This window comes from Heloderma suspectum, chromosome 4 (assembly GCF_057233095.1).
Source record: "Heloderma suspectum isolate Gila_16-S chromosome 4, 16-S_ref, whole genome shotgun sequence".
NCBI classification, from domain to species: Eukaryota; Metazoa; Chordata; class Lepidosauria; order Squamata; family Helodermatidae; genus Heloderma; species Heloderma suspectum.
The window spans coordinates 198,723,703-198,867,881 of record NC_139461.1 but is presented as its reverse complement, the minus strand read 5'-3'; the positions used below and the strand labels follow the sequence as shown (position 1 = coordinate 198,867,881).

General features: G+C 44.1%; 1 protein-coding gene across 1 annotated transcript; it reads left to right on the top strand.

Annotated features, from left to right (window-relative positions):
• Positions 1 to 27,784: 27,784 nt before the first annotated feature.
• Positions 27,785 to 142,146, top strand: PLPPR5 (phospholipid phosphatase related 5). Its single transcript, XM_084848214.1, has 6 exons — positions 27,785 to 28,973; positions 80,439 to 80,571; positions 83,836 to 84,086; positions 124,365 to 124,541; positions 125,715 to 125,834; positions 141,435 to 142,146. Exons 1-6 carry the CDS (start codon positions 28,770 to 28,772, stop codon positions 141,465 to 141,467), a joined length of 918 nt encoding a protein of 305 aa, XP_084704340.1. The 5' UTR covers positions 27,785 to 28,769; the 3' UTR covers positions 141,468 to 142,146.
• Positions 142,147 to 144,179: the final 2,033 nt, after the last annotated feature.

Below are 144,179 nucleotides of genomic sequence, written 5' to 3'. Positions count from 1 at the left end.
GGGCCAAGAACAGATGTAATTCTTAATCTTACCAATTTGGACATTTTCCAACCAATTGTCGAAAACACAGCTAAATTCTAGGTATGCCTATTCAGGAGGAAGCCCCAGTGCAACAACTGTCATGCCCGCAAACTCAATTCTATGCAGGGTAAGTTTAATTGACTTTAAAGTCTTCACTTATCTCTGATACTTGATTGGTGGCAATAATAGAAGTTGGTCGGCTGGATGGGGAATGTCCGGAGGGGCCACGTGTTGCCCATGGGCTGGAGTTTCTCCATCCCTCTTCTACAACCATCTTTTTTTCTGTTTGGCTTCTTGCTTCCTCCACATTGTGGGTATATTGGTCCTCCACTTCCATTTTAAAAGTTCTGGATTTGAGTGAGGACCATTGGAGTGTATAAACTCTTGTGAGGCCTTCTGTTTACTCTCTGGAGGATCCTGACCTGCCCAATTTTTGTTTCCAGCCTTTATGACTTGGGAAACAATTTGCTTGTAATTCAAACATATAAACGAGTACAACAGGCAATTAAGCTATTTTTCTCTTTGCTGGTAATGTGGGCTTGAAAGCCAACTTATTCACTACTAGACTTCCATAAGTGTCACTTCAGATCTCAGTGAACGGATGACCAGCTTCAAACAACCCAAAGAACTGCCACTTCTTGTCTCACTTCGAAAACTACACAAATGGCATTGCAGAAGCAGCACAACATGCCTGCCAGCTAAATGCCATCAACAAGGGAAATAAATAAGGCCACATCCTTGATTTTAGATGATGGGTAGCCCTGCAACTGAAAATAGAGCTTTCTTTTTAATTTGATCTTGTGAGTATTAAAAGGCCTTGAATTTGTAGTTCCTTGAAAGAATGTATGCACAGTATAAGAATAATACACATATTAAGCCGTACTGTTACATAGAACCATATTTAATCAGATTCATAATTCCAGAGCTATTTATTTATTTATTACATTTCTATACCACCCCATAGCCAAAGCTCTCTGGGCAGTTTAAAAAAGTTAAAACATTCAAGTACAATATACAAAGTTTAAAAGTCATTTACATAAAAGCACACCGATAAAATACACAGACAACATATAACTAAAAACAACTTTGAGCTCAAAACAGTTTAACAAAAAATCCAACAATAAAAACAACACAGCTTAAAAACAGTATACAAGAGTCAGCACAAGGAATGAGAGCTCTAGAAAGGGAAGGCCTGCCGGAATAACAGAGCCTTTAATTTCTGCTTAAAGACATTCAGAGAGGTCAGCAGGCGCACTTCAACTGGCAGGTCATTCCACAACCAAGGGGCAGCAAAGGAAAAGGTCCTCTGGCGTGTGGCTGCTAAGCTCACATCAGGCAGCTGCAGCAGAGAGCCCTCAGAAGATCTTAGGTGGCGGACTGGGACGTAGGGGAGAAGGCGCTCCCTAAGGTACTTTGGACCTAGACCGTGTAAGGCTTTAAAGGTAAGAACCAGCATTTTCTATTTTGGTCGGAAACACATTGGCAGCCAGTGTAAAGATTTTAAAACTGGTGTAATATGATCTCCATGGGATATTGTACCAGAATTTATGCATACAAATACAATACTAGCTTTGGGGGCCCCTTTTACCAAGAATTTTGTTACTGATGTCTTCATCCTTAACTTGAAGTTAGGTAAGGTAGTAATTAAATAATACAAATGCATGTGAATCTCATAGATTGTGCAACAGATGCATGCTAAATCAGGGATATGGAACTTAAGTCCTGTGGACCTAATTTGGGCTATGGAGGTTCCACATCCAGCCTATGGAACCTCCTTGGGTTCTTCCAGAGGTGGGGCTTGGCCTCTGTCAGGAGCACCCCAGCTGCCTCTTAAGGACCCCACCCATAGCCAAAACAAGCCTCAGACAAAAGGGATTATTTCCAAGGCTTTATTCCTTTACACCTTAATGACTCTTTCAGATGCTAATTGCTAGCAACTAAGCAAGAAACTGCAGTGGGTATCTTAGCAGAGTAACCTAAGCTCCATGTACGCAGTTGGTCCCTGTTTGGAGAAGAAAGGCGGAAAAGCTCTGGAACTTATGGGCTGGGGGGGAGACTCCCCCCCTTACCCGTGGGGTATGGGGATGCAGCTGTTGCTGTAGCGCCAAGTGGGTGGAGCACCTCCTTTCTGCGCCCTCCACGTCGCACCTCTCTCTGCGCCGGCACCTTGAGTCTAGCAACAACCAATCTCCTGCTCTTTCACTGCCAGGGTCACTATTTCTGTCAGGAATGCAAGCAGGGGGGGCCTCTCCCTGCAGCTGTGCCTCTGAGAGACGAGCGGACTCCTCTCCCACAGGTTGTAGCTCTTCCTCAGAATCAGAGCTGCTTTGGGGCTCTATGGGCTCAGCTCCAACCCTGACATCATCCCTGCTCCCATGAGGCCCCCCCTCATGCTCCCCTCCTGGAGCCCAGGGTTTGTGGGGGTATAGCTGGTAGGGATGTCAGAGAATTTCACCACGAATCTCGGGGAGGCCAAATGCCAGCGCATTCGGCCCCCCCAAATTGGTGGCGAAATGGTCTGCCACCCCCCCCCCCGGGATGGGACTTACCTTGTGCGAATGTCCCTGGCGGCAGCAGCTGTGGTGGCCGGTCTTCCGACCGGCCACCGCCGCCGCCATTTCCAAGTAAAAAAACACACAAAACGTGATAGGCTACGTAAACATTTACGTAGCCTATCACGGCTAGATTTTAAAAAAATACTGTGATAGGCTACGTAAATGTTTACGTAGCCTATCACGGCTGAGTTAAAAACAACAACAACTGCACGTATGCAAATGGCGGCGCCCATGGGCGCCGCCATTTGTGTTCCTTATTTTGGCACGTGTAGTCTACGTAAACATTTACGTAGACTACGGCGAAATTAAGGGGAATGCAAATAGCGTAGCGTCTACAGTATTTGCGTTCCCCTTATTTTCGCCGTAGTCTATGTAAATGTTTACGTAGACTACATGTGCCAAAATAAGGAACGCAAATGGCGGCGCCCATGGGCGCCGCCATTTGCATATGTGCGGTTGTTGTTGTTGTTTTTAACTCAGCCGTGATAGGCTACGTAAACATTTGCGTAGCCTATCACGGCTGACTGCAGGGACGCAAACGGCGGCGGCTACATCCACCGCCATTTGCAGTCCGGGCAGGACAAGATTCGCTGCGGGAGGGACGGGGCGCCTTCCCCCCTGGCCAGAATTTTGGGGGGAGGGATGGAGCGCCTCCCCCCCACCGCGAATCAACTTTTGTAAAAGGTAAGGGACTTTCGTACATCCCTAACATTGGTGGAAGTGCCTCATTAGCAAAGGGGCATGCACACGTTCAGCAGGTTCCCAGGAGTGCTCATCTGGCTCATACCCCTTCCGGTCCACCAGATATTGCAGGCACCCATGGGAAAGGCGTGAGTCCAGGATCTCTGTGACTTCAAACTCCTCCCCCCCCAGCATTGGAGGCGGGGGGGGGAGTAGAGTGAGCGGTGAGGGTCGCCAGAAACTAGGGAGGAAAGCAAGGACCGATGAAAAACAGGATGGATCTTCATGGAGGGGGGGATTGCCAGGCGAAAAGCGACAGGGTTAATTTGGGCTGTAATCTGGAAAAGGCCCATGCAACGGGCCGTGAGCTTCTTCGTGGGAGAGTGAGAGGGGAGGTATTGGGTGGACAACCAAACCCAGACTCCCAGTTGCAGAGACAGACCGGGCTGGCGTTGCCGGTCTGCAGCTGCCTTGTAGGCTGTTTTTGCTCGCTCGAGGGAATCCCGTAAAAGGTGGTACACTGAGCGCAGCTCCTCTAAAAACTCATGGGCCGCAGGCACCACAGAGGGACCTAGGGTGGATGGGAAACCCTGGGGTGGTACCCAAAATTGGCAAAAAAAGGAGTCTGGCGGGTTGACGCATGGCAGGCATTGTTATAAGCAAATTCTGTTAGAGGCAGCAGGGAAAACCAATCATCTTGTTGGTAGTTAACATAGCAGTGCAAGTATTGGTCCAGAGTCACATTGGTGTGTTCGATCTGACCATCCGTCTGGGGGTGGTGGGCGGAGGAATGACAGAGAGTTACATTGAGTAGCCCAAGTAGCTCCGTCCAGAAATGGGCAGTGAATTGAGCCCCCCTATCCAAAATGAGACCCTCGGGCTATCCATGGAGCCAGAAAACATGTGCCAAAAAGAGCTCTGCCGTTTCCCTGGCTGTGGGCAACCCAGAGCAGGGGATGAAGTGGGCCATCTTAGAAAACAAATCCAGTACTACCAGAATGGTAGTCTTACCATGTGAGCAAGGCGAGTCAGTGATGAAGTCAAGGGAGAGCAGTTTTCAAGGGCCTGAGGGGGTAGGCAGAGGGTGAAGTAAGCCTGTGGGTTTGCCTGAGGGGGCTTTCACCTGCTGACAGGTCATGCAGGAGGCAACATAGATCTTGACGTCCCGACACACACGAGGCCACCAAAATTCTCACGTAACTCCGTGCAGGGTCTTGGCAAAGCCAAAATGCCCAGCAGTGGGGGAATCGTGGCACTGATGGAGGACTTTCTCGTGGAGGGGTCTGGAAGGCACATAGACTCAGCCTGAATGGTAAAGCAACCCACCTCGCAGAGAGAAGGGGGTAGACGGGGTGGGCAGAGGCAAGCCCCAATTCCTCCACCTTCTTGTGGACAAAAGAATCCTGAGCTTGTTCAGTGCGAAGGAGCTCCTCCCAAGAGCGAAGCACCACTGCCGCCACCAGACCTTTGGGGGGGGGGAATCAAAGCGGGGGAGGGGCTCTCCTCACCCCCTGGCTGGAGGTCTGGCTTACAAGAAAGATCATCTGCTTGTTGGTTGTCAGAGGCTTTCACATGGCAGATCTTAAGGTGGAACTGGGGAAAAAAAAAGCGACCACCTAATTTGTCGCTGGTTTAAGGCACGGGCTGTCTGAAGATGTTCCAGGTTGCAATGGTCAGTTCTGACTTCGACTGGGTGCTGCACCCCCTCCAGAAGATGACGCCAAGTCTCCAAGATGGACTTGATCGCCAAGAGTTCCTTCTCCCAGATGGTATAATCCCGCTCAGACTTCTGCTTAACTTCCTGGATTGGTAGGCGTAGGGTTGCAACCCGCCGTCCGCCTGAACTGGCTGAAAAAGCACAGCTCCCACTGCAAAATCAGAGGCATCTGTTTGCACTACAAAAGGCTTCCTCAGGTCGGGATGTAACAAGATCGGCTCAGAACTAAAAAGCTTATTTATTTATTTATTTCATTTCTATACCGCCCAATAGCCGAAGCTCTCTGGGCGGTTCACAAAAACTAAAACCAAACAACACACAATAAAACAATTTAAAATATATAGAACATTAAAACCACAATATAACAATACAACCACAATAAAACCTAGCAGCAGTACAGGAGTTTAAAAAATACAGATTTAAAACAGCAAAGATAAAAATTGAGAAAGCTAAAATGCCTGGGAAAATAAAAAGGTCTTCACCTGGCGCCGAAAGGAGTACAATGTAGGCGCCAGGCGAACCTCACTAGGGAGCTCATTCCAGAGCCAGGGTGCCACAACAGAAAAAGCCCTCCTCCTAGTAGCCACCCGCCTCACTTCCTTTGGCAGGGGCTCACGGAGAAGGGCCGCTGATGATGATCTTAAGGTCCGGGCAGGCACATATGGGAGGAGGCGATCCTTCAGGTAACCTGGCCCCAAGCCGTTAAGGGCTTTGAATGTTAACACCAGCACTTTGAATCGGGCCCGGAAATGGACTGGCAGCCAGTGCAGCTGGAAAAGTCCTGGCGTAATATGAGCTCGCAGGCCAGTCCCTGTTAACAATCTTGCTGCCCTATTTTGGACCAGCTGAAGTTTCCGGACCGTTTTCAAAGGCAGCCCCATGTATAACGCACTGCAGTAATCCAGACGAGAAGTTAGCAGAGCATGGATAACTGTAGCTAGGCTATCTCTGTCCAGATAAGGGCGTAGTTGGTATACCAGCCTAAGCTGATAAAAAGTGCTCCGTGCCACTTAAGTTCCTCAAAAGACTGTTGAGCAGATGCTGTCCAATGAAAAGGTGATTTCCTGCCCTTAAGGAGGTCCGTGAGAGGAGATGTCAGCCGAGCATAGCTGGGCAGGAACTTTCTGTAGAAATTAGCAAAGCTCAGAAAACATTGTAAGTCCTTCTTTGTGGATGGAGCCTGCCAGGGGACGGCCCGGACTTTTGCAGGGTCCATCCTGATGCTGTGAGCTGAGATAATGTAGCTGAGATAGTCCAAGGATGTCAGGTCAAAAGCACATTTCTCCAGCTTGGCAAAGAGACGGTGTTCACGGAAGCGCTGGAGGACGGCCGTGACATGATGCTGATGGTCATGGGGCTTTGAGGAGAATATAAGTAAATCATTGAGATAAACAATGAGAAAAGTGTCCAAATAGTCCCAGAAGATGGCATTCATGAAGCGCAAAAATGGGGGGGGGGGCGTGCAGGCGAGCCCAAATGGCATCACTAAGTATTTATACGCTCTGTACCAGGTTCCGAAACAGGTCTTCCACTCATCCCCCTCCTGGATGTGAATCAAATTGTAGGCGACATGCAGATCCAATTTGGTGAAAATCTTGGCTCACCCAAGGCACTCCACCATCTCAGGGATGAGGGGGAGGGGGTACTTGTCAGGGATAGAGACTGAATTGAGGGCTCAGTAGTCATGCACCGGCCAGAGGTCCCTCATCTTTTTGCGAACAAACATGGTGGGGGCGAAGGTGGGGGATGTGGAGGGGCGAATAAAGCCACGGCTGAAGTTTGTGTCCAAACACTCCCGCAGCACTTGAAGTTCTGGCTCTGACATCGAATACAGCCGTCCTGCTGGGATGGTGGCCCTGGGAATCAGGTTAATGGCACAGTCAAAGGGGCAGTGTGTGGGGGCTGGTTGACCTCCTTCTTGTCAAAAACATTGCGGAAAACTGCATACTTTTCTGGGAGGATCACGGGAGCAGAAGAACTGCTGGTTGCAGATGAGGAGGGGGGAGAAAGGGTTAAAGCCTGGGCTGGGACTGGCACCTTGGTTGGGAAGCAGTGCTGCCGGCAGTAGGGAGACGAGAACTCCACTTGATGAAGCCCCCAAGAAATCTGAGGATTGTGCTTAGAGAGCCAGGAAACGCCCAGCACGATTGGGTATTGGGAAACCTTGGCCAGATGAAACTGAATCTGCTCAATGTGGCTCTGGGTGCGCAGAGTGAGTGGAGCAGTAATACAAGTAACCGCTCCCGAAGGAAGAGGACGGCCGTTGATGGTCTCCACTGCCAAGGGAGCAGGAAGATGCAGAGTAGGAATACTGTGGAGGTGAGCGAACGCTTCATCCATGAAACTGGTAGTCGCCCCAGAGTCCACCACAGCCAGGGCCTCTGCCACACCCCACTGGGAGGAGTGGAGGTGAACCGGCAATAGCAGATGGGAGGGTGGGGGGACCCGAGGAAGTGTGGAGCTGACCCCTGCACTGGAGACCCCCAACAGGCACTCCCTGGGTGTGGAGCCGACCCCTGCACTGGAGACCCCCAACAGGCTTGGGGGGTGGCCTAGTCAAGCCTGGGGGCAAGGAGGAGGAGGATGAAGAGGAGGAGGGGGCAGTGGGGCTGCCAGTCTGGCACAGTAGGTTTTGGCAAAATGACTCTGCTTCCCGCACTGAAAGCACCGGCGCTCTGTGCGCCGCCGTTCAAGCTCCTCCTGCGGCAGCGGAGCTCGGGTAGCTCCCAGTTGCATAGGGGTCTCCTCCGCCCCCGCTGCAGGGGCAGGGGGTGGAGGAGGGAGCAGTAACAGTGGGGGAATGGGAGGAGGGAAATCCCAGTCACCAGCGCTCTGCCTGGCTGACTATTGATCTGTAGGGAGGTCTGGATGAGGTCCTCCAAAGTAGGTGTGCGGGGCGTGCGCACCAACTCATCCAAGATATCAACGTTCAAACCGTCCAAAAATTGGGCCACTAGAGCGGCATCATTCCACTGTAAATCCTGCATCAGCAAGCGAAACGTGGTTGTGTAGCTGGAAACTGAGTCCCTGCCCTGCCTGAGGCGGCGAATCTCCTGAGTAGCCGTCTCCGCACGCAGGGGGTCTTCTTCGACTTTCTGTCAAGCTGCGTTTTTCTATCTTTCTCTTATCTTCCTTGCCTCTTTTTCCTTCTTTATCTTTTTCTTCTTTATTTAAATGTGAGCAAGAGAGACACAGAGAGAGAGAGAAAAAAGGAGAGCGTTGGAGAGTGTCCATCGCCTCAGCGGCGACGTGTTTTTTCTCCTCCGCCTTATGGCCCAAAAGCCTCTGTTCAGAAAGTACATGGCATGTGGCAGTAAGGTGCCTTCTTCAGATGGTCACTCCTTATGCCTACTGTGCTTGGGGGAATCCCATGAAGTTGAATCTTGCCACCACTGCCAATTGCTGCTGATGCAGGCTCGCAAGAATAGAGTGGATCAGCTAAAGGCAATCCTTTGGCAACGGGCCCTTCAAGCGGTTGATATGCCTAAGGCTCAAACTCCTTGAGAGCAGCCCACGGTTGCTGCTTCCACAAGTACAACGGTAGCAGCTCCTGTGGCTCAATCTTCCCCTCTGTTAACCGCAGAGCCGGTTTGAGTGGATCCACCTACTCCGGAAAGAAACCTGACTAACTCGGCAGCTAAAAAACTTTCAAAAAGGGCAAAACGCCCTAAACCAGCAGCGGATGCGCCAGAGAAAAAGAGGAGAAAGAAAACCTCTAATCAGCAGGAGAAGGAGTGGGATGCCCCTCCTCCCTTCCTCTACTTGATTCTCCCATCCATGTTGTGGTTCCTCCAACACAGGTGGTGGCTTTGGATCCAACCTCCATAATCTCGGAGGATTTGTTGAGGGACACCCCAACTCCATCACCCCGTCCAGCTCGGACAGCTCCAGAACGGAGATCCAGTCCTCCTACACCATGCTGTTACGATATTCAATCATCGGTATCGACTGACTCCCTCTCCTCAGCAGCCTCCTCGATATCGATTTCCAGATCGATACTGAACGGATCATTGACAGGGACAATACAACTGCGATCGCTCCCACTCTCCATCCTGTGATTGGGGTCGTTTTTTGCTTTCGTCGTCTCCTCCCCATGGACAGCTTGATAATAGTAAAGTCTGCTCAAGGCCGCTCTCAAAAAACGCATGCCTCACCTGTGGGTAAAGAGGGCTGTAAACTCGATCTCGTTGGACGCCGCCTCTATTCTTCAGTGGCACTGGGCCTTAAGATTTCAAATTACCAGGCAATGATGGCCAGGTACCAATTGTTCCTTTGGGAAAAAAATAGATTTTCTCATCGTGTACCTTCCTGAGGATCAACACGACTTGGCCAGAATGTTCCATGCGGAGGCGTCCAAACTTTCCCATCACCAGATCAATGCCGCCCATCATCAGATGGACTGCAATGCCAAGGGGATGATGGGCTCTGTTGCCCTAAGGTGACATGCCTGGGTCCGCTCTGCGGGCCTAACTCCAGAAATTCACTCTAGGATAGAGGATCTACCCTTCGCTGATGAGGGTTTATTCAATGCAAAAACAGACGAGAAAATGGACTCTGTATAGAAAGCCAGAACTACTGCTTGTAAGATGGGCATCAGCCAAGTCCAGCACCAGCAACACCATCTCCCTTATTGTCAACGTCGCTGGTACTGACAACACCAGACCTACCCCGCCCCCGGCAACCTGGGGATTGGGCACCCAGATACCCACAGCGACAACAACAGCAACAAAGGAAGTTATTCCTTTCCCAAGTTCCAGCAAAAGACAAAGGGCAAGCATCGTCTTTGACTCCAGCTCCCTCCCCTCCATACCACCTTTTACAAACCACCCTTTTGAGACCTCCTGAGCAAATTCCCCTAGACCTGGATGAAAGTGACATCAGACAACTGGGTTCTATTGTTCGTCGAGGATACAAAATAGAATTCAACATACCCCCACCACTGGGTTCAGTCCAGGTCACCCCACCCTCGGAGGCCCTTCAGGAAGAAACACAATCTCTCCTGAGGAAGGGTGCCATCCGGCACGTTCATCCAAACCTCGGTACAGAGGGTTTTTTCCTCCAGGTACTTCGCTGTACCAAAACGGAATGGAGACCTCCGACCCATTCTAGACCTTTGGGACGTAAACAAATTTGTCACCCCCAAGAGGTTCAGAATGACAGCCCTAGCCACGATTCTCCCACTCCTCTGAAAGGATTCATGGTTTGCCACAGTCAATCTCGAGGATGCGTATTTCCACATAGCGATAGAACACTCACACAGAAAATTTCTCCGCTTTGCGATTGGAGCAGAACTCTTTGAGTTCAACGTTCTCCCGTTCGGTCTTTTAACAGCCCCACGTCTTTTTACCAAGTGTATGGCTGTGGTTTGTGCTTACCTCCCCCTCAAGGGAGTAGAGATCTACCTGTGTCTGGACGATTGGCTGCTAGTGGACTCCTCTTGGGAAGCCCTATCGCACGCTATTATAATTGTTCTGAACCTCCTTCGGGCACTGGGACTAAGGACTAAGGAGAAATCCCATCTGACCCCCCACACAAACAGTTCCATCCATAGGGGCCATCCTCGACTCCAAAACTGGCTGGGTGTACCTCCCTACAAATTGCGTCAAAAACCTCATCACACATGCCACTTCAATATTCCTCGCTTGCCATGCCAAGGACATGACATTCAATGCCTAATCTGTCATATGGCAGTGACAGTATCGGTTGTGGAATGGGCCCAGCTGTGGATGAGACCCCTGCAAACCTGGTTCATCTGAACCTTCGACTTGATTGGCAACCCCCTCCTCATCACACTTGCGGTACGGGAGGAGGTTGCTCTCAGCCTGAACTGGTGGATGAACCCCAAACATTTGACCCAAGGGATGCCATTTCTCCCCGCTCCTCCATCCGGGATCCTGACCGCAGATGCTTCCCTACTATGTTGGGGAGCACACTGCGGACCTCTACGAGCACAGGGTCTTTGGTCATCCACAGAAACACTCTACCACATAAATTTCCTGGAGTTGATGGCAGTTTGGAAAGCCCTCCATGCCTTCGAACCATACTTCCAACATCGACACATTCAGATCCTCACAGACAATGCCACAGTTCTCTGCTACCTAAACAAGCAAGAGGGAACGCACTCCCACTGCCTCCTTTCTCTCACTCTGGATATCTACTGATGGATAGTTACAAGGGGCATTCGTCTGACCGCTCTCCATATTGCGGGAAAAGACAATCTCCTGGCAGACTCTCTCAGTCGCCTGCTCCAGTGCTCTCACAAATGGCAGCTGCCAAGACAACTCTACGGCTGATTTTCAGGCAATGGGGTTGACCTGACATTGATCTCTTAGTGACTCCAGCGAACACGGCCTGCAGACAATTTTGCTCCAGGGCTGGAATTGGTCTAGGATCGCTAGGCAATGCTGTTTTCCTGGAATGGAAGGATCGCATATTCTACCTCTTTCCTCCTTTCCCACTCCTCACGAGGGTGATCTCGAAAATCAGTCAGGAAGCCATGAACTGCATTCTAATTGCCCCTTGGTGGCCCAGGCAACCTTGGTTCAAAACGCTGAGACACCTGTCGCAGGGACATTGCCTACCGCTCCTGTGAATAGACAATTTGATCCCTCGGGACTGAGGTCGAATTCTCCATCCTGATCTCCACACCCTGAACCTCACAGTGTGGAGGATCCAGCCTCCAGACATCGCTCCCCACTGATCCCAGCGACAGTACAGGCCATATTCGATGCAGTGAAAAAACCATCCACGTACCCAACTAAATGGGCTTCATTGTGAAGTTTGCGACCAACAGCGATTGTAACCCTAATGACTGTCCTCTTCCGGATATTTTATGCTTTCTCCAACACTTACACAGTAAAGGACTGAAATATTCCTCCATCAGAGTATATGGCTCGGCGATTTCGAAGATGAGGGGTAGCATAGATGGGTGCTCCATCTTCAGCCACCCCTTATGCAAACAATTTTTGCGAGGACTTAGGAATTTGGCTCCCCCCATGAGAGACCTAATCCCTCAATGGGACTTATCACTAGTGCTCAACAGCCTGACACCTCTGCCATTTGAACCTCTTGCTACAGTGGATTTGAAGCTGCTTTCTTGGAAGGTCACCTTCTTGGTAGTGATCATGACCTTGAGGAGAGCAAGTGAGCTCTCCGCTTTACAAATAGACTTGCCTTACACCATCTTTCACAAGGAAAAGGTGGTACTCAGGCCGGACCTAGCTTTCCTCCCTAAAGTGGTTACAGACTTCCATGTGAATCAGCCGGTTGTCCTCCCTGCTTTCTTTCCATCTCCAACTTCTGATTTGAAGAAGAGACTGCACACTTTAGATGTCCGGAGAGGCCTGACTTTCTATAAATCCTGGACCAAATCTTTCTGTAAGTCGCAATGATTGTTTCTGTGCTACAGAGGACATAATAAAGGCTCTCCAGTCTCCTCTCAGAGACTAGCCTCCTGGATAGTATAGGCTATTCACTTGGCATACCACCTCTTGGGGAAAGACTTACTGCCTCGAATCCGAGCACAATCAACAAGGGGAGTGTCGACTTCCACAGCTTTTACAAGAGGTGTATCTAGGGATGGGGGAGAATTTCTCCCCGAAACTTCGGGGGGCCGAGTGCCAACGCATTCGGTCCTCCGAAGGTTGTTTGGGGAGAAATTCTCCGCCCCCGCCCCCCCGGGATGGGACTTACCTTTCACGAATGTCCCTCCCGGCGGCGGTTCGGCAGGTCTTCGTCAGGGGCGGGGGCGGAAGCCGGTCTTTTGACCGGCTGCCGCCGCCGCCATTACAAGAAAAGTAAAAAAAAAACACAACGCCCCTGCGATAGGCTACGTAACGATTAACGTAGCCTATCATGGCTAGATTTGCAAAGTCAGCCGTGATAGGCTACGTTAATCGTTACGTAGCCTATCACAGGGGCTTTTTTTTTTTTAACTTTTCTTTTGAAGTTCGCGGCCGGGGAGACGGGGCGCTTCTCCCCACACTGAATTTCGGCCGGGTGAGGCGGGAAGCCTCCCCCCCCCGGCCTGAACTTCGGGGGGAGCAGCGAAGCGCCTCCCCCCCACCGCGAAGCAAGCTGCGAGATCAGATAAGTGACTTTCGTACATCCCTAGATGTATCAGATGCCAGAGAGGGATGTCAGAGAATTTCGCCACGAATCTTGGGGAGGCGGAATGCCAGCACATTCGGCCCCCTGAAATTGGTGGCAAAACGGTCTGCCCCCCCTGCCACCCCCGGGATGGGACTTACCTTGGGCGAATCTCCCTGGCAGCGGCGGTTCAGCGGCGGCGGCGGCCAGTCTTCCAACCAGCTGCCTCCGCCGCCATTTCCAAGTTTAAAAAACAAAACAAAAAAAACCCTGATAGGCTACGTAAAGGTTTACGTAGCCTATCATGGCTAGATTTTAAAAAACCGTGATAGGCTACGTAAATGTTTACGTAGCCTATCACGGCTGAGTTAAAACAAAAAACCGCGCGTACGCAAATGGTGGCTATTTGCGTTCCCCTTATTTTTGCCATAGTCTACGTAAATGTTTACGTTTACGTAGACTAGACGTGCCAAAATAAGGAACGCAAATGGTGGCACCCATGGGTGCCGCCATTTGCGTACACGCGTTTTTTTTTCCCGCTCAGCCATGATAGGCTACGTAAACATTTACGTAGCCTATCATGGCTGACTGCAGGGACACAAACGGCGGCGGCTACGGCTGCCGCCATTTGCAGACCCGGCTGGCCAGGATTCATGGCGGGAGGGACAGGGCGCCTCCCCCCCGGCCAGAATTTCAGGGGGAGGGACGGAGCGCCTCCCCCCCACCGCGAATCAAATTTCGTAAAAGGTAAGTGACTTTTGTACATCCCTAGGTGTACCTCTAGTGAACTTGTATAAGGCAGCTGCCTGGTTTAAGCCTTCTACTTTTATAAAGCACTACAGATGTTCGGGTTTGAGCAGACTGTGCCTTTGGCAGGACTGTGCCTTTGGCAGGGCTGTACTTTCTTCGGTAACACAGTGAGACACCGACCCACCTCTGGTAAGTCAGCTTGTTATTCGCCCATATATGTGATGCACAGAGACCACAAAGAAGAAAGTCAGGTTGCTTACCTGTTACTGTAGTTCTTCTAGTGGTCATCTGTGCATTCACACAACCCTCCCGCTGTCCCCACTTTGGTGTCAACATAATTGTTGGTACTGAGGTGTTCCTCCTTGGTCCTGGACTGCTTGCAGTCTCAAGGAACTGAGGAGGAGGTGGGAATCCATTCTATATATACCAGAAATGGTGGGAGAGGGGTTCCCGCCAAAACTTCTCAGCTTGGAAGTTTCCTGAATGAGTCTATGCACAGGTGCAGAGCCCATATGTGTGATGCACAGATGACCACTTCAAGAACTACAGTTACAGGTAAGCAACCTGACTATCCGGTTTCTAGTCCCCACTCAGCCATGGAAGCTCGCTGGGTGACTTTGGGCCAGTCACAGACTCAGCTCCACCTACCTTGCAGGGTTGTCGTTGTGAGGCTAAAATGGAGAGTAGGATTATGGGCTCCTTCATACCAGGCTTTTATCCTGCAATTGAGATTGCTCCTTCACAGAAGTTTGTGGGCTCTTTACGTGATGCAGTGACCCTGCCGTGACCCACCTGCACTAAGTGCCCTTTGTTCCGTTTTTATATAGATTGCAGATAATGAGCTAACAAATTACTCCACTGTGTCCTCCGTGAAAATAGTTAAAGCAGCAAGAAGAGGAGATCAATGAAAGATAATGGAAGACTCAGATACAGGGAGAAGGGGCGGGGGAAGGAAGCGCTTGTAAAGGGAGTTGTTGTGATCTTGCATTTAAAAAGTAAGCAGAAAGCCCTGTTTTAAATGCAGGATTTTAGGCTGCTGTAGAAATGCCCTATGTACGCCGCCTTGGGATCCTTAAAGAGGAAAAATGGTGGGATATAAATGTAATACATAAACAAACAAACAAACTCCCATCTTCCCCAGCCAGCATGGCCAGTGGTCAGGAATTCTAAGAGTTGTAATCCAAAACATCTGGAGGGCACCAGGTTGGAAAAGGCTAAAGGAACTAAAGGGACCTACATTGCTTCTCTCTATGCTATTGTGGGTTATAGTTGGTGCATGTAAGGTATAAGGCAGCATCATTTCAAGGTCAGGAAGTTTGAATCACCTTTTTTTATTGCAGTGTTGTGCGCGTGTGTTAATTTTTAATTAATTTTTAACTGTAAAATTTCAACAAAACAAAACCATAGAAGAAAACAAAATTGTAGCAACGCAGATTTGAATATATCAATGTCAATACATTCATATGAAGTGCGTGTGCACGTGTGTGTGCATGCATGTGCGCGCACACACACATATATACACATACATGAAAATATAGCTTTCTAAGAATTATATATAACCTTCAACAAAGGAAGACCAAATATCCATATATGTATCCAATCACAAGTGGTGTTTGTATACTACCCATTCAAATGTTGAAAGCGTCGTTTGGTCCTCAATCCATTGCATTATAGGAGATGACCATTTATCCTTACAGTTTAGGGATGTCAGAGAATTTCTCCACGAATCTCGGGGAGGTCGCATGCCAGCGCATTCGGCCCCCTGAAATTGGTGGAGAAACGGTCTGCCCCCCCCCCCGGACGGGACTTACCTTGTGCGAATGTCCCTGGCGGTGGTGGCGGCGGCTCCGGCAGCGGTTCGGCGGCGGTGGCTGCGGCGGCCGGTCTTCCAACCGGTTGTCGCCGCCGCCATTTCCAAGTTAAAAAAAAACAAAAACAAAAAAAGTGATAGGCTATGTAAAGATTTACGTAGCCTATCACGGCTAGATTTTTAAAAAACACCGTGATAGGCTATGTAAATGTTTACGTAGCCTATCACGGCTGAGTGGAAAAAAAAACAAAAACCGCGCGTATACAAATGGCGGCGCCCATGGGCGCCGCCATTTGCATTCCTTATTTTGGCACATCTAGTCTACGTAAACATACATTCCCCTTAAGCGTTCCCCTTATTTTTGCCGTAGTCTACGTAAATGTTTACGTAGACTACACGTGCCAAAATAAGGAACGCAAATGGCGGCACCCATGGGCGCCACCATTTGCGTACGCGCGGGTGTTTTTTTTTTCACTCAGCCATGATAGGCTACGTAAACATTTACATAGCCTATCACGGCTGACTGCAGGGATGCAAATGGCGGCGGCTACGGCCGCCGCCATTTGCATCCCGGCAGGACAGGATTCGCGGCCGGAGGGATGGGGCGCCTCCCCCCTGGCCAGAATTTCGGGGGGGAGGGACGGGGTGCCTCCCCCCCCGGCCAGAATTTCGGGGGGGAGGGACGGGGCGCCTCCCCCCCACCGCAAATCAAATTTCGTAAAAGGTAAGTGACTTTCGTACATCCCTAGTTGTAATATCAGTCTTTTAGCTGTCAAAAGGGCAGAGAGAATCCATTTATGCTGACCATGCATTAACTTCCAGGAAGCAGATAGATAATTTAAGAGGAGATACACATCAGTAAATATTAGTGTTCCAATGCAAAATTTATCCATATAATAACCTCCTGCATTGGGCATTGCAAAAACATATGGTGAAACGAATCATTAGCTGTGCTACACCTCCAGCAATTAGCTGACTTAGACAAAGCCTTATTAAAATATTGTAGCGTCCAGTAGACATGGAACAAGAGTTTTTGCTGCCTAAGATGTAAGAACATAAGAGCCATGCTGGATCAGACGAAGAGTCCAGCATTTTGTTCACACAGTGACCAACCAACTGCCGACAAGAAACCCACAAGCAGGACATGAGTGCAAAAGCACTCTCCTGCCCATGTTTCCCAGCAACTGGTGTACATAGGCATACTGCCTCTGATACTGGAGGGAGCATATAGCCATTAGGACTAGTAGCCATTGATAGACATATCCTCAACATAGCGAAAATAAATTTCAAGTGTTGTGTGTGTGTGTGTGTACTAGTCTATGCCATTCTGAGTGTGACTGCAAAGAACGGAATATAAATAATGGATGATGATGGCATTAATGGGACTCATCATCAAAGACCCATCACATATAGGGATGCTCATGCACAAGATGATGATAAGACACGGCAGCCAGGACTGTTCATAGGAGTAAATGAGGAGGAGACCTGATTTTTGCTTTGAGAAACACAATGTGAACTGCAGATTGCCTATTGAGGAAGAGGTTTATTTACTATTGCCTCCGAAAGGAAAGTTAAGATTTCCTCCCTCCACTAACCAGTTCCAGGTGAAAACTTGGCCTAAGTAACAAAGCAAAATAAAACGCTCAAGGTTATACATAATCTTTTGTGTATCCTCGTCTTTGCAGGGATGGTTCAAAGGCTTTTGCTTGCCCACACAGAACATAAGTGCCATGGTGGATCAGATCAAAGGCTTATCTAGTCCAGGATTCTGTTCACAGTGATCAACCAGCTGTCTGTGAGAAACCCACAAATAGGACATGAGCGCAACAGCACCTTCTCTCCTATTCCCCAGCAACTGGTGTATATTGGCATACCACCTCTGATACTGGAGGTAATATACAGTTGATACATAGCCATTGACAGCCTTATCCTCCATGAGTTTGTCTAACGCCTCTTTAAAGTCACCCAAGTTGGTGGCCACCACTACGTATTGTGGTAGTGAATCCCTTAGTTTAACTATGTGCTGTGTGAAGCAATACTTCCTTTTATCTGTCCTGAATCTCCCACCATTACAGATTACACCCAAGAACCTCCTGCAACCTTCCAGAGGATTCTATGGCACACTTTCAGTCTATCCTGTGAGCTGACCATGAGGGAAGCAGCACAGGAACCCAGATTCTCACGTTGCATCTGACAGGGTTGCTTCTGTTTGCTCATAGATAATATGGCTGGGTTGGGGTTTTTTGACTAATAGTGAAATAATATCCCCTAACCTAGGGATGTCAGAGAATTCCGCCACGGATCTCGGTGAGGCCGAATGCCAGTGCATTCAGCCCCCCGAAATCCGTGGTGGAACGAAGCCCCCCCGCCCCCCAAAATGGGCCCGGAACAGAGCACCTACCTGCTGCCATCCACGCTGACTTGCGAATGGCGGCCGCGTCTGTTAGCCTATCATGGCTAACACAGGGACACCATTTGCGTCCCTGCGGAAGCCATGATAGGCTACGTAAGTATTTACGTGGCCTATCACAGCAAAACTAAGGGAACGCAAATTGCGGCAGCTACAGTGAGCGGCCACCATTTGCGTTCCCTTTTTTTTTGCCGTTTTAGCCTATGTAAATATTTACGTAGGCTATTATGGGGGGAAAAAAAAGGAACACAAATGGTGTAGTGGCCACCATTTGCGTTCCTTCCCCCCCCCCCGTAATAGCCTACGTAAATATTTACATAGGCTAAAAGGCATAAAAAAAGGGAACGCAAATGGCGGCTGCCGTAGCCACCGCCGTTTGCGTTCCCTTAGTTTTGCCGTGATAGGCTACGTAAATATTTACGTAGCCTATCATGGCAAAATACAGGGACGCAAATGGTGGCAGCTACGGCAGCCGGCATTTGTGTCCCTGCAGGCTGCCCAGTGGCTGGATGTCTGGCTGCAGGCGGGCCCAGCCAGCGGCTCCACGGAATTTCCGCGGAGTGGAGCCAGCCGGAGAGAATTTTGGGGGGAGGGACGGAGCGCCTCCCCCCCCCCGAATGTCACCCTTTGAAAAGGTGACTTTTGTACATCCCTACAGCCTAACCCCACCCCCAATAATGAGGAGAATCAGATTTTTCCCTACACCCCTCAAGAGTGCAAACCTCCTGTTGTGAAAGAATGACTTTCTCTGTAAGAATATTGAAGTGATCTGAGGACAGGTATGTTTTTTGGAAATGTTTGCCGCACCTGTCTAGTTGCATTTTTTCCCAATAAAAACTTTATCACCTTTTCAGCACTGCCTTACTTAAGCAAAGTGCACAACAGCTGCTTGTCAGCATCTGGTTCCTCTGCATTATAGTTAAATGCAACTGAATGTTCACTTAGGTGATCTGAATATATTTAGGTTTGCCCTTTATATTTCAAATCTGGGGTCGAAGGCTGCAAGGTGGGCTTCACTCAAACTTGGAAGCATGGATTTGTTGCATCATGAAAGCTTTAGATAGCCAAGATTCTGTTACTGTTGCTGCTGCAAATGTTTTACTTCAAAATGCAAGATTAATTCCTCCGATGATGATGAATTCAGCTCATTAGGAAGCAAATTAACTGAGCCTATATATGGTGCAGGACAACATTGCTTATCTGAATGGCTGGGGGGGGGATGTAAGCCCTCCACCTTTAAATAGATAAACAGAAGTGTTTTTTTTTTTTTTTTAAAGCATTGGATAATCTTCAACGGCTAGCGATGAGGACATGCAGAAACATTGTGGATAACTAGGTATTTCAGAAATCGAAGAGGCAGGCAATTTTGAGTTTTTATTGCAATTCTGTAAACAATTTCTGCACTCATATTTTGGATTGGATCTAGTGCAGATCAACTGCACTGATGGATGTGGACTTCCATTCCCCCTCCTTCCTTTGGCAGCCCCTGAAAATGCTGCACAGAAGTCAGGAAACCCTGATGAATGGGGTGAGCTGTGGTGTGTGAAGTGGGAGAGGGATCTCCCAAAATTGGGTTGAGGGGCTGTTTCTGCAAGAGGAGCCCTTTCTTTCGTGGAAGGCCCCTTCCTCTCATGGAAAGTAGATCTTGGATCCAACCCTTTGTCTTTTACTGCCAATTAAGTAATGGTTTAATAAAATATCTATTGATTTTAATAGACAAAATTGGGCTTTTTTGCTTTTGTTTTAATCCACTGAAATTGCTTCTTTTGATAACATTAGATTTGGATAGGGAGAATTTTTCACTTCATTCTTCCACACCAATCCATCAACGAATCTTGGCAGCTGGTTTTTTCTGACTGGATGGTAACAATATAAAGCTGGTAGTTTTCTTATTTAAGGAAGGAACAGAAAAATTAAAAAGAGACAGGTAGTGACATGAACTGGGACATTCCTGGAACAACCCTGACAGGAAGCAACTCTGGATTTAATCCTAGTGCCCAGGGCCTACTGCAAAGTGTGAGGGTTGTTGAACCAATTGAAAAGTGTGACCAGTGTGAGCTATCAAATTTCATTTATATTTAAGTGGAAAATTGCCAAGGAAGTCTAACACGGTCACGTTTGACTCCAGAAGAGGAAACATCTCAAAAATGAAGGGTCTGGTAAAAAGGAAGTTGAAAGAGAAAGTCAAGAGAGTCAAAGCTCTCCAGAATGCTTGAGGGTTATTCAAAAGCACACTAATAGAAGTACACCTAGAACTTCTGCAGGTCTAGAAAAGTATCTGTAAGTCAGGGGTAGGAAACCTTTTTGAGCAAGTTGGGCATATCTGGCAATATGAGAAAATTTCCTGGGCACCACTACAAAATGGGTACACTGCAGATGAAAGCATCAGCCTGCAGCCACCTTCACTGCATAATGTCTCTGAGCTCCACATGTGGTCCAGAGGCATTCATAGGAAAAGAAGATGGGAGCAACTAGAGGCCCTCACTTTGCTTTGAAACAATCCCAGCTGCCATATATAGATAAAATATTACTGGCAGCAGCAGGGATTGTTTCAAAGCTATATTCATTCATATATATATATATATATATATATGAATGGAGACCTCTCAGCGGACACCAAGAAAGGTATCCGAGGGCATGTGGTGCCCACAGGTGCCACATTGCCCACCCCTTCTCTAAGTCCAAGAAGTCACCAGCGTAGTTTATGTCATGGAAGCTCTTAGAGAAAAGAAGGCTTCCTTCAGGAAATGGAAATCGTGCACAAACAAAGAGAATAAGAAGGAACACAAAATATTTCTTCGCACAAAGAACTGCAAGCAGACAATAAGAGATGCAAATTGGATTTGGGGATGCATATCACTAATAAAATTAAGATCAATAATAATAAAAATATCTACCTCAGAAGCAAGAAACCAGCTAGGGAGGCAGTTGGACCACTGGATGACAAGGGTTACAAAGGAGTACTAAAGGAGGCTAGGGGGATTGCAGAGAAGCTGAATGAATTCTTTGCACCTGTCTTTACTGCAGAGGATGTAGGGCAGATACCTATGCCCCAACTTCCTGAAAAGGAAGGGAGTCTGAAGACCTCAGGCAAGTACTGGTGACAAGAGATGTTCTAGACCTTACCTTCAAAGGTCCCACTAATGGTTTAGAAAACAAAGAAATCACTGGGCCCCGATGGTATACATCTGAGACTTCATAAAGATCTCAAATGTTAAATCGCCCCTAAGGCCTCTGTACCAGAAGACTGGAAAGTGGGCTATATAATTCCACTTTTTAAAAAAGAAATCCAGGGAGTATCCAGGAAATTACAGGATGGTTCGCTTAACGTCTGTTCTGGGTAAATTGGTGAAAAGATAAAATAAGCAAGCATGCAGAAGAACAAGTCTTGCTGAAGGAGAATGAACATGGCTTTCCCAATGGTAAGTCCTGGCCCACTAAAAGTCTTGTTCAGAGTTCTTTGAGAATATCAACAAGTATGTGGATAGGGGTGATCCAGTAGATATTGTTTACTTGGACTTTTGAAAGGCTTTTGACAGAGTCCCTCACCAAAGGCTCCTGAGCTAACTTAGCAGTCGTGAAATAAGAGGAGAGGTAGACTTATGGATCAATAACTGGTTAAAGAACAGGAAGCAGAGAGTAGAAATACATGGACAGTTCTTGCAATGGCAGGATGTAAACAGTGGGGTAAACCAAGGATCTGTTTAGGGCTGGTGCTTTTTAGCTTGTTCATAAATGATTTGGAGTTAGGACATCACCAGATGGTCAATATCGAAATCAGATTATGTCCTTCGCAGCCAAAGATGGAGAAGCTCTATACAGTCAATAAAAACAAGACCTGGAGCTGACTGTGGCTCAGATCATGAGCTTCTTGTTGCAAAATTTTGGCTTAAATTGAAGAACATAGGGAAAAACACTAAACCGTTCAGGTATGACCTAAATCATATCCCTTATGAATACACAGTGGAGGTGAGGAATAGATTTCAGGGATTAGACCTGATAGAGTGCCTGAGGAACTATGGACGGAGGTCCGTAACATTGTTCAGGAGGCAGCAACGAAATCCATCCCAAAGAAAAAGAAATGCAAGAAAGCCAAGTGACTGTCTGATGAGGCTTTACAAGTAGCTGAGGAAAGAAGGGAAGCGAAAAGCAAGGGAGAAAGGGGAAGATATATCCAACTGAATGCAGAGTTCCAGAGAATAGCAAGGAGAGACAAGAAGGCCTTCTTAAATGAACAATGCAAAGAAATCGAGGAAAACAACAGAATGGGAAAGACTAGAGATCTCGTCAAGAAAATCGGAGATCTCAAGGGAACGTTTTGTGCAAAGACTGGCATGATAAAGGACAAAGAAGGCAGGGACCTAACAGAAGCAGATGAGATTAAGAAGAGGTGGCAAGAATACACAGAAGAACTATACAAGAAAGATCTGAATGTCCCTGATAGCCATGATAGTGCGGTCACTGAACTTGAGCCGGACATCCTAGAAAGTGAAGTCAAGTGGGCCTTAGGAAGCATTACTAACAACAAAGCTAGCGGAGATGACAGTATTCCAGCTGAGCTATTTAAAATCCTAAAAGATGATGCTGTTAAAGTGCTGCATTCAATATGCCAACAAATTTGGAACACTCAACAATGGCCGCAAGATTGGAAAAGGTCAGTTTACATTCCAATTCCAAAGAAGGGCAACGCCAAAGAGTGTTCAAACTACTGCACAATTGCGCTCATTTCACATGCCAGCAAGGTGATGCTCAAAATCCTACAAGCTAGGCTTCAGCAGTATGTGAACCGAGAACTACCAGAAGTACAAGCTGGGTTTAGAAGAGGCAGAGGAACTAGAGATCAAATCGCCAACATTCGCTGCATCATGGAGAAAGCAAGAGAATTCCAGAAAAACGTCTATTTCTGCTTCATTGACTACACTAAAGCCTTTGATTGTGTGGATCACAACAAACTGTGGCAAATTCTTAAAGTGATGGGAGTACCAGACCACCTTACCTGTCTCCTGAGAAACCTGTACGAGGGTCAAGAAGCAACAGTAAGAACCAGACATGGAACAACCGATTGGTTCAAAATTGGGAAAGGAGTACGACAAGGCTGCATATTGTCACCCTGCTTATTTAACTTATATGCAGAGTACATCATGAGAAATGCCGGGTTGGATGAATCAGGGGTCGGAATTAAGATTGCTGGGAGAATTATCAACAACCTCCGATATGCAGACAATACCACCCTAATGGCAGAAAGCGAATAGGATCTCAAAAGCCTCTTGTTGAGGGTGAAAGAGGAGAGTGCAAAAGCTGGTTTGAAACTCAATATTAAAAAAACTAAGATCATGGCATCTGGCCCCATCACTTCCTGGCATATAGAAGGGGAAGAAATGGAAGCAGTGACAGATTTTACTTTCTTGGGCTCCAAGATCACCGCAGACGGTGACTGTAGCCATGAAATTAAAAGACGCTTGCTCCTTGGGAGGAAAGCTATGGCCAACCTAGACAGCATAGTAAGAAGCAGAGACATCACCTTGCCGACAAAGGTCCGTCTAATCAAAGCTATGGTTTTCCCAGTAGTAATGTATGGCTGTGAGAGCTGGACTATAAGGAAGGCTGAGCGCCGAAGAATTGATGCTTTCGAACTGTGGTGCTGGAGAAGACTCTTACGAGTCCCCTGGACTGCAAGGAGGTCCAATCAGTCCATCCTAAAGGAAATCAACCCTGAGTGCTCATTGGAAGGACAGATACTGAAGCTGAAGCTCCAATATTTTGGCCACCTAATGCGAAGAGAAAACTCTCTGGAAAAGACCCTGATGCTGGGAACGACTGAAGGCAAAAGGAGAAGGGGACGGCAGAGGATGAGATGGCTAGATAGCATCACCGATGCAATGAATATGAACTTGAGCACACTCCGGGAGAGAGCGCAGGACAGGAAGGCCTGGCGTGCTATGGTCCATGGGGTCACGAAGAGTTGGACACGACTGAACGACTGAACAAAGGCAAGTTTGCTGATGAAACCAAATTATTTAGGATGGTTAGAATAAAAAAGACAAGAAAGACTTCCAAACAAATATCTCCACATTTGGGGAATGGGCATTAAAATGGCAGGTGTAAAGTGATGCACATCGTGGCAAAAAATCCTAACTTCACCTATACAATGATGGGGTCTGAGTTGGTGGTGTCTGAACTGGAAAGGGATCTTGGGACTGTGGTGGATAATTAAATGAAAACGTTGACACAGTGTGCAGCTATACACTGAAAGAAGCAAATTCCATGTTGGGGAGCATTAGGAAAGGAACTGAAAATAAAATTGCTAATGTCATAATGCTTTCATACAAATCTATGGTGTGACCATATGTGGAATACTGTATACAGTTGTAGTCACCACACCTCAAAAAAGATACTGTAGAGCTGAAAAAGGATTTTGGAAAGGGCAACCGAAATAAAAAAAAAAGGGCTGGAACAACTCCCATATGAAGAAAGGCCAGAATGCTTGGGCCTTTTTAGCATAGAAAAAAGCTGAGTAAAGGGGGATATGATAGAGATCTATAAAATATGCATGGTATGGAGAAAGTGAATCGTGAGAAAAATATCTCTTTCGTAATACTTGAACCCGGGGTCATTCAATGAATCTGAATGGTGAGAGTTTCAGGACAGGCAAAAGGAAGTACTTCACACAGTGCATAGTTAAAACTATAGGATTTGCTATTTATTAATTTAATTTCTATACCGCCCAATAGCCGAAGCTCTCTGGGCGGTTCACAAAAATTAAAAACCAAAGAGCACACAATAAAACAATATAAAATATATAAAACATTAAAAACACAGTATATCAATACAACCAGAATACAACCAGAATAAAACCTAGCAGCAATGCAGAGATTTAAAATAGCTTTAAAACAGCAAAGCTAAAAGTTTAGAAAGCTAAAATGCCTGGGAAAATAAAAAGGTCTTCACCTGGTGCCGGAAGGAATACAATATAGGTGCCAGGCGAACCTCACTAGGGAGCTCATTCCACAGCCAGGGTGCCACAGCAGAAAAAGCCCTCCTCCTAGTAGCCACCTGCCTCACTTCCTTTGGCAGGGACTCACGGAGGAGGGCCGCTGACGATGATCTTAAGGTCCGGGCAGGCACATATGGGAGGAGGCGATCCTTCAGATAACCTGGCCCCAAGCCATTAAGGGCTTTGAATGTTAATACCAGCACTTTGAATCGGGTCCAGAAATGGACTGGTAGCCAGTGCAGATGGAAAAGTACTGGCATAGTCCCTGTTAACAATCTTGCTGCCCTATTTTGGACCATAAAACATAGTAATGGCAGCAACTTGGATGGCAAGAGGGGATTAGAGAAATTCACGGAGGATAAGGCAATCAATGGCTACTAGTCGTGATGGTTATTATACATGATGGCGAAAGACCCGTGACTCAGAATTAGCCTGCCACTGCTTTCTTATAAAGCTTCTGATACTAAGTGGGCCATGTAAATTGCGGCATGTGGGGTGCCTCCCTTCTCCAGTCTCTGCTTTCTCCCCCTAAAATTGCTTCCTCTCACCTACTCCCCATTCTCTTCTGGGACAAAAATGGCTGGGAAGAAACAGTTTCAAAGGAGAATTATAGTGTTGGAACAGTTTGGCAACCTAGCAAATTTGCACTCTCAAAACACACTTCTTCAGTATTCATACTTCTCAGAATTTTGCTTTGCAGTTCTCAGAACCAAAAACTGTGTACGAACTGCACATATTAGGGAAAAGTCCACACTAGCTGCTTTAAAAATGTGTGTATTAGGCAAAAATCCATACAAAATTTAGCATATTGGGAAAAATGCACACAAAAATGCATACAGTGTTTTTGTGCAGACTTTTAAAAAGTTGCAGACTGATGCAGAAACAGGACAACTTAAAATCGGAAAAATGAGACATTGAGAGAAAGAGAAATTGACAGTTTTGTCCAACCCTGTTTGAGAAGGCTGGTGCTCTCTCTCTCTCTCTCATTCCCACTAAATGTGCTTTAGGTGTGGGTAATAAGAAAGAAGGGCCTCTCCCAAAGATTTTTAAAACCAGGCTTGGTTAAATGGAAGAATACGGTCTGAAATTCAGGTAGCGTGGTCTCAAGTGGTATAGAGCTTTGTAGGTTATAACCAGCACTTTGTTGAATTGTGCTTGGAAATGAACCAGTAGCCAGTGAAACTGTTGTTGACAAGAGAGTGACATGCTTCCTATATAACTGGTCCCGATCAGCAGTCTTTCTGTTGCATTCTCAACAAGCTAAAGTTTCCCAAAACTTTTCAAGGGCAGCCCCACGTAGGGTGTGTTCCTGTAGTCCAAATGAGATGCAACTAAGACATGTGTCACCACGATCAGATCTGACATCTCCAGGAACAGGTGCAATTGGTGTACTAGCCTAAACTGTGGAAAAGTACTAATATTTGGAGTACTTCTGTTTTTTTGAAGACTTAGACCAGGATTCTTATTTTAGACTAGCAGAATTGAGTTTTTTCTTTTTCTTTGAACAGCTGGCTCCCATGCCATTTCAAAACAACTTTTGAAAATCATGTGTTTCAAATATAGCTGGGGGATGACTGCTAAGTCTTAGAAAACTAAGTTTAAAGTTCCTGTAAAACCATTTTTACAGATGAATAGAATTGGGCTTGTGGAACTAGTTTCAGACTTCTTTGGATAATGGCTTCATGTTCCAAATGATGAACTGAGTGTAACTGATCTTTCAGTCAGAAAAGTTTGGTATATAAATTCAGATGACTGCGTATGTGAGGATTAAATAAGAGACACTTGGTCAAAGTGAGGCCTGCAAACTTATTTGTTCCTACAGTTAGCCATGTTAGCAGCAATCCCAAGCTTTGCAAAAGCATAACTGCTCTGGGATAAGACTTGCATTAATGTTCCTTCAGGACTAGACTTTCATGGTAGTCAGTATTCCGGAAACAGGACTATGAAAGTATTTCTTCTGAACCTATTGTTCCATACACTGGGCAAAATTTCCCACATGTCACTTCTGCATAGGAAACTGTGAATTCCATGTGTCCTTTGTTAGGCAATGGATGAACACACATCTATTTCAACGGTGCATTTCTGTGACAAATGACACACTGGATTCATGGCACTGATAACATTTGTTGCGTTTCTGTACCCCTTCCCAGCAACTGGCATCCTTGGGCAGCTGCTGTGACCCCAGCAGGGCCCACAGTTGGTACCTGCCCGGGGCATTATGTCCCTTCAGGATATGCTCTGGTCTGTTTGCTTTTCCTACAGATGAACGGAAAGGAGTGCTCCAGAGCTGGTGGACAGACTGAAGCTGAAGTAGTGGCTTGTCCTTTTGGGAGAGGATAACCCACTTTCTGAGAAAACCACTTCTCCTTTGCGCCAATTTGGGTTAATTAAAAAGCATATCAGCACAGTTCGATTCTGATACGGTTTTCTTATATTTCTCAGGAGCTGGTACTAGTGGTGAGGCTTGGATCCAGCGCTTGCAAGCAGCTAGTTGTTGGAACAGGAGGAGGAGGAAGATATATATATATAGAGAGAGAGAGCAAGCACATGGGAGGCTGATGCTTCCAATGACGAGCACGGGGGAGTTACTGCTTCCGCTGATTATGATTTTTTTAAAGACGGGGAAAAAAATCCTTACTAGGGGGAGAAGAGAGAGGCAAGGGGGAAGAGGAAGACAGCGAGAAAGAAACGGATTTCAAACATCCACCCACCTCTCTCCCCACCTCTGCCAGCTCTCATGCAGCCTTGGAAACGGCATTTGCGCTGCCTCCGCCACTGCGGGACTGATTCCAATCAAGGCGAAGGGATTAAGTGCAACTAGAAGAGCCGAGCCCAGCGGCCAGGGAGCTCTTGCCGGCGCCCAGCACCAAGGCGTTCTCAGTGACAGGGGCCGAATGACCCACTCGAGTAGGAAAGAACTTTGAGCGAGCCGGAGGCGAAGCATCGCTCGGCGCGTCCCGGGCGGGCAGCTGCCGAGCCTGGGTGGGAAGGATTGGCCCGATCGCCTGATTTCTTCCCGCGGTGGGGCTTGACGCGTTGCTTGATCCCAAATCTGCGACGGAAGGAACAACTGGGTTTTTTTTTTTTTAATGTATTGATGTTTCGCCCGAAGGAAATGCGCAACCGGGAGATCTCCCTGAGCCTCCATGGAAAGGCGAAGCCGTTCTGTGCGGGACGCTGACGGGGCGGAATTCGAGGGGCGACTTTTCTCCCTTCTCTGAAGAAAAAGGATCGCGCGGACCTGCTCTTCCCCAGGCCAACGGCTTCGCGCCGTTTCCCAGCGGCGGCGCCCTTGCGCGTCCTGCCGCCTCGATCGGGACGCCTTTCCGCTCCGGAGACCTCGGCTCTAGGGCCAAGCCGACCACGCGGCGCGGGGGGCCTGCCTGCCAGCCGTGGGGCCTGCTAGCGTCCCCTGCGGGGCTGCTGCCGACGGCGGTGGCTCCCTCCGCCTCCTTCCCTCTCCACGTGCACGACCCGGCGCCAGGGACTGAGCAGCCTCCTCCCCTTCCCATGGACTTGGTCGTGCGCCCGGGCGCTCTTCACCTTCCTCCTCCTCCTCCTCCTCCTCGTCTTCCTTCTCTTGCTGCCGCTGCCTGGGACTAGCCGCCGCCTCCTTCCCCGGTGAATGCCGCCGGGGAGCGGGCGGAGCGCGCAGCCGGGGAGGGGGGCTGCCGCCGCCGCCGGAGCACACGCTGGTGCCCTCTCCTCCTCCTCCTCCTCCTCCTCGTCTGCTTCTCACCAGAATGCTTTACTTCCAGATGGTGATCATGGCAGGGACTGTGATGCTGGCGTATTACTTCGAGTACACCGACACCTTCACGGTCAACGTGCAGGGCTTCTTCTGCTACGAGGGCGCCTATCGCAAGCCTTACCCGGGCCCGGAGGAGAGCAGCGCGGTGCCCCCCGTGCTTCTCTACTCGCTGGCGGCGGGGGTGCCCGTTCTGGTGGTAAGCGCGCAGGGTTGCAAGCGGGAGCGGCGGCTGCCTTCCACCTCCCCCTGCCTTCGGGCTGTTCCCCGTTGCACGCCCCCCGGCAGCCTTTGGGCAGGGCGGGCTTTTCGCCTTCAAGGAGTCCCACTTGTTGACAAGGTGTCGGGGGGGCGGGCGCAAGAATACCGAGCGGTGCCTGGCCACGGAGCGATGCAGTGGTTACAGGGGTATGTGGAGGCGGGCAGGGGGAGATGATCCCTGGTGGTCCCGTTTGGGGCAAGAGATGATCCTTACATGCCTTGGTTGCCCCCGCCCCCTTCTTGTTTGGTGGCATATTATTATCCACCATTTGCAGTGACTTCTTCTTTCCTACCTTGAGACCAGATCCGTAGCTCCCGTGCGGCTGGGTTTCAGATTCGTTCCCGGGTCATCCCATCTGTGGGTCACCAGTTGGGCTCTTTAAACTATGTGGTGGGCTAGGGTGGGAGAGAGCCCTTTCCACCCCTGCCTCAAAAGAGCCATTTTCTAAAGATTGCTACTTGAGAAGGTCCTCAGCTTTATTTATTTGTAAAGCTCCATCCCCCAGCTAATCTTTTGTGTGTATGTGTGCGTGTGAAGGAATGGTGACATCTTGTTTTCCTTTCGAAACAACACCCTGACACGAGTGTCTCATTTTATATAAGTATTGGTTCAAAGCATGTGTTAGTCACTGATCAATGGGCAGCATTCTGGAAGAGCCCGATTGCTGATAATAGCCACATGCTATCATGCTAATCTTTCAGCCAGCAAAAATGACAGGCTCAGGCATTTCTGACAGTAGATTGCATTTTAAAATGGAGCAGTCGTCGTTTTCTATTTCTGGTTAGGACATTTAGGGGATGTCATGGCACTTGATGTGGTGTGCAAGTGGAGTCTTATAAACCTGTTACTTTTATGTGGTTTCCTGCATATATATCTAAGAAAGATATACATTTCGGTAGGCTGTGCTGTAGTGCAGTTCAGGGGAAAGAATACCAACAGAAAAGCAATGAAACATCTGCCTTTAAACAGCTCAGTGTACAAGTTGTAATGTCAGCTGACAAAAGCATTAGCATAATTTAATAATCCCTGACCACATTGAACAGATGAACAAAAAGGGGAGTGTGTGTAACCATTAGGGTTGGATTATATATACATACGGACACACATACACAGATACTTACAAATGCAAGACACTGCCTAGAATTTTCCTTGTACTCAGTCTGCTGCTTCCCCCAGGAGTCAGTATTAAGGCAACAAAGATGAAAAATAATATTTCAGAATTTGCAATTATACCAACATATTCTCCTAGGAAATTTTGAATTAAAATAAAATGCAGAAAGAATTTCCTTTCCATCGATAGGGCTCTGCTAGGAATCTCTTTCATTATAAATTGATGACACTTGCAGCCCTGCATCACAGTGATTTAAAAACATGGAACCAACTTCTGCCCTAATCCTAAAATCATTGAAGCTGGGTTGGCACAGTTTTCTCCCAGCTTTGCAAATAATAAAATCTACCATGTCTGATAACATGTTTTGCTTTTTTCAGACTTAAAATAATTTTCCATATAATATATATATACATGCATACATTCACACACCTGGAAAAGGAAACACAGACATACATTCAGTAGGAAAGACCATCTTTCATCTCCCATTGTTTTAAACTATGTAATAGTCTTTTTTATTTAGCACACTACATTTTGCTGACATTATATGATGGCTCAAAGAAGGGAATGTATTTGACAGGAAAAATATTTCCTGCTGACACTTGTTAACTTGAGCGAAAGGTGCTTAAAGCTGCAATCCTATGCACACTTGCTTGGGAATAAGCACCACTAAACTTCAAGGGACTTACCTTTGAGTAAAGATGCTTAGGATCACATTGTAAACCACTTCTCTTAAGTTTTAGATTTACAGGTAAAGAAAAGACAAAGAAAGAATGAGCCACAGAGTGTTTCTGTTTCATAATTTTTTAAATGTAGGTTTTAGACTGCAGCATACTTCATCAGATACAGCCACATAACAGGAGGTGGTGGTGGACACCCGTTTTGACAGTGTCAGCAAAAAACTAGAGACTTTGTGTATTGAAATCATACTTTTTCTGAGATGTATGCATTCTTATTGGAACATGTCAGCAAGTCAAGATATGGAAATGTGCATTGGCATTTTCATAAATATATATTTGAACAGTCAGGGGTCATAATCTCTTCTCTATAGGCATTTCTGTTGAACTCAATGGGATCCATGCAAGTGAAGTACCAATGCTATATAGCATGGACTTATCTCCCTTATATTACTTTGTTAACTTGGCTTAATTTTCTTTGTGAAATAAGAATAAAACCCCCTCTTATTCTTTAAGGCGGGCATGGGAATCTAGGTTTACATGTATGTGTGAAGTCCTGGGAAGAATGAGATCTGAGGCTGGTGGTTCCTTGCTACCTCACTGAATCCAGAGGTCCTTGTAGTAGATTTTCAGTGATCCACATTGGAATTGAGTTGGTGACTACATTATCCCAAATTGTTTTGGAAACTAGGAAGTTCAGAAAGAGCTGTTTATGTTTTGCTTAAGGAGGAGGCCAGAGATACACTGTTCTATTCTTTTTCAATGCCAGCATGGGATTATTACTAGAGATGTGCACTGGATTTGAATCAGGCCCCATTGAACCATTTCTGGTGCTCTCTGAGGCAAAGTGCTCTTCCCTTTGAAGCAACCAGAACCAAAGCTGGATCCTTTCACAAGGCTTTGCTCATGCTTTGGGCTTCAGAAAGGGAGAGAATGTGTTCTTCTTTTGCTTTCCTTTGTTTAAAGCAAGGGTAGGCAACCTTTTTGGGCCATGGGCATATTTGGCAATTTGAGAAACTGTGCTGGGCACCACCACAAAATGGCTGCCATGGGAGGCATGGCAAAGGACAAGAAACCTACACAAAAGATTGTGTGCAAGGCAGAGGTGGGGACAGAGCCCCAACACACAAAACAATTCCATTGAACCCAAAGTTTTCAGCACCTAAAAAAACATATTTTACAGAAATCCCAGCTGTTGGTAAGAAAATGTGTTCACAATGATAAAAAAATGGGAGGGGTAGGGCACCTTGGCGAGTGCCAATAAAAGTGGGCCATGGGCACATTGGTGCCTGTGAGCACCACGTTGCCTATCCCTGCTCTAAATGATGGTGGGGGAAGGCGTGGTAGTTGAGTGACTGACAGGTCCACCTTCTAACAATAGGGGATGTTTTATCAGGGGCTCTTTCCATTCACGGTGTTTTGTGGGAGGACAAGGATGGGACTGTGAGATGGCCATACTTTCAATACCAGCAGGCTTCATTGTGAAAAAAAGCCATAAACTGTTTTTCAGTCATTATAACTCCCTAGCCTCTGCATCTCTCCTTCTCAAACTGTACAGGTTTTGGCCTGGAGACACCTCTGTGATGTGTTCTGTTTTTGTACAAATTGCCCAAAAAAACACAAGTGGAGAGAAAGGGGAGTGAGTGACTCACCCTTTCCAAATTTGAGGATTCCTCTTTCTCATAAATTGCTGCACCTATCTTTTTGAAACTTTTCCATTTTCTTACTTAGGCCCACCTCTGTGCTGCCTGCCATGTTCCAAAGAATAGAACATAGGGGGATAAGCACATCCTTTTTTTGGATACCCCCAAAATGTAAAGGCTACTCTTGCACAAAAATCCTTGCATGTATTCCATCTGCAACATGTCAGGTTCAATCCCCTCAGATAGGGCAACTCTTCCTGCAAATTTAATCTCATACTGCCAAGACGTGAAAAAAAGTTATTGGTAGTTTCCTTCTAAAAAATCAAAATATAAGGGTCAATAGCACAAAGACCACAGTGCCAATTTTTCTGAAATTTGGCAAGTGTAATCCCCTCCTAAGACGCTACTGTGCGAACTGTAAGTTCATCCACTTCTGACAGAAAAAAGTTATAATTTTTATTTGATTTCCCATGATAATTCATAGGAAGCACAAAGTTTCAGATTTCCAAATCCTGACTCGTGTTTTATACCATGTAAAAGCAGACAGCCTCCAAATCTGTCCGAGCAGAATTGGGCCATTGGGGTCCAAGTTGAATGTTGTGGTTGGTGCACACCTCTAATTACCCTAATCCACAGATCTTTACAGGCAGCATCAAGTTCATGTAGTCATGATTAGAGATGTAACATTTCTGGAAATTCTGAGGTCATGAGAAAAACAAACATTTTTCTCCCCATTTTTTTTCTGGAAAAAAAATGGAAATTTGGGGGAAAATTGAAAAATAAGAAATACTTATATTTTTAGCGCTCTTTACAGTTCTAAAGTCCTTTGTTGCTTTAAGATAGCCTTCCCTAACCTGGTGCCCTCCAGATATTTTGGACTTCAGCTCCCATCAGCCTCAGACAGCAGGGCCAATGGTCAGGAATGCTGGACACTGTAGTCTAAAACATCTGGAGGATACCAGGTTGGGGGATGGCTGCTTTAGAAACATAAAGGAGCCTTTCTGTTCCTGAAGTTATTTTATTAATAACCTAGTTTGTTCATAAAATTATCATTATATTTTAAAACGTTTAAAGTAAGTTCCGTTAGTAAATTCGTAATTATTGTCTGAATAGATTAGAACAACATTAAATGAGTGCTACAGCATCAGAAACACAGGACTCTATTGAACAAAACTCAAACTGTCAAGAATGCACATTTACTGTCAAGAGTGTACAACAGTGACTCTACTCACATGTTGGGGAACTGAACATAAAAGTAAAATATACTTTAGATCAATAATTTTAATAAGCAATGAAAGAAATAACTATGCTGGGAATCTTACAGAGAGGATTAAAAACATTTCCCCCCATGGCTGCATTATTTCCAGACATTTTACATCTCTAGTCTTTCTATAAAAGTGTTCTTATTACAGAGTTTTTAGAAATTTTTTTTTGGGGGGGGGAGTAGAGGCTGAGTAACAATATATAAATACTTTGTCTTAAATTCTAACAGAAAATATTTCATAATCTAAAGCTGTTCAAATTTTCCCATTTTTCAGAAAAAAACAAAACGGTCTTTGGAAAAACCCAACCCCCCATTCCCCCCCATTTTTCCTCCCCCCCCCAGGCCTTCACATCTCTAGTTGTGATAGCAATATATTACCCCCAGTATTGGAGGTGGTATGCCAGTTGTTGGAAACACCAGTGGCAGGATGCCATTGCGCTCATGTCCAGCTTATGGGCTTTCTAGGGGCATCTGGTTGGCCACTGTGTGAAGAGAATGCTGGACTAGATTAGCCTTTGGTGATCCAGCATGGCTCTTCTTTTGATATTAATCTGTACCCAGTACCCACATGACTGTGTGCACAGATCCTTGCACATTCCCCTGTGAAACAGGTGATTGCTGCTAGGGAGAGTAGTGCAAGTTTGAAAGCAGATTCTGAGTTCACAGTTGTGAAATACTGCCTTACCTAGAGATGCCTGGGTCCTTTCAACTGCACTCCATATAACTGAACTGTCCAGTTCATTCCATAGTTTATTCCATAGCTGAGTTTGCCCTTTGATGCCTTGTGTACTGATTGTTTTTTTCAGCCATGGTGATGTTTTCCCCAATATTGGTATCTTGTATCCAAAGAGAGTAGGCAGTAGGAAAGAAGGGAGACATATGGGAAAAGACCTACTTCTTAATGAGTCATGTCACATGACTAAATTGTTGCATCTGAAACATGTTGGCTGGCAGGCTATTTCCCAAGATACAAGATATTAATTTTTAAGGCGATTTGTGGTCAAGTTAAGTATTAATAACACACTTCAATTTGGCAATATCGTTTTAAAATTGCCATTAAAATACCTTATCTTATTAATCCTCCTAAATGTCATGTTACAAGTAGGAAGTCACATTCTTTATTCCTAGTGTATATTAAACAGATTTCTGTGTGCAGTGTGCAGGGGATTAGGACTACAATGAGATCACATTGGAAGAACTTCCATCGTTAATATAATCAGCAGCTCAAAGGAGCTTGGGGACATAATCGATTACCTAAATTGGTGTGTGGTCTCTCATTGTATTCCCTTTCAGTGCCAGCTGAGTATTATATATTTACCAGCTAAAGGCTTGTGAAGTTTGATGGGCATAGGGGAAGAGAGGGGAGGGAGAATGTCATTCTTTCCCCCAAACCCAGCCTCGACCACCCCACGTACCCTCTCATCAGCCTCATTCCTATAACGGACAAATTGGGCTAACTCTTCCTCCTGTAACAGCATCCTCAAAGGCTGTTAGAAAATGCTACCCAAATGCCTCTCATTATGAGGGCCAGGGTGTGAGCGTGCACTGAGATTCTATATAGCGCAGCTTCATAGAACATATATTGGAGGCAGGGCTGGTTGACAGGTTTTGCCCCCAAACCACAGTGTTCCCAGATACAGCACTTTTCACCAAAGGAATGAACAACACCCCTTTACTTACACAGGGGAAGTAAAGGAATGCACTAGGGCAGTGTTCTTCACTGCAAGGTTCGAGGGCCGCTGGCAGCTTCCAGTCACCTCAATAGCAACTCTCCACCTATCTCCTTCGTTCTCTCTTTCTCTTCTCTCTCTCTGCAGTAGCGGCTCACTCTCAGCAGGGGCTCTTTAGCTTTGCCTTGTTTGCTTTAGCAATGGGCTGTCTGGGCTATCAGAGGAGGTTTCGGTTCAGGGCTTGTCAACTGTAAGGTGGTGCGGCAGGGGAAAGAGGAGAACATGGGAACACAGGAACATAAGAACAATCAGCCAATTAGCTGTGATGGGGGAGGAGCCTGAGAGGCCAAGAAGAACAGGATTGGCTAGCTGCAGTGATAGAGGGGGAATGGAAGGTGCAGGTGAGAGAGAGGTCCATCAACATGGACTTTTGCTGGACTCGGTGATGAAAACAAAAGATCCTTCCCAATCCAAGGACCAAGTGAGCCTGTCAGAATTTTTCTGCCTGGTGACCGACTGGCTGAGGCCTTGCTTGGATGACTTAGAAGGGGATGGAGAGGAAAGGCCTGAAAAGGCCTCCACCTGAGTCCAGTGATGATATCTCTGAGAGCAAGTGAAGTCAAGTGAAGTCTAATGAGAGAAAAGGCAAGAAATAATTTTTACAAGAAGGGCTGAAAAATAATTGAAAAGGAGATGCGTGGCGATAATTTCTACCAAAACAGCACCGTAGTTTCAGTGTAGCCTGAACATAGAGTGGGGTGGGCATGGTCCAGATGATCATCTAAACTACGGCTTAGATGATTGGGTGTGAGTCGTCCTAAGTCTTTGGCTTGTGTGCTCCCCCGCTCCCCTTTCCTACTCTTACACATTCTAGAGGGAGAGAGTGAAAGCTGCCTCTCAGTTTTACTGAACCACATTTTCCTATTATATATGGACTTGTGGAACGGGGATTTATTCTAACTCAAGTTAGAATAAACCAGAATTCCCTGAGTTCATACCTAATGGGAAACTGTGCCAAAACTGAAAGTGGAGGCTTTCACTTTTCTCCTTTCACATGCAGAGGAGGAAGGGAGCACTGAACCCTGATGCTTGTTGTGGGTCACTCCCAGTAATCTAAGCCACAGGTGAGGAACGAGTCGCCCTCCAGAAGTTGCTGGACTACAACCCCCATCCCCCTGATGTTGGCCATGCTGGCTGGGGCTGATGAGAATTGAAGTCTAACAGCATCTGGAGGACCACATGTTCCCGTCCCTGATCTAAAACATCATTTATTTCGATCATCATCTGAACCTGGTGTGTGTGTGTGTGTGTGTGTGAGAGAGAGAGAGAGAGAGAGAGAGAGAATAAGATGTGGTTTAATGCATATCCTGTCCTGGCCTAAAAACTCAACATGAGCAAGGCCATGTTTGAAAATAAAAACACAAGTAGCTGCTGGGAATCTCTAAGCTTCCTCCTTGCTTGCATTTTTGTACGTGGATAGCATCAAGAGAGCACTCTCAGCCAATTTTAGAGATGGTGCCAGGATATAAGAGAGAAGGCAGTTTCTTAGGCACGTGAGGGTCAAACGTTGCACTGCTTTTTCTGGATGAAAATTTGTACCCTGAATTGTACCCAGAAGATGATCAGAAACCTATTTAGGCAGTGGAGAATAAGTAGCTGAGAATTTTTTTCTTTACTGATTGAGGTACTTAATATCCAGAGGTCATAGCCATGTCAAGGTATTTTTAGTGTCTCTATTATGTCTTGAAATCTATTTAAGAGAGAGAAGAAGTATACTTTTGCTCTATTTTCTTTTCTTTTTTAAATGTGAACAGTAGGACAGAAATGGAGTTTCCTATTCTGTGCTATTCACAACCTTTTCCACTGTGTTGCCCCTTGCCCTATTCCTGGTAAGGCTGGTTGCTTTTTTTATTCCTGCTTTTTTTGACAGCTAGGAAATTCACGTCAGCTTAATCCAGCCTTCCCCAACCTGGTACTCTCCAGATGTGTTGGACTACAACTAGGGATGGGCAAATTTCCCTACCTGCTGGTCCGGGGGTGTACTGAGGCAATGGAATGAAATATCCTGAAATAAAACATGGGTGGAACACTGAACAGGAGCACCTTCCCACTGCAGTATTTTGTAGTTTCAGGTCCCACTTACGTCTTAATTAGTTCTAAATTCTGAAAGGGAGCCATAAGAACTGCTGTATTAGCAGCCGCTGATCTTGAGGAGCAGGGTGAGGAAACCCTATCCTTAGTAGCTAGTTGCAAGGCTGTCATTATTTCCTTATTTACTACATTTGTAATCCACCTTTCTGTAGTGAAGCTCCAGGCCTTCCCATTCAGGCAGTGGAAACAGCCAGACCTTCTGAGTTTATGCAAGGTTGCTTCACCGTGTGCCTTCAGATCATGCACCCTCACACTGTTATGACAAGTTACATTAAGATAGTTTTAAAAATTCTTGTGATTATGTTTTACGTTATTCACATCAAAGTAATCAACAGCTGATTGCAGTCTGCAATAATAAAGCAGTTCTGTTTGCCTTGGCAGATTTCATATGGGCAAAGGTTTCCTGAAGATCAATTGAGGTTCATAATTTACACCTTAGCACAATTCAGTTGTCACTTGTCATGAAAAACAAGTGTGATTGAGCCCACATTATTGTTTTTGTTTAAATGCTGTAAAATCTTTCATTAGTATGAAGCACATTTGCCACAATTCCGCGTGTTCATGTGCACGCATGCAGATCTTTTGCATATGTGGGGTTCCCCATTTATTTCAGTGGAGGAAGGCAATGCTCCCCCCCAAATAGAGGAAGATTTGATCCCTCCCTTAAAAATAATAATAATGGGAAAATAATTTCTTGAGGACAACAGTTTGTTTGAGTGAATAGTTGCAAGTTCGCAACCTACTTAACTGGAAGGCTTTGTGCTTTAGGTGGCATAATATTATGGGTGCAATTCTGTGCATGTTTAGACAGAAAAAAGTCCTACAGCTCCCAGTGTCCCTCTAGCTAGCTAGCTAGTTGGGAATTATAGGACTTTTTTCTATGTAAACATGCATAGGATTGTGCCCTAAGTTCACTTACATAAAGTCAATAATAGGACTGATTTCCATGTAATGTATTCAGGGATGCTAATCTCATTAAATGAAATAAACATCATATGTATGTTGGCATGCATATGACAAATGGCAGTAAGGTTTTCACTACTACTGTAATTTTTTAACAATAAAAATATTTTAGTTACTTTAGACTGGAATATGTAATCTTCATTCAGCTTCATTTAGAATTGCCTGCTTGAGCTTTCTTGGTTGAGTATTTGGAAACAACTCATTTGTTTCCCAGGAATTCTCTTTCAGCTTGTAATGTTGGTGAATGCATGCTGATGTGCTGCATGCGTGTGCGTTATTATATTGGCCCGAGGAAAGTGTAATTTGGCTTTAACGTCGCATGACAGAGAGCTGCTTGGAAACTGAATTGCTCCCCCATCCCCATATAAATATATCCAGGAAAAACTTAAGGTTTGTGTGCGTGCGTGTGTGTGTGTGTGTGTATGTGTGTGGAATGGACAGCACCACATAAAATATGGTATTTATGTTTTAATTTATTTAATATCACCCACCTTTCTGGACCAAATCCACCCATGGCAGCAAACAAGAGACAAGCATAATAATATAATAATATATAATAAAACTTTAAAATTAAAAAATACACCCTTCCAACAGTACTTAATGAACTTGAGCACACTCTGGGAGAGAGCGAAGGACAGGAAGGCCTGTTGTGCTATGGTCCATGGGGTCTTAAAGAGCCGGACACGACTTAATGACTGAACAACAACTGTACTTAACGTTATAATTCATAATACATTGGATGACCCAGGGTCATCCGATGAAGCTGAATGGTGGGAGACTCAGAACAGACAAATAGACTCTCACACACCACATAGCTAAACTATGTAATTTACTGTTACAAGATTTGGTGAAGGCCACACCAACGTAGCTTTAAAAGGGATTAGAAAATTCATGGAGGATAAGGCTATCAATGGCTACTAGTCCTGATGGCTATATATTACCTCCAGTCTCAGAGGTAGCATGCTTCTGAATGCCAGTTGGTGGGGGACATGAGCAGGATGGTGGTATTGTACTCATGTCCTGCTTTTGGGCTTTCTACAGGCATCTGGCTGGAGTGCTGTTGGTACAGAATGCTGGACTAGATAGGACTTTTGTCTGATCCAGCATCTTATGACATCGACCAAATTGTGATTGGAAAAAAGTCAAATTATAGTGGGAAAACTCAGATTGGGTGCTTTGAATCCATTTGGAGCCTCATCTGTTTAGTTAACATCAACAGCATGGCTTCCAAACTATAAAACACCCAACACATAAGGATCATAAGAAGTAGTTGCATTTCTCTGAAAATTAATTGTGTTTTCCTCCATATCCAAATGTGGGGAAGATTCCATACAATTGTTCTGCCCAACAGTATTCATACATCCATATTCATATATTTGGAATTGTTTTAAAGCATAGTTTAGACATGAAGATAAAAATAAACAATTTGTGAAGCGTCATTGTCCCTTAGAAATGTGTTCTTTCCTTAACATGGGGAAGGAAAGAGGATATATTTTCTGTTCTTTAGGTTCACAATTCATGTTAATCCTATGAATTCTTTCTCTTTATTATGCTGATTTTCTGCTCTTGGTCCTGTCAATCATTATTGTTTAAACATATGGAATTTTCAGAAGTGTCAGAGAAGTGTGGATCCCCCCCCCCCTTTGCCTATAATACCCATCAATCTCATATCATTTACCGGAAAGCGTCTTTGTTTGTCGCTCCTCTCTGCAGCTAGATTGCAGTGTTTCAAGAGCCATTTCCAGACGGGTAGCCATGTTCATCTGTTGCAGCCGAACAACAGTGAGTCTTGTGGCGCCTTAAAAACTTCAGGTTGGATCCAGACTTGACATGAGTGGAGTTCTGCTGACGGGATGCTCAGCTGGATTTTCGCCGATTGATTCCTCCTTCCCCTGTAGACCCCTGTGCCCTCTGAAAAACTGCTTTGGAGGGTTGGGGCCTTCTGGAACTTCATGGAAAGTGGCGCTGGGGGCTGCAGGGAGAATGGGCAGTCAGGGATCCTTCGCTGGATCAGAATCCCTTCTGCAAACAGAAGGAGTCCTTCCATTCACAGAGAGACATGTCTGGATCCAGCTCTAATGAATTCATCATGGCCTGAACTTCATGGATTAGTCCCCAGTAGTGCAGGCCATCATAAATGTTTTTGTCTTTTAAGGTGCCTCAACACTCTGTTGTTTCAAGGACAGTAACACAGACCTCAGAACTTGAGAAATCAGTCAGCTTCTCACATCCCAAGATTTTCCTCCCAAGCTAGAGCAGCTGGAAATTAACCCTGCCATCCTTTGTCCTGTCCTTGATGGCACATGATTTACTAGCTATCGCTGTGAACGTTCGAAGGGAAACGTTCCCTTCATCGTTCGAAGGGAAAAAAAGAAAAGGGTGAAACCATCCTCAATGCCAAACAGTGCAAGGTTCTTTAAGGGGTCATAGCATACCCGTAAATGACCACGCTCAACATATTTAGCATGGTGTTGGGTATTTATGGTCTACAATTTGGGGTTAAGGTCAGACTTGCCTTTTGATGCCCTCCCTAAAGTTTATTGAGCTGGTCGTTTTGGTGCTCGATAGCTATACCTATAAATCCTGCTTCCTGTAAACCAGGGGTAGGCAACTGGAGGCCCTCCAGATGTTTGGCCTATGGCTTCCATTACCCTTCACCATTGGCTATGCTGGGTAGGGCTACTGGGAATTGTAGGTCAAAATATCTGGAGGCCACAAGTTGCCCACCCCTGCTATAAACTATAGTTTGCAAATTGCAACCCTATCTCTGGGCTGTGTACTTCTTTCCTCTCACTTTTTCTGGGGTGAATTCTTCCCTGCCTTCCTTTGTCAGTGTTAACCATGGTTTAGAGTTACACAGGCACCGCCATGATAAGTGGTGACTAGATTCCCTTGTAACCACAGGCTGTGAAACCACTTCACACCATATGATGAGGGAACTATAGTTAGCATTAATCATCATTAGTGCTGGTGCACATGCAGCTCTAAACCAAGGGTAGGGAACCTAAGGCACATGGGCTTAAGTTGGCCCACTAGGCCTCCGCACCCAGCCCGCAATGGCTTCTAGTGAGGCTCCTTACCCTCCCTGAAGTCCCCGCCCCTCACAGGGAGCAGGAGAGCAATTTCTGACTGAGCTGCTGGCTTGAGGAGCATTCCCATTCAGGAAAGACAAGGAGCGAATGGTGTGTGTGTGTGCACATGTGTGAATGGGGTGTATGAATGGTGTACAAGTGAATGGGATGTGTCTTTATGTGTGAACGGTGCATATAAATGTGCATGTGTAAATAGTTATGTGTGTGCGTGTATTTGTGTATGGTTGTCTGTAGGTGTGAATGTGTATGAGAATGGGATCTGGAAAAGGATATTGAGAACTACGTGCTGGTAGTCTTGGCTGTGGCTCCTGACAAGGATGCTGGGAGCCAATTTGGCTCTCAGGCCAAAAAAAGGGTTTCCCACCCCTACTCTAAAACATGGTTCACAGCAACAGGGGAAGAGAGAGTGGGAGCTGGGAAGAGCAGGAGGAGACTGCTTTTCCAAGGCTAGCTCTCTTTTTGCAAACTGTGGTTTTCAGGGAATATGTTTTACATGATATTTCTTAATTGCTTTCAACGATAGAATTAGTAACATTGAAAGCTATCATGGGATTCTGATGCTGGCTTCATACTACTTTGCATTGAAAGGATTCAGTGTTTCTTCTATTTTTCTGACAGCTTTCTTTTTTGATCCTGAACAAACTTAATGGAAGGATGCAATCCTAAACACACTTACCTGGGAGGAGGTTCCATTAAACTCAGTGGAGCTTACTGAGTAGACATGTATGTATAGGTTTGCACCGCTAGTCCTGTTGATTTTAATCAGATTTAATTCCATGACTGTTGTTTTTATTTATGTATTTATTACATTTATATCCCACCTTTTTTCCTCTTGCAAGGAACCCAAGGCAGCTTACATGGTCCTCCTCCCCTCCATTTTATCCTCACAACAGCCCTGTGAGATAGGTTAGGCTGAGAGTCAGTGACTGGCCCAATCACCCAGTGAGCTTCATGACAGGGTGGGGACTAGAACCCAGATCTCCTGAGCCTCAGTGCAACACTCTAACCACTACACTGGCTCTCTGTGTTGACGTCCTGTTCCATGTCTTATACAGGAAATGCGCAATGTATGTACCATGATTTCAGTATGGTTGATGATTTGCATGTGTGAAACAGTGATTGCAGAGCAAACACCACAGACAGAGCTTTCCTAGCTCCTCACATCACTTCACACACAATAGTTTTCAATGGAGGTAGTTCATGCCTTCAGCTACAAGTTGATGGATATGTTATTGAGCAATGTACAAGCACCAGCCATTATTTTCCATGCAGTGAAATGTTTTGTTCTCGTGTCATGTCAGGTTTCAGTTGGACTTAATATTTTCACAAATGTGTTTAAGATCAGGATGCCAGTTATTATCTATGCCAAATGGACACCATAGATGATGATGATAGGGAATTAGATTATTTTAACCCATTTCTAAGACCTTTGCTGCTAGCCTGTAAGCTTATGATGCAGATAAGTAACAGTGACATTATACTGGTGTTGTGGGTGCATACGTCACTTCAAATCTTTAGGATGAGGCTATTAGTTTAGGGCTATATAGAAGAACACAGTCAGTGTTTGTGGCATAACCTAAGTGGCCCACACCACATTTTAATGGAATGACACCCAAAATACAGTGTATTTTGTATACTCAATATATACCAATCTAAAGAAAACTGGAACTTTTTCCAGATGCATTCTTGGTCATATTTAGAATTTTTTTTAATTGTGCAGTCCTCAAAATATATAATAGAGAGTAGTCTTCAGCAGGACAGCGTAATTTGTTTCTTTGAGTTTAGCTCCATTTGAAATGAATCACTACAAAAAATGATCCTGATCCACCAGAATGAATGGCCTTGCAATGATTAAGTGTTATCACTGATTTGTTCTATGTTTTATTTCTGTCTTCCTTGTTTCAAACAATCAGATACTTCTATAGCTAGAGTTTGATGACGAGCCTCTGAGGCTGATAACACCCAACTGTTAAGGTGTGAGTTCATCCATGCACTCTGCAAGGGATGATTATTATAGTGCCCCAAAGGGCTCAAGAACCAATCTGAATGTGTTTGTGTGTCCCTGTGTGTGTGAGTGTGTGTGCATGAATGTGTGTGTGCAGGCTCAGGGAAGAGGCTGTTCCTCTAGAATGGCGGCGTTGAACCTCAGGCCTGCAGACTAAATTCGGCCTGGGGTCTGGCTCCGGCCTCAAGCATTTGCCAGATGGCCATGTCCCTTTCCACTAGCCCCATGCGTTTTCCCTGACTGCCGATAGCTTGGTGGTTTCTTGGCTTTTGTGTGCATGCACGTAATGTGGGGGCAGGGAGGCGGTTCTGTTGGAACCAACCTCATAGAGTGGGCTCTGGGGTTGGTTCCCCAAAACCGAATAATCCTATGGCAGTCCAGCCGTTGTTTAGTGGCTATAGGATTACACCCTAAAAGGCTTTTGACTAAAAGTCCCTCACCAAAGTCTCCTGAACAAACTTAGCAGCCATGGGATAAGAGGAGAGGTCCTTATTGCTACAGTTGAACTTCCCCTGCAATGTGTGGCCATAGGAGAATATTAATTGTGGTCAGGGCATTGCCAGTTTGTGCAGAGTGACAGAGGCCCGACTGGCCTGGTGGCCAGCACTCCATTTGAATGGGGTGGATGCTCTTGGATATGTCCCAGAAGCCTCTGGCATGTGCAGGGCCTCTACAGCAGACAAAACAGGAGTTTTCCAGCAGACTTACTGGCATGGAAAGGGTTTTCTCATGGCTGAAAGTTTGAAAATCATTAATGTATGGTTTCCATCGTGATAGTACAGCACAAATGTCTGTTTCACACACTTATTCCTGTGCTGTGCAGATTAAGGTTTGAACAACCAACAAATATGGACAAGAAAAGGGTTGTCCCTTGCAACAGCTGAATGCTACTCTTATCCTTAAAATATTGCATTTCTGGTTAAGAGAGATGGTTAATCCAGCTAAGCCGATGTATAAATTCCCAAATCCCATGATACGTTGTTTTTAATCTGCAGTCAAAAGCAAAAATTATTTATAACACCAAATGTTTTGATTTGCTGTGCGTCATATGTGACTGAGGATTTCTGGACCAGTATTTATATGTAAACAGTTTTCAGCTGAAGTAGGATTGTGCTTTTGCTGTGGAATGTTGAAATTTATAAATGGATCTGAATTATGTGGATGGGGAGCTGATAAAATACTATGCTGTCATTATACACAGTGGTTAAAGAGGAGTTGCACTGGTTCATAGAATCATAGATCATAGAATAGTAGTGATGAAAGGGGCCTATAGGACCATCGAGTCCAACCCCCTGCTGAATGCAGGAATCCAAGTCAAAGCATCCTTGGCAGATGGCTGTCCAGCCTCGTCTTGAATGCCTCCAGTGTGGGAGAGCCCATCACCTCCCTAGGTAATTGGTTCCATTGCTGTATTGCTCTTAACAGCCAGGAATTTTTTTCCAGATGTTCAGCCGGAATCTGGCTTCCTGTCACTTGAGCCTATTATTCCTTGTCCTGCATTCTGGGGTGATGGAGAAGAGATCCTGGCCTTCCTCTCTGTGACAACCTTTCAAGTCCTTGAAGAGCGCTATCCTATCTCCCTTCAGTCCTCTCTTCTCAAGGCTACACATGCCCAGTTCTTTCAGCCTCTCTTCATGGAGCTTTGTTTCCAGTCCCCTGATCATCTTCATTGCCCTCCTCTGAACCCTCTCCAGTTTGTCTGCATCCTTCTTAAAGTGCAGTGCTCAGAACTGGACACCGTACTCAAGATGAGGCTTAACCAGTGCTGAGTAGAGGGGGACTAGTACTTCACATTAAAGTGTTCTAGCACCATGGAGAATCTGAATCATTTCATACCTTCCAAACAAGTTGTGAGATGTGAGGCATGAAGAACATACACTTCTTCTCCCCATAATTCCTGGTGTTGCTCATTGGGGAGATGTGCATGTCTCCATGGGGAGATTTGTCTTCTATTCTCATCTCAGAGCACATTAACTGAAACTGTACAATCATAGACCTGGAAGGGGCCATCTAGGTTGAGTCCAACCCCCTACTCAGTGCAGGAATCCCTGACAGGTGGCTATCCTGCCTCTACTTGAATACCTCCAGCAACAGAGGGCCCATTACCTCCCTAGGCAGTTGGTTCCATTGTCTGACTACTCTGACCATAAGGAAAGTTATTCCCGATGTTCAACTGAAATCTGCCTTCATCGAACTTAAGCCCGTTATTTCATGCCCTATAGCTTTGGATGATAGAGAACAGGTTGTGGCCCTTTTCTGGATGAAAATCCTCTAGGTACTTATCTCCCCTCAGTCTTCTCTTTCCAAGGCTAAACATACCCTGTTCCTTCAATCTTTTGTAGGACTTAGTTTATAGTCCCCCAGATCATCTTTGTTGCCCTTTTTTGTGGGGAGAGGATGCATGACGCGTTAGTGAATTCAATTGTACTTCCTCTTTCACCATGTGTTTATTTGTTTGTTTGTTACATTTCTATAGCGCCATCAGCAAAGCTGTCTGGGTGGTTCACAAGATACAACTTAAAACAATACAATTACATAGTAAAACATACTATAAAAACTTTAAGTTTAAAACAGAATAAAACCAAGTAGGAATCAAGATAAAAGCCAGCAGCAGTGCACAGATCCTAAAATGCACTTACACAGTTTTTAAAATTGAAGGGCTGAAAAGCCTGGGAAAATAAAAAAAGGTCTTCATGTGGTGCTGAAAAAACACAATGTGAGCCTCTCTGGTGAGGTAATTCCACTACCGGGGTGCCACCACTGAAAAGTCCCTCTCCGTAGTAGCCACCCACCTCACCTCATTCAATGGAGGCACCCAGAGAAGGGCCTGTGAGAATGATCTTAGGGTCCAGGCAGGTACATATGGAAGGAGATAATCCTTCTGGTAACCTGGCCCCAAGCCATTTAGGGCTTTGAGGGTTAATACCAACACTTTGAATTTGGCCTACGAATGGAGGCCAAATGCTTTGCAGGTTGGGGGCTGATTAAATAGATTGAATTTGTACTCACAAATATGCCAGTGCAATATCTTTTTGTATTCCCTCATATAAAAGATATTGGTATCCCTTTATGGACGAAAGACTCTTTAATCCAGTGGAGGCTTGTCAGCAGAATGGAGGATTCTGGGCAATTCACCCTCTCCCCTGCACTCCCTAGCACTCCCAATATGTTCCGAAGGGTTGGGCGACCCTTCAGAATGATGGGAAGCGGTGCTAACAGAAGATATGGGTTGAAGGCAAAGTTAATAAGGTAGGAACTAAAGATAATAGAACAACACACCCTCTTTGCTGGAGCATTAAATGTATGAATGCAGATCATAATCAGATGAGGGATAATTTACCTTTTGTAGTGAACTAACCATTCATATCCCTTGTCCAAACAGAAATGCTATCAGCCTTGTTAATGAGTTCCAGTCCCAAAGTCTCTCTTCCAGAATCTACTTGTCATTTAAAATTGTTGGGCACAATTAAGCGCTACATCTCTAAGCTCTGCTGCTTGGTCTTCAATAATGATCATTATCATTATGAAATAAAATAGCCAAAGCATATTGGGGAAATAGCCCAGGACAAAGCTATTCCTTTGTTATTTGTGCTTATGAGAGCCCACTGCTGTCCTAAGACACATATATTTAATACTTACCTAAAAGGGTGGAATGGAGGAAACTGTCTTCTACCGAGTCAGACCATTATTCCATCTAGTTTGGTATTGTCTGCACTGATTTGCAGTAGCTCTCCAGGGTTTCATACAGGGCTTCCCCTGACCCCCTGTCAGCCTTACTGCTGGGGATTGAATCTCAGATCTTCGCCATGCAAAGTTTGTGCTCTACCACTGAGCTACAGCCCTTCCCTCTGCTTTCACGCCAGGTGATGCAACATATTGACACTGTTTGGACATAGCAGCATCATCCAGTGGCAAATTCTGGGTTAATTAACCCACCAGTTGTAGGGATGTACTCTGCGAGCAGTCCGTTCCTGTTTCCATTAACAATCCTCAAATGCGGCATTTGAAGGTTGTTTCCATGACGTCTGAACAGGGGCACTTGGGGTTGCTTGTGGGTTAAAAGAACCCAAGTTAACCCATGAACAAGCCATGGGTTAACTTGGGATTGTTTAACCCATGAACAACCCCAAGCACACCTGTTCAGAGGTCACGGAAAGAACCCTTAAATACAGCATTTGCGGGTTGTTAATGGAAACAGGAAGTGGCTCGGGCACACCATGCATCCCTGCAATTTGTGGGTTAATTAACCCATGATTTGTTGCCGGATGCTGCCTTTATGTCAGAGCCAGTCTCTGTGAAATTTGAGGGTAGTCAAATCAAAGAGAAACCATCAGTCAGTGCGTATTATGTGTCTAAAATTCAGGATTTCTTTCATTATGAAACATTGAATAGTAGAACTTTGTCTGGAGTCCAAAGAAACAACAAAACTATTGGTTTCTGGATGTACAGGCAACCTTGCGATCTTTAAAATTGGACTTCTAAAGGTTCCTTTCGTCTTCTATGTAACACAGCTTTGAAGTTTGTTGGATTCATGCTGGCACAAAATAGGATGTGACTCACATTATTCTATTGTCCCTTGGTAATTCAGAATAAAATTCTGTACATTTCCTTCAGTAAACCAATAGTTCATCTTATCTAAATCAGAAGTTTAATGCAGGAATCTAGAGGTGGCACTCAAATCCTACACAGGCCAGGCTTGTCTTGTGTAATAAAGATTTGTAGCACTTAGCTGTGAAGTGGGCAATTTTCACAGCTTATCAGGGTGGGCAACTTCTAGTTGCTGTGCTTACCCATGTATATAGTTCAATTTGGAAGGGAGATCCATTGACTGAAAAATGGGAAGGGGTGTTGATGTTTTCAGCTCAAAATCCCACGCCAAGCTTATATTCTTCTTGTGGTCTTGAGCAAAGCACTTTTCTTTTTTCCTTTTGTAAAATGGATATTGAAGCAGAAATGAAGAGTCAAAGAAGTGGTTTGTTGTTTGTGACTCAGATTCCACCTCTGACTTGGGTTGCTTGAAATAGGGTTGTTTTTTTGTTTTTTTTAGCTTAGCTCTATGTTCCTTTGCTTGTGTAGGTGTTCTGTACTGCAATGAATGGGGCAGCTCAAACACGTAAGTCAAACATCACAAAAATCCATCACTCCCATCCATATTTAACTTAGGGCACAATCCACACTGAGAGCCAGTGTGGTGTAGTGGCTTGCGTGTTGGACTGGGAGTTGGGAGGTCCGGGTTCTAGTTCCCACTCGGCCATGGAAGCTCACTGGGTGACTTTGGGCCAGTCACAGACTCAGCCCAACCCACCTCACAGGGTTGTTGCTGTGAGGATAAAATGGAAGAGGAGCAGGATTATATATGCTGCCTTGGGTTCCTTAAGGAGGAAAAAAGGCGGGATATAAATGTAATAAATAAATAAATAAATAAATAAATCCATTCGATGGACGGCACCCGTACTACTCAGAGGTCCCTGATCTTGGAGGCTTCTGAGATTCCTGCATCCTGCTGGGTTAAACCCAGGAGGGCAAGGGAAGCGGCAGAGGTGATCTTTATCTCCCCATCCTCCAATCTTTGATTTCTTTCGCTAGATGGGCCTTTTAGCTCATGTAGTGAGGGTGCTTCGGAAGGGGAGGGAAAGATGATCGAGGAGGCTCAGGATAAATCATACATTGGCTTCTCCAGTCTCTTCCCTTTCTCACCCACCAGAACTCCCCCTTTCCCCCTCTCCAAGGTCTCTTTTCTGATCTCAGAGGATAGCTGGCACAGTTCTGTCTGTGCCAGCTGTGGGGGGGGGGGATGTCTGACTCCCCATCCAAGGTTTGAGCGCTGTTTCTGACCTTGGAGGGGAGAATCCGAGCCATCCCATGGTCCCTGGAACACTTGGCCAGGGACCATAGGATTGCGCTCTCCATTTTTTTCTAGTTGTGGTGCCTTAATGTATTCACTAAAGTGCTGTGATTTATTTTAAAATTTAAATATGATTATCTGCAGTGACTAAGTTTCTCTTTTAGAAATTTATACATGTATACTTGAACATCACAATAATTTAGTTATAGCTTAACTTTAAGATGATTTCTAAGGTGTGGAGGGTCCAAAATTATGGGAGTGTTATTTGAAATATTTGTTATGTTCTAAGGATGTCATGTGAACCTCCATAGCTGCAAATATTTATCAAATCACTGAGTGTAGCCAGCTGTTACCAACATTTTATGGAATGCCTGCATATCCAGAACAGCATAACAGATTTTTTTAGTTGCCTACAAAACTAATTTATTGTAGCGTACTTGAAGACATGAAGGAGAAAGCATACAAGCATACAATAATAATTTTTCCCCTCCCTAATTGTATGCTGAACCTATGAATGGGGAGTGGGATTATGCCCACTGGCTCTGCCTCCACAAATGTAAATGAGAAAGGGTATCCGTGTACCTAAATCTGTACTTACATAGCCACCCATTATATGATTGGGATCTCTTATCAGATAGGGCTCCCAATTGCACGGAGGAATGTACACATGTATAGTTGTAATGTGCGTAGAAGTAGGGATGGGGGAGAATTTTGTTTCAGTTCAGCTTTGATCAGAATTTACCAAAATTTGCAAAGTTCTCCATATTTGGTACAAAAAGAAGTTGATATTTTTAAAAATTGAATGTTGGGGAAACTGATAGACTTGTCCATCCAGGCCCAGTGCTTTGAGTGTGTAGCTCTTAAAAGTCTGTGCTTCTATTTCCGTGTATTCAACCATGTTAGTGCTGAAGTATGGTTGCCACGTGTTTTGTCTGACAGACTTCTCATCTTTAACACTTATATGGCAGGAAAGTACAACATGGTCATCTCCATACTGGCAAAAGCTGTACCTATGGAATCTGACTGGTATGAGTGAGATTTTCAGTTCATATTTTATACAAATTATCAACATTCGCAAAATTATTCTTCTTCGGAAGGGAAAAAACTAGAGGTTTAAAAAATTTGAATGAAGGAAAAAGCGAAACTGACAGATATGTCCATACCTACATTTACACTGAATGTGATCCTGCTCCCCCTCTGCAAGTTCAGTATATTTAGGGAGCGGGTGAGCAGAATTCAGTCAAAATAGATGTCCTCATTGGTTAGTCCTAAACTAATTGCTTATTATTAGTTCTAAACTAGTCTGTTGTACTATGTATCATGCAGGTAAAAAAAGTACTTATATGGCCAAACTCAGCACTCTGTTGCAGCTATACCTGTTTGGTCAAACCTGTTTATACATACTGGTTATATATACTGTCAGTGCAGCTATTTCAGTTGTGGGATCAGTTCAAAGAGATGAGTTGTACCATAAACTCCTGTAAATAGGAGCTGTTATACTATTAGGACCAAACTGTAAATGTGTATATTTACACTAAATACTTTTAAAACTACGAATTGCATCAGCTGGGAGGATCACAGCACACATGGTGAGAGAATTCATTCCTTTCCAGCTGCAGTCTTGAGGAAAATCCTTCCTCTAAAGCTAGTAGTTCCATTGTGGGGAAATCTTTCATTGGTGCTGATTATCAGCCCCCCACCCCACCCTGTGTTGCATTTTTTAAAAACAATTGCACGTTAAATTCAAAGGCACATGTAACATCACATCCTGTTTGGTCCATAGTTATAAAGATGGATTTTTCTGCCCATTCAATTCATGCTTATAGCTACAGTTTATTTTATTTTATTTATTTCATTCCTATACTGCCCAATAGTCGAAGCTGTCTGGGCGATTCACAAAAATTAATTGTGGAATTCATATTTATGTTGGTGATTGTGAGTACACCATTAGAGAGGTCAGAAATTCCAGTCACATGAATGCAGAATACAAGGGTGTGATCTTGATTATGAAGCATTGGTGAGAGGAATGGACAAGTTGAGATGATACACTTTTTCTGATGTATGTTGACAATTGGTCCAGTTCCATGTTTACCATCTCCATGAAAAGTAGACACAGTTTAAACTCATGGGGTGGCAGTGGACATGAAAGAGTTAAGGTATGCTATAGTCTATACTGAGTGCTTGAGATAGGTTGAGGGCACAGTCCTATAAACAGCTCAGGAAGGCTCTAGGACTGGTAAAGTTTCATTGAAAGGCCTTTGGCATCAATACATCATTTTCTCCGTTAAATGTAGCAAAAGCCCATGGCACTTCGACCTTAGAGTTGGAACACAGTATTAAAGGTTCACCCAATGCCCAAGGCAGCCAGCTGTGTGACCCATGGCTCTCAGTGGTGTCACATTTGCTTTAAGAATTCTTCACTTTGAAAACCTTCTTGATTTAAGAACATGTTATAAATTGCCTCGACCAAGAAAGAAGCTGAATTCTGTGACATCAGTGCAGCAGAGCCAATGACAACAAAGAGTATGTGTGAGAGTTAATTGCGAGAATAACAAATATTCATTGTGACATCAGACAGCCAGAAATAACCAATCAAGTTTAAGTTAGCTTTATGAACTCACTGGGCAAGAGGTAAGACAACAGTGAAGGTAATGCAGCTCCCTTGGAGGCTGTTTACACCTTAACTAGGGTCCAAACCAGAAATTGCCGCAGAAGTAGTATGGAGAACTACTTTGCAGGAAGGGTTTAAAGAAAGTGAGCAACCACTCGGTAGCAATAGTAATATTATGTCAAAGGTTCCTTTTGCCTCAGTTGTCTGGATTTGAGCAGTTATAAAATCTAGGCTGGCCAGTAGAGTGAGGTTTGGCACTGATGATCTGTCATACTGAAGTTCAAGCCCTCACCATGTTGACAGAATAAATAAATTAAGGGGATTAACTATTTAAGGAGATTAATTTGTTAATTAATAAATTAAGACTAAGGAGTAAAGTCTGGGATCCTAAATCCTATTTATACATGTTTAAGTACCAGAGGTTTTTACTCATAAGTAATATGGATTATTGCCTCTGTAAGCAATATAATGAAACAGTGATTGCATTGTCCTAAAAAGAAAACAGCATCAGCTGCAATAAAATGTAAGGCAAAACCTTTCATTGGAAATCCAGAACTTTTTGGATCCTAGTGTTCTTGCTCTATACGTTGTCTTCATATTAATGTCTAACTCTACTCAGTGGTTGAGTTTTTCCATGGGCCGTTTCATCTACCCAATCAAATATATTTTTATAGGTGAAATATAAAGGGCTGTGTTCCTTGAAAATGGAGTGCCACATGTGTATTATTTTTATGAACTGGAATGATGGGTAAGCAAATGCCAAGGGAAAAGAAAAGTAATGAGCTTCCATCTGTTCTATTTGGCATATTGCTTTGAAGAATTTAATGATAATTTTGCCTGTTTAAGGGGAGCTGATGGATGTTCCAGTCTGTTCACAGTGACACACAGTTTATAGGCATTTTTTTCCTCCTAGGTTTTGCCTGTGCAATGAAAGACTTATTAAAATCTCAGTTTTTTCTACTGTGAGTTTGATTCCACTGACCAATGTCAGTACTACTAATGCTGTATAAGACAGTGATGCAGTTCGCATGCAACAGCAACTGGGGTTTTTAAAAAACCCTGACAAAGTCAGTGTGCTAATTCACGTGGCTTGATTGCTCCCACTTGACTACTTCTGCCAGCAGGAGTGGCTAAACAAGCCAGGATGCTTCATCCTTGGCTTGGTTAGTGTTACATCAGAATCTAGAACTCTGGTTTGTCTCTTCCTTGACAAGTCAGAGTTGGAACCCAGCGTTTGTTGTTGGGTTAAGTGCTTTAGCTGAGTCCTTTATTTCTTTCAGTCTTAAGACAGTAGTGGAGAAAGCTCTTGCAGACTACTTAAAACTGTGCCTTTTTCAAAAGCTTTTGGCTTATGCATGGTCATGCTGGTAACATTTTCTGAGATTGAGCCTGGATATCGGCTTTGGAGTCTCATAAAAGCCCACCTCAAATAAGAGATGAGTTTTACCAGTCCCAGAATTGTTGTCCCAGCTGGAAACAAATTCTCGGTTTACCCCCCCCCCCCAAATCAGATAACCCTCAAGCCCTCTTACCTGTGCCTAGTACTATGGACTAGGCAAAAACCAAGATATGAAGGCAAGGAGAAAACCCAGAAAGATGATGTGTGTGCGTGTGTGCGTGCGCGCGCATGAAATCCTCCTGTTTTTTCCCAATGATTCTCCCTCTCCTGCCATTTTTCAAGTAGAACAAAACTTACATTTAGGGATTTTTTTTAAAGGTGCATTTTTATCAACTATTGTCTCTGTTAGACTGTCAAGTGAAATGCTTTTTAAGGCAGGGTTGGAAATATTTGTAGTAGCTGCACTTTACTCTCTCAAAATCGTTTCTAATAGAATGTAATAATGTATGTAAGTCAATGTAGAGTATTAGATAATTATAATTGCTGTGTGCTGTAGGCAGGTATTTCAAATCCTATTCTGTTAGGCTAGAGACAGAATTCCTTCTTCTTGAGAGAGTTCGAAGCAGTGTGAAACGGATTGGACTGGATTCAGGATTTGCCTTCTGCAGGAGGAAAGGCTCTGCTGCTCGCAGAAGTTCCTTCTGCCCGATTTTTGGGCATCCTGCCTTCCCCCACACACCACAGCTCAGCCCATTCAGCAGGGTCTCCTGACTCTCTATTTAGCATTTTCAGGGGACTGGAGGGGCTGCCTTGGGAAGGAGGAGGTAGGGAAGTCCATTTCCTCCATCGCAATTGATCCAGCGTGAATCTGGATCTAACCCAGTGTGTACAGTCATCCCACTATTTCTTCATGGACTTGCAAGGAGTTTTTTGTATTGTTTCTTGAGATGCTAACTGCAGAGATTATTTCCAAGCCCAAACAATAACAAAAACTCTTCCTTTTGATTACTATAATGCTGATGGTTTGTGCTTTAAACTTTATTCCCCTCCACCCATTTTCTCACCTGGTGAAAACCAATGGATTGGATCCAGATTTAGGCACATGCAGCTGGGCTGACAGAAGTTGACTTCCCCACCCCCCTCCTCATGGCAGCCCCTCCAGCCTGCTGGAAATGCTACGTGGATGGTAAAGGAACCTTTCTGCATGGGGTGAGCTATGGTGTGGGATGAGATGGGGGAATCCTTAAAAACTGGGTAGAGGCAGTTTGTGTGAGCAGACCCCTACTGTTCATGGAAGGTAGATCTTGAATCCAACCTAATGTATTTTGGTACCTGTATAACAGCTTGCTGTCCATCTCTAACACTGGGTATATTTTGTAATTATTGTTTGAACAAGATTAAGGCATTAATATTTTTTAAATTTATTAATATAGCAAATAGTACAGTTTTATGTGCTACATTATATGTAAAGCATTTTATGTTCTTAAAGTAGTAAAGCATGTTTAGAAACTGATAAGAAAATAAATAGTGCATATATTTCAATTTCCCCCGAAATTCCATTTGTTTCCAGGAGAGTAGTTTCCCCATTTCCCCCAGGGTTTCAAAATTTCCAGAACTGTTATATCTCTAAATTTGTGATCAAGTGAAAACTTCATGGGGGATCAGTCTATTTCCAGTCCATGCCATTTCCGCATGTGTTCATTCGTAAGTCCAGTATATTCCACCATGTTTCTGCATTCATCTGTGTGTTTAAAAAAAAATCCATATGAATATTTACATTTAAATACATGTTGTTAAACATGTTTTCATAGAAATACATATTTATGAACACATTTCAAAGTATATCGGAGGGATCCAAGAACCCTATGCCCTGCGGGCGGGGGGAGTGTCAGAGGTGATTTTCTTTACAATGTGCCCTAGATGTGCCCCTGAGCCAGTCTAGTGGTGTCACACTGCCAGGGACAGGGACAGGGACTGGAGGGACATTGGATCCATGCTCCCTTCTCTCCCTGCCTATTGGCATACCCCATCCTCCCCCTTTCTTCCGTGCCCTGAAGTCATGACCTCTGGGAAGGGAGCCATCATGGAGCTTTCCTGGTAGCTGGGAGGGTATTGGGGTGGGGTGGGGAGAAATCCACACTTGGATCTCCTCTTCCTCAGTCAGAGCTCTGTCTCCAGCCATGGAGGGGGGATCTGTGGCATCCTGTGGTCCCCCAGACATCATTTGGCATCCATAGGATTGCTCTTTTAATGTATTTTATCCTGAAATATGCATTGTAAAATGCATTTTCGTAGGTTTTTTGAGCTGAAAACTGTATTGCTACATTTGAAGAAGTGCAAAATCGGAAGGATGATTATGTTCCTATCTGTATTTTAGTCTAGGAGGTATGGATCAGGTCAGTTCACATCAGAATTAATGGAGATCCGATTCTTCAAGCACCTGGCTGGTGTTCTGGAGTCAGTGACAGAACACATGGAAATTTCTCATTTTATCTCATATTTCCTTTAAAATGCAATTTTAAATATAGTTTGACCTTGGATAACTTCTCCTTGACATTTTGAAAACAAGAAGGATTTTTAATGAGAATAATTCATGGAGATACACAAGGGCAAAACCAGTGGCAGATATTTTCAGTATTTGACCATGTCATAATCAGCTTTTTATTAGTGTATTCCCTTAGAATTAATTTTTAATCTTTCCTTGCCCGTTTAATGGACCTTTTCGTATCATCTATAACTATAATGAAATTGAGTATCCCGTCCTTGCATTGAAAATATTTGACACTAATTAAACAGAAACATAACAGAGACCTAGGGTATGAGCGGTTTTAAAATTTTACCATGGTCTTAAAATGCATACAAAGAGAAAGCCATGCCTAGAGACTGTTTATAATTAGAAGGATGTTGGATGTGTGCTCTTGAAGGAAGCAATTACATTGTTCTGATGGTAACAAACAAGTTTTGCAAGGTGCTGACTTAATATAATTAAACCCTTTCCTGACTGAAATAGTAATTTACAAGGGGGAAGAGGAACAAAGAGTCACTGTCCATTTGTACTCTACTGATAAATTTGTCTGGAAGCTTATATGTATGATCAAGTAGCACTAAAGGTCTTTTATCTGTGAAATATATACTACCAGAGAAGTAAATCAAGGAGATTATATTAAGACTATCACAGTTTGTATTACATCCAAGCAATTGTAGAAATAGTTTTTCAGAGGCATCTATATGGTGGGTGCTAATTTGATGTGTGTGCATCATCTATTTTCTTGTTAGCAGTGGTCACAAAAACAATGTGAAGTAGTAGTGATTTCTCCTATCATGACTGATCTTTAAACATTCCCAACAGTTGTTGTTGTTGTTGTTGTTTTAAAAAAGATGTATACAACGGTTGTTTAACTGCTATTGAAAAATTATTGGTAGCATGAGGCCTGGGATGATAATGCAAATGTATTGAATTTTCAAATACAGCTATTTTGTGATCTATAATGTCTGTGCAATTAATTGGATCCCAATCCAGTACTAATTAACTAATACTTGATTAAGACTGCAATCCAGCATACACTTGCCTGGGAGTAAACCCCTTAAACTCAGTGAGACTTACTTCTGAGTAGACATGCATAGAACTGCATTGCATTATGCGATCTGCCTGTAAAATATAGCTGAATTAAGGCAGAGGATATCTTGAAGGAAATGTTGTACAAGACATTTATAGAAAGCAAGAGTTAAGAATCCTTACAGTTCCACCAGCTTCCTTATGATAAGAATAACAGATGATGGCAACTACCAAATGGCATCCCATATACTACTAATGCTGTGGAAGCACAGTGCTTGATTTGTGTGTACGATGACAACTACAGTACTTGTTTAAAATTAACCAGTTTATTATTCATCTTTTAACATTCTCAATAGTGTTCTTGCTTGTCAGTATTTTACTAGGCATCAGTTTCATACATTCTTACATATGTGTTCAGTAGGAACATGCTAAAAATAAGATGATGTTAATAATTTGGAAGAAAACACCTCTTCTTTAAAAAGCATATTTGGAAGGCTGATTGTGGCAAGACAAAATTGAGTTCTTTTGATAAATGTTGAGGCAAAGGCAGCCAGTTTTACAGACAAGTTATGCAAAGCTATGCACAGATATTTGGATATGACTCACCATGAAGGTTAGTTTACAGAGGTGACCATCCAGAGCAGGGGTTCTCAACATGCCATGGCTCCCACGGAAACCTCCAAGGGCATTCCTCACCTCTTTAGCTCACTGTTTCTCCCCCATCTTAGCCTTGCTCTTTCTCTCCCTCTTTGCCTTCCTGTTTCCCCTTCCCTCCCAGCCTCTGGCTTCACTATTTCTCTCCCCACCTCGTTACCTTGCTGTTTCTCCTCCCTCCCAGCTTCTTGCCTTGCACATTCTCTTCCCTCTACCCCTTTCCCTTGATGTTTCCTTCTCCCTCTCAGCCTCTAGCTTTCCTATTTCTCTCCCCACCTCTTCACCTTGCTGTTTCTCTCCCCTCTCAGCCTCTAGCGTTGCTTTTTCTCTTCCCTCTACCCCTTTGCCTTGCTATTTCCTCCTCCTTCCAAGCCTCTGGCCTCACTCTCTCCCCCACCCCTCTTTAGCTCACTTTTCACTAGCCAGGCCCCCACGGCAGCCATTATGTGACTAGCCACATCCTCCATGGGAGCTGTTTTGTGGTGGTTCCCACAGCAGTTTCTTAAATTCCCAAATGTGCCCATGGGCCCAAAAAGGTTTGGGACCCCTGATCTAGAGGTAGAACAGCCTTTCTTAACTTGGTGCCCTCCAGATGATTTGTACTACAATTCCCAGCATTCTTGACCCTTGGCCATGCTGGCTGGCTCTGATGGGAGCTGAATTCCAAACTATCTGGGAGGCACCAGGTTGGGGAAGGCTGAGGTAGAAGAAGATGGAGCAATGTTGACAACTTGATGAAGCAGAAACACTGATGGGATATATGACTGAAGGCATTGGTTAGAAGTGTTAGAAGAGATGTCAGTAAAGTTGGATGTTGTGGGCAGAATCCTATCCTGCCACCGCGCTAGCAGAATGGACTGCTCGTGCAACAGGAACTAGGAGTTCCTGAAAAAAACAGTAATGAGTAGCAACACTAGGTTCTGGGATAGGAAAGGTCAGCTGAGTTCACACAAGGGAGCTCTGCTGACCTGCCCCCTTCCTGAAATGAGCATTTCCATGCTTATTTCAGGAACCACTCGTTCCTGAAATGGTCCATTACACTAATGCTACAGAACTAGCAGAGGTGCAGCAGCAATAGAGGATATTTCCCAATGTTAAACGGCAACAAAATGCTGCAGTATAATTTTCACCTAATAGGTGTACTCCTGTTCAGAGTGCTAGCCAGCCAGCCAGCCAGCCATACTCTCTTCCAGCAGATGGTTCCATCTCCCATCTCCAGCTTTCTGTTTTTCTTTTCCAAGTGACAGTTAACATTCCTTGGCTACTGAGCATGCTCATTCCTCACTTTCTTGAGGCAAAGAAATTAAAAGGGAGAAAGGAGAGAACCAGCCTCATTCATATTCGAAGGTGTTCAGGTAGGGAGAAGTGGAAGGTTACCTCCTCCCATTCTTTCCCTCTCCTGCTATTTGAGCCTTGCTGTCTCCCCCCCTCCCGTGGGTGGTGAACTGAAAGAGGAAGGATGAATTACTTCCAAGTAGGTATGTGTAGTTGTGAAATAGCAGGCTTGAGGCTTGCTCTCCATGGCTCCCCCTCCCCAGTCCCACACTCAGTGATTATTATAACACCAGGCAGAGGAATTCTCCCGACCCCTTTGCTCCTGTACTTGGCAAAGTGTAATTTTGGGTAGACATGACTCTGCTCTCCTGGCACCCCCACCACCACTTTCCCTTCCACCAATCAGCACTGCTCCAGCAGCCCGCAGTGAGGGCAGTTCAGCTCACACTGACCCCGAAAGCACTGTGACAGGATAATTTGTCAGAAAAGGAGTTTCAGAAATGCTGGATTTTAGAACTAGAAACAGCATGCTGTCTATAGAGCATGCATCATCTGACTCTTATCAACTTCGGGCTGCAGTAGGACTGGGGTAAAAGCCCCATGTAGATCTGGCCTGGGTGACATCCAATATTGTCCGAGTGGACTTCCCCTTCCTCCTGCCCTGCAGCTCCATATGCTTCCCCTGAAATCTGCTCTGGAGGGTTCCCCAATCCCTGAGAACAAATTTTGGGGGTAGGGGCAGAGCAAGGGTGAATCTGCCAACAGATGCTATTCTGTTGGTAGATGGACACTACTGAAAAAACACTTTATTTCAGTATTTTATGCAACCCTTCAGAGCAAAAGGCCTCTCAGGGCATCTCACAACCAGTATCATATAAACAATTAAAACATGTAATACAACATGTAATATTTTAAACTAAGCAGTGGAGTAAGCTCACCCTAGCCCAGCCCAGCAATCCTGATAAAAGAGAGAAAACAATTTAACATGATTTAAAACAGAGAAACGGCAACAATTTAAGACCATAACAGAGGCAATGTTTAATTTACATGGGATATCAGTTTGCTGCTATTCAGTTCCAGTTCTTACCCCATTATTTATTCTAATCAGCAACATAGCCATTTGAATCCACACAGAAGGAAATTGTCTTCCCTTTCCCTTAAAATGGCAGGTTATTTTTCCCAATAGGGGGAAAAACTGCTTATGAGGGAATTAAGCAGGGCTTTCTGTGTCTGTTCAAACAAGCAAGGAGCAATGAGAACAAGGAAATTCAACAAAAATGTCCTCAAGGGAAGGCTCAGCATAATGAACTAGAAATTGCTACTGATAGTTATTTTGTTACTGCTCATCCTGTCAGAGCTCTTACCCCACAAGCCAATTTTCGTTTACAGAAAATTGTGGTTCTCATTTACAAAATCACAAAGGGCCATGGTTTATGCGGTTGGGTTTTTCTTTAGATCATTAGTTGTCAGCATGTGAAGTGGATTTTCTTGAGGTGGTGACAGTTGCCAAGGATGTACAGACTTCTTCCCTTGCTCCTTTTGGTCAGCTTGGGATAAAATCTTCAAGATATTCCTACCTACTCTGAATCTATGCAACTCCAAAAGCTTGTGATGACTATCACGTTGTGGTGTTTAATAGGGCTAGCAATCAACAGGCCAACCGTGTGTGGGTGTGTATTTCCCTCAGATTTCTCTTTTGAAGGCCTTAAAACAGGTTCTTTGTACGTAATGCTCTTCTTCCTCCATTTTTTTTGGTCACATTGTTTTTTGAAAGGAGTTTGAAGATTTATTTTTTTTTTTAATAATAAAAGAAACTCCCCATCCCTCCTTCCCAGTTGTACAGTTGATGGTACAAGACAATATGCCTCCATTTCCCATGGATCACCAAGGGCCAAACTAATGTTCTCCCAATTGCACCTAGTGGAGCTAGGTGTGATTATTTTCCATATTCTCCTGCAAGTGCATGTGGTCCCCATTTGGATCGTGACCGTGGTGCTTTGTGAGAGGAAGGTTTAAGCTTTCCCCCCTCACCCATCCTCCCACTGAAATCTCCCCCCCTGCCCTGCATGGGAGGGTTAACTTTTTTTTAGAAAGGCTCCATTGGAATCGGTAGAGGTCTTTTTTTTAACCAGGGGTGGAATTTTGAGATGAAAACTGGTGGTGGAGCTTAAACATGCACCTCCTGGAGTGCCATGGTCCTGATCTGAATTGGGGAAATGTATGCTTACTCTGGAATAAATAAACCAGTTATACATAGTTCAGCAATGCGTGATTACAAGGACGTTTAGTTTGGCTCTGTCATGTGTTAAGCTCTGTGCCTTACTTATTAAACCGCAAGCTCCAAGAGGTCTTTAAAATTTACTTTCTGCCTACCTTCAGCTGAGATTAAAAACTGCCAGATTAGTTTGTTCTTTTGTCACAATAACTCTTTAGGGGTCTTGAATGCTTGTTTTCTGAGGGAAAAAGCTGACAAAAGCTGGGGAGCATCTGGTTTGGCAAGACCCGTCCTTTCAGAATGGTGGGGTAAATGTTTCAGGTCCTCAGAATACAGATTCCGTAGAACCTGATAATGAGGGTAAGAACAAATGATAACTGCTTAAAGAGAGCAAAGATTCACCAGAAAACTGCACAAAAATAAAGGGATTGTTTAAAGGTAAGTTGAAAGGGGAGAGTCAGGAAGGTCTAAAGTCTGCAGGATGCATGGTTATTTAAAGCCATGATAATAGAATCTCAGCTAGAATATATGGTGCAGATTAGAAGGTCAGAAACATCCAAGAGAATGCCAGTGTGGTTAACAAGCAAAGTCAAGGCAGCTATAAAAAGCAGGAAAGCTTCTGTTAAGTAGTGTAAAGACTTAAAAGAGCACAAGTTACTGCAATCATGCAAGAAAAAAGAAAAAGAAAAGAATGTGAGGAGCATATTGCTAAAAACATAAAACCAAACCATAGCAGCTTCTTTAAAGGAAGGAACTGGCCATTAGACAACAGGGGTGTACAAGGATTATTGAAGAACGTCTGCAAAAGGCATTAGAGAGACATACATACTCAAATCATGTTTTTCAGGACAGACATTTCAAGAACTAAGAGTGACAAGAGATGATGTTCTAGGACTAATTGACAAATTAAAAATTAACAAGACACTGCATCTGGATTGCATTTATCTGAGAATTCTTGGAAAGCTCAAGTGTAAAATTGTTGATCTTCTAAGAAAAATATGCAAGTTGTCACTAAAATAGGATCATTTAAAAGGGGGGTGACCAGGAGAAGCTAGGAAATTATGGGTCCATTAGCTTTGGTTCTGATACAGGTAAATTGTTGGAAATCATTAATAAAGCTAGAATTATTCAGCATATAGAACAACAGTGGGAACCACCTGGCCCTCAGGCTGCATGCAAAAATACCCTAGTCTTTTTGAGGTCCCCACTGCTCCCCTGATGTCAAATTTGCTGTGGCAGCAGAAAAAAGAGTAGTGATTTTCCTTTACATGGAAGAATGTTTCACAGATCCAAATGGAGCTTAGCTTCTCTTCTTTTTCCACTGCTTTGACATGTATGGATTGGCTCAGTCTTCTCCTGAAATAGGGTCTATGAGCCCCCTGGCACAGGCAAAGTACAGGCTGAAGGGGCAGGATTGCAGTTTGAGATTAACAGGCATATGGTCAAGGAACACCTAATTACTTTGAATGAGTTCAGATCTCCAGGGCTAGATGAACTGCAGCCTAGAGTAATAATGGAACTGGCAGAAGAACTCTCAGAACCGCTGTCTATTCTGTTTGAGAAATCATGGAGGACGGGGGAAGTGCCAGATGACTGGAGGAGGGCTAATGTTGTCCCTATCTTCAAAAAGGGCAAAAAGGAGGAACTGGGGAACTACAGACCGGTCAGTATGACATCAGTCCCTGGGAAAATTCTGGAGCAGATGATAAAGCAATCAGTCTGTAAGCAGCTTGAAAACAATGCAGTGATTAGAATAATAGAATAGTAGGTTTGGAAGGGGCCTATAAGACCATCGAGTCCAATCCCCTGCTCAGTGCAGGAATCCACATCAGAGCATCCCTGACAGATGGCTGTCCAGCCTCATCTTGAATGCCTCCAGTGTGGGAGGGCCCACTACCGCCCTAGGTAATTGGTTCCATTGTCGTATTTCTCTAACAGTCAGGATGTTTTTCCTGATGTTCAGTCAGAAACTGGCTTCCTGTAACTTGAGCCCATTATTCCTTGTCCTGCACTCTGGGATGATCGAGAAGAGATCCTGGCTTTCCTCTCTGTGACAACCTTTCAAGTACTTGAAGAGCGCTATCATATCTCCCCTCAGTCTTCTCTTCTCAAGGCTAAACATGCCCAGTTCTTTCAGTCTCTCCTCATAGGGCTTTGTTTCCAGTCCCCTGATCATCTTTGTTGCCCTTCTCTGAACCCTCTCCAGCTTGTCCACATCCTTCTTAAAGTGCAGTGCCCAGAACTGGACACTTTAACTGCAAATGAGGCCTAACCAGTGCTGAGTAGATGGGAAATAATAGTTCCCGGAAGTTGGAAGCTATGCTTCTATTAATGCAGCTCAAGATAGCATTGGCCCTTTTTGCACCCACATCACATTATTGGCTCATATTCAGCTTGTGATCTACAACAATTCCAAGATCCTTCTTGCTTGTAGTGTTGTTGAGCCAAGTATCCCCCATCTTCTAACTGTGCATTTGGTTTCTGTTTCCTAGGTGCAGAACTTGGCATTTATCCCTATTAAATGTCATGCTGTTGTTTTCTGCCCAGCACTCCAGCCTATCAAGATCACTTTGAATTTTGTTTCTGTCTTCCGAGGTACTAGCTATCCCGCCCTATTTTGTGTCATCTGCAAATTTGATCAGCATTCCCTGCACCTCCTCCTCCAAATCATTAATAGAAATGTGGAAGAGCACTGGGCCCAGGACTGAGCCCTGTGGTACCCCTCTCATTACCTCTCCCCAGTTTGAGAAGATCCCATTGATCAGCACTCTTTGAGTCCACTTCTGTAGCCAACTGTGGATCCACCTGATAATTGTTTCATCTAGCCCACTTTGAGCTAGTTTGCTCATCAGGATATCATGGGGCACTTTGCTAAAAGCTTTGCTGAAGTTGAGGTATATTATGTTCACAAGGGAGGTTACTTGATCAAAAAATGAGATCAGATTCATCTGGCAGGATTTGTTCTTGACAAATCCATGTTGGCTTTGAGTAATCACTGCATTGTTTTCAAGGTGCTTACAAACTGATGGCTTTATCATCTGCTCCAGAATTCTCCCAGGGATTGATGTCTGACTGACTGGTCTGTAGTTCCCAGGTTCCTCCTTTTTACCCTTTTTGAAGATAGGGACAACATTAGCCCTCCTCCAGTCATCTGGCACTTCGCCCGTCCTCCATGATTTCTCAAAGATAATAGACTGTGGTTCTGAGACCTCTTCTGACAGTTCCTTTATTACTCTAGGATGCAATTAATCTGGCCCTGGAGATTTGAACTCATTCAAAGTAATTAGGTATTCCTTGACCATATGCCTATCGATCTCAAGCTACAGTCCTGCCTCTTCAGCCTGTATTTTGCCTTTGCCAAGGGGATCATAGACCCTCTTTTGGGAGAAGACTGAGCCAAAGTAGGAATTGAACACTTCTGCCTTTTCATTGTCATCTGATATCATTTTGCCATCCTCATTTAATAGTTGAACCACAATTTCTTTCCTCTGTCTTTTACTATGCATGTATCTGAAGAAAGTCTTTTTGTTGCTTTTACAATCCCTCGCTAACCTCAGCTCGTTCTCAGCTTTAGCCTTCCTGATGCCATCCCTGCAATTCTGTGCTACCTGCCTGTACTCTTCCTTTGTTGCTTGTCCTTCCCTTCACTTCCTATATGTGTGCTTTTTTATTTTCAGGTCATCTCTAAGCTTTTTGTGAAGCCACATTGGCTTCTTCTGTTGTCTTCCACCTTTTTTTCTTGTTGGAATGGTTTGTAATTGTTAGGGATGGGGGAGAAATCCTCCACGGACCTCAGTGAGGCCGGATTCAAAAGAATTTGGTCCCCCGGAGTCCGTGCAGTATCGGAAGACTTACCTCCGCCTCCTGAAGAAATCCTCACCGGCTGGATCCTCCCTGCTGGCTGGCTCCGGAGTGGCAGCGATATGGCTGCCATTGCCGTATCACTGGCTGGGCGGATTAACTGCGGCTGCAAATGGCATCCGGGACACCATTTGCGGCCGTAAAGGCCTTAGTTTAAGGTAAATGCAGCTGTAAATGGTCTATCCCTCTTCTAACTACTGGAAGAATGGATGAGAAAACTATCTGGGCCCCAAAGTTCTTGAGTTTCCTTCCCAAAGCTGGCTGGGTGGATTAACTGGCTGGGGGGATTAACTGTGGTTGCAAATGGCATCCAGGACGCCATTTGCGGCCGTAAAGGCCTTAGTTTAAGGTAAATGCAGCTGTAAATGCGTCTATCCCTCTTCTAACTACTGGAAGAATGGATGAGAAAACTATCTGGGCCCCAAAGTTCTTGAGTTTCCTTCCCAAAGCTTCAAAGTCTGATGTGCTTTCTTCGTAGATCCACTTGGCAGTATCATTTGTTCCCACATGGAAAGGGATACCTGTCAGTAGGCTTTATGAGTGCAGGCAACCCTTCAGTCACGTCTCTAATCCTTCCTCCCAGGAGACAGCATACCTGGCGAGTCCACGGGTCTTTTCAACATACTTGGGTTTCTATCCCACGCAGCAAGGAGTCTCTTCTTGTTATTGTAGGCCTTGGTTTCATCGCCTCTGCTTGACTGACCTTCAGCCTCTTGCTCGCTCTCATGCAGGTTCCCCTGTAATTCTTCCTCTACCGGCTGTCCTCCAGTCTCATCCTCAAGTACCTGGAAATGGTTCCATAGTTCCACTGCTTCCACTGGTGCAGAGTGGCTTCTAGTTCTTCTGCTCCTAACTGTCACCCTTTTCCAAGGAGTATGCTCTACTGCATTTTTCCTCACCTCAGCATTTCCCTCTTCTGCCTCAGCTTGCTGTTGCTCTTCAAGCTTCTGTTCTTCATTTTGCTGCTGTAGTTCCCCCATTCTGCCCAAGAACTCTTCGTGTTCTCTTTTTCCCTGGAGGGTCGACAGTTGCCACTCCAGTCCTCTTACTTTTTCTTCCAGCAGTGTGATCAACTTGCACTTGTTGCATGTGTAGGCCATGTTGTTCTCAGGCAAGAAAACAAACTGCACACACCTTGCAGGTCACCACCACTGGAGAGTCTTGTCCTTCTATAGTCTCTTTTCCCTTTCTGTGTCTAGCTTTCTGATTGTTCTAGAGTAGCCTGTGCTTGGTCCTCTACTCACTGGAAGTTAAAAACAGAATCCCACTGGTATGGAAGTGTTTGTTACAAGAAAAATGAATTAAAAAAAATATTAGGGGTCTCTCCTTTGACCTCCCCTGTCAAACTCCCCTGGCCAACTCCTGTTTGCTCTCCCTGTTTGCTCACTCTGATCGCTCACTCTCTGGGAGCTTGCCTGCTTCTGTAGTCCCTGGACCAGCTGGAGCAGCTTCCTCTGCTCTGCTCAGCTAGGAGGTGGGAAACAGACTGAAAGTTCCTGCCCACACAGCTGCTGGGAGTACTCAGGCCACACCCCCTCAATTCAGTTGGAGCTCTCAGGAGCACCTGGGGAGCTCACAGCCACTCAGAAGGGAAAGGACAGCCCCCTGGGCTTACTCCAGCCCACTTACCTCTTTGCCTTTGTCTCCTTTGTCTCCTTTTACACTGCAAGTACCCTGGTCAACTCCTGTTTGCTCTTCCTGTTCGCTCAAAGCCAACATGGATTTGTTAAGAACAAATCCTGCCAGACGAATCTGTTCTCATTTTTTTGATCAGGTAACCTCCCCTGTGGACTGTGGGAATGCTGTGGACATCATATACAGTCAGGGCCAGAAATATTGGAACAAGGCCTACTGTTTTGGCAGTAGGCCTCTATACACCACCACATTGAAGTTGAAGGGAAACACACCCAGATGGGAGCGAAGTCAGGACTTTCAGCTATAATTCAAGGGATTTGACAAAAGTGGAGCACTAACCATTCAGGAAGTGCAGCCAGTGGCATACACCCCCCCCCCATCGTTGGTGGCTCATAAGTAATGGAATGAATGGCTGAGAAGCAGCTGCATGGCCAGGTGTGGCCTGTTTCCTGGGTGCCCCTTGACCAATCAAGCAGATAAAAGGCCTGGAAGTGGTTCGGAGTATTACATTTGTATTTGGTAGCTGTTCACTGGAATTCCCAACGTGAGGTCCAAAGAGGTGTCCATGCGAGTGAGGGAGGCCATCATTAGGCTGAGGAAACAAAATAAACCCATCAGAGAGATAGCAAAAACAGTGGGAGTGGCCAATACAACAGTTTGGAACATCCTGAAAAAGAAGGAATTAACTGGCAAGCTCAGCAACAGCAAAAGGCCTGGAAGACCACGGAAGACAACTAAAGTGGATGACCGCAGAATTCTGCTCATGGTGAAGAGGAACCCTTTCATAACATCTAGCCAGGTCAAGAACGCTGTTGTGGAGGTAGGCATGTCATTGTCAACATCTACAGTCAAGAGACGGCTTTATGAATGTAAATATAGAGGCTTCACAACAAGGTGCAAATCACTGGTAACGCTCAAGAACAGAAAGGCCAGATTAGCCTTTGCCAGCAAACACCTAAAAAAGCCTGCCCAGTTCTGGAATAAGATTCTGTGGACTGATGAAACCAAGATTAACTTGTACCAGAATGATGGGAAGAGAAAAGTATGGAGAAGGAAAGGAACAGCTCATGATCCAAAGCATACCTCATCATCTGTCAAACATGGTGGAGGCAGTGTTATGGCATGGGCATGTATGGCTGCCAGTGGAACCGGGTCACTGGTGTTTATTGATGACCTGACTGCTGATCAAAGCAGCAGGATGAATTCTGAAGTGTATAGGGCTATACTTTCTGCTCAGATTCAGCCGAATGCTGCCAAACTGATAGGACACCGCTTCATATTGCAGATGGATAATGACCCCAAACATACAGCAAAAGCTACCCAAGAGTTTCTCCAGGCAAAGAAGTGGGATGTTCTTCAATGGCCAAGTCAGTCACCTGAACTCAACCCAATAGAGCATGCTTTTCACTTCCTGAAGACAAGACTGAAGGCAGAAAGACCCACAAACAAGCAGCAGCTGAAGGCAGCTGCAGTAAAGGCCTGGTGGCAAAGCATCTCAAGGGAGGAAACTCAGCATTTGGTCATGTCCATGGGTTCCAGACTTCAAGCAGTCATTGACTACAAAGGATTTTCATCCAGGTATTAAAGGCAACCCTTAAGTTTGAAATGATGTTGGTTTGTTCCATTACTTATGAGCCACCAACGATGGGATGTGTGTGTATGCCACTGGCTGTACTTCCTGAATGGTTAGTGCCCCACTTTTGTCAAGCCCCTTGAATTACAGCTGAAAATCCCGACTTCGCTCCGATCTGGGTGTGTTTCCTTTCAACTTCAATGTGGTGGTGTGCAGAGGCTAACTGCCAAAACAGTTACCCTTGTTCCAGTATTTCTGGCCCTGACTGTACCTCGACTTCAGCAAAGCTTTTGACAAAGTGCCCCATGATCTCCTGATGAGCAAACTAGCTCAAAGTGGGCTAGATGAAACAACGATCCGGTGGCTCCACAGTTGGCTGCAGAAGTGGACTCAAAGAGTGCTGATCAATGGGATCTTGTCAAACTGGGGAGAGGTAATGAGAGGGGTACCACAGGGCCCAGGGCCCTTCAAGTTTTTTATTAATGACTGTTGGATGAGGAGGTGCAGGCAATGCTGATCAAATTTGCAGATGACACAAAATAGGGCGGGATAGCGAATACCTTGGAAGACAGAAACAAAATTCAAAGTGTTCTTGATAGGCTGGAGTGCTTGGCAGAAAACAACAGCATGACATTTAAGAGGGATAAATGCCAAGTTCTGCACCTAGGAAACAGAAACCAAATGCACAGTTAGAAGATGGGGGATATGTGGCTCAACAACACTACAAGCAAGAAGGATCTTGGAATTGTTGTAGATCACAAGCTGAATATGAGCCAACAATGTGACATGGCTGCAAAAAAGGCAAATGCTATTTTGGGCGGCATTAATAGAAGCATAGCTTCCAACTCCTGGGAAGTACTAGTTCCCATCTACTCAGCACTGGTTAGACCATCTTGAGTACTGTGTCCAGTTCTGGGCACTGCACTTTAAGGAGGATGCAGACAAACTGGAGAGGGTTCAGAGGAGGGCAACAAAGATGATCAGGGGACTGGAAAGAAAGCCCTATGAGGAGAGACTGAAAGAAATGGACATGTTTAGCCTTGAGAAGAGAAGACTGAGGGGAGATAGGCTGGCGCTCTTCAAGTACTTGAAAAGTTGTCACAGAGAGGAAGGCCAGGATGTCTGCTCGATCATCCCAGAATGCAGGACACGGAATAATGGGCTCAAGTTACAGGAAGCCAGATTCTGGCTGAACATCAGGAAAAACTTCCTGAGCATTAGATCAATACGACAGTGGAACCAACTACCTAGGGAAGTGGTGGGCTCTCCCATGCTGGAGGCATTCAAGAGGAAGCTGGACAGCCACTTGTCAGGGATGCTTTAACTTGGATTCCTGCACTGAGCAGGGCGTTGGACTCAATGGTCTTATAGGCCCTTTCCAACCATACTATTCTATGATTCTATGACTGGTTCTCGGTCAAGGTTTTACTTGCCTTAATCCTGTGCCTTTAAGAACAGTCTGTCTTGCAGATCTGAAGTGAGTGAAGCTTTTCATGATGTGAAGGTAAATTGATGGGGAAAGCACCTCCTACTTAATTTTTGTATGTTAAAGCCTAAGTAGACGCTATGAGGGATGCATGAAGGACATTATGCAGGTTGCATGGAGGTTGGGAAGGGCTGCTTTAGGAACATAAACAGCATTTATTTTCCTAATGTTATTTTATGTATAGCTTAGTTTGCTCATAAAATTATCATTATATTTTAAAACATTTGAAAGTAAACTCAGTGAATTTGTAAGTATTGTCTGAATAGAATAGAAGTATATTAAATGACTGCTACAGCATCAGAAACACAGGACTCTATAGAACAAATCCCAAGCTGTCAAGAATGCACATTTACTGTCAAGAATGCACAATGGTGACTCACACGTTGGGAAATTGAGCATAAATGTCTGTCGGTAAAATATATTTTAGATCAATAATTTTAATAAGGAATGAAAGAAATAACTGCTGGGAATCTTACAAAGAGAATTAAATAATCCCCCCCCATGGCTTCATTATTTCCAGACATTTTACATCTCTAGTTTTTCATATGCTCAAAGTAGAATAATTTTGTTTTGTTTTCATGCAAAAGGTGTCTCAACTGTAGGGCACATATGGGCAACCCATGGCACATATACGGGCAACTCATGGCCTGCGGACCACATCTAATCCTTGGAGGCCTATTATGTGGCCCACTGCAGGTGTCCACACTGCCCCCCCCCCACACACACACTGCTGCTGCTGCTGTGATTTTGTTGGGGAAGAGGGTGTGTGGGGATGACTCTCCGCTGTTTGGTGGGCTGTCAGGAGTATGAACACACTGGGAAATAGCGCATGAGGAGGACACTCATTCCTGCACACCCTCTTCCCCAGCACAATCCCCTCCCTACAGCCCACCGAATAGCTGTTTGGTGGAGTGTCATGAATGATGCAATTTAATTGGGGAAGACAGTGCATGAGAATCATCCCCATGTGCAGTCTTCTGTAATAAAATTTTGCACTACCTCACCCTGATAGGCGGGTGGGGAGGTGAAGTGATCTCCGCTGACAAGGAGGTGAGTTTAAAACCTCCCCTTCCCTGCACGCTGAGATGCGGTATAAGTGTATGTGTGCATGAGTGCATACATGACAGTCCATGCACCAACCCACCTCCCAGCACCGCATGTGGCCCTCGGGGCAGAAAAGTTGCCACTCTTGCTGTACAGTATAATAACCTTCACACAGTGATAAATACACTAGGTACAAAATGTCTCTGAAGAATTTTGAAATGTAGCACAATTTTTTATTCCAGCAGTGAGAGAGCAGTAGTTAACAGACTGCTGAGCAGGATGGCGAGCTTCCCATTACTTGCCATCTTGGAAGAAAGATAAATTGCCTTTCTAAAAATGAACTTCATACTAAATGTGAAATAAAGCAGAACAGCTATATTGAGCTATATATGTTCAGTATGTATCATCTGTTCAGCTGCACATGACAATTATTGGAAGCAATTCTGAATCATAACCATGTCAGATGTGGTGTCCCTTTTAGACCTCAGGATTTATGACTCCAAGTACAAGCATATCAGGCCTATTCCTGGATATTTATTGAGAACATAATTCATACATTGAAACCACATGATATTTCACCTTGATCCTGTAATTTCCATATTTTTTAAAATCCAGGATTTTTGGTCTATTTTCAGTTGTTCTAAACATCAGTAATCCTGCTGGATAGTATAAGGGTTAATAACTAGGCATGTTGCCACAGATAACTGCTCAGTAAGATGAGAAATTGCAGGACAGCTCACAGTTGAGACTGGGTTGCAGGGTTGGATATAGGGCCAGAAAAGGAGTCATGGTTCCAGGCAAGATAGGGGGAAAAAAGAGGGAGGAACTCCAGATGCCAAAAGGTGATTTATTTTTAGGCCCAAAGCATTTCAAAAACGTTCCTCAGGGGCACGTTTTGAACCGTGATCCACCAATGCAAAGAACACTCCAGTGACACCACTGGAGCATCCTTTTCATTGGTGGATCATGGTTGAAAATGTGCCCCTGGTCATGTCCTCGATGGAAGACTCCTCCTCAGGGGAAGAGTTGGAGGACCAGGAACTACCTGCCACCAGCAGTGCCCAGGATCTGCCAGTAGATCTGGAGGAGCTTGGGCCCTCAGGGGTGACTGTCATGAGGGCATCACCTGTGGAGGACAAGGACTCTGTCTCAGAGGTGGAGGCAAAGAAACCCCAAGCCCTTGGGAGATACGCCACCTGAAAAGACAAGAGCTCAGAAGGAGTGCTAGATTGAGCCAGATTGAGTTAGTTTTTACTCCTTGTGTGAAAAGGTCTACTTGTACATAGGGGGCTTGTTCACACGGAGGACCTTTTCAGCTACAGTCACTAACAGCATTGGGCCTATAAATAAAATAAAAAGATTTTTGGCATCTGGAGTTCCTCCCACTCCCCCCCCCCCCCGCCTTTGTGGTGCCATCCCATTTTTGTTGTTGGTTTTTCTAGGTAAGATAGGGCCAAATTTATTTTATTTTATTTTTATTATTAAATTTATTAATTGCCCATCTGGCTGGTCACCCAGCCACTCTGGGCGATGTACAACATACAATAAAAACAGTTTAAAACAATAAAATTCTACAATAAAAACATTTTCTAAAATACCCTAACCCACCCCAAATGCCTGCCTGAACAACAGCGTTTTTAATGCACGATGGAAGCACATTAAAGAGGGGGCATGACGGAGTTCCCTAGGGAGGGAGTTCCACAGAGTGGGGGCCACCACAGAAAAGGCCCTCTCCCTCGTCCCCACCAGTCTACCTGTCCTGGCTGATGGGACAGAGAGAAGGCCATCCGAGGCTGATCTTGTTAAGCGGCCTGTCTGGTGCTGCTGGAGGCACTCCTTAAGATAGGCTGGGCCGGAACCATATAGGGTTTTAAAGGTCAAAACCAACACCTTGAATTTGGCCCAGAAAACAACTGGTAACCAGTGCAACTCCTTCAGCACTGGAGTGATGTGATCTCGCCGGCGGCTGCCTTTAATCAGGCGAGCCGCCGCGTTCTGTACCAGCTGCAGTTTCCGAACCGTCTTCAAGGGTAACCCCATGTAGAGCGCATTACAGTAGGCTAAACGAGAGGAGACCAGGGCATGTACTACCAATGGGAGCAGATGGTCGGGAAGGAAGGGGCGCAGCCGCCGTATCAGATGGAGTTGATACAGCGCTGTCCGGCTCACAGCTGACACCTGAGCCTCCACGGACAGCTGGGAGTCCAAAATGACCCCCAGGCTGCAGACCTGGTCTTTCAAGGGTAGCCGTACCCCATTCAACACCAGGTCAACATCCCCCAGCCTCCTCTTGTCTCCCACCAAAAGTACCTCAGTCTTGTCAGGGTTCAGCTTCAGCCTATTCCTCCCCATCCAGCCACTCACCGTCTCCAGACATTTGGACAGGGATTCTACGGCCAACCTTGGTGAAGATTTAAACGAGAGGTAGAGCTGCGTGTCATCCGCATATTGATGACACTGCACCCCAAACCTCCTGATGATAGCCCCCAGCGGCTTCACATAGATGTTAAATAGCATCGGGGAGAGGATGGAACCCTGTGGCACCCCACAAGTAAGTGGCCACGGGTCCGAAACCTCCTCTCCCAGTGCTACCCTCTGGTACCTGCCGGAGAGGAAGGACCGGAACCACCGCAATACGGTGTCCCCAGTGCCCAACCCCTCCAGGCGGTCCAGGAGGATACCGTGGTCAATGGTATCGAAAGCCGCTGAGAGGTCGAGGAGAACAAGGAAGGAGCATTCACCCCTATCCAGAGCCCTCCTCATATCATCTACCAAGGCGACCAAGGCCGTTTGTGTCCCATGCCCAGGCCTGAAGCCCGACTGAAATGGGTCTAGATAATCAGTTTCTTCCAAGTGTGCCTTCAACTGCACTGCCACCACCCGCTCAATCACCTTGCCCAAAAATGGCAGATTTGAGACTGGGCGAAAGTTGTTCAAAACTTGGGGATCCAAGGAGGGCTTCTTTAAGAGCAGTCTTATCACTGCCTCCTTGAGGGCTGATGGCATCACTCCCTCCTCAAGGGAGGCGTTCACCACCCAGTCTCTCTCTGCAGCTCATAATGAGCCAAGATGGGCAAGGATCAAGTAAGCAGGTGGTCGGCCGTACCGATGAAAGCACCTTGTCCACTTCATCAGGAGGAAGAAGCTGGAACCAATCCCACAGATCCGGTTTGCCACAGGCCGCCTCTTGCTCACTAACTGTATCCACAGCGTGCAGAGTAACACACCTAATCTGATCAATTTTATCTGCAAAGTGCCTTGCCAAGGCCTCACAGGAGGCCTTAGAATGCTCCAGTGGTTCCGGAGCCACAGGACCGACCAGGCTCCGGACCACTTGGAACAGCCTCCTGGGACAGCACTCGGCAGACGCGATGGAGGCAGCATAATATTCCTTTTTTGCTGCCTTCACCGCCACGTGATAGGCTGAAGATACAGCTCTAGCCCGTGTCTGATCGTCTTTGGAGCGAGACTTCTGCCACCAGCGCTCTAGCTGTCTCACCTCCTGTTTCAGAGCTCGTAACTGCGGATTGAACCGTGGTGCAGTCCGAGCCCTGTTCAGGGGGAGAATATAGAATAGAGGTAGAATGGGGAATATAAAAGATGTAGGCCAATGCATCTTCTATCTTTGCCTGTTGGAAATGGAATGCTGGGAAGGATGGACCTTGGTCTGATCCAGCAATGCAACTATTAGGCTTTTATGTAGAATCTGTCACCTGCATTGGTTTTGTTTCAAGATAGAAATTGCTTCTAAATGTATGCTTTGAACTACTATGAGTAAATCCCAAGGCATTTAATTTAGATTGTTATCACAAATGTGTATTTTTTTTTCTTATGTGGGAATTCCATATTCTTTAAATACACTCCCTTCACTTCCTGTGTACTAAACTCCCTAGAACTCTGCATGTACCTTTGCATACGCATGATTACGCATCCTGAGAAACAACTGAGGCAGGTCAACTGCTTCTAATTCAACAGGAATTCTCTTTTCTCATTTTCAGCAGTTATACATTCCTTGATATAACATTTAGACTAGATTATTGCAATATCCTCTGCACAGGGCTGCCTTGCAAGGCTACACTGGCACAGGCTACAGGGAACATACTTTACCTCTGCTTAAAGAGTTGTGCTGGCTACCTGATTGGTTTCCAGGCACAATTCAAAGAGCTAAGTGACCTGGTCTTGGGGTACTTCAAATACTGCCACATCTCTTATAACCCTGTGCAACCATTAAGATCTTCTTCAGAGGATCTACCTCCACTTCTGAGGCTTGGTGGGTGGTGATGCTGAACAGGGCCTTTTCAGTAATGGCACCTTGTCTTTGGAATTCCTCTCCTTTTTCAGTTTGTCAGACACCCACCCCAAGTGCATTTGGGTGACAGTTGCAGTTATTGTTATTCTCTCTAGCTTTTGTTGGTATTTGATTTTAGTGCTATTTGTGGACACACAGCACAGTTCTATGCTTGTTTACTTAGATATAAGTCCAACTAGATTCATTTGGACATACTCCCTAGTAAGTGTGGTCAGGATTGCACTCAGAGTCCTTTCACTGTTTTCATTTATTTAATTTTTTTGGTAATTTTAATATATATTTTGTTTAAAATGTTGTTAGCCAGTTACGGCAAACTCCTATGGCTTGCGCCAACACTGCTCGGAAGCCCCTGAACTTGGAAGTTTCTTAATTTCCTATGGCCTGCTGGGCTGAAGCCAGCAGGGCAGAAGGAGTCGCAGAGGCTTCTCTGTCCTCCAATCTGTGATTTTTTGCTGGACAGGCTTTTCAGCCCATGTAGTGAGGGTGCTTCGGAAGGAGTCTGGAAGTGGCTGAGGATAAATTGTATCCTGTTCTCTCCAGTCTTCTCTCCACCCACTGGAATGCCCCCTTTTCTCCCTCTCCAAGGTCGATTTTCCATCCTCACAGAGGCAGCTGGTGTGGTTCTTTCTGCAAGAGGGTGGGGGAAGGGGCACAGATCTCCCAGCCCTCCTTCTGGGGTCAGAGCCCTGTCTCTGACCTCAGAGAGGGTAATCTGAGCCATCCTATGGGCTGTGTGACCAGATTGCTCTCTTAAGCAGTCTTTGACCGAGAAGTGGGATAGAAATTAATTAATTAAAAGAAACTTGCATCAGACTAGTGCTAAGTTTATAAACATGAAGATGTATCAGAGATTGACACAATTGAGTTTTTAAAAAAAATCTCAGCAGAGCTGCCATTCCTGTTGTATTATTGAACAAAATATTTTGATGTAAACACCAAAACTAAGTGTTCATTTTATGATAAAGCAGAAGGCCAATGAGAAACAATAAAGCCAGGATTTGGATCATTAGGTGCATGTATCAGCTGGTACTTCAAAATCTGAGAGGGGAGGGGTGGGGAATCTAAACATTATTCAATGTTGATGGAATTCTATTGAATTAAATCTATACAGCCAATAAATAAAATCAGTGAGACAGCTTGTAATGGGCAGTAAAGAAGATTCCAGAATAGAACAATGAACATGGTTTGACCTTCCCTGTTGGATAAGTGATAATAGAATCATAAATACCAGCTAATGCTGGAATACAATTCAAGGCGAGGACCATCTAGCCTTACTGAATGAATGAGGAGTAAATCCAATAGCAAGACACTACCAAAGAGTGGAAAAGCCTGGTTCTGTTTATCCATTCCATATCAAAGGATGGTCCAAGGTCCATTGCTGGGTCCAAAGAGCAAAAAGCAGCATTTGTAGGGAGGTAAGAAGAGGCATGGAACAGTTCAGGACAAGGAAGAGATCACAGGACAGAGGCATTTAGATGCCTTCTCTCACTTTCGACTCGAAGGAAAACCTGTGTAATCCCCAACTATGTATAGTGAACAATGCAAGCCCATTTGTGAAGGAGGGGCAAGATCAATGCTGTAGGCCAGCCTTCCCCAACATGGTGCCTTCCAAATGATTTGGACTACAACTCCCATCAGCTCTAGCTAGCATGGGCAATAGTCAGGAGTGCTGGGAATTGTCCAAAACATCTGGAGAGTACCAGGTTGGCTGATATAGACTAGTGATTTTTATCCTTTTCAAACTTAGGACCAACCTTTAATTTTGACCTGCGTCATGTCCTTCCTTTTCTTTCTGCCCTTTTCTCCTCCTCTGATGCTCTTTATCCATTTTAATCTTTCTCCTACTCTTCACTCTCTTTTTCCCCTTGGATCAAAACAATTTAAAAAGCAAAAAAAGAAAGTGGTGGTGGTGCCAATAGCACAACCAACCTTAGATTTGGACGTAATTCAGTTGGGGTCACAACTCACCTGTTGAAAAACGATCCTGTTCTGTATACCAGTGGCAAACACATTCTCAGTGTGTGTGTCCTTAGGTAGTTTTCAGACCGTTTGGGGAACTCTTGGGTTCCTTTGAAGCCTGTCAGGTGTTTCTCATGGAGAAGATTAGTAGTGGATGACAAGCCTCTGTGAAAGATAGCTCAGCCGCCAGCTCCCAGTTGGCAATGTGGGATGGGACATTTTCAGTTTATGCAGCACGACAGTGTGGCCCTACAAGCCTGGCCTGTACCCTGTATGAATTGAGTCTGAACCTGAATGTGTGGCCCTTCAGATGTTGTTGGCCTCCAATTCCCATCATCCCCAGTCAGCATGTCCAGTGGTCAGGGATGATGGGAGATGGAGGGCCTTAGGTTCCCCTCTCCTGTTCTAAAGGCTTTGAGATTATGTTAGATGCCCTTTTTTTGGAAGCACATGATGATGAAAAAGCTACCCATGAGGTCAAAGGATTGTGTGAATAGGCCCTTAGTCACTGGATATTGCATCATGGATTCTGGTGTTAATCTGGGTTACAGAACACTAAATTCTATCCTGATGATACCTCATAACCCACAACACTGTGGTCGTTGCATCATAAATGCTCTTTCCTTGTTTCTTACCCAGCCCAGCATGAAGCATTTTGGAAGAAGCAATTGAAGTCCTCTTTATTTTTTTCTCTTTATTGGAGATATCAAGCTGAAAGCCAGTGAGCTAATTTTTCTAAAATAAGAAAATGCAGCTTAATTAGCAAATATGAATTCTCTGATTTGGAAAAGTCAGTGGTAGGTTTTCCAGTATTTGTTTTACTATATTTTTGCTTGACATTGTTGTATCTAAATCAGGAATTCATGGTTACTTGGTTCTAATTAACAAACATCTGCATCGCCTTGGATTTGTTGTGCATACCCCTAGCCAATAAACACAAGTCTAGACAGAAAAAAAGCTTTTCTGTTAAGCTGTGTTTCTAGCAGCTACATTTTTTTCATTTTTATTCCAGAGTAGGAATAGGGCCGCAGTGGCTTAGTGGTTAAGACGCTGAACTGCAGACCGGAAGGTCGGCAGGACAGCAGTTCGAGACCCAAGTGCCGCGTGACAGAGTGAGCTCCCGTCTTCAGTCCCAGCTTCTGCCAACCTAGCAGTTCGAAAGCAAGAAATTGCAAGTAGATAAATAGGTACCGCTTTGGTGGGAAAGGTAACAGCGTTCCGTGCACCTCGGTGTTCAGTCACGCCGGCCACATGACCACGGAAGCGATTTCGGACAGCGCTGGCTCTTCGGCTTAGAAATGGAGATAAGCACCACACCCTAGAGTCGGACACGACTGGTAGGGGACACCTTTACCTTTACCTTTTTTTAGGAATAGGAGCTCAGATCTGGATCTTAAAAGCCCCCCTACTTTCCATGATAGGGTCCCAATCCAGATCAGGTCCCCTGCACCTAGAGTGGTTTTTTTTTTTTTTTTAAGAGACATGTAGGTGCTAGATAGGGATTTAAAGTAATGTCTGTTTTGGTTCTCAGGTACCCTCTAAATGCTCTTCCTACTTTACAGGAGCTGCTTACCTTTGAGTGGTTCCCATGTGGCTGGGAGAAAGTTTAAATGACCCAATCACATGGGTCTTTCTGGGACAGGAGGCCTCCAGTTCCATGGGAAAGACCCATGTGATCACACTCACACACACACACACACACACACTCTTCCATGTGGTTGTGTTATTTAAATGGTTAAGCTCACAGACAAGCTAATCTGGCTGGGAGAACATTTAAAGAACAGCTGATTCTCATTAAATCTGTGTCATATGATTAAGAATGGAGTGTTAAGGAAGATGTGATTCCAAGGATAAATGACTAAATCTTTTTTTTAAAAAAAAAAACCCAACCTACAAATACTTCAAAAAGTAAAAACAGGAGGTAAAGCACAGGCATTCAGAAATGACCCTTGGATAAAAATGCAACATGTAACACAATTTGCGTCCAATAATGTATTGCAGCTATACAACGTACTATATACTGTCTTTTGTCCTAAGAGTAATTTCCTTTATAAATCTCCATAGGCTGTTGTTCTTTAAAGCGTTCACTTTTTAAATATAGTGTAGCACGTATTTTATTCCTGTTAATAGCCTACCTGTGTCACACTGCTCAGTTTTATTGCCATGTATTTCGATTTTAATCATGGCCAGTGTTGCATTATTCCCATTATGCCAATGCACTATAAAACTCTTTAGCTACTGGTGCTTTTAACCAAAGTTCTCAAATTGTTCTACAAATGTCCGAGAGGGCTTAAAAATATATATTTATCCACGCTGCATATTAGCAAACAAGAAATGGTAGAATGGCTGCCTTTGGGTCACACAGAGAGTGAACATCATCCAACTGTGCACCAAATTGAGCTTCGGTCTTCGCTTCTCAGTTCCCTGGACTAGAGCTCTCTCATCTTTTGATGCTCTTTAAAGTCTCGTGAATGTACATGTAAGCGAAGCATATCTCTTTAATGCTTTATTGTTGTTTAGCCACAGAAAAGCTTTGGATGTTCACAAACCTGGAGGAAACAAAAGGCTTACTGAGGCTTTCCCATTTGGCTGTCATCTCCTGTCTGCTCCTCTGTCTATGCAGGGATACTCCAGCTAGTTGAGAATGACAGGTGCTGCCTTTGATCCTGTAACAACTTTCTTCCTGAGTGATCTTGAGGAAGTAGCCCATAATTCTGTGGTGTCTCACTCCCAAATAATCTCCAAGGAGAAGCATAACACCACAGATGCACACTTCGTAGCACTGATGTATTTTTAAATTTCTTTTTAAGAAAACAAAATCCTTTCAGGCAAATATATCAAACAATCTGTTTTCTGCTAGAATGATGCTGTTTTGTTTTTAGCAGGATGAACAAAACCACCAGGTTTGGCAAATCAAAGTTGCTTACAATGCAAGTTGCTTACATTTCTGTTAAGCAATCCTTATATATAAAGTAGAATGATGGGTATTTTCCCTTTTGACCAAATGGTTTTAGGGGCTTGACTGTGGGGGTTTGTGCACATATTATATTTCATCTCCTTGTTGCTGCATCATAAGTTAATTGTTGCATTTACCTCCAGTAAACTGCAAGACTACCCCTGAAAAATAGCATTAAGTAATTCTTAAGGGTTGCAACAGCTTAATAAGGGGACAGACGGCAATCTACGATCTAGATTTTTCAACATCAGTACATTAAGCACCTCACTGGGTTAGGCACTGGTCCCTTTATGGACTGCATGCACACCCTTTTTGAGGGTAATGTGAGAGTTCGTTCTTGCTTTTGGGTTTCTCCTGAAAATGTTATGCAAATAAGCTAAAATGCAAATAAGCTAAAATGAGTCATATGGCATCTTTCCCTCACAAACAGATTTAAATGTTTTGATATTATTGGGCTTTTTTGTATTTACCCAAATCTGTATTGCTTTCTTCTTTATTTTCCCCCTTCAAGATCATTGTTGGAGAAACGGCAGTGTTTTGCTTGCAGATGGCCACACGAGATTTTGAAAACCAAGAAAAAACAATATTAACTGGTGACTGTTGCTATATAAACCCACTGGTGCGCAGGACTGTCAGATTCCTTGGTAAGAATATTGTGTCTTACTCTCAAATCTCCATGCATTGTACAGCATAATTCAGTTGTCTAAACCTCCTGTTCATTTGGATTTACCAAGTGCCCCTGCGTATCCCATATAATTGTAAAATGATATGACCTGCACTCTCATTGCTCCCATTAATAGTGAATTCACCTGTTGAGTGCTGACAGGACTGTAACCATAAAGAGTCCCTGAAAAGCATGCTCAACAGAACCTCAGATTTTCAGAAGTACAGAAAATATTTTGGAACCCCCCACAAAAACTCTACAGTAAAGTAAAAGAAAGGGTAGGCTCTGCTAGACACTACACATTTAACGTATTGTCTAGTTTAGCTTTCATTTGCATGCAACAGGGTATCAAGACTATAGTTCCAGTGATAGGCCTTTTCTTGGCAGTCAGTTTCTCTGACATCTAGTAGTCAACATATCCTTAGGCCTCAAATGTAGTATACTTAGGGATGGGTGAACGCCCTGACATCTGGTTCGGAGGGGCAGGGAAATCCGAGCTGCTTAGGCCCACATGAATTTTCCTGGAGCCCCGGGGGGTCCACCTGATTTCATGGGGCATCTGTCCGGCATTCTAAGGTACTCTAGGCTAATGGCAGCTGCCATTAGCCTACCGTGGGAAAAGTATGGCCATAATTGGCGTATTCTATGCCATTTGCAACCGGAAAGCACTTACTTCTACGTGCCTTTTATAATGCTGGAGAGCCACCCCATGGGAAATCCGAAGGACCTGAAGGTGAGTGGAGCCAGTCTGCTGCAGACTCCACTGATCAGATTCTTGAGAATCCGGCCTCATTGGAGTCCACAGCAGATTCTCCAGAATACCTAAGTATATTGCAAAGCCAGTGATGGAAGGAAAATCCAGTGCCGTTCTTCAACCTAAATGTAGTATAATTTCTATAGGAATAACTTTTCACTCATCTCATTATTTATCCTGAGAACCACAAGGGAGCAAAAAAAAAGAAAAAAAAGATGACATACAACATAGCTTTAGCAATCCCAAATTAAAAATGTTGGTGTAACATGGGCCTGTTTTGTTACGTATGTTTTTATATTGTTAAATTTAACCCAGGTAAGATAGGGTTAATAGTATGCCAAGAGTGAGTGAAAGGTGGGCAGTGCCTGAGTACTTGTGAGGATTCTAAGGTTATATAAAGACTGAGCTGACAGTTAGGTAGTTAGATAGGGTTTAGAGATTGAAGAAGCAACATCGAAGTAGTGGGGTTTGTGTGGGATGTTAGGAGGGGTTGAGTAGGCAGGCAAGTAAGGAACAAGCATTGATTAATAACATAACTTTTCTTGTTTTAAATAAATCTTTATTTGTTTTTTAAAATCTGAATTCCCATGTATTGATTGATTTCACGCTACCTTTACTATATCTATTTCCTGGTTACTTCTCCTGTAGTGGGTTGAGAGAACCAATTGAGCATATTGAGTTTCTCTGGAATCCCAAGAGAGTAAAGGGGCTGAAGCTGGTGGGACAGTGGGTACAGCTGACCCAAAGTGAAAGCAAGTATTTCCTGAGGGGTTTGTTTTTCAGTTTCTGAGGAGGATGTTGGAGAAAGGTGGAACCTTGGGCGGGAGAAATGGCACCAGTGAAAATAACTATCTCTATAATGTGGTTTTGAGGCATCCAAGAAAACATTTGTTAGTTCTTAAAAGCCTTTTCAAAATATCTTAAAAGAGAGGCAGTGACTTTCAACTGAAGCAGCAGCTTGGTATTCCCAGAAAAAATTCTAAGGAACTTGATAACACCCCTCCCAGAAGAATTTGTCACATGATAGCGCATCTGTTTTTCTTTTCAGTAATCAGATGAATACATCTGTACTTAACGAACAATGAACACCCAAGGCCCTAATGCATGCGGCTTTGATAATAAATGCTGCGAGATAAATAGCAAGTTTTGTTGGTATTTTGTTAAATATGCAATGCAGGGAAACGTAATCGGTGGAAGACAAATTATGATAGTTTGTGTCTAGCAATATGACATATTCAGCACTTCAGCTAACTTGCTAGCCTGGGAGAGAAGAAAAATGTTGGACAGAGATGATACAATAGATATTAACAGTTGTTTTAGGCTGACCATGCTTGTGTAGACTTGAAGAACTCCAAGGTTTTGATGCCTGATAGACTTATACATGCATATAAGCAGCTCCTGGAGTCTCATGTCAATGAATACAGTCAGAGAGTTTACCTTGAATGGCAGCTGGGCTGCTCTCCTCATAAAGCCAGTTAAGCTAGAGTGTTTTGATATAAAATCATGGCGGACTACACATCATGATAAGCCAGGATTCCTGGCTTATCCTCGGTTACAGCCAAACAAGCCAGGATTGTAAACTGTGATTTTTTTTCAAGTTTCCTAGAAAATATGGGGAGAACTGAAGGTACAGAAGGATGTCACCCCCTCCTGTTAGCCCTTCCAGTCCCATCGGTCACCCCCAAACATATTCCCCCTTACCTTGCTAGCAGAAGTAATCGTAGAGCTACACAAGAGAAGAGAGAGAGGAAGCATTTTTTTCCTCCCTCTCGACACTCACTGTCTACCCATCAGACTATTAGCTGGGATTTCATTTCCCACTCTGATTTTGAGTGGGTTTTATGGGTCTCCAAATGTTGACTGTTTGGAAAACGTCACTGGCATCTCTGCTCAGAAGTAAGTCTCATTGATTTGAACAGGATGTATTTACCAGCGGATGTAGGTTTGAGATTGCAGCCAACCCCCACCCCAGTAAGGCACCTTCTTTCCAAAAGGATCTTTTGCAGTGGTGGGCTTTTGTCACCCAGCTTCAGTTTTCCCAGAGTAGCCCCCTAAGCAGCCCCCTAGGCGTGGCACTGGAGACCAAAGTGGCTACTTTGAAGGAACTGCCCTTGGTAAAATTACTCTTGGGGAGCAAAGGCACACCCTTCCATAATTCAAAATGTTTGGTAACCAAACATTATATTTCTTCCAATCCTATTCCATTTCTAGTGTCCCCTCCTCAAGCTTTTCTTGTCCTGTGGAGATCAGAGGTCTTGTGTGAAAGTGGAATTTCTTGCCATTCTCTGATCACAGTGCTAGCAAGGACTACGCAACTATTCAGCACTTCCAACAATTCCAAGACTCTATATTAGTATTACTATTGCTCGCTTGCCCAAGAAATATGCTGTACAGGACATGCCTGGAGAAATTGCCATTGCTCTTATGCATAGTGTTTGTCAAAACTGCAGAAAATTAACTTTTCCTTTTCCTTTCCTCCTCTTTCTGTAGGCATTTATGCATTTGGACTTTTTGCAACGGATATCTTTGTAAATGCTGGACAAGTAGTAACTGGGAATCTTGCGCCACACTTCCTTGCACTTTGCAAGCCGAACTACACTGCTCTTGGATGCCAGCAGTTTACACAGTTCATCAGTGGTGCCGAGGCTTGCTCTGGAAATGCGGATCTTATCATGAAAGCCAGAAAAACATTTCCATCCAAAGAAGCAGCTCTGAGTGTATATGCAGCAACATATCTGGCTGTAAGTAAATCAGACAACCTCATTCCATGATGTTTTGATCAACAACTGTTGATTGTTCTTCCCAATTTACTTAACTCATTGCATCATCACTCAGCTCATTGCTTCATCACATGAGATGCTCAGGGTGCTTTGGTAACGCAGTGGCCAAGCAACTTCAAGATCCTTCCTTTCAACCTTGGAGCTGGGGAGAGGGTGACTGCTGAGATCATGGCCATCCACCAAGTTTGAGAGGAAGGCTGAAGTTCAACAGTGGTTGGTGGGCTTCATTTGACTTCTGGGGTCACCACTTGTGCAGCATGCTCTGGATGCTTCACTGACAGCTACTTTACTGGATTAGCTAAAGAAACATTGTTTCAGAGGATGGGGTGGTGGGTGTATGTTAGGTCCCAGGATATGGTTTGAAGGGACATGCTGCAGAAACCTCGCTGGTGCTAAGCATGTCTGATCTGGTCAATGCCTGGAATTCCCACTGGGGAATCCTATGTACACTACAACAGGAGTGAGCAGAAGGCAGATCTGGATCTCCTGGTAGCTTGCTGGGTGATTTGTAGTAGATTGCTAAGGATTTCTTGCTCCTAGTTGTTCAACATTAAAAGCAACAAAATGATATTCCCCCACCCTACCGCTGAAACTAAGAAAGCTTGAGGGGTAACCAGGACTGGTTTTTTCTGTGGAAGGACTGTGAGCATCGTTCAGTTCTAGAACATAAAACATGTTCCTGGGCTCAGAATTCTTTAAGTGTATCTGTTTTGAACTGGGCTTCGGTTGGTGGATCTCGGCGTTCTAATTAAAACCAAATTAGATCCTGCAGGCCTGACATCTTCCCGCTACGCTGCCTTGATGGAAGAAAGGTTGGATACAACTGTAATAATAAATACCCAACAGTGGCCTTCTCCAACCTGATGCCCTCCAGATGTGTTGGACTGCAATTCTTGGCCATGCTGGATAGGAATTATGGGAGCTGTAGCCCAGTTGTGGGAAATATAATCTCTTTACCTGACTCCACCCTACAGCACCGCAACTTGTGCGGGTTTCTGTTGTGTGGCAGAATCTGAGAGCTTGTCCAATGCATAAAGATCAACATTTTTCAATGTAGTTTTTCTCCTAGCATTACTTACAGAGAGAAAGAAGCACTTTGAAAGCTCTCTGACCTTACAGCAGTCCCTTGTACCAGGGCACCAAGGTGGGGAAGGCTGATCTTGAGCTATATCTATAATTATACCCATAATTATCCAGATAACAATGTCAATCTTCTGTTGAGAATATATATATATATATATATATATATATATACACACACACACACACACACACACACATACATACATACATACACACACACACACACACACACATATACATATACATATACATACGTACATACATACACATACATTTAAAGCCTGCCCACCCTTAAGAAGAACATAAGAAGAGCCATGCCGGATCAGACCAAGGGTCCATCTAGTCCAGCATTCTGTTCACACAGTGGCCAACCAGCTGTCCACCCTTACAGTTCAGGGCAGGAAACTAAATTAAAGCAGCATCTAATGCCCCATTAAAGCCAGTTAAAATTAAGCATAATAGCTATCAATGTAACAAAGATTACTTTTTCCAGCTTTCAGAACTGACTTTATGCATCTGGGCAAGGAAATCTGAACTATTTCAGATAGTTAATGATGGCCCCGATGTAGAGATAGTTATAATGCTAACCACGATTCCAAGTGGGCCTGGATAATGGATAGGGATATACATTTCTGTCCATGTCACAAGACAGCTGGGAAGACGGATCTTCAATTGCATTGTGCCATGCTGATTAGCTAGCTTGCAGGCCCATTCACATTGTGATGCAATTGGAAAATCTTTCAGACCTTCACTCAGTTTACTAAGTGCCATAGCATCCAACTGAAGTATATGAAGGCCACATTTCTGGATCACCCCTTTCTTCTTGCTTGAGTAGAAAGCAGGAGCCTGTACAGGGACCCTGTGCACCTGCTGAATCAGGTGTAATCGATAAGAGATAGGCAACCATAGGCTTCATCTATTATACCAGGACTTTGCCCCCAGGAAGGAGTTTGCCCCTACAGTGGAACAGAATAATAGAATCATAGCATTGGAATGACCTTGGAGGTCATCTAGTCCACCGTCCTACTTAATGGATGATCTACAATGTGGATGCAGCTCCAGTATCCATGACAGATGGTTGCCCAGCCTCTGCTTAAACACCTTTCGGCAAATGAGAGCCCACCACCTCCTGAGGCAGTCTGCTCCACTGCTGAACAGCGCATACTGTTAGGACGTTTCTCCTCCCTGCAATTTCCACTCATTGGTTCTAGTTCTGCCCTCTGCTCTGTGTTCTGTGTGACAGCCCTCCAGATATCTGGAGATCACCATCATTTCTTCCCTTAATTGTCTGTTCAGATTAAACATACCCAGCCTTTTCAAGAGGACTTGGTCTCCATTCCCTTCATCAGTCTGGTCACCTTCCTTTGGATGTGCTCTAGTTTGTTGGTGTCCATCTTAAAATGTGGCACACAGAAGTGAGCAGAGTAATTCAGATGCAGCCTGATGAATGCTGAGTAGAACGAAAGTATTACTTCTCAAGATCTGCTCACTGCTTCTGTTTATCACAGCCTAAGACTGCATTTGCTTTTTTAACAGCTGTATCGTGCTTCTGTCTTATGTTCAGTTTATTATCCAAACGAGACCTTTTCACATGTACTGCTGCCAAGCTAGGTCTCCCCCATTCTGTACTTGTGCCTTTGATTTCTTTTACCTAAATGCAGGACTTAATATTTACCTCTTTTGAACTTGATCTTAGTTTGAGCCATTTTGCACATTTTGCCTTGTGAGAAACTACCCTGTTCCTGTCTTTTGGTATTTTTAGCCAATTAATGAAATCACAGCTCGGTGTTGTTATACCCATTTTATTGGAGGAAGGGGACGTTAGAGTAGTCTATAACAAGCCTTCAGTATAATTCAGTATTGCTATCCAGTTTCCATATGTGTTGGGATTTTTAAAAAAGAAAATGCATCGAAGTTGATTTTAGCAGCAGTGCAATGTATTGAAGCTATATATAACTTTAAGAGCTCCTGCAAGTTTTACTTTCTCTTTCCTCCTGGAGGAGTGGCTGGAGCCTCTCTCTCTCTTAGTGTAGCTTTTGGAGCTGAGACATTGTGTTATGCAGCACTTCATAAATTAGTATTTGTTCATGCATTGTAGAAATAAAGAAACCTGTTGTGAAGGTACCTGAGTCTCTTGTATGTTGCCTGGAGAGCAAAGCCTAGGGCTGGACTACAAGCTGAGCAAGTAAGCTCACCTCTCGTATTAACCCCACTCAAAGTCCTGGTATACACTTTTCTCAGGGACTAGGTCTACCTATCTTAGTAGATCTGGTGCCTGGGCCTTCTCACTGTTCAATAACCAGATCTACCAGAAATGTAGGCCTGTTCTCCCATGCTATCAGGGCTTTTTTTATATAATAAAGTGCAATCAGGCACAAAGTGTGCTATTCTGGGAAAAACTGTGCAGTTCCAAAAGACATTTATGAAGTTTAAAATTCAAGTAATACAAACATTGTATTACGTCAGCTGATGTAAAAAGTGGCTGTTAACAATATGAAAAGTAAAGTGAGTAGTAAAGTGAGCTCCTTTAGAACCCTAAACCCTGATCAAACATCCCCATTTCTCCCCCCCCACCAAAAACACTCCTGCAGACTCCACTGCTCATTTCCATAGAGTGTTTACCAATGTTTCCAATATGAGAGAAATAATTCTAGAACATGGGATTCCCTTTCCTGATAAGCCTTCTAAAGTTGTCAGTGTTATGATAAGCAGGGATGTCTATACAAGCAAAACTCAAGTTTGTTGAAGTTTTCCAAATTCCATCTCGAAGCTTGTTTCATCTTGGGTCCGTATCAGATGGTGATTTTTTTTTCTTTTCACATGAAAACTCGTGCATATATTTGCGCGTGTTTTTCCAAATGTATGCATCAATTGTGAGAATCTTTGAAAAGTATGCATTCTTCTCCCATTGATTAAACCATGTTTGTGCCCATTTTTCATGCACACTTCTCAGTTGTACACATGCTGTCAAACACATCTTTGGGGTCTGCAAATCACGTTGCAAGCTCAGAAATGTGCAGATGTCGACTGCAGATTGCATCCGAGTCTGTGTTTTGTCTGGAAGGTGCAAACTGGGTAAATCCTGATTTAAAAAATGAACTGAAACAAATGCCTTATACATCCCTAATGCTAAAGGTGGTGATGCCAGAAAACACCGAGTATGACATTCTTTACACTGCTGTATGTGTTTGTGCATCTGTTTTTTCCTTCTTGGGGTTCTTCCAGATGAACGGTTCCTAGGACGACCAGTCAAAAGCATTGTACAACTACATAAGAATATAAGAGCCATGCTGGATCACTCTAAAGGCCTATCTAGTCCAGCATTCTGTTCCCACAATGGCCAACCAGATCTCTATGAGACATGTGCAATAGCAGGTCATCTTCCCTAGCAACTCCTGGTATTCAGGTAATATATAGCCACCATAATTAGTAGCCATTGATAGCCTTAGCCTCCATGACTTTGTCTAATCCCCTTTTAACACTGTCCCAAGTTGGTGGCCATCACCACATCTTCTGGAAATAAATGCCATAATTTAATTTTGCACTATATGAAGAAGAACTTCCTTTTGTCTGTCCTGAAACTGTCACGAGTGAGTTTCATTGGATTACCCGTGGATTCTAGTATTATAAGAGTGGGAGAGAAAACTCTCCTTAATCACTTTTTCCCACACCATGCATAATTGCATACATCTCTAACATATGATATACATTCTGACTTTTCCTCCTGAACGGATTTTTGTGGAAAGAAAAAAGATGCAAGTAGCAATGGGAAAACACAGGAGGGATATGAGTGGAATACCACATCATCTAGACCTCATGTAAAATTCTGTGAATGAGGCAAGGTGATTGGACAACAAAACCCTCATCTGGAAACACCCTCCTTCTTAGTTTTTTAAAACATCCCTCACTTCAAATAGAGTTTTGTTGGAGTTTATGATACCTCTTGTGTCATGCTTGAATATAACACTCTTCTACATTACTGCTGTCAAATGCCCAAGATTTTCTGCCACTCTGTGTAGGTTTCTAAATGTTGTGGAACATGACTCTAAGGAACAAAACACACACATGAGGAAAATGCACAGGTGTGTTGTATACACACAAATGAGAACTGTACAAATCCTGAAGCCCCCCACCCCGGAAAAATTCCTGTGGTCAGCCATGATTCCAGCCCAGTGTTTCTGCCCGTCAGTATCATTTTGAATCTTGGTTTTGTATTCTGTGTTCTTAGCTACTTCCACCTCCAGCTTTGTGTCATCTACAAATTTGATAAGCATTCCCTCTATTCCTTCATCCCAAGTCATTTATAAAAATAGTGCAGCACCTAGGACAGAGCCCTGTGGCAGTCCACTCAAGACCTCCCTCTAGGTTGATGCAGAACCATTAGTGAGCACCTGTTGAGTAGGGTTGTTCAACTAGCTGTAGATCTGCCTAAAGTAGTATCATCCAATGTACATTGTACCATCTTGTCAATAAAGTCTTGTCATCATGTGAGGCTTTGTCAAATGAAATAAAGATATCTCTATGGCATTCCCATGAGCAACTAACAATGCTATAAAAATGGAGATAAAGTTGGTTTGGCATGACTTATTCTTGATAAACCTATGCTGGTTGCAAGTAATCAATGCACTTTTTTTCTAGATATGTTTTCTCACAAACTGACCATTTAATAACCTGTTCTAAAATTTTCCCTGGTATCACCATCAGGCAAGTAGCTTCCCAGATCCATCTCACCCATCTCAATTTGCCCATCTCCAGTCTTCTGATACCTCACCCATTCTTCAAGAATTCTTAAAGATTACAGACAGCAACTCTGAAATAATGTTTCCTTTAGCACCCTTTGGGACTCCTTAAGGCCCCAAAGATATAGAAGTTGGCCATTTCTGGTATAGATGTCACGTCCTAATTCACCACCACAAACAAACTATGTTTTGTTAACTAGCTACAAATAGAAGCCATGGTTTAATGTTGGCTTATGATGTCTGGCTTGGTTAAACTATGGCTTGTGATGATGTCTGAACCCAGAATATGGCTTATCCCAAACTTGTTTGTGCTACTGTCGAAGCTGAAACAGAGGTGCCCAGCAAGAACAACCTAAAAATGAAACTGCTCTGAAGACTTGCAAAATGGACAGAAGAGAAATAAACCAGAAATAGGGAAAACAAGCTGCGGCTTGTTTTCTCATCTACAAAACAATTCCTGGTGAAAGCAACAAACCATGGTTAACATCAACCATGGCTTAGCATTGATGTGTGAATGCAGCCAGTGGAAAGGGGATATGGGTAATCATGACAACTTCAAAGAAATCAATTCCTCCTGTTGAAGAGAGTGTCAAACAGTGTATTCATGAGTAAACTGTATTTATTCTTCTCTGGCCTTGTCCCCAGAACACAGCCCCACTAATCTAACTGTGCTGCAACTGCTTTTATCTTGTCAAACCGTTTTCCTCACAGTGAACAGCTTTTTGCTACTCCTTATTTAAGGAAGAATCCTACAGCGGAAACATTTTCCTTTCCCCAAGATTAAGTACAAATAAGAATTAAAAATGAGTCAGATCTAACAAAGCAGGCTTTGTCATGCATTCTTTTGTGGTCCAAAACCTTTTCACAAATTCTCAGATGTATGCCAACTAGAAGTATTAACATGGGAGGAGGGTGGAAAATCTGTTCGGATTCACCCCACCCCCCAATAGTGTGTTCTCTGATTCTTACAGAAAAGCAACCTTAAAATATTTTATAGTTTCAAAAATGTCTTAGCATGCATTTGCAACGTTTCAACTTTATGTCATTACTAGTACCAATCGCGTGATAAAATAATACTTGTAGCATCTAAAACCTTGTTCAGATGGCCTGTACTACCTATGACCAGTCCAAAAACGGTCCACTAGTCATGTAAAGTGGCATAGTGGGGGCTCGATGAACTTCTTGGTTTTGCTTCCTGCCTCCAGCCCCCATGAAAAAGAAAATAGGTGTCATCAAACACCTACCACAATATATGTGGCTGATGGGCTGCATGTGGTTTCATGGCTCACCAGGCTGCATATCTGGGTAAAAATATGTGGCCTTGTAGGCCAAAACATCTAGAGTGTGTATAACTCCCATGACCCCTCACCATTGGCTATGCTGGGTAGTGTTGATGGGAGTTGTAGGCCAAAACATCTGAAGGGCCACAAGTTGCACACCTCTGCTTTAAAGGTTTGGAGCAAGCAATGGGAGACTGCCATGGTGGCAACGGTGAAACAAGTGGGTAGGTAGACTGACAGTCATATGTGTGTAGGGAAGGGGAATCACTTGGGTATCCATTAGCCAAAACTACTGCCTCAGCCTGCTGGACACAGTGTGGGGTGAACTGCAGAACTTGAAAACCAATAGCAGCTAAAGCACCTTGCATGCATGTATTGTGGGAAGTGGATGGTGCATCTGATCTCCTAAATAAATACAAAGTAGGCATAGCCTTTTAGGCTGCTGGAGTCTGGGGCTGGACCAAATGGAACAGAGTACTTTGTAGCCAGTATAATGGACTTGGTCTTGAGCTCATATCCCTACTCAGTCATGAACTGTCTAGGCTTTGGTCTACAATTTCTCACAGTTTTGAGGTAACCCACATTGACCTTCTTAGGGGATGCGTGGCATGGTAATGTAAATCAGGGGTGTGTGCAAGGTAGATCAGGATCAACTGGTAGGTCTCTGGGTGATCCGAAGGAGATCAGCAAGGATTTTTGACTCCCAATGGTTCATCAACAGCAGCAAGAAAATGCCCCCCCATAGTATACTGCTGAAATGACGGAAGCTTGAGGTGACTTGAGGTGTAATTTAAAGGAGTGTGAGCGCCATTCAGTTTTGGTAATAAAAACAAGTCCCTGGCTCAGCATTCTTTAATTCTAAGTTATGTCTTTTGCACCAGAGTGAGCCTCGTGTGGCGCAGAGTGGTAGGCGGCAATACTGCAACCCATGATCTGAGTTCGATCCCAGCAGTCTTGGGTAGCTGGCTCAGGTCTATGTGGATAGGGGGACTCAGCCCTCCATCCTTCCGAGGTCAGTAAAATGAGTACCCAGCTTGCTGGGGGAAAGGTAGTCACGACTGGGGAAGGCAATGGCAAACCACCCCGCTATAGTCTGCCATGAAAACGCCAGCGCAAGCGGCGTCCCTCTAGGGGTCAGTAATGACCCGGTGCTTGCACAGGAGGAACCTTTCCTGCTTGGTGAATCCTGGGGCTCTAATAAAATACAAAGTAGTTTCCTCAAGCTTGAAGTCTGCCCAGCCTTGATGTAAATAAATGTCCAGTCATCCCCCACCTTGCCATGCATCTCTCTGCATTGTGCACTCTAAACTGAGAGGGGTAACCATGTTATGTTTCATGCAGTTTTGTCTGTTAATTGTCTCCAGGGTCTCTTCCAGCTTTTAAATATTTTAGCATATTTTTTTATTAACAATAGGTTCCATTTTTGCCACTGTTTAGTGTGGGTGGCTGCTGCTATGGTAACTTTGACTTTCTCTTGTGCTGGATATGCAGCCTTCTACCAACAGCATTTATGTTGCCTATTTGTAAACCCTTAATGGTTATTTTTCACTGTTGATTTTTTGCCAAGCATTTCTCAGGTAAGATGGAAGTGCTATAATGCTTAAGAGAGGATCTTCTCCCACATACAGAACACTCCGTTCTTTCCCAGACTTGTCACACTAACAAAATTAATTCAGCAATTCCACCCCCCCACAACAAAATCTGAATTTGATCAATATCTCATTCCCTCCCCACTTCTAAACCACAGCTACATGTGATATTATGTTCTATAGATGCTTTTCCTCTTTTGCAACAGAAACATGAAGGACCAGTATAGTCATAACATTTCACTATGGCTAGCACTAATATGGTTTGTTCCCATAACCCTGGCTAAGATCCCAGACATACAGTGAAACCACAGTTTAGCTTGCTGAGCTACAGTCAGGGCCAGAAATATTGGAACAAGGACAACTGTTTTGCCAGTTGGCCTCTGTACATCACCACATTGAAGTTGAAAGGAAACACACCCAGATGGGAGTGAAGTCAAGACTTTCAGCTGTAATTCAAGGGGTTTGACAAAAGTGGGGCACATTCAGGAAGGACAGCCAGTGGCATACACCCCACCCCCATCGTTGGTGGTTCATAAGTAATGGAAGGAATGGCTGACAAGCAGCTGCATGGCCAGGTGTGGCCTGTTTCCTGGGTGCCCCATGACCAATCAAGCAGATAAAAGGCCTGGAGGTGGTTCTGAGTGTTACATTTGCATTTGGTAGCTGTTCACTGGAACTCCCAACATGAGGTCCAAAGAGGTGTCCATGCGAGTGAAGGAGGCCATCATTAGGCTGAGGAAACAACATAAACCCATCAGAGAGATAGCAAAAACAGTGGGAGTGGCCAATACAACAGTCTGGAACATCCTGAAAAAGAAGGAATTAACTGGCAAGCTCAGCAACAGCAAAAGGCCTGGAAGACCACGGAAGACAACTAAAGTGGATGACCGCAGAATTCTGCTCTTGGTGAAGAGGAACCCTTTCACAACATCTAGCCAGGTCAAGAACGCTGTTGTGGAGGTAGGCATGTCATTGTCAACATCTACAGTCAAGAGACGGCTTTATGAATGTAAATACAGAGGCTTCACAACAAGGTGCAAATCACTGGTAACGCTCAAGAACAGAAAGGCCAGATTAGCCTTTGCCAGCAAACACCTAAAAAAGCCTGCCCAGTTCTGGAATAAGATTCTGTGGACTGATGAAACCAAGATTAACTTGTACCAGAATGATGGGAAGAGAAAAGTATGGAGAAGGAAAGGAACAGCTCATGATCCAAAGCATACCACATCATCTGTCAAACATGGAGGCAGTGTTATGGCATGGACATGTATGGCTGCCAATGGAGCTGGGTCACTGTTTTTTATTGATGACCTGACTGCTGATCAAAGCAGCAAGATGAATTCTGCAGTGTATAGGGCTATACTTTCTGCTCAGATTCAGCCGAATGCTGCCAAACTGATAGGATGCCTCTTCATATTGAGATGGACAGTGACCCAAAACATATAGCAAAAGCTACCCAAGAGTTTCTCCAGGCAAAGAAGTGGGATGTTCTTCAATGGCCAAGTCAGTCACCTGATCTCAACCCAATAGAGCATGCTTTTCACTTCCTGAAGACAAGACTGAAGGCAGAAAGACCCACAAACAAGCAGCAGCTGAAGGCAGCTGCAGTAAAGGCCTGGTGGCAAAGCATCTCAAGGGAGGAAACTCAGCATTTGGTCATGTCCATGGGTTCCAGACTTCAGGCAGTCATTGACTGCAAAGGATTTTCATCCAGGTATTAAAGGCAAGCCTTAAGTTTGAAATTATGTTGGTTTGTTTCATTACTTATGAGCCACCAACGACGGGTGTGTGTGTATGCCACTGGCTGTACTTTCTGAATGGTTAGTGCCCCACTTTTGTCAAACCCCTTGAATTACAGCTGGAAGTCCTGACTTCGCTCCGATCTGGGTATGTTTCCTTTCAACTTCAATGTGGTTGTGTACATAGGCCAACTGCCAAAACAGTTATCCTTGTTCCAATGTTTCTGGCCCTGACTGTAAGTCTTGCCTCTTGAGGGTGTGAATAGAGACATGTCAGCAAGAATAGCTTATTCTTTTGGTAAGCTGAGTTTTGGGGAAAGTGTCTAAACCATAGTTTACTTGGTGCAGTTGTAACCTTTAACCATGGTTAACATAACCTGTGGTTTGCTAACTTACTTCAAACCGTGCTTCCCATCCTGGTTTGCCATGATTTAGGCATTCAGACAAACTACTTAATCATGGTTAAGGGAAACATACATTTGCATAGGACCAAGGTGGGTCCCCCCTCCCCCCCAGTCATTCTAAGGTACAATCATGTGAAGGCTGTTTGATCATGTATTGACATTTTCCAGCCACCTTTCATTTAGCAAGCATTAAAAAAGTCAAGTGTCTGGTGGTCAGAAAGTATAAAGCAGGATGGGAGAACTTCCCACAGTATGACAAGGGGAAAGAAAGGTTAGTAGTCAGAAGCTTGCGCTCACTCAAGAAAAAGCTGAGCTTCTCTTGGATTAGGTTTATGCAATTTGTGATGTACCTAGACAAATTCAACCCACAAGGCATGTATTTTTGGCCTGCCATTTGCCTGACAATCCCCTACTCTTTCTGCAGCCTGGGCTAGGCAATAGAATTGGAGGACTATTGAGAACTGCTGGGCTAGCATAGAAGGGCTGGTGGCATGCATTTGGTTCAGTGGGCCGCAAGTTCAGTTGAGAACATTGCTTGCAAATATGGCTCCTAGTTTTCACCTGGGGACTAATGATGGTCCCTTTAAAATGGGTGGGCCACATTTTAAGGAGGATGCGAAATGGAAGAAAAGGAGGGGAAAGCCAAAGCAGACGGACTGATGGAAGGCACAGGGAGGAAGCCCTCTGCAAGCAATCAGTTCAGACCTCTGGCAAGGAGGAGAAAAAGTGTGGCAGGGCGAGAGGAGCCAAGGGGGAGAAAGTCCTTTGCAAGTGATCAGTTAAGACAAGACCTCTGGCAAGAGTAATCTGTCCCTTTCCCAGCAGCCTGCTGGACAGAGAGAGAGAGAGAGAGAGAGAGAGAGAGAAGGGGGTAGCTGAGAGAGAGAAAAGCAGTAGCCCCACCCACTTTTGGCTCTGGTCCCACCCACCACTGGCATGCAGTCCCCAACAGAGTGCTCAAGGGAATGTAGCCCTCGACAGAAAAAAAAGGTTCACCCCCTGCTTTAAAAGTTCTCAAGAAATGAGAAAAGATTCAGCCACTGCATCTCTTGCAGTGACATTTTACCCACCACCTTCTCTGTCTGCTATGTGTTCCCACTCCACAGTCCTGCTCGTTATCACCGGTTGGCAGGGGGGAAGAAGGGTGGGTGACGGGACTGGCAGAAGAGCAGAGTGGCAGGCGCAGCAGCTGCACCCTCTCTTTCTGCTTAGGAGCACTGTAAGGGGAAGACAAGGAGGTCCAGGTTGACCACTGAACTTCCTGCTTGTAATCTGCCTGTGGTTTAATAAAATAAGAAAAGGAAACAGCACACCCCTTGCTTTCCTCTTCTCTACCAGTTTTGTCTATTGCTCAAACTCCTTGGCAAAGGAGCAGGCCTCCTTGACCTCTCAGCTGCTTTTCTGACTATGAAATATTGCCACGGCCATGATTCTAGACAAGAGGCAACGGTATAGCACTAATTTGCTAATCCCGTCGAGCAGTTGCTCATTTGCCCGCGAGTGTCAGGGTTCCCTTGCCCCCCTCCTTCCCTCCAGCACTCACAACACACAAAGAAAGAGGCTTCAGTCTCACACCTTTAATTCATTCTTCTCAGGTTCATTGCAGACGCAAATATGTGAAGACTCTCTGGCTACAAAGGAATGCCTCCAGGGGATTCAAATGGGAATAAGCGAGATTTGCCTGCAGTTTGAAAAGGCGGCTGTCTGACTAGGCTAACTTAGAGAGGGAGGTTCCGCCCCTCCGCTGATGCTCCCCTGCGTAGCCTCTCATGCATCGCTAACCGGTTCGACCGTCTAAGCTCTGCCCCTGACCCTTCCCTCTTAGCTCTGTGTCTCCGCCTGGCATCCCTTAGGTCACAGACCTCAAGCGCCGCCTCCTCCCACTCGCTGCTTCTCACAGAGGGGGGTGAGGATGAGGTTTCATGCCCGGCCATCTGGGAGCTGGTAACCTGAGAAGCACGCCTACCCATATCTGAACTGGCCTGTGAAAAGCCCTCCCCCAGTTCTGGCTGCTTCTCTTCTGAATCTGAGCTGCTAACTATCTTCCTGCGCTCAGAATCAATCCTGACAGCAAGTCCAGTTGTGTGAAGGCCTTCTATGCCCTCTCCCTTGTCTCATGCATGTGGGACACTGTGGGGTAGTCTGAGCTGGAGTTTACTCAAGCGATGATGATACCACCTTTTCCCTCAGTTCCAGATGGTACAGCCTTTCAGCCCCCCCCCCCCCCCCGCCACACACACACCTTCCCAGCTACTCGCAGTGAGGCTGGATGATGAATAGCTGCTGGCTCAGTCTCAGTGCAAACATGATGGAGGTGGTCCCTTAGGAAACATTTAGAGGAAATGCCATCATGGGCACCACTCGGAAATAGGATTGTACATTTAATAAAGATAGATTTGCCTTATATAGTTAGCTGGGTGGTATTTTTTAAAGTGCGAAGCTGTTTCCAGTTAAACCAAGTAGCAGCCAAAATGTGCATGGCTTTCTCATGTAACACATAATGAAATGATATTTCCTTCAATACTGTTAGTTCTGAGGGAGGCATCAACCACTAGGGATGTCAGAGAATTCTGCCATGGATCTCGGTGAGGCCGAATGCCAGTGCATTCGGCCCCCCGCAATCCGTGGTGGAACAAAGCCCCCCGCCCCCCCACCCCACGAAAGGTGCACAAAACGGAGCACTTACCTGCTGCTGTCCGCACTGACTTGCGAATGGAGGCCATGTCTGCGGCCGCCATTCGCTTCCTCATTGTAGCCGTGATAGGCTATGTAAGTATTTACGTAGCCTATCACGGCAAAAAACACACACAAAAAACAGCGGACACAAATGGCGGCGGCTACGGCGGCCGCCATTTGCGTTCCCTTTTTTTCACCATTTTAGCCTACGTAAATATTCACGTAGGCTATTACGGAAAAAAAAAAGGGAACATAAATGGCGTAGTGGCCGCCATTTGCATTCCCTTTTTTTTCGCCGTAATAGCCTCTGTAAATATTTACGTAGGCTAAAACAGCAAAAAAAAGGGAACACAAATGGCGGCTGCCGTAGCCGCCGCCATTTGCGTCTGCTGTTTGTTTATTTTCTGTGATAGGCTACATAAGTATTTACATATCACGGCAAAATACAGGGATGCAAATGGCGGCAGCTATGGCAGCCGCCATTTGCGTCCCTGCAGGCTGCCCAGCGGCCGGATGTCTGGCTGTGGGCAGCCCTGGCCGGCGGCTCTGCGGAATCTCCACAGAGCGGAGCCGGCCGGAGAGAATTTTGGGGGGAGGGACGGAGCGCCTTCCCCCCACGGTGAATGTCACCCTTCGAAAAGGTAAGTGACTTTCATACTTCCCTATCTACCACACATCATCTCCATCTCTGGGAAGTCTAAATTAAGATTGTGCTGGTGCCTGAATGCGTTATCCCGGAAACACACACTTATCAAGGCCAATTCATGATTTAGGCAGGAGTCAAGTTTGCTGCCTACACAGTGATGTACGTCATGTTTGCTGCCTACACATAGGGATGTACGAAAGTCACTTACCTTTCCGTGGATTATATTGATGGAATCCTCGATGGGGGGAGGCGATCCGTTCCTCCCCCCTGGAATCCTTGATGGCTGGCTGTGCTCCGCGGCAGCTCCGCGGAGCAGCCAGCCAGGCCCAGCCAGGCCAGAGCTGTCCGCAGCCGGATTTCCGGCCGTGGAGGGCTCTGGGAAAAAAACACAAAAAACTGTGTACGCAAATGGCGGCGGCTACAGCTGCCGCCATTTGCGTTCCTTATTTTGGGCTGTCTTAATCTACGTAAATATTTACGTAGACTATGAGGGCGAAAATAAAGGGGAACGCAAATAGCGTAGTGGGCGCTATTTGCGTCCCTTTTTGATTCACCGTTTTAGCCTACGTAAATATTTATGTAGGCTAAAACGGCAAATCAAAAAGGGACGCAAATAGTGCCCGCTATGCTATTTGCGTTTCCCTTTATTTTCGCCGTCATAGTCTATGTAAATATTTACGTAGATTAAGACAGCCCAAAATAAGGAACGCAAATGGTGGCGGCTGTAGCCGCCGCCATTTGCGTACGCGGTTTTGTTTTTTTTTAAACCCAGCCATGATAGGCTACGTAAATCTTTACATAGCCTATCACGTCGTTCGTTTTTTTTAAAACCCTGCCATGATAGGCTACGTAAATCTTTATGTAGCCTATCACGTCGTTGTTGTTTTTTTACAAGACTGTAAATGGTGGCAGCAGCAGCCGGTCAGAAGACCAGCCGCCGCCACCGCCGCTGCCCGGAAGATCCGTCCCAGGTAAGTCTCGTCCCGGGAGGGATCCACGGGGGGGTGGCAGGCCATTCCGCCACAGAGTTCGGGGGGCCGAATGCACTGGCATTTGGCCTCACTGAGATCCGTGGCAGAATTCTCTGCCATCCCTACCTGTACTTATAAAGTGTGAAGGACACATTCCTGTCGCACAAAGGCGAGCAACCTTTTTTTTAGGCTGAGGGCCGCATTCCTTCAGGCAAATGTAGTCAGAAGCTGCATACTGCAAGTGGCAGGGCCAAAGCTAAAAGTGGGTGGGGAACCTCCTTTTCTCTATATATCAGGGGTGGGGAACCTGCAGCCCTCCAGAAGTTGCTGGGCTCCAACTCCCATCAACCCCATCCATCATGGCCAGTGGTTGGGAATAATGGGAGTTGTAGTCCAACAATATTTGGAGGGCTGTGGGTTCCTCATCCCTGGTATAAATCTTCCACCTCTGTCTGTCTCTTTGTGTGCATTTATGAGAGACAGACAGAGAGAGAGAATGGAAGTGAGATCCATGCAAATGAGAAAGAGAGACTGGAAGCACTGGCCAGTTAAGGGTGGCTGGGGTAGGAGGCTTGAACTGGGTATTTCAGCATCAAGGGATGGCTGGACAGGGATGCTCCAGATACTTAGGTTCAGCTCTGAGAGGAGCAGCAGCAAGCAAGGGCATCCACTTCACAGCCACCATCACCACATCTCTGTCTATGCCTCCTCTGCCTCCCTCAGAGCCTCCCGTTGAGGCCAAGTGGCAACCCCCTTCCTTCTCACCCCCCCCCCATATTTCTGGGCTGTATTGTAATGCCAGTGCTGTGTGATCCACTGTTCTGCACACTTCCTCCTGCTGCTCCAGCTCCTTCCCACCAGCAGTAAAAGAGCCCCTCCCTCCACAACCAGGCACAGAAATCAAGTGAGCTGGCAGGGGAAGGACAGAGTGACCCAGTCCTCCTCTGCCAGCCTGCTGCATTTCTGTGCTTAATAACAGCCTGGTGGAGGATGATGGGGCAATTTTCATCAGGATTGTGGGTGAGGATTAAACCTTCCTTCCCTTGTAATTCCCCCACACTGCTCTCTCCTGCTGTTCATTTGATCGGGTGAAGCACTTGAGCAGCAGAGAAGAGGAGGTGTGGCCGCACAGTCCCACTGCTCAGCTGTTCCTTGCTGTTCAGCTGATCAGCAGGACTTGGCAGCCACATCCCTTCTTCCCTGTTGCTGAGCTGTTTCCCTCTGATTGGTGGGGAACAGGTGGTGTGGCTGGAGGGGAATCTGTAGGCCATATAAAAGTAGGCAATGGGCCACATGCAGGCCGTAGGTTGCCCACTTCTGCTCTAATATAGCAAAGAGCATGCTGGAAGCAGGGTGTGTGGTTGGCTGTTGGTCACTGACTTGCTGACCATATGTTTAGCAATGCATGTCTCCCCTTTATACTTTACAAGGATGGACAACAAAATATTACTTGTGCACGTCTCCCCTTTATACTTTACAAGGATGGACAACAAAATATTACTTGTGCATTAAGTGTGAATCTCATGTGTGGGTACAGAAAACAACAATCATCCCAGCTTTGTTCAAGAAAGATCTTTGCATGAAGTTTTGGATGGGGACAGTAATGGAGGACATTTGAGGTTCTCTTTAAGTCACTAGTCTGGTTGTCACATAATGGTCTGGTTGGCACAAAGTGTAGTGCTATGTCCATAAGCCTTGTGATCGGGCACTCCTCTTTCCCAGCAGGTTTCAAGGAGATGAGAAATTTTTGCTTCCATTTTCTCCATGGCTAATGGAGAATAATTAACTCTCCATGGTTAATTGTTATGTCCAATCTGAGAACTACAGTTAGTTTTTACAATGTTTTAGACAAATAAGCCAGGATCATTAACCATGGCTTGAAGTTGGCTTGTTTACCTAAACAAAAGATAGCATTAACTACAGCATGTCTTGGTTCAGACTAGGGATGGGTGAACAAGTGATGCTCGAGTTTGCCAAGATTCTCTGAACTTCAGCTTGCTGCTCATCTCTCCTTGATTTGTGCTCATATTTGTGATCACTGTTCATTTTGTGAGAATGGGAAAATGGCACAAAATGAACAGCTATCAAGCCTGAAAGTTGTGCAAACAATTCCCAAATTTGTGCAGATTTCCAAAATGCCACAAATTTCCCCCATAGATGAAAACATGGGTGATTTAAAATGTGCGTATTTTGAGAAAGTTGTGCATTTTTCAAGTACACATTTTGCAAACTTGAAGGGAAGTTCAGGAATGCGTGGACATTTTCCGAAAATGTGCTTGCATTTGGGATTGTGAATAGGGCATTTTCGAGTGATTTGTGAAGTGAACTGAAATTCTCACACATCCCTAGTTCAGACAAAATGTGTAACTGTGGTTAGCTGAAAACAGAAGAGAAGTGGGGGAGCACATGAACCTAACATTTGCTGCTGGTCATGTAAAAAGGTAAAGGTGTCCCCAACCAGTCGTGTCCGACTCTAGGGTGTGGTGCTCATCTCCATTTCTAAGCCGAAGAGCCAGCGCTGTCCGAAGACGCTTCCATGGTCATGTGGCCGGCATGACTGAACACCGAGGTGCACTGAACGCTGTTACCTTTCCCGCTGAAGCGGTACCTATTTATTTACTTGCAATTTCTTGCTTTCGAACTGCTAGGTTGGCAGAAACTGGGACGGGAGCTCACTCCATCACGCAGCACTCGGGTCTCGAACTGCTGTCCTGCTGACCTTCCGGTCTGCAATTCAGCGTCTTAACCACTAAGCCACCTCGGCCCTGCTGGTCATGTACACAGCCCTAAACTAGTCTTTACCATTCCATATGAATGCAGCCATTACCATTTATTGTTTAACTTACATTAGTACTGCTTGTATAGCAGACATCTGAAAGGCTGAGCTTTATGCACTTCATGATTACATTATTAAATGAAAGACTGAATCGCTAATAAATCATTTGAGCCCTAGGCATGCAAATAAATATTGTGACATAAAGTGTGGCTATGTTAATAATTCATTACTAGTATTTGTTTACTTACCTTGATGCAGACAGTACATATAAAAGTGCATCACCTGTGTAAAACCCCACTCCCCAAATACAATTAGGCTTGGTCAGTTTCATGCAGAGTCATCACTTGCATTCTAAAGATTGCTTTTTGTATAAAGAGCTGAGAAATACTAAATCTTCATGAAGAAATTGTGGCTGCCGTGTTGCTTATGGTTAGATGCACAGTGAAGATCTGGGTCTGGGACCTTGGTTCTCTGCTGAACATCTAAAAAAGCAGTGGAGGGCAGGTGCAATTTGGAGAGGAGAAGCGCTTCTCCCTTCTGATCCCTCTTCCCTTGCAATTTTTCTCTCAGCTGAAGCAAACACGAATTTGGGATTCCTAACTAGGGATGTACGAAGGTCTTTGGATGTGGAGCGGTATACAAATACTGTAAGTAAGTAAGTAAGTAAGTAAGTAAGTAAGTAAGTAAGTAAGTAAATAAATAAAATGTGCGAGAATTGTGTTAGTTTGCAAATCACTCGGAAATGCCCCATCTGCAACCCTGAATGTGAATGGGAGTGCATATTCTATGAAAATGTTTGAAAATTCCTGAACTTGCATTCATGTTCACAAAATGTGCATGTTTACAAGTGCAGCACTTTATAAATGCATAGTTTAAATTGTGCATTTTTAAGTTGTGCATTTTCACACTTTAGTCAATGAGGAACAAGTGTGCACTTTTGAAAAAAAATTTCCCATCTGAATGAACTGAAAAAAACAGGTCACAAAAAAAGAATGGGAGAGAACTGAACTGAGCTTTGAAGTAAAGTTCAGAGAATTTCAATGAGCTCAACCATCCCTGGTTCTCCTATCCCTAACCCTTTCTCAGTGGTGGCTGGTGGCTCCAATTTCGGTGGGGCTGTGAATCCATTCTGGGTTTTACTCAGAATCTGCCAGAACTCTAATGGAATTATCCAAAGTGCTGACCATACCTCCCCCAATAGGTTGAAAACTTTGGATAGTTCCCTTAGAGTTCTGGCTGGTTCTGACTAAAACCCAGAACGGATACACAGCCCCACCAAAATTGGAGCCACCAGCTTCCACTGGCCTTCCTGAGTCAGTCACGCATACCTCTCTCCTGCCTGCCCACCACACCTTTCCTTGCCACTTTTTAGATATGCAATGGAGATCCAAGTTCCCAGGCCCTGTTCTTCCACCAGATGCCTAGTTTAACCCATAGGCTGCTTAAATCCCAGGGCTGGCCCTGCCATTAAGCAGAGTGAGGTGGCTGCCTCAGTCAGCAAATGCTGAGGGAGGAGGGGCAGTGTGGGGTGTCAAGGAATTGGAAGACGGAGTTGTATGTTTACCACACAGCCCGCCGCATGCCCCCTAAACTACTCTGCTGCCTTTAGATGCAGTAGAGGCAGCCAATATTGATGTAAGATTCAACTGCCAGTCTGGTCAACTTCTCTACATGAAAGGGGGGTGGGAAGTGCCATCTTGTCCCTCGTCTCTGGCAGCAAAATGTCATGGGCCAGCCCTGTAAACAACCTAACTGGCCAAGGATGGCAGCCTTTGTCTGCAGGAGAAGGAAGGAAAGATGAAAATAAGCTTATCTTTCTTGCTTGTATCTTGAGGGCAGTATCAGTGCAGCAGAAGCAGAGAAGCATTTTAAGCTGGAATAAAATTCTAGTTTGTTATAATTTTATAATGAAGAGCCTGCAGTCAAAGAGTTGGCTATTTAGTTTGAAAACTGTGAAATTCAACTCCCCGCCCCCACAATCCTCCAAATTTACTCAGTCCCACTGCCTTCATCTACTCTGCCTCTTGGTCAGCCTTCCTAGTTCCTAGCCACTCCTGTACTCCTCCTAGTCACTGACCCACTGCCAGCATCGGCCCCTCTGGATTTTATGCTCTGTAGGGCTTCTTCAGAGCTCTCTTCCTGTTTCCTCTGGCCTTTTCCTCCACAAGGCCTGCTCTCAGCTTTTTGCATCTTACATCATGGGTTACTCTGCACCGTTCCTGTAGCCACCTAGCTTGTGGGCTCCCTGCCTCTTAGCTTTCATACCTGCTAGGAACTCTTTCCAGCCTTTTCCCACTGCTACTCCCTAGAGCTGCCTTCCGCAACCTGGTGCCCTTCCGATGTTTTAGACTTCAACTCCAATCACCCCAGCCAGCATGGCCAATGGTTTGGAATGCTGGAGTTGCAGTCCAAAACATCTGGAGAACACCAGGTTAGGGAGGACTGCTCTAGAGAGTCTTAACCAATGTTTCCAAGATGAAGGGAATTATTGTAGGATGAGTCATGTGAAGTTTTCAGTGTTATGATAAGGGCAGTCATGCCATAAAATATACGATATATTCTTAAAACAGCTGCACTGTGTTTGAGCATTTGGGGTTTTTTTTCCCTCTTGTTCCTTGGTGTTTTTGTTTAGCCATCCCTCATTCCAAGTAAAGTTTTGTTGAGGTTCATGATGCTTCTTGAATATAACACTCTTCTGCATTAGTGCTGTTCAATTCCCAGGACCTTCTACTACTAAGCGTAGGATTCTATATGTCACAGAGTATGATGCTCAGTCAGAAAGAGCACACAAGGAAAGTGCATAGGTGTGTTGTAGCAGCGCGTGCTGTGCAAGCGGCATACAACTACAAACTGCTGTGCGGCTTTGGCTGCCCTCCTTGAAAAATTTCAGCTGACGCCTATGTATACCTTCCTCCCCCGCCCCCCCATCTGCCTGCCTGCCTGCCTGCCTGCCTTTTCTCTAAAGCTCTGCTTTGGTCCATTTTGCTATATAGTTGAAAGCTTCAAACATTGCATTTAACTAGTTTGGACTGGTGGGAGTTTAAGAATGCTAAGTAACAATTCAAACTGCTGCTGGTTGGACCTACTATAACTTTTATATGTCATAGTTATTGTATTTGATACTATTTGATCTATAAACCATTCATACTCCAATGCAGTTTTTCTAAGATTGTTTTCTAATACGCCTCAACAAGAGTTAAACTGTAGTTTATTTTGCATAGTGTAATCTTTACATGTAACCTGTGTGGTTCATAAGGACAAATGTATTTTCTCTGTAATCATTGCATGTATCACATTCTATTTCTGCATGTGATGTTCTTTTGCATCTACTTTTCTCTATAAACCATCCATATCTTAAGACTTCCTGTGTGGCATGTTTTCATTTGTTTAACAAGTTAAAAGGGTATTCAAAGAGTTTATTGTATATTAGCAAATTGCCATTATACACAGTTACAGTAAAGAAGTAATCACTATACAGTTTAAAACTCTACTAGTAGACCATCAGAAGTTGAATAATTTTCCATATAGTCTTTATAATTTACAGCACACATCTGTAAAGCACTGACAAGACATTTAGATGTTCTGAAAGATACATATTTATCAGTGTTAGACAATAGGAAACAAACCTTTACAATTTGGGGCAGATTCGGACTGCTTCGGTCCAAATCTGAAGCGGGTCCGGAGCAGTCTGAAGCGGTCTGAAGCAGGTCGGAGAGATCCAAAGCGCTTTGGATTGCTTCAGACAATTCTGAAGCCCAGACAGCCTGTCTGAACAAATGTAACAACTTGCCAGAGAAGGGAGGGGGAGAGGAGGAGTTGGGAGTGGGGAACTGCGCCTTGGAAAGTGATATCTCTAGGTGCTAATAGGGCTGAACTTTTAACCCAACAGTTTGTTTCCTTGCTTTACTGTTTATTCTTTGGCTCCCCGCCCTTCTCAATTACTATTCCTTCCTTTCCCATTTGTCAGCTCCCTATATTCTTATAAAAAACCAAAGAATACAAAACAACAACATCCCCTTTTCTCTTCTGTTAGGCTTCAGTGTTATTTCCCTTCCCCTCACCCCTTAGCTAATAGTTAGTTCTTTCTTTCTGTATCTGCTTTTTTTTTGGTTGTGTATGTGTGCTGCATGAGTGCACCATACACATTATTGTGCACAAGCAAACAGTGTGTGGCCAAAGCAATACAGTAATACACAGTCCAATATATCCTGTGGGGCAAAACACTACACAATATACATAATTTGAAGCATCATCAGTTTTGCTGATTTTCCAAGACACTTTGCCTGTCACTTGTTTTCCCTTATGTACATCAAATGACTATGAGAAGAACATGATCAGGCTAGGCTATATGTATTTTTGTTTAATGTTTGCTTCATCTTACCCTTCCTGGGGAAAAAGGCTGCCAAAATGTCAGGGGGCAGGAACATCTCCTCTATAAAAGGCTTCAGTGTGGGCTATGTAATTGAGAAGAAAGGCAAATGGGGGGGGGTTATACAATTATATGGAGTAGAGAAAGTGCAGCAGTGCAATTAATAAATAAACCCCACTGAGGTCAGTCAATGTGACTTTTCCAGGTAATGTGTATTGCAATTTGCAGCCAAAGAGATGTTTAACTTTTTTTTCTTCCCTTAATGAGAACCTCAGATCAGTGGTAGATGCAGGACAGACAAAAGGAAAGTACTTTTGCACTTCAACAAAAACTTACACAAAGGTTAGGGATAGTGACCTCCTAATTGTCACCTTAAACATCTTCTGATTAGGATCTCTAATCTCCTGTGTGGCTGACAGTTTTTTCCCTTTTGTTTTAGTTTCTGAGAAGAGGAAATTTTTTTGCATAGCTAGCACAAAAACTTCTGGACCAAACCGTCTGAAATTTGGCAGGTTCAGTCACCTCCATAGGTGCCCAAATTTCATGCACTTCTGTGGAAGCACTGGAGAATTATAGCTCTTTGTTTTGAGAGATTTCCTTGAAAAAAGCAAAATTTACCTGCGCCTATCACAAAAACCACTCGGCCAAATGGCCTGAAAGTTGGCAGGTTCTGTCACCTCCATTGGGCCTGCCAGGACCCCAAATTTCATGTATTTATCATAAAAGCCGAAAAGTTATGGTCATTTCTGTATTCCAATGCAAGTCAATGGGAAAAAGTAAAATCCAAACAATTTGGATATCCAAATCTCGATTTGGATCTGAATTCGAAGTGAATTGGATTGGGTCCGAATTGGTCCAAAGTGAATCGGGGCTGATTCAGAAGATCCAAATCGGCCTCCGGAGCGAATTGGGGGGCCTATGCACAACCCTAATGATTTGTACATGCTGCCCAAGAAGATTTGGAGTACCAGAAGAAAAAAAGACATTGTCTAGGTAAATACTCATGAAAAGAACGAGGAATTCCTGGAAAATGTCATTCATTATTCAAACGTAACTTGGGGGAGGGTGGTTAGGCTAAACACGATGCATAGTGGTTGATGCTGCTTGGCCATTGGCCAGGCAGGTGGGGATGTTTTTGCTTTCCGCAGTGGCTGCAGGTGTTTGTGCCTGGGAATGCGAAGCGTTCAAGGTCGCTGTGCTGATAACAGTGGTGTAGGATTGAAAACATCTCTGTTTCCAGCACGCTTCTCCAATTTCGTACTGTGGGCGGGGACAGAGAGTGAGGAGGCTGGCTCTCAACTGCTGCATCATGTGTTGCTAGGCAGATTTCAATCATGGAAATCTCGCTTGCTGGCAGGAACGGCAGCGCCGTTTTCAGCTGCTCTTGCTGTGGAGCTCTATGGTAGCATCAGTTAACTATGGGGGCCTGACAGTCAATGCACTAAGCCATGGTAGGGGCCGCTAACCCTACTGCAGCATGTGGTTAGTGAACGTGGTTACACCATGGTTATGTAGCCACAGTGGTTAGGAAAAGTGCCCACAGACAACACACTAAGCCATCATAGTTAGTTCAAAAAGCTTAACCATTATGGCTTAGCATCATGTCTGAACAGGGCTATATGTTGCATTATATAAACCAGTGGGCATGTCCAAATAGTCAAAGTCTCCACATTGTGTTTGAATGGCTGTCTTCCACTCATCCTCTTACTTGATACAAGCTAAGTTGAATGCAAAACAAAGATCCAGCTTGGTATATATGGTAGCATTCCTCAGCTGGTCAATTTGGGGCTCAGAGGTAACAGGTATTGGTTTTGTACAGTGATTTTATTGAGTGCTCAGTAGTTGTTGCACAAATGGAATTCCCCACTTCTCTTTTGCAAAATGACACAGGTACCCCAGCAGGTGAGGTGGAAAGTCAAATGAACCCACATTTTAGATTTTTACCCAAATTCCATGAGGGCTGCCAGTTCAAACTCTGATAGGGAATACAGCTGGACCATAGCGATGCAAATTCCTGGAATAAGGTCAATGATGCAGTCATTGGGGTGAGGAGGGGTAGGCTTTCTTCTTCAACCAGTTTGAATATGTCTTGAAAATGGGCATACTTGTTGGGAAGTTGTGGTTCTGACTCAGAGGAAACAGTGGCTGCTGACTGGATCATGTTACCCTGGAAGCAGGTATTTCAAGAGTAGGCTAAATTGAACTGGACAGACTGGTCACTCTAATGAATGAAAGGATTGTGTTGAGCAAGCCAGGTAATCTGCAATACAAGTGGGAAATGGCTTGAGGTTAAAGGACAACCATTCCCCATGGTTCTGGATTTCAGTTCATAAATTCTGAATTTCATGTTGGATGGGGCCAGGTGTCAATGGGTGTCCATCAATGGCTTCAAGAAGGACAGGAATGGCTTTGGGAACTGCAAAATACATCCTTGCTGGAGATGTAAACTGACTGGTTAGCAAAGATGGGGGCTTTTGCTTGTGGGTTGACACCTCTCAGATGTTGGGCAAAGTGCTGTGGGGCCCATCGCAGTGGAGCCTGTGGATTTCCCCATTGTCCAATTACCCAAGATTTTCTCTGGACACACTGCAGCATGGTGTCCCAGCTGGCCACAATATGAACACAAGTGGAGCCGGCGGTGGTGGTCTTTCTCCTGGACTGACAGATGAGCCTGTGCCCCACCAAGCTGCATGAATTTAAGTTCCATAACCAATTTCTTAGTTGGCACAGGCACTCGCACTTCAGTATCATAGTGCACAGAACCATTCAAATGGGGCCAAGTCCTTTTGCAGGACTCCAAACATCCCTCTGTATGGAGACAACAATTAATCAGATCCGGCAACTTTGTAGGTATGTCCAACTGGGCTAATTCATCTCAAATAGGATCTACCAGACCCTCCTGGATTTGAACAAGGAGGGCAACCTCATTCCAATCTAGGTCTTAGACGCATAATCAGAAAGCACTAGCATATTCTAAGTCGGAACCCATCCCTTGGTGAGGACAGCAGATGCAATAATTGTTTGTTTCCTTCTTCCGAGGATCCCTCAAACACCTGTTTTATCTCAGCAAGGCAGGCCATATAGCTATCCAAGAGAAGACTGTGGCTTAGAAGATAGGGTATAGCCCATTTGGCTGCATCAGTGGCTAAATAAAGAAACACACTTGAAGTTTATCCATTGTAAAGTCTTCAGGGTGCAGTTCCATGTAAACCTGATATTGAGCCATAACTGGGAAACATCCCTGTACATCCACCAAACTTTTCTAGGGGACTAAGTCAACTCGACATCTTGCCCAGGATGGGGCAGGGGCAACAGTTGCAGCCTGGGGAGTCTTCAGTTGTGTAAAGGGAGACAGGGGGCGCTGTGGCCTAATCCACCACCCGTCTGCTGCCACCACCTTCTGAGGTCTCCTTACACTCCAGACTTGGAGGAAAACCGCCAGAAATTCTGGAGCAGTAGCCCCTGGATTTAGTGCTGGACCCAACAGAAAGAAATTAGCAGCACGAAATATGTGAGGTAGAAAGTTTATTTACAGATTTCAGGGTAAAGGAACGAGAAGAGTAATAAAAAAGAATCATAGAAAGAAATAACCAGAACCAATCCCTTGCATGGAAACCCAATAGTATAAAACAATAAAACCTAGCTATCTACTTACACAAAGTAGAGTCTCTGTGATGTAGCCAGCAACCGAACACCTTCCATTGAACCGCATGGAAGACCAAAGACTAAGGAGCTGGGGGTTCTCTCTGTCATTATACCTCTCTGAGCCCATCTCTTCAGTTTACTTCCCCCCTCCCTTCTCCAAGGGATGAGGAGATAGTGCTTTTCACACCTCTTCAGCTGCAGCTACCCCGATGGCAGGCCAAGATGGGTTATGGCCTTGAATCAAGATAAGTGTCCTAGCTGGCACCATAGTCCATAGATAGCTCACCCCCTTCCTCCTTCCAGGTGTTCTAGGCTGCAAATCTTTCTTGGCCAGATCTTCAGTCCTAAAATAATAAAATCCTAAGTAAACAGAATGCCTTAATATTAACCCTTAAGTCATGGTCAAGGCATGGGGGAAACAGACCATCACTCCTTTACAAGTTGACTTTGAAGTTTCTGTTTTTCAGCTGAAAGTTGAGCCACTTGAGCTCTCAAAGCCTGGTTTGGCGCCAATAAAACCTGATGCTCAGCTGTGAGAGCCTTCATCCCTTACTTCTAGGCCAAAACAAACTGGCTCAGCATGTTCTGGCTTGGCATGAAGTCCAGGGAAAATGGTCTGCACAGATGGGTAAAGCAAGAAGCTGGAGGCAGCAGGGACAGATGGGAGGGTGGCAGTCTCCTCGTCGGGTGTGCCCTTTGCTTCATGAGCTCCCATGATGCGTTGCAGGACTCTTGTCAACAGCCCTTGCTTCTGGGTCCCTGGTACAATTAAACACCTCTGAGGAATCCTCCTTTAAGGGGAAGAAATTCCAGGGTCCTTCTCTTTCATCCCACCATCGACACTGAGGTGAGGTATATTGAAATTGCAGGAGAGCTCTTGACAGATAAGTAGAGCAAGGAACCCAAAGACAAGCACAAGTTTGAGAATTGCTGTCCACAGTCTTTCTCGGAGGGAGATGCTTGGCATTGCTTCCCTTCCATAAAGAGTAGAGAGAGACTTCCCATGGGCTCGTTCTGGGATTTAGCTGCCATACTCATGCCAACATGGGATGGGCTGAAGGGTCAATCAAGTGTCTCCAGGAATAGAAGGTGGGAGTCGCTGTCCCTCCCTCTCTCCTTGGGGTCCCCTCTCCATCCATGGTAGGAATTCCTTCTCTACTTCCAAGGGAGGAAGGCAACATCTGATCATGACCCCACAGGACCAGAAGGCAGGTCATATCCCAGCCCTTCCAGGGTGTTTTCTTCAGAGAGAGCAGGGAGTACTTTGAGTAGTTGCAAGCTGGAGAGGGAGCCCTGTTTTGTGTCAAAAGTGATTTTCTGAGAAATGTTTTTCCAGTGTATGGAGAGAGACCCAATTTAAACACCCTTCAGTGTTGCCTATGGAACACATTCAATCATTTCTCTAGAATCAAACTGAGTGGTTTTGTTTTTTAAGTACAGAGTGAGTCCACAATAAAACAGCACCACCCTAACAGTTCCTTCAACTGCCCATTGTCTCTCCAGCTCAGCCCCAGAAAATCCAATTCTGGCCACCATAGCAGAGCTCACAATGGAATGTGCCATTTGCACACTGACAATGGATTGTACCATTACACAGCTCTCCCTCTACTACCATACAAATATGCATCCCAAAGAGGAGCCGCCGCCACTGTTTTTCCTCCAGGGAGTTGACCTATTTCCTCCTGCCCTCAGAATGAGTGTGACAGACACTCCAGTGCCAAATCCATCACCTGTCTGGGATTCTCCCCTGTCCCCCAGTGCTTTGGTGTGCTTTCTGCTTTATAAAAAGTTCCATGTGTACATTTATGCAATTTGATGTGCATTCATCCCATTCTATTACCACCCCCCAAAAATGAGTGTTCCAAAGGAAGGGGGAAAGGTGACTGCCCTTTCAAAGCAGCTCCAGTGCTCAAGATATGTCTTTGTAAGTGACGTATTATTTATTTATGTATTTGAAGTAGTTTTATGCTGCTCCTCAGCCAAAAAGGCTCCCAGAGTGCCTTACATAACAATCAAGTAGATGCAACTGTCCCTGCCCACAGGCTTGCAATTTAAAAAGGCATGATACACAAGGGAAAACGAATGGGGAGGAAAGAGGGGGAAAATGAAGTCTTCTAGCAGGGCTGGTGGAATGGCTCTGCTCAATCTGCTGGAATGGCTGGAATGCCCTGACAATATCCCTAGCCTGGTTGCAGAAATATGATTGGTTTCAGGGTATCCCAATGGTATTTTTTTCATTTTGAACTTTTCTCATTTTTTCAGCTGTGTTCCTTGAGCAGCTGGAATGTTGAAAATGTTCTATTCCATCACATCAGCACAGGCAATTGGTGTTACAGGCTGCATTGCTGCAAGCACAAACAACATAATATAGACTAGACACCTGCAGCTAAATAATTGGCTGGTTAGTTCAAATCAATATGTGAAATTTATCTCTGTCCTAATTCCTGTCCCGCCTGTCTCTCTGACTACTGCTTCTTGACTTTTATTGCACCCTTACAGTTGCCAGGTCATTCTGTAATGACAGTAGACATAGCATATAGCCCTTTTAATCTTAAGTGCTGTCAGATTTCCTCAGAGCCTCTTCTCTCAATAACACCTTTTTGCCTCAACTCCTTGTTCCGCTGCTCACTTCCTCAAGCAAGCTTCTTCTTCACCTCCCCTCAGCTCAGTAGACTTTATCTTTCTTAGTGCATTGTATCCTTCCTTCATCAACTGACCTCTTGGGCTCACTGTCCCTTAGCTTCCCTACCTCAGTCCTCTGCCTGCCCCACAAAGCTACTCCTCCAGGACCCTTGAGAGGCTTTAATCTCAGCTACACTGACAACTTCCCCTTCCCTCACAGAAAGTAAAAACTGCACATTCCATCATGTATTTCAAGTTCAACTCAGCTAATTAGTACCAGAGACTTCACCTCTACAAGCACAAAATATCTTGGACAAGTATAAGGGACAAGATCCAAAGAGATGTGTGTGTGTGTGTGTGTGTGTGTGTGCACACACGTACACATTAGTTGATTATGTTTTGTAGCAGCAATTCCTGATGACTAATGGTCTGCCATTCTGATGGGACACCTGACCTTTGGTAACATTTTTGCAGAGGTTATGATGGCTTTCATTTGAAAGTGGAGGCTGTGTAGAGTCAACCATGAGCTTCACTATGGATCCTAGCCAAGGTGTTTTGTGTCACTTCAATAAAACATATACGTCAAATTAACAACAAAACATGAAAATACTCTTTTAATGTCTTTCCTGTAATCTTTTAAATATTATAATAAATTCCAACTACTTGGTGATACATTAGAGTGATTTAGATATAAAATTATGGCATGTGCTAATGTGATAGAGGATGAGAAATTATATTCTTTGGCTGATCTAGCAAGTAAAATAAAATCTTTTTGGTTTCAACATTTTCAAATGTGCAAACATGTAAAAGATGGAAATGCAGGTAAAGATTATCCATATTTGAAAAGATGATCAGCCAAGGGTACAAAAATAAGGAAGTATTATCTTATATCTATCATATATTAATTGCAATGGATGGGGATAAAGGAAATTATTTTATGTTAAAATGGGAAAAAGACATTATGTACAGAAATGTCTGAGGATGAATGGAAATGCATTTTTTGTAATGGACCTAAAATCTCTCCATGATGTTAATTTAATAGAAATTGTCTATAAAGTACTATATTGCAGTATATGATAACACAAAAACTGGCAAAATATATCCTAATGTTAGTAGTGCTTGTAGGAAATGTGGGGAAACAATTTCCTACAATATATTCACACATGGTACAAAAATAAAATAGAAAAAAACCCAGATGTTTCTGGGGAAAGGTTATAGCCCATTTAAACAGAATGATTAAACTTGTTATACTGATGAACCCCATATACATCTTGCTTGGATATCTTGCAGTTCAAGCCTATGCACGTGTACTTGGAAGTAAGTCCCACTGAGTTCAATGGGACTTACTCCCACATAAGTGTATTTAGGATGGCAGTCTTCATGGTGTTGCAAGAAATGAGCACGTGAAATTGGCAGGAAATCTTTAACAGCTGCAAAATTAGTTACAGCCGTCAAATGGAGATTAGCCAGCACTCCTTTTGAGGGAATGGAAAAACAAAGTATGATACATGGTCTCAGTGGTTAAATTAACAGAATTTGTTCATCTGCATAGGGTGTCAGGAATGAATCTGAGCATGTGGAGATGTCTGGCAGCTCAGATTTGGAATCAGAATGGGAAAAGCAAGAACAGAAGGAGGCACCCTCCCTAGTGAGCCCACATATGGTGAGACTTTCTTCCCAAGACCTTGGCACACAGATGGCCCAGCCTCAACAGCTCCCCCATTCCTCTACCATGAGAACCCAGGAGAGGAGGAGAGCGAGGGACATGACTTGAGGGATGCTAGGGTCCATCACAGAGCGAAGTGGGGAAAGTTAGGGGCAGGGCTCAGATGCTCCGCCAGGTTGGCCACTCGTGGAAGCCAATAGGAGGGTGCCACTCTAAGGGAGTGGCTAGTCTGGCCCAGACGTTCATGCCTGGACCGCTGGCAACTTCTCTAACTTCCACATAGTCTCCTCTATTGATATTTGTAGATGTGTGGATGAGCTTTGAGAGCTTCCCAGAATCTGCATTTGTGAAGAAGCTAATTGTTAACTAATAAAGTAGTGCACCTTGAAGCCTTGTTTCCTGGAGTGTATTGATTGAGAAGGGAGAGGACAAAGGAATGTGACATATGGGGAGTTGAATCTCTTTCAGCCCAAGGGCCAAATTCCATTTTGGAGAAGCTCTTGGGGGCCATATTCCAGTGGTGGGTGGGGCAAAAGGCAAAAGGGGGCAGGGCCAAAATACCAAATATACCAGCATATTTTAGCTTAAAGCTCTTACTGTCGGTAACTAACTCATAGGAGAGTCGCTTCAACCTTTTAGAATGGGGAAAAACTGCACAAAAGCCAGGAAACCATCAAATGATCAGTGGATGGGGGTGGGGAAGGAGAAGAGGCCCTCTGGAGAACCCCAGATTGGGACCCCAGGAAGGCCAGGGTCCCAATGTCCAGTGTAACTTCTAAAGAGGCCAGCGTGTTGAAGAAAGAAAAGCTTCTTGAGAAAATCTCGTATCTTCATAGGTGGTTTACACTGTATGGATAATTGCTGGTTTCTTAATTAGTTCTACTTAAGTATAAAAGATGTTGGATAAAAATTGATTGTTTTAAAAAAAAAACCCAGACCAGATGATTTTTAAAAAACTGAATCAGCCTTATTTTAATTTAAAATTAAAATATTCTAAGTTTCTTTTCTTTTTTTCATACTTGGTTAAAATGAAATCTGAATACAAGTATGCTATACAAGCATATTTATCACTTAAATGGAATCACTCCCCCCTGTGTCAAGCATATTGAGATAAAAGCTGCTTTTATGTGTAAGTAAAGAAAGATGGGGCAAATATTTTTGAAGGCAAGATGTATAAATACAGCATGAAAGGTCATATACTGTATTGTTATGTGCTTGATACAGCAGTAACTGCAGTACAGCAGTAACTGGCTCCAGGAGATGTCATTCTGTATTATCATTAGGAGGATCATTTTCTGTATCTCCTATTTTTGTGAATCTTGTATACTCCTATTTTTATCAGAGTATCAGATCCAAGTATATCTCAGAGATCTTGCATAATTCTATTTTTATGCTACATGAGCTTTTCGGTTTGCTCAGCTTTCAAATTATGAATATTTACGTTTTATAAACAAGGACATTTCCTTTTCCACATCTCAGGGTTCTACCCATTAACTACCAGCCCTTCCATCTGACACAGATAATGAGCAAAGATTCGCTCCATTAAATAAGCGGTATACCATCTAGCATTTTCTAAAATTAATACAGGTTATTAAGTTATATAAATTACGCAAAGTATACCCTCCTAGATGGTGCTAAAGTAGGGGTGCAGAATATTTTTCAGGCTGTGGGCCAAATTCTATTTAGAAGAAGCCCTCAGGAGCTGCATTCTAGTGGTGAGAGAGGCTGAAGATACGGGGCGGTGCCAAAAATACCAGCATATTTCCACTTAAAGTTCTTCCTGCCAGTAACTAAGCCTTAGGAGAGGCATTTCAGCTTTTTTGAATGGGGAAAAAACTGCCAGGAAACCACCAAATGATCAGTGGTTGGGGGAAAGGGAGTGGGACCATGGGAAGGATGTGTGGCCATCTGGGGAACTCTGGAGTGCCAGATTTGGCCTCTGGGCCTGAGGTTTTGCACTCTTGTGTAAAAGTTGTGAAATTATAAACATGTTTTAGGGGTTAGATTAACCAAGATGAAAGCACCATTGTTTTATTTATTTACATTTATATCCCTCCTTTTCCTCCGAGGAGCTCAAGGCAGCATACATAGATCTCTCTGCCCCCCTTTCATCCTCACAACAACCCTGTGAGGTATGTAAGGCAGAGAGATACTTACCAGTAAGCCAATAACTGTCTTGGCTGACTATGGCTTTGAACCTGGTTCCTCTAGTCCTAGTCCAACTGTCAATTTTCTGCTTATAAAGTACAAATGGGAAACTTGATTTAATCTAATAATTTATTTTAGTTTATTTTTTTCTTGCTGATTGTATTTTTCTTGTTGATTTAAATTGCCTCGGTTTAAATCAATCCACTGTGCTATAAAACTATCATTTCTGTCAAAGTTTCAAATACATGTTTCTAGTTATTATTTCTATAAGCCATTTTTCTCAGCTGATTAGTTTACTTGTCATCTTGCAATCTAATGGTGAAGAAGATTTTTCTGACCTCTAGTGACATTTTCTACGAATTACCATATTATTATGACAACCAATTAATTTTTGGCTAGCTTTACAAAAAGGATGTTAATAAGTTTGGAAGGAAATAATGCATCAATATATCTTTGGTGAAGGAAAGAATAATTTTGTGTGTATTTATAATCGTGATAATCAAAGTTGCTACAATAAAACATAGGGATTCCCTCTCATCTGGTATCTGCTAAATCAGAGAGCTTGGACCATTAGTTTTAAACTATATTTCACATCTCGTTTCCCAGATGTAAGAATCTTTAAATTAAAAAATGGATTACACCTTTTCTCAATTTAAAAAGATCTTGTTGTTTTTTGTTTTATTATTTATATTTTATCAAGATTTCCAAAACAATTTCAACAACATACTTGGCAAAAACAACGATAATACTTTTAGCCCCATCTCCCTTCTTCCCCTATCCCGCTTCCCTCCCTTCGCCTCAGGCCACCCTCTGATTACGCAAGAAGGGTTTAAGTTAACTCCCTCAAAGTGAAAGTAAAGAAGGGGTTTGGAGGGAAGGATAAGCAAAGATTATCCACTTCATTTCTCGGTAGTGAACAGCTCTCACAGTGCACATTTACACGTCCACTCAGAAGTGAGCCCCACTGAGTTCACTGGGGCTTACTTCCAGGTACGTTTGCATGGTATTGTAGTCTCAGTCATTACCCCACACTCTTGTAAATTTATCTTCATTCTCCCAGTTCATCTATGTCATCTTCTTATGTGCTGCCTAGTACACCAGTATGCCTTGGTGCAGGCCGGGGTACACTTTGACTTCCGGTTTCTGGAGACTGCCATCATAGCTACCAAAGTTGCTTTGCAAAACCACATTGTATATGAATTGGTTAAATCTTTCCTGTTTACGTGTAGGAAGGGTTTTCCAGCAGTGGCCCTATACTAAGTGCAGGGAGGGCAGAGCTTCAGTTTGTCTTTTCCGTGAAAGGGGTTACTGCTGGAATAGACAAATATGAGTCCAAAGGAGTACTTTTATGGTATAGTATGGGTCAGAGGCATACCCTCCTCAACCCTTTGTTTGGAACTCATGATCTTGCGGTTAAATTTGTTGCCTTAGTTTACCCTTTCTGTGCAATGGATCGCTGCTATAGCAGGCAAATATGAGTTCAAAAGATTGTTTTTGTGTTGTTGTTGTTGTTGTTTGAGTTCCCCCCCCCCGACCTTTGCTTTTCACTCTTGATTTTTAAGTTAACCTTCTTGGTTTGCGTTTACTGTGCAATGGGTCCCTGCTCTAGAGCAGAGAAATGTGGGTTCAAAGATCCCACTTCAACCCTTGAATGGATCAGAGAACCCCTCCAACTCTCTGCTTTCCACTCATGATCTTGCAGATAACGTGCATGCCTCGGTTTGTCCTTTTTGTATTATGGGTTGTTGGTGGAACAGAAAGTGTGGGCCAAAAGGACCTTATCCATTTGGTTCTGCCTGCTCTGACCCCTTGGCTCCACCTACCATTAGCTGCACTGCCCTCTACCCCAGTGGGCACCAGCTACATGATCATATAGTTTCTGCTTGGTCAGCAGGCAAGTGGTAAATATTTTTAGTATATTTTCAGTTCATTCTTATGGGTGGAATCTTGCAGCTTGTAACCCTCACCTGTGTGAGTATGAGTACACAACCAGTGGTTGTTAGGTTGAACCAAGGCAGAGTAAAGTGGTTGACATGGTATGTGTGGTGTTAATGATGACACATGAAGCTGGAAAGCCACTACTGCCCTTGTACAAATCTATGGTGTGACCCCACTTGGAATACTGTGTACAGTTTTGGTCACCACACCTAAAAAAAGGTATTGTAGAGCTGGAAAAAGTACAGAAAAGGGCAGCTAAAATGATCAAGGGGCTGGAGCATCTCCTCTACAAGAGAAGTTTACAACATTTGGGATTGTTTAGCTTGGAAAAAAAGGAGGGTAAGGGGAGACATGATAGAGGTCTACAAAATTATGCATGGTGTAGAGAATGTGCATAGGGAGACATTTTTCTCCCTCTCTCATAATACTATAACCTGGGGTCATCCCATGAAGATGATTGGTGGGAGATTCAGGACAGATCAAAGGAAGGACTTCCTTACTCAGTGCATAGTTAAACTATGGAATTTGCTACCACAGGATGTAGTGATGGCCACCAGTTTGGATGGCTTTAAAAGGGGGTTTATTACATTACATTACATTTATATCCCGCCTTTTATTCCTCTTTAGGAAACCCAAAGTGGCGTGCATAATCCTTCCATTTTAGCCTCATAACAACAACCCTGTGAGGTGGGTTGGGCTGAGAGTCTGTGACTGGCCCAAAGTCACCCAGTGAGCTTCCATGGCTGAGTGGAGACTAAAACCCGGATCTCCCGGATCTCCTGGAGCTCTCAGTCCAACACTCTAGCCACTACACCACACTGACTCTCCGGGTAGGGCTTGAAAAACTCCTGCCTGAAACCCTGGAGAGCTATTGCGAGTCAGTGTCAACAGTACTGGGCTAGATGGACCAATGGCACCTACACTGTATTCCTTTCAGCACCAGGTGAAGACCTTTTTATTTTCCCAGGCATTTTAGCATTTTAGCTTTCTATACTTTTAGCTTTGCTGTTTTAAATCTGTATTTTAAATTCCTGCACTGCTGCTAGGTTTTATTGTGGTTGTATTGTTATATTGTGGTTTTAATGTTCTATATATTTTAAATTGTTTTATTGTGTGCTTTTTGGTCTTAATTTTTGTGAACCGCCCAGAGAGCTTCAGCTATTGGGTGGTATAGAAATGAAAATAATAATAATAATAATAATAATAATAATAATAATAATAATAATTACGTCTTCACACAGAGCATAGTTAAACTATGGAATTCGCTACCACGGGAAGTAGTGATGGTTTGGATGACCAGTTTGGATGACTTTAAAAGGGGGTTGGACAAATTCCTGGAGGAAAAGGCTATCAATGGCTACTAGTCTGGATGGCTATGTGCTACCTCCAGTACCAGATGCAGTGAGCCTATATACACCAGTTGCTGGGGAACGTGGGTGGGAGGGTGCTGTTGCTCTCATGCCCTGCTTGTGGGTTCCTGGTTGACAGCTGGTTGACCACTATGTGTTTGCAGAATTCTGCAAACATGAATCCTGTGTGATTTCTGTTTCTTGTCTTGGTTGCCTGGTGATAAGTTACAGCTGGAGGAGTCACTGGGTGTAAAGTCCACACTTTACACCGCAAGTATGTTTGTCATAAGGTGTGAACAGCAGCCCTTAAGCACCTGAGAACATGCGGCAGAATACCTTGGTCCAGTCAGGGCTTCCAGACAAAGGATAAATGTCTTATTTTCACATTCCTTGTGTTTGCTGCAGGGAATCCCAGCCAACATGATGGTCACATAAAGTGTGGAGCCAGACTTAAATGCAGGCCTTGGGGAATCCATCTCAAAAGCAGTTGAGAATTTATTGGTATCTGAATACGTGGAAGGGAAAACCAGGTAGAAGTTGAATTCCTTCTCAGCTCATCAGTATTCCATCCTAATATAGAAACATAGGCTACAGAAAAGAGAACCTGCTGCAATTTGCGGACTGCAGATAAAAAGAGAGCTGTGAAGTGAAAATCACATTGCTTCCCAAATGAGGCGACAAAGACGGAAGAGTTTGATTTAGGAATGCAGTTTTTTGGGTTTTTTTACCATTGATTTATTCTGTCTGTCTTAGGCAGAATTATTTTTGTTCGCTTGCCGTTCATAAAAGAGTTTATTTCACAAGCAGTTGATGAGCTTTAGCATTTTGCTACAAAATAAACCTAATTTCCCTACTACTTTTTCCTCTCTCTTATGGAAATGTATGTTAAAATGATTAAGGGCGCAATCCTATGCATGTTTAGACAGAGAAAAGGCAAGACTGGCTGGGGAATGCTGGGAGTTGTAGATCTTCTCTCTGTCTAAACAAGCATAGGATTGCGCCCTAAATGTCATGTTTTGCAAGGACTGGAATTTTAATATTCACAAGGGATTCCTATGTGTATTATGCATGCGCGCGCACACACACATACTGTCGTTTAAAACAGGCTTGCAAAGAAGTTGTCATGAGGACTAGCCTCAATCACATGATCTCTTCTCAAGATGTCCCCAAGATTATGTAGCAGCAACATTGAGAAAAACCAGGTGGGGGTGGGTGGGAGTGGGGGGTGCTGGAGAAAACCACTGCGGACTCAAAGCCAGATTCCCAAGAATCTGAGCTGCGGGGTCAGCAGTAGACCAGCTCCCCTTACCTTCACGCCTGCCAGACTCTGTGCGGGACGGCTGCCAGGTTTTAAAAAGACAACTCAGCTGCCATTCGCGAACCTTGGGAAAATCATGGCCATAAATAATGTATTTCACACCATTTGCGGCCATACATAACATTTACATCTACATAAATGGCAGCTGTAAAAGCACTTGTGTGCAAGAGTGCGTTTTACCAGCTTAGGCTGGTATGCCAGCTGTGGCCCTATCTGGAGAGGACAGACCTCACCTCAGTTATCCATGCACTAGTGATGTCCAGGCAGAACTGCTGTAATGCACTGTGCGTGGGGGCTGCCTTTGAAGATAGTTCAGAAACTTCAGCTGGTGCAGAATGCGGCTGCCTGAGTGTTGCAGGGGGCAAGGCAATGTGATCATATAACGCCTGTACTGTGCCAGCTGCACTGATTACCAGCATGTTTCCGAGCCTAATTTAAAGTGCTAATTTTGACCTTCAAAGCCTTAAATGATTTGGGACCAAATTACTTGAAGGGCCACCTTCACCCATATCAGACTGCCTGCACTTTACAATCAGCAAGAGAGGCCCTTTTCATTTGTCCACCTGTGAGAATACTTAGGTGGGTGACCCACATGTGAGAGGGCCTTCTCTGCAGTGGCCCCATACCTCTGGAATAAGTTGCCATCGGGGTCCACCATGCTCCATCATTGCAGGCTTTTAAGAAGGCCTTGAAAACATATTATTTTACTCTGGTCTTCTCCGCATATTATTGCTGTTGTTGCTGTTTTTATTGGTGGTGGTTAGTTTTTATTGCTGGTTTTATTCCTCTTAATATTGTATCATTTTTATGTATTTTATTGTTGTACGCTGCCTTGGGAGGGCTTCTGCCCTGAAAGGTGGCCAGGATATGTTTTAAATAAATAAATACTGCCTTGAGTAAGATCCCTTTGGGTTTGAGACAGATTAAAAGAGGTAGAAGTGGTACACTAGAGACATCATTATCCTTGGTGTACATCTTCATTGGTTTTATCCCACTGTCATGTCAGGTCAAACAGGTTCTGTAGCTTTACAAATACCACAAAAACCTGCAGAACCCATTTATCAGAAGTGACCATTATACTGCTTTCACTCCAAAGAAAGCCATAGTCTGTCTCTAGCCTTGATGTCAGTTCCTCATGTGTAAAACTGGAGTGTTGACTCATAGGTTTATTAGAATAAATCAGGCAATTACCTCTTAATTCTAAAAACCATATATCTTTATCAGAGGCAAGAAGAACAGGTTTTGAACACTGTCACTAAAAGTTTCTCAGCAGCTTTCATCTGGTGACTGGAAGCGGTGGAGAGCCTTCAGGAATGCAATTTGTAGGCTTTCGCTGTTTCCTTTTAATTCTTGCTTCCGCTGAACGCATTTGACTGGACAGTGAAGAAAGGCATAAGTCATGGTTTAATACAGAACAATGTGCACTCAGTTCATCGATTTCACTTAAAAGTGGATCAGTGTTGGGCCGCGGCCATAGCCTGTGACAAGATTACTTGCTAGGGCTGTGATATGCTGGAAACGTAGACAATGAAGATGTTTTTGGATTCACTGTAGAAGAGCTTCAACTTCTATTCTCTTCACATACTGAGGTTGATTCTCATTAATTGCCCTTCATTAGTATATGTGAAAATGCAAGAAGTAAAGGTGTATTCATTAGCTATTCTCCAATATTGCTGAAAAGTGCCAATGTTAGTTAGAACTAAAAGTGGTGGCATAATTTTTCCTTGTTATTGTCAGGGCCTTTTGTTAGTTTATTCAGCCCCACATTTTAGAACACTGGCTGTGGGCGTGGTCCCATTATGGCTGTGTAAATAAATGAGAGAGAGAGAGAGAGAGGGAGGGAGGTTGCAGGCCAATGCAAGCTCAGAAACTTGCTCTTGCTCCAGCTGGTGGGGGGCGGATCCCCCACCAGCCCATCTGCTCCCAACTTCCCTGCAGGAAGCAATGGGAGAACAAGGAAGGCATGTGGACAACACCAGTCATCTGCTCCAGCTCTAGCTAGACTGTCCCATTCTCCACCATAGGGCCATCTACCACCAACTGCCTGTGGAAAGCATTCCAGGAGGAAGAGGAAAGCAGATATCTGTAGGGATGGACAGATCTGTCAGTCTCGTTCTTGCTGAGATTGCTGAATTTTTCAGGCTTGTTCGGTTTCCACATAAGTTTGTGATTTTTAGAAGAACATAAGCAGAGCCATGCTGGATCAGACCAAGGGTCTAGCTAGTTAAGCATTCTGGTAACTCAGTGGCCAGCCACTGGACGTGAATGCAAATGAGTCCTCTGCTCCGATTCCCCAGCAAATTGTACATAGAGGCATAATGCCTCCGATACGGAGGCAATATAACAGCCATCAGAACTAGTAGACATGAATAGCCTTATCCTCCATGAATTTGTTTAAACCCCTTTTAAAGCCATCCAAGTGGGTGGTTTTAAAGAAGAAGAAATCTATATGGAAATGTATACCTTTTAATGATAATTTTTCCTAATATATGCATTTTTAAATGTACACATGCTTTAAATGTGCACATTTTTTCAAGTACTTTCCATTGCTGTCATGCGGTTTTGTGCGTACTTTTCTGCGTACTATGTACATTTTTGTGCACATTTTTTTTTCAACGGGCTATGTCACCAAGCTCAGAAAAGTGTGGATTTGTAGATTCAGTGCTGTTTCAGCTTGCATATTGGTTCAGGAGGTGCGAATTTGATGAATTCACATAAAAGAAAACTTGGCACAATACATTTCTCACCCTTCTCTAGGCATTTGCTATTGCTGGGGCTGGGTTCTCCCCTTTCCCACTATGGAGCCATCTACCATCAACTTCCCAATGGGAAGGAACAAGAGAGAGGGAGGCAGGCGAAGATAACACCAGGCATCTACTTCTTCAGTTGGGCTATTTTGTTTTGTTTCAAGTGCATGATTTGTAATGTTTCCGATGCATTTTATAAAGGATTTCAGCCTCTGGTATTCCAGGCTATGAGCGGGATATGTTGTTGTTGTTGTTGTTCAGTCGTTAAGTTGTGTCCGACTCTTCGACTGAACAACAACAACCTATCCCACTCATAGCCTGGAGTATGGAATATAACTCTACTTAAAAAATGACTATTTTGACCATGGCTTAAATGTGTACTTCCTACATTTGAGTTTTGTAATTGTTACTCTTCCCCTAAAACGAAAAAGCAAGTCTATGTGTTTCAGTATGAATAATAATGCTTTTCTTTCCTTATGGATTGGATGAAAACTGATATTACTTTAAAAATTCTTCCTGATCTTTTTTTCCTAGATGTATATCACCAATACGATAAAAGCCAGGGGAACAAGGCTGGCAAAACCAGTCCTTTGCTTGAGCTTAATGTGTATGGCATTTCTTACTGGTATTAACAGAGTAGCAGAATATCGAAATCATTGGTCAGACGTGATAGCAGGATTTCTTGTTGGTGTATCTATAGCAGTGTTTTTGGTAAGTACAGCTGCATGTGAAGCTTGCATGTGAAGCATGTGGGATTGGCTGCGAAGGAGACCCTCATTTCATTAATTCATCAGAATTTGGCTGAACAATAATCATTCATAAGTATAAACAAATACACAATTTTGCTAAACCAGACCCCGTCATGTACTTCAATGCACACATAGAGCACCTTTATATGAGATATCTCCCATTCACTTTGTTGGGTAGAAATAGTTCCACACATCACACATGCATCTTTTTGCCTACATGGCGCTGTCCCCTCCATTGAGCTGAATGGGGAAACCTCTGTGAAGGGAGTTTTGTGGGCAGTGTCCAGCAGTGCCGCTCTGCCTCTGCTGGTTCTGTTGCAGTCGTGGTAGTGACCATTTGTGCGATTGGACTTCCACATTTACAAAAATAATCTTGGAAATGAGCAGAAATGCTTATTTCCGGATTGGGACAAGTCAGCAGAACTCCCTTCTGAGAGCACTGCTGACCTGCTACAGTGGTGGCATTGGCTGAAATTGCAGTTGTTTTGCCAGGAAACATATAGCTTGTTTCCAAGCAGAATTGCCCTTCCAAGAGTATGGTTCCATTTGCAAACAAGCCATGCACCCTCATGTGCCTTGTTCCCTTGCAAAAGCACTGCAATTTTGGCTGCTGTTTGCACTGGGGTTTCAGTGGCACAATTTTGGTGACCGCAGCAGGGGGACACAGCAGGGGCCAGAAAAATGGCGATGGGGGGGGTCACATATGGTCCATGGGCCCACTCCCGTTCTATTGGAATGTTAAGAAAGTGAATCAGTGATTGGATCGCTCCCTGTCTCTCCAGCTCCCTACCTCCAGACCCTAGGGGATGTGCATGTTGGGTTATGTTGAAAATGAGGTTGAAAACATCCCCAAGGCAGTTTAAAATGTTGTTTTAAAATTCCATGGATAGCAACTGTATGGAATGGCAACCTACCCATGTACTCTTAGAAACTACCCTAAGCTTATAATTAAATCAGAACTGCATTCATTTACAACCTTGTGTTGGTGGAAATACTTTTGAATTCTCATTCAGTTTGGAATAGTGATGTACTAATTTGTATTTATACCTGGGCACATTGTACCATGAACATACAAGTTGAGGATCCAACCTGTACAATTATTTCATAATAATTTATTTCTTCCTTCTCTTTCTAGGTTGTGTGTGTGGTAAATAATTTTAGAGGTAGACAACCAGAAAACGAACATTCGCACATGGACAATCTGGCTCAAATGCCTATGATCAGCATCCCTCGGGTAGAAAGTCCTTTAGAAAAGGTAACATCTGTCTGGCATGGAGGGTTTTCTTGTTGAATCTGCAATGCAATGACTGCCTTGCTTAATTCTTGTGACATGACACATGAATCTTCTAAATCATAGTCACAAACTACCATGATTTGAATGCTAGGACTACCCCTCTACATTTCAAAGACTGTGGCATACCATGAAGAAAATGCATTGTGGCTTTGGAAGAGGCAAGCTAATTTTGCGCATAATGCTAAACCTATGGGCACGATTGGCAGTGAGCCTCAGGTTCATGCATATCCTTCTTCTCTGGCGCCGTCATGAGGAAGAAATGCAAAGCATCTGCTTCCACTTTGAAGCTACCTAGAATTCCTCATTAGGTCTGAGCAAGCCAAGATCAAGCCATGCTGTATGAACCTGGCTTGTTAATAAACCAATAGATAAACTGTTCCTTTGGGTTTGGACTGAATGTTGAAATCTAGTTAGTGTAAAAGCAGATGCACAAAACAAATGGGTGCCCTGAATCCAGATGCCATGCACCTGCCTGTCTGCATCAGTAGAAGGGCTCGGGGGAGCAATGTGGTGCAGATAGGGGCGTGCATCAGGACGGCCAGTGCAAATGAGAGACTGCTTGTTTGTATGGAAGTTGCAGGACTGGAGAGAAATGTATGAAGCAGCTCAAAGACGACGTTTTTGTTCACTTGTTTTCTTAGGGATAAACTCCTTGATCTAACTAAAATCTGTGGGAATTACACAGCTGAGTGTGGACAGTTGTAAGAGCCTTTGCGTGTTTCATTCAGTTCTGTGGCGAATAAACAGATTTCTTTTTGGAATCCTCCAGCATGTCTTTTAAAGCAAAGATGTCTAAGTAAGCCGTTCCCACACTTTGTCATAAGGAGGTCACCATCTCATTTGCTTGAGCAGGCATTTGGTTGATGAATGTGTATCTTCAGTATCATCCATTCTCTTAGCTCTTTGTGAGATGTCAAAATATAGCAAGATACTGGCTGTCCTGGGAAAGGCATGTTGGGGAAGGGAGCTGAACCCTCCCTGGCCGTACCTTCTCACTCTCCATCATTTCTGGCACTGTTCTCTGAGCCAAGCTCACTTCCAGATTAGAGCTAAGCTGGGAGAAAAGTGCTAGAGGGCACAGGAACATGGGAACAAGGAGGGAAAGACTTTAATTTCTTTCATCTGGGCACTCCTTTCAATGTTAAAAAATCAGTACCCACTGCATCGAAGTGGTATGTTTTACATACAGACTGTTCCTTCTCAGATGGAAAGAAAGCTATGCATTGCTGGGAATACAGGCAAGTCATCAATCCTAGCACTACATAGAATGAAATGAACCTTTCCAGATGTAGCCAAGCCCCTTGCAATTTTTAGTATAAAGGAAGTGTGTATTTCTGCTTATGTTTGCCTGGCTCTATCACAGGTGACAACAATATTTGTTTGAGGCTTAATCCAGTCAGGGCTGTACATCAGGGGTGTTGAACCTCAGGCCTTTGGGCCAAACCTGGCCTGCCTGGGGCCCAAATCTGGCCCTCCAGAGTTCCCCATATGATCATATCTTCTGCTGGCCCCACCCCTCTTTCCCACAACTGCCAGTCATTTGGTGGTTTCTTGGCTATTGTGTGGGTTTTTCCCCCATTCTAAAAGGTTGAAATTCCTCTTCTAAGGCTTACTTACCAGGATTAAGAGCCTTATGCTCATACTTTTGGTCCCACCCTTTTTGCCTTAGGGTGCATTCCTTTTGCTTTCAGCTCCGCTCACCACTGGAATGCAGCCCCCAAGTGCTTCTCCAAAAATTGAATTCTGCCCTCAGGCTGAAGGAGTTTCAACACCCCTGCCGTATGTGGAACATGGACAAAACTATTTGAAGAGAAAATCAAGCGACAGCTTATAATGACTGAACAAGAAGGGTTTCAGATAGAGAATACAGCTTGTAGGGCTGCGCAGGCTAATCCCACTCCCAGCTGACTGCCTGTTCAGTAAGCGTGTGAGGCAGTCTTATGTATGTACACATGAAGAACATCTCTGTGCAAGAGGGAATCCTGATTGGCCCAGGATTTCCCCTTTCAGGGAGGTGCTCTAGGTGCACAAGGCAGCTTCACATGCTCACAGAATGGGCAGCCAATGGCACATGACCAGCGAGTTGGTGGGGGTGCCAGACTAGCCCACGTGGCACCACACTCCCCTCACATGTTAGGTGAATGCATGAGCGGGGTTGTGTATACCCCCTATATTCTTCTTGAAAAACAAAAAGGAGTGGAATGCATTAGTAAGGACTGAGAAGAATCCCTTTTTCCACGAAGCCTTTGCTTAAACACCTTCCACCCCAGGTCTTCATTCCCAGCAATGTTATGTATTAAATCCTTGGCAGCCTTGCCTCTTCCATGATTCCTCTCCTTCAGTTCTCTCTGTACTGTTGGGTATTACTTGAAAGCTCCTTGTGGCAGAATCTTGCCTTTTATTGCTTATGTTGTGAAACAGCCTTCCCCAACCTGGTGCCCTCCAGATGTTTTCCACTACAACTCCCAAAATTCCTAACCATTGGCCATATTGGCTGGAGCAGATGGGAGTTGAAGTCCAAAACGTTTACAGAGCAGCAGGTTGAGGAAGGCTGTAAAGCATTATGTACATTAATGTCACTAATTACAAATACCGGAGGAGCATCTCCTCTCATACTAGCTTGCCTGTGCATTAAGATGAGGCCTTTCTCCAGGTGCCTTTGGTAAGAAAAAAGCATTATTTATTTTATCTGTCACTTTCATATCCTGCTTTTCTGCTGGAAATGGAAATTATGAAGGCATGAAAGTGAGGGCCTTTTTTGTGATTGCACCCTCACTTTGGAATGCTATCCCTAGAAGAAATCGACCGGCACCAAAGTTGTATTCTTTTAGGCACCAAGTTCAAATGTTTTTATTTGCCTGGGCATTTTAATCTGTTTACAGGGTTTTTAGCTGTGGATGACTTGTTGTTTCATCTTTCTATATTTTATGGATTGAGATCTTATTGTGTTTTATTGTTGCTGTGTTATTTTATCTTTGTTCACTGTCCTGGGACCTATGTTTGGTGGATGAAGGGCTGTCTAGAAATTTTGAACTAAAATAAATATAAAAAATGCTGCTGCTGCTAGTAACAAATGAGAAAATGCATGGAAAAACTGTAACTGAGAATCTGTTATAAGACAGTAAATTTGTTCTTATGGACAATAAACTAGGGTTCACCATGAAATGCAAACTCAGGGGAACTTTAGTTAGTTTGATCTATGGTGGCTGCTCATCTCTTCTCTACTTCTCCTGTGACGGGAGCTAAAAGGTAGGGATGGCCAAACCGACGATGTTTGCCTTCACCCATGTTCTCCGAAGAGGAACTTGATGTTTGTCTCTCCTTGATTTCTGCAAGCATTTGCGATTTCTGTTTGTTTTGTATAGACAGGAAAAATTCACAAAATGAATGCAATCAGATGGCAAAATTGCCCCCAAAAGGGAGGGAGTAAGTTATGAGAAAGGGCACCCAGTGGGCCAGCAAGCCTGTAATGGGAGGCAATCAGCCAGGTGAAGACAGAGCTCCTACCTGCAGCACTGAAGTCCCCTTTGAAATCACTTCTTCTGCCTTAGTGAGGGTGAGGCAGGAAGCACAGGAGAAGATTCACAGCAGCCAGAGTGGTGAGGAGGTGTGCTCTCCCCAGCCAGCTCTTAACATCTGTGAGGTGGAGGGAGCTAACTGGGTTTGGTCAAAGGGTTGGGGTTCAGCATTCTCCCCCAGATCAGGGCTAGTACAGTGGGACCCCACAATAATACTGACAGAAGATCAACAGGGAGATAAGTTTCAAGAAGGTACGGAAACATGGAACTAGACAAGGAATGACACCTTGAATTGCTAGTTAAGCAAAGTGATCCCTTGGTTTAAATCACTGTTGGCATTTTCTGTCTGCTTGCTTGTCATGCAAGATCTCCCTTTGAAATCAGGGATTGGCCAGTTCTGGTGTAAATATTTGAAGCCTACTCTGTCACTTTTGCCTGGTCAATAGAGCAGTAGCTTCCGCTTGCTACATTTCAAGCTTCAGTTTCTCTAGCTCCCAGCCCAGACACTGACCTCAAGGAACCTAAGCTGGAAGGTCTCAATTTGGCACAGCTGCCCACAGGCCCGTCATGTCCCTGGTATTAGGTTTGAAAATCTTTGTGACATATAAATTGACTTTGCTTAACTAGATCCTTGGCATATTCAAATTATGGAAAGGTCAAAACATTATTGCTACGCATAGTTATCTTCTCTGGTTGGCCGTGTACCTGTACACTCAGTGCAAATAGTTGAGCCTATTTTTCTGCTCCTCAAAAGATTCTGAGCAAAATAGCAAAATTACTATTTGCAAGTGCAGTATTCAGAGTAAGATGTAGTTGGAGAATTCAGTCTGATGGGCATACTCATCCAGGTATCGCTTATATAACCAGCCAGCGATACCTTCCAGACTATCTTTCCTTCATTTGACATAACAATCCATGATTTTTACTCCAGATGTTTTAGATTTCTACTCCCAGCAGCCTCAGCCAACACAGGCAGTGGTCAGGAATTCTGGAAGTTGTAGTGCAAAACATCTGGAGGGCCTTGGGTTGGGGAAGACTGATATAAGAGAATACCATTAAAGACATAGGCTAAAGCATGCAGCCAAATACCCTTTTGAATAGCCAGGTTTTAGTCAAATGCCTGACGGAATACAATGTCAGGTCATAATGGATCCCTCTTGGAAGGGCATTCCACAGAGTGGGTGCCACTACCAAAAAGGGTCTATTCTTGGTAGTACCCACCTTGTCCCTGATGGCTGAGGAATTTGTGCTAGGGCCTTAGATATTGGCCAGAGCATGAGTGGAGGAACATACAGAAGGAGGCAGTCCTTAAGGTATTCAGGTCTTAAACCATTGAGGGCTTTAAATGTTAAAACCAGAACCTTGAACTGAGCCTGGAAACAACACCGGCAAGCAATGTAGCTCAAGCAGAAGAGTAGCAATGTGTTCAAAGCATTTGTGCCAGTCAACAGTCTGGCTGTAACATTTTGCAACAGTTGACATTTCCAGACACTTTTCAAGGGCAGTCCCATCGAAAGTGTGTTTCAGTAGTCTAATCTGGAGGTCACTAGGGCACGAGTGATTGTGCAAGATCTGCCTTGGTCAGCGTACCAGCTGAAGCTGCCAGAAAAAGCACCCGCTCCACTGATGTCACCGGGGTATCCAACAGAAGCGTCACCCCAGAGATCACTTCCAAACTATGAACCTGATCTTTCAGGGATAGTGCAAACCCATCCAAGGCAGGTTGAACACCCAGCCCAAAGTCAGATGGTCCACCCACCAACAATACCTCCAGCTTGCCAGGATTAAGTTTCAGCTTGTTTGATCCCATTCAGATCTTCACAGCTGACAAACAGCAGTTCAATAGTTCCTCTATCTCTCTAGCATCAAATCAAAATGAGAGATAGTGCTGGGCATTGTCGGCATATTAATGACTCCACAGCTGAAATCTCTGGATAACCTTACCCAGGGGTTTCAGGTAGAAGAGATGTTAAACAGCATGGGGAACAGGAACCCTGGTCTCCCAAATTCTCTGAGAGCAACAGAAAGGAAAAATAAAAATGTGGTTTCCAACTCCATCCTGTCACATATACACATGCTCTAGGCCAGCGTTCCCCAACCTGGTGCCCTTCAGATTGGTTGGACTACAACTCCAACATCCCCACTCAGCATATGCTGGCTAGGGATGATGGGAGTTGTAGTCCAACATATCTGGGGGACATCAGGTTGGGCAGGGAAGACCTAAGCAGCTGTTAGACCTTTTTGGGTACCAGTACCAGCCATGCTCTAGGCCCCTGGGTTGCTGAAGGCTTTCTCCCCACCCGCTTTCCTGGTGCACACAGGTCATTGTGGAGATGTCCTATCCAGGCTTGTTGCTAACTTGGAGCATTTTGTGATATCCTGGCCTCAATACCACTACCTGCATTTATTGACGAAGGACTCTTGGATTCAGGACTCTTTGAGGGGTGCCAAAGGGATCACCAGACCACTCTGCAAGTCCAAACAGACAAGGACCGGGGTGCCCCATCACACCTGCCTGCAGTGTACTTCTGAACAAACTGTTGGAAGATGTAACACTTTCTTTCTGTGGGTGCTTCCATATGAGGCTTTTAGTGTGCAATCACCCTGTGTCATTCATGGACATGAGGGTTCCAGATGATGTCATCTTCTACTCGTAACCATCCCGTGTTTTCCTGCTGCTTCTTCCATCCTTTTCATAAAAAATCCACTAAGGAGGAAAACACAGAATTGCTGCACCGCACCTTTTCAATGGTAGCACTAGAGAAGCCATCTGTCTGAAAGTACCCTGTAATGTCTTGGAAAGTATTTACCGTTTACTGTAGTTACTGCTTGGAGGGGCCACGAAACAGAAGAGACTTCAAAAAGAATATAGGTCACTCGTGTTACTAACATTTTCTTTACCGCCAGTATGTTAACTGGCGGGCACAATCCTATGCATGTTTAGATTTTTAAAAACTCTTAGAATTCCCAGCATTCCCCAGTTAATTAACCTATGGGTGGCCACCAAAAGCTGTGTTATGCCCCAGTGTATGTGTGCTCCCACAAATTCTCATCAGAAGTCCTGATTGTTTGAATTCTAGCCAATCATGGAGCTGTAGCTAAGTATTACTAAAAAAGCTATTAATTGATTGTAGAACTAAGGCTATGCCCATTTACCCAACAGTAAATCCCAGTGAACATTCTGAGATTCATTTCTGAGTAAACATGCATAGAATTATGCTGTTACTCCCAAAAGAATTGGAAAAGATATGTCTTGAGATCTCAAGTCAAAACTGGATGCAGATGTTTATTTCTTTGAGTTAGCTGGGATTGTTTTTGCATCCCGTGATGATGCTCTTATTATTATCATCTCAATTTAGCATTGTTTATCTTTGCATACTATGTGTCTTTATGTAATGTCTTAACATGTAAGTTCACTTGAGGTATAACTAAAATAAAATGAGTTTATAGGCATATAATATTATATACATATGTGGGGGTGGGAATAATGTACTGGGCTGGAGGAAGTGGACTCCCCTGCCCCACCCGCCCTGCGGCAGCTCCTCCATCACCCTGAAAATGCTACACAGAGGGTTGGGAACCCTGCTGAATCAAGTGGAGACACCTTCCATGAGCAGAGCCCTCAGTAGATCCTGGATCCAACTCACTATATGGATTTACAGAGTTTGTTTATTATCGTGCTTTTCAGCCAAACATATTTTTTAAAGCGGCTCATAGCAATTCACAACTCAATACATGTAACACTGAAATGCAGTACAAAATACTAATGAGGGTTGAGGGGAGTGATTCTCAGCTGGATTTGGATCCAGCCATGATTGAAGTGGGGGAAAGACAGGGGTTTGGATCCAGGATCTGCCTTCCAAAAGAGGAAGAGACCTAATGCAAGAGGAAGAGCTCCACTCACAGAAGGTCCCTCTGCCTGATGATGGGAATTTTCTCCCCGCACACCACAGCTCACCCCATTCAGCAGGGTCTCGTGACCCTCTGTGTAGCATTTTCAGGGGTCTGAAGAGGCTGCTATGGGAAGAAGAGGGTGGGCAGATCCACTTCCGCCAGCACAGTTGATCCAGCTTAAATCTGGACCCAACCTTTGATTTTTGAGGATGTGTGTATGTGTTTGTTTGTTGTTGCAAATGTATTGGTGTGGAGTCGAGAACAACTGGAATGTTTTATAGGGAAACTCACAATGCAGTCTCAAAATGTTGTTGTTTAAAGCATCTGAACCCCTTTTCCCAGCACATGTTGCTCTCCTTTTCACTATTCACCCTCATGGAGCAGCCTATACTGTTGTTATTTCAGTTAAACATCAAGCAAACGCCCTTTATGTTACATGCTTAATCTGCCATGCTGGTTAGCTGAAATAGATGTGGAAAAATATGCCAAACAAGTTTTGGTGAATATAACTATTGTACATGTTGCAGAAACAAGGTACCGATCATGGTCAAGAAGAGCCGCTACAGCAAAACTCTTTTAAAGCACGCCTCTTTAGGGTTTTCTCCTGGATAACAGGAATGGACCAGTTTGAACATCTTCATATAAGGCAATAAACATATGTGTGCAAAAAAGCGCACTGATGTGTTTAAGTGTGGTTTTCACGGCAAACATATTAACCTTCAGTGCAGGCAAAGGACATTCTGAGAAACAGACCTTTGTGAAGCTGCTTTTGTATTCTCCGCTTAGCTTACTTGATGTATAATGGGGAAGAAAAATTGTTTGTTTAGAAGATGTGTATTTTCAGAATTTGCAGTTCAGTGCTGACATAGAATCATAGGGCTGGAAGGGGCCTACAAGACCATCGAGTCCAGCCCCCTGCTCAGTGCAGGAGGCCTGATTCTCAGCGGTCTCCCATCCAAGTACTAACCAGGGCTGACCCTGCTTAGCTTCCGAGATCAGACAAGATCAGGCTCATCCAGCCCTTTGCTATCTTGAATATGCAGCTAAGAGAGCATATCATGCTCTGAAGTGAGAGTTATAATATAAGGTATGAGTCCATATTCATACTTTTATGCAATTTGTAAATATTTAAAATGGATTCTTTACTTATTTTTCTCGAAATGTGCTTTACATGACCGCGATACTCCTTAAAATATTATTTAAAATGTTAAAAATAATAAACATTTAGCATAATGCTAAATACTCAGATTCTTTTCCACAAACCAGAAACCTGCTGCACTTAAGGTTCAGCTGTAGCCTTCTGCTTTCCTAACGGGGATGTTTCACTACCTGTTTTTACTGGTTTGGCCCTGTTTTGGCTTTCATGTTATGCCAGTGTCACTGGATCACCTCCAAGGACACATTGGTTGGAAATAATCATTCCTTTGCATGCTGTTTTGTTTTGCTGTTCCCAGTAACTGTCTCTGACTATTAGAACAACACAAATTCATGCATTTCTCTGTACAAAGCCAAACAAAAAGCTAATGTGAATTAATTGTGAGCACGGAGGGGTACAGACATTCATTGTGGAATCCGAGCATACATGCCGCTTTCTTGCATGGTGTTCCAAGTTGTCTGCCATGTCTGTGTGAATGAATCTCAGTGAGTTGTTAAAGATTTCATGAGTGGAAAACTCCAGCAGAAGAATTTCACCAGTTAGGGTTGTGACCTTGCAGCTCAGAGACCAGATGCATATACTTCTACATTTCCTTGATGGAGTGGAGACAAGTCAGCTGTGGCTTTTTCCACCCATTCCTTCCATGGTCCTGTTGCCTGCCCACCTTTGTCTGCTTTGTAGTACATCTGGAGTTCAGCTTGCCACTGTAGTTGATAACAGCAGGGGCTTGTTCCCTTCCCCCAATATCGGAAGACTTAAATATATACATCTAGCAATGTGCGGATTTTGTTCCCTCAGTGTTTAGTGGTTTGTCAGGGGTCTTTCGTTCCATCATCCGCTCATTGATGGAATTGGAATTTGTTTTACCAGAATTTCATTCTACTTGCTCTAGTTCGCATTAGTACTAATGCACTCTTGTGCCAATACAATTAGCCTTTGCACAACAGTGCAAATTAGCAAATTAGCATTTGCTCCAAAGTGAAAAAATGGTCCGCAAGTCCATGGAATCCGCAAGATTTGGAAAAAGCTGGTCTGCTGTGGAATCTGCAGGTCAGATTCATAGAAATCCGAACATATTTGAATCCATTGCGGATTTCTCCAACATCTCTATATTCATCCAAGTGTCCCAAGTTGCAGCATGGCAACTCTATTCACAAGAAAAAATAAAGGCTGTGTTAAAAGCAGACAGCTAAAAATAAAATCTCATTATACAGCTTTGTACCACATTACATCCCTTCATGGATCACTGCCTTGTTGTGGCAAAGGGGCTTGCATAACTCAGTGAAGCCATAAGCTATGCCGTGCAGGGCCACCCAAGATGGACAGGTCATGGCGGAGAGTTCTGACAAAATGTGGTCCACTGGAGAAGGAAATGGCAACCCACTCCAGTATTCTTGCCAAGAAAACCCCATAGAACATATCACAAGGCTAAAAGATATGACACCAGAAGATGAGCCCTTCAGGTCGGAAGGTGTCCAATATACTACTGGGGAAGAAGAGCAGAGAGAAAGTCCAAGTAGAGCCAGAAAGAGTGACACGGCTGGGCCAAAGCCAAAAGGACACTCAGCTGTGGATGTGTCTGGTGGTGAAAAGAAAATCCGATGCTGTAAAGAACAATATTGTTTAGGAACATGGAATGCAATATCAATGAATCAAGGTAAGCTGGAGGTGGTTAAACATGAGATGGCAAGATTGAGCATCGACATCTTGGGAATCAGCGAACTAAAATGGACAAGCATGGGCGAATTTAATTCAGGTGACCATTCTATCTACTACTGTGGGCAAGAATCCCTTAGAAGAAATGGAGAAGCACTCATAGTCATTAAAAGGGTGGGAAAAGCAGTACTAGGGTAAAATCGCACAAACGATAGAATGATCTCAGTACGAATCCAAGGCAAACCATTCAACATCACAGTAATTCAAGTCTATGCCCCAACCACTGAGGCCGAAGAAGCTGAGGTTGTTCGGTTCTATGAAGACCTACAACACCTTCTAGAACTAACACACAAAAAAAGATGTCCTCTTCATCATAGGGGATTGGAAAGCTAAAGTAGGAAGTCAAGAAATCACTGGGATAACAGGATAACAGGCAAGCATGGCCTTGGTGTACAAAATGAAACAGGACAAAGGTTAATAGAATTTTGTCAAGAGAACACGCTGATCATAGCAAACACTCTTTTCCAACAGCACAAGAGGTGACTCTACACATGGACATCATCAGATGGTCAATATCGAAATCAGATTGATTTGTCCTTTGCAGCCAAAGATGGAGAAGCTCTATACAGTCAGTAAAAACAAGAGCTGGAGCTGACTGTGGCTCAGATCATGAGCTTCTTGTTGCAGAATTTCGGCTTAAATTGAAGAACGTCGGGAAAACCACTAAACCATTCAGGTATGACCTAATCATATCCCTTATGAATATACAGTGGAGGTGATGAATTGATTTAAGGGATTAGACCTGATAGACAGAGTGCCTGAGGAACTATGGACAGAGGTCCGTAACATTGTTCAGGAGGCAGCAACTTAATCCATCCCAAAGAAAAAGAAATGCAAGAAAGCAAAGTGGCTGTCTGTTGAGGCTTTACAAGTAGCTGAGGAAAGAAGGGAAGTGAAAAGCAAAGGAGAAAGGGGAAGATATATCCAACTGAATGCAGATTTCCAGAGAATAGCAAGGAGAGACAAGAAGGCCTTCTTAAATGAACAATGCAAAGAAATCGAGGAAAACAACAGAATGGGAAAGACTAGAGATCTCTTCAAGAAAATTGGAGATCTCAAGGGAACGTTTTGTGCAAAGACGGGCATGATAAAGGACCAAGAAGGCAGGGACCTAACAGAAGCAGATGAGATTAAGAAGAGGTGGAAAGAATACACAGAAGAGCTATACAGGAAAGATCTGAATGTCCCTGATAGCCATGATAGTGCGGTCACTGAACTTGAGCCGGACATCCTAGAGAGTGAAGTCAAGTGGGCCTTAGGAAGCATTACTAACAACAAAGCTAGTGGAGATGACAGTATTCCAGCTGAGCTATTTAAAATCCTAAAAGATGATGTTGTTAAAGTGCTGCACTCAATATGCCAACACATTTGGAACACTCAACAGTGGCCACAAGACTGGAAAAGGTCAGTTTACATTCCAATTCCAAAGAAGGGCAATGCCAAAGAGTGTTCAAACTACCGTACAATTGCACTCATTTCACATGCCAGTAAGGTTATGCTCAAAATCCTACAAACTAGGCTTCAGCAGTATGTGAACCAAGAACTACCGGAAGTACAAGCTGGGTTTCGAAGAGGCAGAGGAACTAGAGATCAAATCGCCAACATTCGCTGGATCATGGAGAAAGCAAGAGAATTCCAGAAAAACGTCTATTTCTCCTTCATTGACTATGCTACAGCCTTGGATTGTGTGGATCACAACAAACGGTGGCAAATTCTTAAAGAGATGGGAGTACCAGACCACCTTACCTGTCTCCTGAGAAACCTGTACGAGGGTCAAGAAGCAACAGTAAGAACCAGACATGGAACAACCGATTGGTTCAAAATTGGGGAAGGAATACGACAAGGCTGCATATTGTCGCCCTGCTTATTTAACTTATATGCAGAGTACATCATGAGAAATGCCGGGTTGGATGAATCACAGGTTGGAATTAAGATTGCCGGGAGAATTATCAACAACCTCAGATACCACCCTAATGGCAGAAAGCGAAGAGGATCTAAAGAGCCTCTTGTTGAGGGTGAAAGTGGAGAGTGCAAAAGCTGGTTTGAAACTCAACATTAAAAAAACTCAGATCATGGCATCTGGCCCCATCACTTCCTGGCATATGGAAGTGGAAGAAATGGAAGCACTGACAGATTTTATTTTCTTGGGCTCCAAGATCACCGCAGACGGTGACTGTAGCCATGAAATTAAAAGACGCTTGCTCCTTGGGCAGAAAGCTATGGCCAACCTAGACAGCATAGTAAGAAGCAGAGACATTACCTTGCCGACAAAGGTCCGTCTAATCAAAGCTATGGTTTTCCCAGTAGTAATGTATGGCTGTGAGAGCTGGACTATAAGGAAGGCTGAGCGCCAAAGAACTGATGCTTTCAAACTGTGGTGCTGGAGAAGACTCTTACGAGTCCCCTGGACTGCAAGGAGGTCAAATCAGTCATTCCTAAAAGAAATCAACCCTGACTGCTCATTGGAAGGACAGATACTGAAGCTGAAGTTCAAATATTTTGGCTACCTAATGCGAAGAGAAAACTCCCTCGAAAAGACCCTGATGCTGGGAAAGATTGAAGGCAAAAGGAGAAGGGGACGGCATAGGATGAGATGGCTAGATAGCATCACCGCTGCAATGAATATGAACTTGAGCACACTCCGGGAGAGAGCGGAGGACAGGAAGGCCTGGTGTGGTATGGTCCATGGGGTCACGAAGAGTTGGACATGACTTAACAACTGAACAACAACCACATTACAAGGCTCAGGAACACTCGTTTATGTGAACGAAGTCTTAAGTAAATCCACTTTAGGTGAATGGGGTCATAAGTACAACTACCCTCTCCTTGTACCTCAAGCACTTTGCCCTACTCCCAGATAAGCAATCCTTCTGAGACCTTCCTGAATTAGGGGTCCAAAGCTGTCCCTAGAAAGCTGCTTCAGCATAGGAAACGAGGTCATAGAAACTAATCGCTCATGTAGTTATTCCTCAGGAATGCCGTTATCTCAAGTTTTTATGAAATATAAAAATGCTCTTTAAAGCACTAGCTTTTGAATTGTAAACTTGAATGCACCCAAGGACAGACCTTTGAGAGGGTCCATAGCTCAGTCTGATAGCACATGTCTTGGATGCAGAAGTTCCCAGGTTCAATTTCCAGGTGGAGCTAGGAAAGAATCCTGCCTGAAACTCTGGAGAGCCACTGCCAGTCAGTGTCAACAATAGTGGGCTAGGTGGACCAAGTGTCTGACTCAATCACTATAAGGCAGCTTTCTGTTTTCAAGCCCTCTTCCAATACCTGAAGGGCTGTCACACAGAAGAAGGCAATGACTTATTCTGTACTGCTCAAGAGGGCAGAACTAAATCTAATGGACTTAAGTTACAGGGGGTGGGGGATAGATTGTGGTTGAACATAAGTAATGGTGAGAGCAGCTCAATAAGGGTACTCAAAAACTGAAATTAGTGGGATGTAAATCACCCACAACAAACTTAGAGATCAATCCTGTGATCCCTGGGCGAGCATCCCAGGGACCATAAGATGTCTCGGAAAACCTCTTCCGAGTCAGAGACACTGCTCCAACCTCAAAAGGAGGCGTTAGAAACCTCAAAATGTTGGATAATGGACCTTGGACTGGGGGAAAAGGGGGCATTCCAGTGGCTGGGGAGGGAAGGAGACCAGAGAGGACAGGATACGATTTACTTGAGCCTCCTCCAGCCTCCTTCCATCCCCCTCCAAAGTTCCAGCTTGTCTAATGAAAATATAGGAGACTGGAGGATGGGGAGGCAAAGATCGCCTCCGCCACTGCTTCAGCCAAGCAGTGCAGAGGAATCTTGGAAGCCTCTGAGTTCAGGGGTTCCGAGCAATGAGGGCGCAGTCCATAGGAATTGTGCCCTTAGTCTATTCATTTCAGTGGTACTTAAGCACCTTGAGAAAATATACCCTATATTCCTCTAGGTCATTTGTTTTGCCATCAGACTTTTCTTGTTAAAAAACCAAATAGCATGGTTATTTTGAATGTTACAGTTGCCATTTTACACTGGGTTGTAAAAAGTACACAACAACACAGCACTGTGCCCATCAGTGACTATGGGCCTCAACTTATTTGATAGTCAGACTTAAGATAGAATAAGATAGTCAGACAGTCAGACTTAAGATGCCATTTTTAAAAGATCATGGTTTAATTTTATATACACACATGCATTCTTTTGTGAATATGCACACACAGCAGAGAGGCACATCCTGTTGAAAGAATCAGAGGAAAGAGTAGAGCAAATAAAGGAGACATGTCAGTGACTGAAAAAAGGGTGTTTTTAATATGTACTATCAACTAACAAATGCCATTTTCATTTAACATTTTGCTACCTCATTCTGTGCCATATGGCTCTCCAGGAATAATTAATCTTTTTTTAAGAAAAGAAATGAAGAAATGCAGAATTAAAATGGTAATAACAGTTAAATACAACATGATCTGATCTCAGAATGTGTTATTTGTTTGCTGGAACGTAGGTCTTAATTATTACAACACGGTTATGGAACTACACCTGTATTAGATACTTGGATCATTACATAATGGCAAGTACATTAAAAGTGCAATCCTATGAAGATTACTCAAAAGTAAGTCCCACTGGTTTCATTAGGACTTACTCCAAGGTAAATGTACTAAGGATTGCAGCCTAAAGATGCAATAATGTAAGGTTGAGGGTGGAACGAAATTTTGTTTTGAGGAAAATACATGGGTAGCTATGTATTTCCAAGAAAGAATTGGTGGGCAGGAGGGTAAAGAAACAACAGCCCTCACTTCCCACATGTTGATTCTCACCTGCAAATAATCCCCTTGCTGGTTTTAAATATAATCATGTTTTCCTCAGCCAGCCTTCAGAACTGGCTAGTACCATTTCTGCCTCATTCTAGGAAGATGGAAAACAGCCTTCAGAAACAAGGTGGAGACAGTTGAAAGGGAAAATTGGGAATATGGGGAAAGTGGGTATATGAAAGGGAATATGGGAGGAATAAGCACCCCTCTCCTCACTAATTCTGCCTTAAAATGCCCCCTTTGCTCCCACATTCACATTACTTCAGCAAATGTAGTTTTAGCATTTTTAGTTTTATGCAGGGGGAGTTGGGGTTGAGGCATTTTAGATTTCCTACAGGGATGTATGGATGTGCCATCATGATGCAATTCAACTCCAGAAGTGTGGGAACATCCCAAAAGTGGTAGGGTGGGTAGAAAACTCCCACACACCATCATTTTGGCAATTATAGGCGTCTGACTGTTTTCTTCTTTTTAAATCCTTATAGAACCACATCACGGCCTTTGCGGAAGTCACATGATGTCGAAACTGATGTCTATTCGCTACATTGGACGTCATCTCTTTTCACAGTTCACTCATAATAACTGAAACATTTTGAAGATAAGAAAAATAAAATAAAACTTTATCTGGTTTTATGAACTGATTTAGCAGCATTAAAATTTTCATCAGCCTATGAAGAATATGCCTGAAATGTCAAAAGCTAAGAGTATTGTCCAACAAATAGCATCCCACCATTTAGGGAACAAGGGTGGGGGAAGATACTGGGAAAAAGTGAACCTGAGCACATCACATAAAGATGCTATTTCCTCTATCTGGGGATATATTTTTTTTTAATGTGGCCATGTAAAAGAATCTGATGATATACTATTAAGTTTGACTGACGGACTTCTCATTAATTTTTTTAACTCGGCATGACACTTGTTCCCATTCAAACAGATTTCAGTGTGTACACTTCTTTTTTTCTTTTTTTTTTAAGAATTACATCCAGTACTAAAATGCTGTTTGCACTTCGTATTATGATGTATTTCACAAACCACATTTATATCTTAAGACTGGTGCTTCTGCTTTTGAAGAAAAAAATGCCAATTTATACTGTAATAAGTATTGTATCATAATTTTAAAACAAATTATTTATTTGGATATTTTCCTGACTTCATGTGGTTAAATAGTTGATTTTGTAGTTCTTGAATGTCTTCAGTGTGCCCTGTAGTTAGGATTAGAAATGATAACATTTAGGCATTGGGATATCCTATTATTTTAGTGATTAACAATCTCTTATTGAAGGTTAATGGCTTCTTTCTTAGGCCTGGCATAGTCATTTTCCCCCACCCCACTTCATTCATAACATAAAAGTAAAATGACTGCTGTTGATTGATAGTACTTGAAGGTTAATGGGACATAACCAAAGACCCATTTCCAAAAGTGATCTCAAAGCCTTTGATTCTATCCTCTCTTATGCAAAGGGAGCAGTACATAGAATATAGTAGGCTCCCAGCACAAGGGCGACCTCACATCCTTTCCCATTGTTGTTGAGTTTTGTCCCTTCCTTTGTGCAGAAGCAAGAAGTCAGTGAGATTCTTCCCTCACCACTAGAGATGAAAGCTCTCTAAAGCTCTGTCTTGCTTGCCTCACAGGATGCCATGATAGTTTCTGCTCTGCAACAGCTGCATAGGATCAAAGATAAGTCAGTGACAACTTACAGTGATATATAGCCCTGTTGACCTCAACAGTAAAAAATCAGTGTGTGGTTTGTGAGGATTCAGTAGTCCTTTTGACAATATAATGAAACAATGTTCTATAGTAGGTGGTCTACAATCTCTCCAAAACCTAGACTCTCCCTCCCTCCATCTCCTCTCTTCCCCTTACTTTCCAAAACATGGAGGCTCTAGTGCTGTGATCCCCCTTTTGTGGCCTGGTTGTAGGTTATAATACAGCAGTTAAAGACTGATGTTCTTGAGCACAAATTCCCAGTTTTACTGAGAGGACCTAGTAGATGTGGATTTTTGTCAGATCAAGGCACACCCCTTACTCCCAAAGCCATCTTTCTTATGGATTCATAGAATCATAGAATAGTATGGTTGGAAGGGGCCTATAAGACCACCGAGTCCAACACCCAAACATCATTCTTTCTCCCCAAGCTAGCTCTACTGTTGGCTTTAACTCACATTGTGAGGACTTGGCTCCAGTCTGGTTAAGCCACTCTTGAAAATGGGATTTAGGCTCACTTTACCTTTCAAACTCCACAGCAGGCAAAGTCAAGCTGGGCCATATTACAGTCTGACACTGTATATGCCAGAAGGCTCCACTTTTTAATTTCTCCAGTCTGGTGGTGGTCAATATATTTTTAAAGCAGTCTTGAAAATGGTAAGAAGTTTAACCAAAGTACTATCCTTTGAGTTATTTATTGTATATCTCAGGAATTTCTTTTGGAAATGCCAGGAAAGTATGTGACAAGAAAATAAGTGGATATACAAGAGAAGGTGGAAAATAGGCCTAGTAAACAATTCTGTACATATTCCTGTTTTTTAAACCACAAAGGATCATAAAATCCAAGACATCTTCACACTGTCAGAGCAAATAAAATCAGTAATCTGAGACCAAATTCACTTTGGCAACCTAAAGCAGGGAAGACCTATATTCATATGACACCATTTTCCCCCAGTGTGTAAGAATGAACTAGGCTTTTTTACAACATACCGTGGGCACAATCCAGCCAAACTTCAGCACTTTCAGATTCCCTTTATTTCAATAAGAAAGGCATGTTCTTAATTTTCTCCTGTTGAAATTATTGGGACCTAAAATGCTGAGCTTTTGCTGTATTGAGTCTCATCTCTTTCCATTAATTATGTTGAGCAAGCATACTGAACTGGCCCCAATAAAAAGACAATCCAGCTCTTCACCACTACTAAAATTTAATTTGTACAGCAATAGTACAGGTGTACATGGTAAAAGGCCAAGAAAAATTTCCACCTGTTCAATACAGAGCTATCCATGCTTTACCCATGTAGTCTATGATTCACCCTGTTTGCCAACAGGAAATGAAACTGCGACAAATTCTATGTAACTCATGTACATTTGCCAATTTTTTTAGAGTTAATATGATGTTTTGTGTCATCCACAATTATTCCCATGGGTCCTTTATTATCTTCAACACAACACAATGAAGTTATTCACACAATATGACAACCCTGAGTGTGGGTTGATGTTGAATCATGGATTGTTGTGTTGTGTG

Bases quoted from the DNA above. Each gene is read 5' to 3' on its own strand.
- PLPPR5 (XM_084848214.1), top strand. From the start codon at position 28,770: ATGCTTTACTTCCAGATGGTGATCATGGCAGGGACTGTGATGCTGGCG. The intron at 124,542-125,714 runs GTAAGTACAGCT...TTCTCTTTCTAG, and splicing joins TATCTATAGCAGTGTTTTTG to GTTGTGTGTGTGGTAAATAA. The intron at 125,835-141,434 runs GTAACATCTGTC...AAATCCTTATAG, and splicing joins TAGAAAGTCCTTTAGAAAAG to AACCACATCACGGCCTTTGC.